Source organism: Nuphar pumila, chromosome 6 (genome assembly GCF_984573655.1).
Source record: "Nuphar pumila chromosome 6, dmNupPumi1.hap1.1, whole genome shotgun sequence".
NCBI classification, from domain to species: Eukaryota; Viridiplantae; Streptophyta; class Magnoliopsida; order Nymphaeales; family Nymphaeaceae; genus Nuphar; species Nuphar pumila.
The window spans coordinates 8438898-8561755 of NC_143254.1; the positions used below are offsets into that span (position 1 = coordinate 8438898).

General features: G+C 37.4%; 2 protein-coding genes across 2 annotated transcripts; one reads left to right on the plus strand and one right to left on the minus strand.

Annotated features, from left to right (window-relative positions):
• Nucleotides 1–17105: 17105 nt before the first annotated feature.
• LOC149833830 (protein HUA2-LIKE 3-like) lies at nt 17106–78687 on the minus strand. The gene is made up of 18 exons (XM_090009225.1): nt 78296–78687; nt 76226–76302; nt 69260–71593; nt 66906–67422; nt 63914–64022; nt 63662–63774; nt 63407–63585; nt 62814–63294; nt 62225–62693; nt 61892–62105; nt 61720–61777; nt 61133–61234; nt 58374–58436; nt 58196–58272; nt 58047–58108; nt 57422–57540; nt 17893–18060; nt 17106–17316 (listed from the first exon to the last, which is right to left on the minus strand). The coding sequence occupies exons 1-18, from the start codon at nt 78416–78418 to the stop codon at nt 17284–17286; spliced, it is 5298 nt and encodes a 1765-aa protein (XP_089865351.1). The 5' UTR covers nt 78419–78687; the 3' UTR covers nt 17106–17283.
• A 26042-nt stretch (nt 78688–104729) lies between these two features.
• On the plus strand, nt 104730–107318 carry LOC149833831 (CDP-diacylglycerol--inositol 3-phosphatidyltransferase 1-like). The gene is made up of 9 exons (XM_090009882.1): nt 104730–104789; nt 105080–105165; nt 105259–105308; nt 105750–105789; nt 105920–105964; nt 106044–106112; nt 106598–106712; nt 106815–106871; nt 107015–107318. Exons 1-9 carry the CDS (start codon nt 104730–104732, stop codon nt 107147–107149), a joined length of 657 nt encoding a protein of 218 aa, XP_089866008.1. The 3' UTR covers nt 107150–107318.
• Nucleotides 107319–122858: the final 15540 nt, after the last annotated feature.

The following is a 122858-nucleotide window of genomic DNA, read 5'->3' on the forward strand; positions in this document are numbered from 1 at the left end:
ACTATTTGCATGAAACCCAAATATATAAATATCTCAATATCCTAAACAAGTCAATCTACACAAAAAGGTTACTTTGATAACATGTTTTAATGAACTTATTTTAAAATATCAGACCCTTATTCTAAAAAGAATATCATAGTTCAAATATGTGAATACATGCATATGAAGAAAAGAAAACATAGTCATAATCCATATAAGGTTGAAAAATAACTGAAGTCAACCCTCTAAAGGGACCCAAAATACATACTTAATGGCCTTAAATCTAATAATAAAATAAAAATATATATCCTTAATTTTTTTTATTACGAGTTTCAAGGCAGATGTGAAGGTCCGACCCACGGGGTAGCCTGACCTACAGGAGGAGGGCGATCCTGACCAGGCACCTAAGAGGCCAAACACAGCCTGGCACCACCTGGGAGGCCAAACAAGATCCTGGCTATCGCAGGCCCCGAACCACTTGGTAACGGTGGCTGGGGCGAACTAGATGCCCTACGCACTGTCGCCAAACACAGTTGGCCCCATATGGTCACCGGTGGTGGTTGGGGTGAACCGGATGCCCCAGACCACCGTTGATTTTCGACTGGCCGGTGATGATACCCCCTATCCATAGATCTGAAAAGGGTGACCCCGTTCGATAAACTGAATGAGTGACCCCCTTCCTTCGATTATCTGAATGGGCAATCCACCCTTCCTTCGATTATCTGAATGGGCGACCCCTTTTGTTCGACAATCTGAATGGGCGATCACCCTCGTCCGATGATTTGAATGGGCGACTCACCTCATCCAGCGAACTGAATGGGCGACCCCTTTCATCCTACGATCAGGAAGAAGGAGGGTTTGGAACCCTCCTATCTGGCAAACAGAAAAGGGGGAGGGTTGATCGGCCCTCTAGCTTGTCCTGTGACCCAAAAAGGAGGGCAAAACGGCCCTCCTTCCCATCCTGTTCAGTGACCTAAAAAAGGGAAGGGTTGAACGACCCTCCCTCTCGCTCTAGCATATCTGAATGGTGCGAGGAGGGCTGATCGACTCTCCTCCGCCCACGTCCTGCCACCGATCAAAAAGGAAAAAACTGAGGAAAGAGGATCTGATCCTTCCCCTTTCCTCGAGAATTATGCAGGCACCCGACTATGTCTGCACTGAAAATCGTCTACCATGGATCATCAATCCCAACAAGAAAAACAATGACAAAACTAAATATTTCAACAATTCAACAAGAACAAGGCGCTCTGATACCAATTGTTGAATTTAGAATCCAAGAAAATACTTTATTTGATCGTTAAACTTGTTCATGCTAAATCATTGAAAAGAATAGAAACAAAACATAATGCATAAGCATACATGAATTCATTGATGCTTCGATAGATCTATCACGGGTTTGATCTTTCAAAACCTCTATATGTGACATTTCCTTCTTGTCTAAACTTGATGAGAGAGGGACGATTTTCTTTTTTAATGGGAACGTAAAAGAGAACATCCACTATATATGGTTTTGGGAACCATAACCTAATTGTAACCACCTTATAGTCTATTTTCAATTTAGCCCATCATAAAATTGAAAATTGATAAATGAAGGCACATGAGATCTTGACACATATTATAACCATACTCTATGAGATGTCATATGGCCCAACCGTATAAGATTACTTTATATGGGTCTTAACCTTAGACAATTTATAATATAAGATTAAACATATGTAGGCCCACACAATTTATCTAACAATATAATGCTGGTACAAAAGCACGAGTAAAAAGATATATTCTACTAAACTGATTTGAGTGTAGTTTCTCTCTTAAAGGAGTTGGGTGTTCCCTACCACATACCTCCAATTCTATGGTGCAATAATGTCAGGGCCTATGTATATGGTTGCTCACCCAGTGTTTCAGCACCAACCCAGTAAACACGTTGAAATATGTGTTCATTTCATTCAAGATCGTATAGTAGTTCGCCGTCTCATGACCAGAGTGCCAACTTCTTCATTAAGCCCCTCCCTGCTGAACGATTCAATGTTTTCAAAGCCAAACTCAATGTCGTTCCTGGTCCATTGAGTCTGCAGGAGAATGTTAGACATATGGATCATGAATAAGACCCATCAAAGAAAGAAACTGATCCAAAATCTATATATGATAAGGCCAGGTAGATAAGCAAGAACCTTCTAAATCTAAAGATGGTGGGAAATCTAAAATGGATGTAACCAATCCTAGATCTAAGGAGAAAAAGAGAGAAATGAAAAAGAGATATTGGCCCACCTAAATGTAAAGTTTTGTTTATTAAAAGAACCACTTTCTCTGAATAAACGGTGAGAGAGGAAGAGAAAAACCATTAAACCCCTAGATGTAGGCTTCACCAGCCAAACCGTACCCGTGTCTACTCTGTATGTGTTTGTCTCTTTATCGTTTTATTAAGACAGAGTGGCTTAGACTTAACCCTATCGATCAGAATTTGCAAAGCAAAATGAGAGAGAGAGAGAGAGAGAGAGAGAGAGAGAGAGAGAGAGAGAGATGGCATTGGCCCCTTAAGGAGTAACGACCATAGGAATAAAAGGGTGGTTATTAGGCAAAGCCAGCAATGGATGTCGGGTGATGATCCACTATCCAACTTTGATGAAAGAGGTTTCATATCAACACTCCAACTTCCTGCATGGGTCATAAGTGCCCCACTGATCCCCTACATGCATTTTTACACACCCCCACTTTCTATGACGAGGTGTTTTCTCATGAATGTTTTGAAAATCATTCAAGGATCCATCTTGTCAAGCCCAAGTGGTCATGATGATGCATCTGGTCCCCCACGTTGGCTATTCTAGCCAAGCTGGAGGATAGGGACAGCCCTGGTGGAGTTCCAACACGATCCAGAAACCACATTCTACAAATGCTTATTGGAGCTGTATTACACCCTATTACAAGTCTAGTTGCAACAAGGGAATCTACCAAGATCTTTAAAGGTAGTATAGTCACATTCATATTGCCGGTGACTACGCAGTGCCACACAACCCAATGTACATAAATCTAAGCTCCAAACTGGAAATCTAACTTTTGGATGGTGTTCAGCAGGTCCTATTTATTATTTTCATGTGTTAAAGTTGTGACTCAAATAGGATGCTTTATATAATTTTTAAACCATCCTTATTTTCATGAATTGCGAGCCAAAATACATATACCATTAGATTTACCATTTGGTGGCTAGATCCATACAAGCAAGTGTGTACCACTATAAGATATCATGGTATATATATATATAGGGTAATACGTCTTTACAAAATGAGCATGATGCTAAGAGAGGGACCTACATTAAGACTGAGGGGCGGCCCCCATTGGAACCCCTACCTAGCTGCTCCTAACATACCTAAAAAAAAAATTCTACTCTCCCCAAGAAAAATGAACCCCCCAATAAAAGTTTCTGGTCCGTCCCTGATGATTATGCATAGTTAGGTTTTTGTAAGGTTTCGAAAATCAATTTCATAAATTTTGAGTCTCTAAATACCATTTTTTTCATCCAAAATGCATGATCCAAGTGTCAATTTCTTGTAAATCAGTCATGTTGAACACATCTATGGCTTAAAATTGCGAAAAGACACCAAAAATCTAATAGCATATTTCATGTAGCACTGTGCCCATTTAGCACATATGTAATGCTCTCTCTCTCTCTCTCTCTCTCTCTCTCTCTCTCTCTCTATATATATATATATATATATATATATATATATATATATATATATATATATATATATATTAGGAAGGGAGAGAGTAGCTCACTGTTTTTGGCGCCTTAAACAATCCTAAATAGTTCTAAAAATATAGTTGCATATGTTTCCTACTTAATCCTAACATTTAGATGTTTTCATCAATCATCATTGCTTATTCACTAATAAATGCCTCTCAGAAAAAAAAATCGCTTCAGGTTTAGGATCGAATTCATTTAATGATAAACATTATTTTTCATTTCATTAAGTTTTCATGTAATATGAGCCACTGATTTTCGTTCCTCTAAATGGACAACTAAGCATGAAAGGAAGAAGAAAACTAGTTTGATATATGCTTTCCCACCATGTAAGCTACTGAGGATGCATCTATAAGTTCATATCAAGCAAACACCCAATTTTTTTTTCTTTTGAAGCTGTTTAGAATGGTTTAAAAGACAACTATTTATTTCATGTGTGTGTGCTTGCTTGCTATTGGAAGCACCAAAATATTGAATATAAATCACTCCTTTTACTTTTCTTTTCTTTTTTTTTCTTTTTTTTTTTTTTGGGGGGGGGGGGGCGGGTTAGATCGGGACACATGAATGTGATCTAATAGGATTGTCTAGCAGAAAAAGAGCTTTAAATCATGTGATTGTGACATGTAAGCAGTTTTTTTAAGGTAACAGGTCACAATACATTAATGACTCAAATTGTATTTTTTTTAGCAGTTTTTATAAGGTAACAGGTCACAATACATTAATGACTCAAATTATAGTTTTTTTAGCACGATCAAGGGTTTGATCCTTAGCAAACAAACCATGTTGAACATATCTATTATAGTTAGATTGAGTCAATAAAGATTTTTTTCACTCTTTCTATATATATATATATATATATATATATATATATATATATATATATATATATATATATATATAGAGAGAGAGAGAGAGAGAGAGAGAGAGAGAGCATTTGCTACCCTCATGTGTAAGGACCCCCTTAGTTAGAACTCATAGGGGAAGGTTGTTTTAACTGCATCTGACCTCATAAAATGTATTCAACATAGTTAAAATAGTAGGAATTGACGTTTGGATCATACTTTTTTGACATAAAAATATTTTTGTATTTGAGGTTTGAAATTTTGGTGCATTGTAGACCATTGATTTTTCAATTTTCATAAAATATAATATATACATCAGAAAAACATGAACCAAAGGTCAGTTTCTACTAAACTTAATATATAAATCACATCTGTGGGTCAGGTGTGCAAAAAAGAAAATAAATAAAAATATTACATTTTTCATTAAGGGTTCCTTACCCACGTACGAGGATAGCAAGCATTATATATATATATAAATGATGCATAAGTAGAAACCATCTTTGGTACAAACTGCATATGAAATGAGCAATTTAGGAGTTTTTTTTATGTAAATCTAGCCGTAGATGTTTTCAGCATGATCTATTTGGTAAGAATCAGTACTTTTTCTAACAAAAGAATATGATATTTGTGCATCTTAATATTTATGAAAAATGATGGGTAGTTGACTATTGAATTTAGAAACACATGCTAATATGTTATAATTCGGTGATGCTCGAGGGGGTAGGGATCCTAGCCTCGGAGTTTTATGTTGCTGGTACGATGACTGTTGGTATGGCGGGCTGAGCCAGCACAACTAGGTATTCATACTGGGTGTGGTTTCTTCGGATTATAGATCTAACAAAACCAAGTATGTTCACATTTGTATGGTTAGATTTAAAACAAAAAACAAAAATTGAAAATTCCTGGTTTATGTGTGGATTGTAACTAGGTTGGTTCAAGCCTACACATTACTCACTTTCATATATAAGAAAAAAATATTAGCTCTATAGATTATCTATGTAGCTGCACCGAAATTGTTGCAAATTTGTCTCAAAATTATGCACCTAGTATAAACTTGACTATGACTAAATCATATGTTGCTTCGGCTATGTATGACTTGATGACTAACTATATGTTGATTTTAAATTTCTACACATGAGCTATTTTAAGTTAGTTGTTAGAAACATTAATTTTACATTATTTGACTATTAGAAACTATTTAACACTTATTCATAGCTTTATGCACTTATTATTACTTGTTGAACTTAATTCCTTATAAACCCTAGCACTCTCATCTTTTTCAGAATTTCTTTTAAAATTCCTTTTTCCCTAATTTTAAGGATCCAACTTTTTTGTTTCCTTGGGTCTCTCTTAGTCAAGTATCCAATCTCAAGCTGCTGAAAGGTGAACGTGTCATGGTTGGCTTCTTCTTAAGTGAAAATGGGGGTCGCCTTTAATGCAAGAAGGTATGGCTTAGTTACATCCTGGAAGTACAATAAATCATTTTCACCAAACATTTAATTCGTGAGGAGCAACTATTGTTTAAAGATAACATGTACCTCTTAGCATATCTCAATCAAGTATATGGAGAGATTTTTCAATAATTTTAAAGTGATATCGTCCTTATGACAACAAATATATGCTCAATCTACCTCGGAGGCACCATTAAAAAAAACAAGAAAAGAGATGCACTTCTTTTATTTATATCTATTTATCTAATATAAATTAAGCAAGTATTTTAAAAAATAGTAAATCTATGATGATTTCAAATTTATTAGGATGCTTTCTAATTATTCACACACACATGGGGTATTGTTTGCTACCCTCGTGGGTAAGGAACCCCTCAGTGAAAATCGTAATATTTTTTATTTTTTCAGTTTTTTTGCACGTCTGACCCTCTAGATGTGATCTACATATTTAAAAGAAACTGTCCTTTGGACATGCTAAAAAACTTAGTTCTTTGATAACCTGATTCAAAATTTGGTTTGTGAAAAAACAGTACAAGCTTGGTTATCCAAAAATTATTGTTTGGATGACAGAGTAACTTTTTTTTATTTTTACTCAGAGAAACCACCCCTGGACCATAAACCTAGTCCCACTGGCTCTGCCTACTGTACTTATGGCTGTCTTAGGGATTACCCCTCGCCCCCAGGTAGTCACCACGCTTCGGCTTGCACAGGGGATGTTCATGGGTTTTTTAAACCTAGACCACCTGCCTAGCTGCCTGATATTGTTTGGATTCGACAGAGTAACCTGATATGTGATTTTTTATGGAAATAACTGTTAATATTTATTTTTAAGTAACTATGAGCATACTTTCTCTTTTTTATATCACTTTTATACACATATTTATTCACATTCATAACATGCATTCATGATTTAAGAATAAAATTTCAATTTCTTTATGCAAGGCAATGCAATTCTCGTAACCACAACAATACATATCTAAATTCTATATAGGAAATGAGACAACAAGGGTGGTTTCTTGAGTTAAAAATAAATTATTAAATATATCTGCACATATACAATATATATGTGAAATATAAATTATAGATATAATTATCATTTAGCATAAAAATAACTATAAATATACATAATAGATAAAATACAAAAACTATTACAAAATGAAATATTTGCAAAATAGTTGACGCTTTGAAAATATCACATTCTTTGGTATAATATCAAACTTTGAAAATATCGTGATAAAATAATGATATTTTCAAAATATCGATTGATATTTATGGTTATGATGTTACAAGACAACAAATCTGAAAAAAAACAACTGGCTCCCCTTTCTCAGAGAGAGAGAGAGTAACCACATCAGATGTTGAAAAACTATTGAAAAACAAACAAAATGTTCGACTATTTTCTGGTGACTCACCAGCTGGGCTGCTACTGTTCACGCTAGATAGTACCGTTTTGGCTATTTTTCCGGTAAAATGGATGGCTAGAAAGTACGAAAAAAAAAAACATATTTTGTTGTTTTCTACCATCCATCAGCTAAACATTGTTGAGTAGAGCAGCTAAATAAACTCGATTATTTCTCAGCCACCTACTAGCTTCAAGAAAATGGTTCAAAACAGCTTTGGACCATCGCCCAAGTAGAATATGGGCAGGCGGTGATTTTAAAGACTGGTGGTTGATGATGGTCACCTCCAAAAAACTAAGCTGTCGTGTGAAAACCCTAGAGAAAGGGGTAATATTTAATTTTGCAAAACTAGGTTTTAATCTATGCAAATGGCCAATCAAACCTAGTTTGAGAGGGTTAGCCATATGTATGCCTAGGGATGCACAACTAACCAAGCTAGCTCGAGCTGCATCCGTTTAAGCTCCAACCTCTTTAAAATGTGTACAAATGCCTCATCCGTGAAAGTAAATGAGCCGAGCTTGTACAAGTCCAGGCTTGATCTACATAAACGAAGCTTGATCAAGCTATTAAACTCAATAAAGCTCAAAAAGCTCGATTAAACTCTTAAAAATAGTATATATAAATTATGTTTGCAAATGTACAAAACAATAGTTAGTGTTTCTCAATTGGCCAGGCTTTGGGCTTTTCATCTGAAAGTCATGGTATTGAGCCTGCTGTCAGTATAACTTTTCACATTTTACAATAACTTAGTCCATGTTTTTAAAATATGTATTTTTTTTTTTACATAATAGTCAAAAATGGCCAGCTTGGTCTTACGGTGAGGCATTTGTACACAATTTAAAGAGGTTGGGATTGGAATCCCAACTCTTCAAAAGTTAGAGATCCTTTTTTCTTTTTAACTCGAGTAAAGCTCAGCTCGAGCTCGGAGCCTAGCCTAACCGAGCTGAGCTTAAACACATGCATTTTGAAACGAGCCGAGTTCGAATAGCCCAGGCTCAGCTCAAACTCAGCTAGTGTGTATGCCTACAATGTAGTTTTTTTTACCAAGTTTTAGGTATTGTTAGGAAAGTCGATATTTTGGAGGAGCTGCCTTATCTTTATTCCTTCCTCTTTGGTGATTTCCTCTTTGGTTTAGCCATATTCTTAGAAAGATATCCTTTCACATTTGTTGGGAAGTGGTTGAATATCGATCTTATATTTTCATTCATCATGTAACATTTTGTATTGTGATAGTAATGAAAGACGCTCCTTCTCTCTCGTGGATGTAGGCACATTGCCGAACCACGTAATTGCATGTGTGCATTGTTTTGTTTTGCTGTGAGTTTTTTCTTGCTCTCATGGTATCAAACCAGGTTATTCGATCCCCTACAAGCATATGATAGATTGCTGCAACGTCAAACTCTCATGGTAGCTGATTTATATGCAACCAACCTGACATTTTTTAATGCAATTTTTTTTTCAAGTCATTAGTCCATCTTTCTGGTTACTCTAATTTGCCTTGGTGTTCACTCATGGCGAACGGATTACAAGCACAGGGAGGCAGTCCAATGGATTTCAATCAGCAGCACACCAACATGGTGAAGAGCATGAATCCGGCCCTGAAAATCATTACAGAGTCTTTGAATGGCTACAACTATCTTACATGGGCCAAGTCTGTGAAACTGTTCTTGAGAGGAAAGACCAAGCTCGGTCACGTGACCGGCAGCAAGGTCAGACCTCCTGATGGAGACTCGAAACTTGAAGAATGGGAGTCTAATGATCACACTGTGATGTCATGGTTATTAAACTCCATAGACAAGAAAATCGCTCGAACATTCTACTCTCTGAAAACTGCAAAAGAAGTTTGGGATGCGGCGAAGGAGATATTTGTCCATCAATATAATGTGGCGAGACATTATCAAATTATGCAAAAGATTAACAATCGCAAACAAGGTGAGAAACCGTTCACTGAATATATTGGAGAGTTGCAGGCTTTGTAGAATGATTGGGAGTCTTACACTTCGACGGCCACAGATGTTGTAACTCATCAAAAGAACTGTGAGCATGACAAAATCTTTCAACTACTGGCTAGGATGAGACCTGAGTATGAGAATCTTCGCAGCCAGATTATCATGTCTTCAGATCTACCCAAGATAAACGAAGTTTGCGCCATCATTATGCGTGAAGAATGCAGAAGACAAGTCATGAATCCTATATTAAAAATTGATGATTTGAATGAGTCTCAAGCTACTCTCTTCTCCAAGCAAAAAAAAATCTATAACTCCGACTAATTCCCATGAAAAACGAAAATTGTTTTGCACTTATTGCAAGAAGGAGAATCATACAAGAGATAGATGCTGAAAATTGAACAAAAAATCCAATAATGCTGGTGGCAGCAGACCTAAGGTTGCTCAAGCGTATCAAGAATATCAAAAAGAGACTTCGGTTACCATGGAAAAGCTGGTTCAGATGTTCAAAAATTTCACGAAACAGCATCTTGCTATTGTGGCATCTCGCGATAAGGACGATAACATAGCTAGGTAACTTCATTTTTCTTTCTCAATTTGATGATAAATGTTGGATAGTTGACTCGGGAGCGTCGGACAACATGACTAGTGATAGATGCATCATATCTAACATTGAAACTAGTCCCAAAATCAGATCAGTCACTATTGCTAATGGTGGAAAAATTCATGTTGAAGGGAAAGGGAAAACCCGTTTACTTAAGAACTTAAAGCCTCTTGATGTTTTATGCATGCCTGGTCTAACATCTAATCTCATGTATGTTAGCCGTGTGACTAGAGATTATAATTGCAATGTTATATTTTTGCCATCTAAGGTTGTTTTTCAGGATCGGAGCACGGGGCAATGATTGGTAAAGGATCGGAGTTTAGGGGTCTTTATTACTTGAATAACAACAATAAGGCGTTAGCCACCAACTTGAATAAGGATGAAGATGACTTGTGGTACTAAGGACTCGGCCATCCATCGAGTTATGTTTTGAGAACTTTAAAACCCGGAATGAACTTTGAATATAGTTCTTGTGAGATTTGTCACTATGCAAAATTTACTAGATCTTCATTTCTTTTATCAGAAAATATCTCTGAAAACTGTTTGACCTGATTTATTCTGTGGTCTGAGGGCTAGCACATGTTGATGCTTATAATGGATTTAAATATTACCTGACATTTATTGATGATTGTTCTAAAGTCTGATGGATATATTTTCTGCGTAGCAAGGATGAAGTGTTTTCAAAGTTTAAAATTTTTTATAACATGGTCGTTACTAAAATTGGAAAATATTAGAAAGTACTTCTAACTGATAATGGCACTGAATATCTAAATCATCAGTTTGCCAACTTCACTAATAAGTTGGGAATTAATCACCAGACTACATGCAAAGAAACATCTCAACAAAAATGGTGTCTTTGAACGAAAAAATTGATACTTGCTGGAAGTCGCTAGAGCCCTACTTTTTGAAAATCAAGTTTTGAGTCAGTTCTGGAATGAGGCAGTCTCTACTGCTAATTGCATTACTAATCATCTTCCAAAAAGAGTGTTTGATGGACGGTCTCCATTAGAAGTCCTTAAAGTCAAGAAACACTCAATCATTCATCTCAGAAAATTTGGATGTGTTGCTTATGTGTGGAAGTCTTCTAGGCATCAAAATAAGCTTGAGACACGTGCAGTTAAAAGTATATTCTTGGGTTATTTCACTACCAAGAAAGGCTATCGATGTTATGATCCAGTTTCTAGGCAAATGTTTGTTTCTCGTGATGTGCAATTTGATGAGTCACATGCATATTATAAAAATCAACTTCAAAGGGAGTATCCTAGAGAAGATTCAAGTGTTTTTTCTTTTCCAAACATTTCTTCCAGTGATAATGTAACGACTCAAAAGAAAAACTTAGAGATTGAAGACGTCAATAGAGCTACTACTGGTGCTCATGACAATGTTGAAGGTGCTTCCTTGAGATGATCAGAAAGAACTTGGCAACACCCAGTAAGATTCAGGGATTATGTTATGATGAGCAATGTTAAATATCTCATTGAATCCTTTGTTACATATGATCGTTTTTCTCATGATCATGTTGCCTTATGAGACTTTCAGATTACTCTGAGCCGGAGATGTTCAAAGAAGCATACAAGGATCCTCATTGGCAAAAGGCTATTAATGAAGAGTTAAATGCCTTAGTGAGAAATAATACTTGGGAACTCACTCAACTTTTTGCTGATAAAAAACCTGTCTCTTGCAAATGGGTGTTTAAACTGAAATTCAAAGGTGATGGTACCTTAGACAGATATAAAGCTCGACTTGTATCTCGGGGATTCTCTCTGACAGAAAGAGTTGATTACACAAAGACCTTCACTTTTGTAGCCAATATGACAACTCTTCGAGTGGTTTTATCCATAGCCTGCAATTTTAATTGGGAACTATGTCAACTAGATGTAAATAATGTCATTCTTCAAGGTGATCTGCAAGAAGAAGTGTACATGAAAAATCCTCAAGGTCTCACTCATATCAATCATAAAAACAATAGTGTGTTGTCTAAAGAGGGCTATATATGGCCTTAAGCAGTCTCCACTGAGTGTGGTACTCTAAACTGAGCAGCGCCCTAATGGAGTTCAGATATAAGAGATGTATCTCTGATAATTCTCTATTCGTTCACTGATCAAAAATGGGTATGTGTCTAACATTGGTGTATGTTGATGACATTGTTGTGACAGGGGATAATAAATCAATGATTGAGAAGATGAAACAATACTTAAATGAGAAGTTTGACATCAAAGATCTGGGCGAACTAAAATATTTCTTGAGGATTGAAATTAGTCACTCAAGGAAAGGCCTATACTTAACATAGAGAAAGTATGTCCTTGACCTTTTAAAGAGTACAGGAAAAATTAGAGCCAAACAGGTGGCTAACCCTATTGAAGCCAATCACAAGCTGGACATTGTTGAAGGAGACAGAATACAAGATATTCAACAGTATCAAAGACTCATTGGGATGTTGATCTATCTCACTGTCACTTAGCCAGATATCACCTACGTTGTTAATGAGGTTAGTAAGTACATACATGCTCCTCAACAGGAGCATCTCAATGAGTTAATCGAATTTTGAAGTACTTAAAAGGAACTCTAGGGTGTGGATTATTAATGAGAAGGAATGGCCACACGAGTATAGAAGGATTTGCCGATGCCGACTGGGCAGGCAGTAATTCTGACAGAAGGTCGACCACTGGATTTTGTGTTACTGTTGGGGAAATTTTGTTTCTTGGAAGAGTAAGAAACAAAAGGCTATATTGAGGTCTAGCGTTGAGGCTGATTATAAGGTGATGGCTAATGCAACATCTGAATTGACTTGGCTAAAAGAGTTATTGAAGGAGATCGGGTTTGATCAGATTAATCCCATGAAGTTTTACTGCGATAATCAAGTTGTTATCTATATAGCAGCAAATTCAATCTTTCATGAACGTACTAAACACACAAAGATAGACTGTCACTTTGTTCGTGACAAGGTTCAGAATAAAGAAATCGAGACTTCTTATGTGAAGATCAATGTGTCGATATGTTCACCAAAGCAGTTACTGGAGAAAATTATCTAAATTTATGAACAAGTTGGGAGTAGTGAACTTTCACTCCTCTCAACTTAGGGAGAGTGTTAGGAAAGTCGATATTTTGGAGGAGCTGCCTTATGTTTATTCTTTCCTCTTTAGTGATTTCTTCTTTGGTTTAGCCATATTCTTAGAAAGATATCCTTCCACATTTGTTGGGAAGTGGTTGAATAGTGTTCTTATATTTTCATCCATCCTGTAACATTTTGTATTGTGACAGTAATGAAAGACGCCCCTTCTTTCTCGTGGATGTAGGCACATTGCCGAACCACGTAATTGCCTGTGTTTTGTTTTGCTTTGAGTTTTTTTTTGCTCTCAAGTATCATCCAAATGCTCACCATGAGACTAAATAAGCTATGGTATAGAGAGAGAAAGAGGAGAGATGTGCAATGTGATTGCGCTGCTGCACCTGATCACTCACCATCCATGGGATACGGTCTGTTAAACCGTGGGGAGCAACAGCAGATGGCACAAACGCCTGTCGAGCTGCCACGTAAAGTGAAACAAGGATACTAGTGAAACATTGGAATTATGCCCCTCTCTCATGCGAAATCTCTCAGACAATAGATGTGCGTATCTGCAAATACCCCACTTGTTCTGTACCTAGCAAAAACTCTAACCCATTTTATACAACATGATTGGCAATGATTTCATATTAATTATGCCATACTTTGGACTACATCCATATGTTGATACCAACTGCTTCCTGTCTTCTATGCAAAAACCCAGTCAAGATTTTAATGGCCCGTTTGTTTCATTCTCGTGGAAGGGAGGGGCTTTTCATGGAAAAAGGCATGAATTTCTAGAAAAAACTGTCACCTCAGCCTTATCGTGAGAATGCCTTTTCACACAGGCAGGGAGAGTTGCCTAAGGATTTGCACATAAAAAATGGTAGGTGGTGTGTTACTATCATGATGATTTGATATTTATTTCACTTACGGTGGGAAAGATAAAAAGGATCCCATCCTCTGACATGGTCCGGCTAGTATGAGTTTATACAAAGATGAAAATGTGGACCAATTCTAGCCATTGATTGGACGATTAGGTTTGAATTTAAGATGATCAATAGCAAGCTATGAGTAGTTTTTGATCCTCCATATTTTATAAAGTGATCATGCATGGGATATACTTGGGCGGCCAAACAAAGCAACATAAAGATACAGTCACTCATGATGTAGAACTTCCCTCCCTTCTGCCTCACTGCATGCATTGCTAGCTTTCCAGCCACCATTCTATGCTACAATCTAAGCATCAAATGTGGACTACATTTTTTGTCAAGATCTTCCATCACTAGATGTGTTTGTATTGAACACAAGTCAACAGTGAGGGCCTATATGTACCAACAAGCACATGTAATGTTCCCCTGACCCAAATAAATTGTCTATGGGCAGCTATCTATGCCTGCCACTACCATTGACCATATCAACAAAACCTTCCCTTCTTAGAGGATAGGTATAGCTTTTTCTGCTTGTATCCTGAAAGGCATTCTGGTAGGTTTGAGAAAGCTAGAATAGCATCTACCACATTCCTGTTGAGAAAGTTGGTGGTGGTACCAACGAGGGCTCCTTGTCTGGTAGGAGTAGCTAGTGTATGTCACCTTGTGTTGGGACGTTGCAGGTTCAAAACCCAATGGTATAGTGTAACTGGTAGGGGTCTGTCTAACCGCAGCTTGCCTTTAAAAAAAATAAAAAAGGTTGAAGATGGTACTACTTGTGTGATGCTCAAACAGCATTGGCATTGCATCAAGAAGGGTCCCCATAGTAACAAACCTTATCTTGTGAATTGGCAGAACACTCTTTAGTTTGTTGGCTGACTGCCACGTGTCATCGTTAGACAAATCGAAGATAAGTGATGGACCCACATGAATCTATGCACATGTGGGTCACGCGCAGCTGTCCAAGGGAAAATAGACAGAGGGGCCGGGGGACCAACATTGTCCAGTGAAAGGAAATTCAAGATTTTTAGTTGGTGGTGCCACGGTTTACAGATTTTATCTTTGGATGGTGAAGCCCACAAGGGCTCAGCCATCTGGTAGGGGCTACTTGTGAACGTCACCAAGTTAACGAGACGTCATGAGTTCAAAACCCAGAGGAAGGCATCCTATGCTGCAAGGTCGAAACTGGGTCTACTCCCCAATGAGCAGAGGGACCTCAGGAGTTTTATCAACCGGAGGCCAGCCAACGTGCAATCGGTGATGAGGTTTTTCCTTTGGCCTAGCAAAAAAAAAATGGATGGTCAAGCTAAGCTCCATGTTTTTTTATCTTAACACGTGTCTGTGATTCCTCACACGTGCGAGCAGCTTGGAAGTTCTTGACTAAGCATGTGGGCATGATGGAGACAGTTACCGAACCATGAATGATTTCTCTTTTGCATAAGGCTCAGAGCTGATTTACATTGTTTTGTCTTTGTTCCACTTGAGTTAAGGGCGTCAATTGCACACAGAGACACAAATAATAAACAGAAGCAGCAAAACAAAATAATAAGTATTAATGACAGAAGGATAGAACATTGCTTATATTTGCTAGCTCAGGCCACCATGTCTTTGCATATTTGTAACTATATCTTAGGCCACCATGTCTTCCTGTATTCTAAAGTATCTTTTTAAGATTACTAATGTTGTGGCGGATAATTTGATTAGTGAAAACTCGAATCCCAATTTGACTTACTACTCCCAACCAATTATTGATATATTTACTTGTTCCTAATACCCTTGCTTAATTGGATTAACTTTCCTTTCTCATCTGTTTTGTCTTCGTTTTTATACTACAAGGTTCTTTCATTTTGAAAGAAGTGTGAAAAAGGCCTACTTGTAAACGATTTTCCCATATGTGTGTGTATGTGTGTGTGTGTTTGGCGCGTGCATGACCATCATGAATGGATTAAGTCTTGCCTTTATAAATAAATTTTAAAAAAATCATCTTACTTTAATAATTATAAAAAATGGGACGATCTGGCCCCGGTCTAATGGAATATAGAGGCACCCATCGGTTAGTTGGTCTCAGCCATTAGAGATTATTGCTGCAACCAAACTGCTTGTTTTGCATTGTTTCTAGCGCGAGTCATTAGTTTATCATGCTATCACTGTGTTTGATATGCAGCCGATAGATAGTTTACTTTCAATCGTTACTATGCAAAGGATTTTAGGCTATGTTTGGGAGCCTTGAATCGGAGATTTCTGCCATGCTCCCAACTGCTTATTTTGAATTGTTTCTAGCGCGAGTCATTAGTTCATCATGCTATCACCGTGTTTGATATGAAGCCGATAGATAGTTTACTTTCAGTTGTTACTATGCAAAGGATTTTAGGCTATGTTTGGGAGCCTAGAATCGGCGGCTGTGTTGTGGTTTCTGCCATGCTCCCATACTCTCTTGCTGTTTGAGAGCAGTGGTGTTGCTGAAACAATGCGTTTGGACTGATGCTGGCAGGCTCAACACCACATTGCAACACCTTTCACGAGAGGATGTTTTTGGCAACTCCTCTCAACATCACATTGGCAAAACAAACATAGCCTTAATAGCACACATTAAGGTTTGTATTGAGATGGAAAAACCATTTCCATGTTGCCAAAATATGATTCTACCAATGCAGTGATTTGGCAACACCATTGCTCCCAAACAGCAAAGAGCATGAAAGCGCTGGTGGAAACTGCAACACACCCTTGATTCTACAACACAAAAAATTGAAATGGCAAAACCAAGGAACTCAAAATCCCAGAGAAAACTGACCAAATGGGCTAGACTCAGATAACATCAATAAGTGTATCAACAACCAATATATGCACTCAAGAATCAAAATAAGTTTGAATCTAAGAGGTGCCAAACTGCAGGCTCTAGATAACCACTAGCCACCAAGGGTTCAGTTATTCCATGATTAATGAAAGCACTTTCAGCTATCTGCAACTCCAAATTCCATGACTTCAGAAGAATGACCAATTCAACTCCTGTTTTAGCCTCAAGTCAGGTCTATGTTACACGATTGTGGCTCCACCTAATTGTATCTTTTGTCATGAAAGGAACACAATTTCTAAATTTCATCAACCATCGCATTCCGCAGTGTACCATTTCAGTTAAATTAAACTAGAAAAATAATCACTCAAAGAGACGCTCTAATGCAATTAAAATATTACCTTTATGATGAATACAAACGATCAAAGTTACATTATTACCTTTATGGTGAACACAAACAAACAATCAAAGTCACAATTACCTTTATGATGAATACAGATAAATGTCGAAAAAAGATCAGCAGAACAGTTTTATGGATGTGTACATAAAAAAAAATCTTTTATACCTCCCCTAATGCCTTCATGATGTCTCTCTGCAAGTATAGATGGGCAAACGATTATGACAAAAATCCATAATTGAAAAATAAGCGAAGTAGCACCATCAAAAGTAAAAACGTAATAAAGGCACCGAACCTATGTGGCAGAGCTAAATCAGTGAATCTTGACATAAAGACCCAGTGCTATGGATTCAATATTGGTGATGCAAAATGTTACTCAAACAGCTGTAAATAGCTCTCATCTTAATCGAATCAGGCCATTGGACAAACTGAGTTAGACAATGCGGTGGCATTGGTCTTGAATCACTAACGACTTGGTACAATTACCAAGCCATAGACGACCGACATTTTCAAGGTCAGTCTCCAATTCCAAAAGGGAACAACCAGACAACTTGACATAAAGACCCAGTGCTATAGATTCAATATTGGTGATGCAAAAAGTTATTCAAATGGCTGTAAATGCTTCTTGTCTTAATCGAATCAGGCCAATAATTGAACTGAGTTAGACATGGTGGTGATGTTGGTCTTGAATAACTAGTGATTTTTTGTCAAGCCATAGACCACCGACCTTTTTCTAGGTCAGTTTCCAATTCCAAAATGGAAGATACTTGCCTCAATGGTAGACTGTCTGGCTATTGCACTGTAACGAGCAATGACACGGCCATCTTTTCCAACTAAGAATTTGGTGAAGTTCCACTTAATTCTACTCCCCATCCATCCAGCCTTACTACCTTTTAGAAACTGGTATATAGGAGCAGTTTTAGGGCCATTTACGCATACCTGCAAAAGAATCAAACTTTATCCAAGAGTTGGTTGTTTATCATTGCTAGGATGCAGCAACCAAAAGCCAGATGGATCTGGTAAAGATTGAGAATTTTTGGTCAAAAGTGAGAGATGTGGGTTTTAAACTTAAAGTCACCCATGAGACACAGACCCCATTAGCACAGGTTCAGGGCTCCCATGACAGGTCAAGATCCTTGGTCTGTCATTTTCACTTCAATACAACAAATAAGATGAAAAAAATTGTATATAATGAATAATTTCAGCTTATTTTCTGCAACATTATTGTATACGTTTTCTACTCAAGGAGATCGTGTCAATCAGAATAATTCAGAGTAGATGACTTGTAATTGAGGTAGTTCAACATGTATCATTGATAAATATCATCAGGGTAATTTGGACTGAAACGAGTTTTTCCTGACAAGATAAGCATGAAGGGCCATAATTTTGATGTCATCACTAAAGGAAAAAACTGATGGAAGGGAGGACTCCAAATTGTTTGCATAAAATTTTGGGTCCAATTAATATTAACCTGATGAAAAGATATATTCAGAACATTGATGATAGCAGAAGCACTGAACTGTAGAAAAATGTAAGCATCACGGCAATGACATATTAGAAAAAGTGGATGGAAACAAGAACATAGTGATGTACAAGAAAGGCCTGAGGAGCCAGTAATGAATCATAGGCACCCAGGAGTACATGGACGACATTGCCAGCCTGAAGTCAGTAAATTGTATCTTTTATAGTAACAAACACACTTAACACAAAAAATCAGTTCTTTTTTTCCTTTGGCTGTGTGTCTACGTGCATGCACATGCATGCATGTAGACTTTGAAGATCCCAACAGTACCATTTGATTCTACAAGGATATTAATCTAAAACCTAACCATCAGAAAAGTAATCATCATGTTCAAAAATTAAAAAAGGAGAAAAAATAAACATAGCAAGAAGTGTTCCAAATATGCATTCTCACACATGTTGGCCATGAGCAACTTATCAATGTAATGAACCAAAAAAGTTGAAGAAAACAACAATAGCAACCACACTTTCATTAGCATCAGCCATCATATAGCATTAAAAGGACAACAATAAGAAAAACTTAAATAACTCTTACAAGAGACGCAAGCAATATAGGGAAGAAAATAATTCACGAAATCCAACAAAAAAAACTGCTACTGCAATAAAAATTATAAATTATAAATTAAACATTGTGTGAAGGAGCACAGATCCACCAAATAAATTCCACGTCTTATATTATGCTTGATTAAAAATAAGCCTTCATAGATTTGGAACATATAGATCAAATGAACGAAAGGAAGACCCTTTTGTAAATAACCATCAGTCGAATAATATATTACACAAACATACTCTAGAGGTTAAAGGTAAAGAAGATGATCCTTCAAGAAAATAGCAATCATTCACATGTTGTACAAGCCTGAAGCTTTTCACACCTATAGGAGAATTGACAGATCATCATCTTTGGAGGTGAATTTTGTCATATCCAATAGTAGAACGATTACAAAGAAAAGTTACTTCTTTTCTCTAGTAATAATAAATTTTGTTTTGTAGTGCAGAATCTCCTCTCTTGATGAAATAGGGATTGCAACTTATTCAGTGGTGAAAAATATAGCAACAAGCAGAGTTTAGTGGAATATTATTATAGAATATGATCAAAACCGCATTGGGAAACACATGATTCTGTACCGATGTCCAAGGCCTATGATAGTGGAATTTCATGTTGGAAAGAACCAGTTATAGTAATAGGAACAGAAGAAGAGTAAGGAAAAGCTGGAAAAAATAGCACATTGAAAAAAGGTACCTCAGGCAGAAGAGCAGGGAAGAAAGGAAACATAAACTGTGAGGACTTGCACAGATATATCTGAGAAATATACAAGCATTCTTACACAAGTAATACCTTACTTTAGCCCACAAGGGCTCTGCTCATTTGGTGGGGGCAACTTGTGAATATCACCAAGTTCACAGGATGTCACAAGTTCAAAACCCACGGATGGCGTCCTTGCCGCAAGCTCGAAGCTGGGTGCACTCCCCAGTTGGGTTTTACCAACTGGAGGCCAGCCAATGTGTGGTCAGTGATGGGGAGGTTCCCTTGGATTATCCAAAAAAAAAAGGTAATACCCTACATTTTGTATCAAATAAAGGAGTGTGGGAGAGGAGAGAGAGGGAGGATCCCAAAACATGGTAACAAAAAGAATCAAGAAAAAAAAATCTGTATTAGTCTAGCATCACTTACAACCAAGAATGGTCTTTCACAATCATAAGAAGGTCCAAGGTACACATATTACTACATAGCTTTGAGTATTTCTCATCACTAAGTTCTCTTGCTCATTTCCCAAATTCAAGAATTCAAAATCAATTTAACTATATACAGATGGGTGAAAACATTTTTGAGTGGTTCATTTACAACTTTTTATTGATCAAAGTGCCCGTGAACTACAATATGTTTGGTTTCGACATCAAAATTGAGTTTTCTTCCAACATAAATGTGATAATAAAATTGCTCAAAATACTAAAAATTATCATCTCATGCAAACCTCTCAAAATACACTTTTTGTTGATGCAGCATAACTACTCTAGATTCACTGAAAGAAACTTTAAGGATGAAAAAAGAAAAAACTGCCGAAAGTCATTTGCTCCCCAAGCTGGTTTTAGTCCCCATGCAACAGAAATTGTAATGAAAAAGGGCGGAAGCACCAATAAAGCAAACCACTCTTGAAGAGTGATGCCAAGAACCAAGAACAGAAACACTAAAAGTGTATACAAAATCCACTAAAAGAAAAATGACTAAAAGTCATAAGTTGAATATTATTGAAGAAAGAAAGAAGAGGGTGAAAAAACCCTTGCAAATACAAGAGAAAGCCTCCTCTATTTATAGAGGAGGAAACTAAAGAGGAGGGACCACAAAGGGGCTCCCATCTAGTCGTTGGGAGCCCCAACGGTCATAAATATGACCGTTGGGGCCCCAACGACTAGATGAGTGGGGCCCCTTGTAGTCTTACAATATGTAAAACAAAAAAGGAAAAAGAAAAAGGTAAAAAAAGAGAGAAAAGGAAAAATACAAAAAGAAAAAGATTACATGGGGATTTACCAAAATACCCCTATCGGGTTTTTGGGGTACAAGACACAAAAAAAGAAATATGTATATATATACATATATGTATGTATATATATATACTTATATATATACGTATGTATATATATATATATAAGTATATGTATATATATATATATATTTATATAGACATAATTTAACACGCCTCCTCAAACTTTACGGGGAGAAGACCGAAAGTTTGCTAAGAAGAAACATAAATCGTGGACTTGGAAGCGCTTTGGTGAAGAAGTCAGTCAGTTGATATTCTGAAGTAACATATGTCAATGTGATAGTTCCTCTGAGATATTCGTCTCGAACATAATGGCAATTCATTTCGATGTGCTTTGTCCGCTCGTGAAAAGTATGATTGCTTGCAATGTAGATCGCACTTTTGTTATCACAGCAGAGCATGGTGGAGGAGGAAATGAGAACGCCCATGTCACCAAGGAGACTTCTAAGCCATACGATTTCCATAGTTGTCATTGTCATGGCCCGATATTCAGCTTCAGTGAATGATAGTGAGATTGTTGCTTCTTGCATCTCCACGAAATGAGAGATTCACCTAAAAAAATACAAAGACCAGTAGTTGAGATACGATCATTGGGATTTTCTCTCTAGTCAGCATCAGTAAAAGCAGTTAATTCAAGAGATGAGGAAGATGATAAGAAAAGTCCTTTGGATATGGTATTTTTGATGTATCGCACAATTCGCATCACGGCCGCCATGTGAACTGAAGTAGGTGCATGCTGAAACTGGCTTGCAGCATGAACTGTATGAGCTATATCTGGACGGGTGATGGATAAATAGGTAAGAGATCCAATTAATTGACGATAGGGGGTTGGATCCTCAAGTAGAACACCATCTTCAAGTCTTAGTTTTGCATTGATAACTTTAGGAGTCTCAACTTTCTTTTCATCAGATACTCCTGACTTGGTACAAATGTCTGTTGTTAATTTCATTTGAGATAGAATGTATCCTCGGGAAGAGTAAGTCACTTCAATACCTAAAAAATATCTCAAAAATCCAAGGTCAGACATATCAAAGTTTTCTTTAACATGGACTTAACATCATTTACCCCCTTTTTGTCACTCCCAGTGATGATCATATCATCAACATACAACAGTAGAATAACAATGAAATCACCTGTTTTCTTAACAAAAAGAGCAGTGTCAGTATAACAAGAAGTAAATCCCAAATTGATTAATACATTACTAAACTTGTCATACCAAGCTTTAGGAGCTTGCTTAAGTCCATATAAAGCTTTTTTTAATTTTAAAATTTTACCATTTAAATTCATACCCGGAGGTGGTTCCATATAAACTTCTTTACTCAAATTTCCATTTAAAAAGCCATTTTTAACATCAAGTTAAAAAATTTGCCATTTTTTAATAGAGGCTATTGCAATAAAAGCTCGAACACTAGTCATTCGAGCAACTGGGGCAAAAGTTTCATCATAATCCACCCCATATTCTTGGGCATATCCTTTGGCTACTAACCTAGCCTTATATCTTTCTAAAGAGCCATCACTCTTAGTTTTTACTTTGAAAACCCATCTACATCCAATGGGTTTCTTGCCATTGGGTGGATCAATAATTTCCCAAGTTTGTGTCATTTTAAGTGCATTAAGTTTCAGTTCTATTGCTTCATTCCAATGAGCATATTGTTTAGCATCATTATAATGAGATGGTTCATGGAATGAGTGAAGGGCTAGCAGACATGCTCGAAAATTTGGAGAAAAAGAATCATAAGATACAAATCTATTTGGTATTTTAGAAATACGATTTGATCTTCTTTAAGAGGATTCTTCAATCGACTCATTTTGAGAGAATTTTTCAAGGGCACAAGGAGGATTACTTGCATTCCTTCTAGAGTAAATTTGTGTTTGACTTGGTATATTTTCTTCTAAATTTTCATGTTGGTCATGTTGCCCATCATTTGGAGGATCAAAATGATCCTCTACGAGAGTTTCACTAGATTCAACATGATCATCTATAACCTTTTCTTTGAGGTAACAAGTCAAATAAAAAGGAGTAATCAATATTTTCATTTAGTTTATGCAAAAAACCATTTTCTTCTTCTAAAAATGTGACATCTTTTGAGATATAAAGTTTGTTTTTGAATATGTCAAAACATCGATAGCCTTTTTTTTTTTTGCCATATCCTAAGAAAATACATTCAATTGCCCTTGAAGAAAGTTTATCATTTTTGTGAGTTAGAACAAAGCATTTACACCCGAAAATTCTTAGTCTTTTATAATCGGGAGACATATTGTAAAGTTTTTCAAATGAAGAAAGATTTTTCAAAGAAGATGAAGGGGTTCTATTGATAAGATATGTTGAGGTTAGAACCGCTTCGGCCCAAAAGGATTTTGGAATGTTCTTTGAAATTAATAAAGTTCTTGTAGTTTTTATTATGTGTATATGCTTTCTTTCTGCAAGACCATTTTGTTGCGGAGTGTTTGGACAAAAACGTTGATGACAAATACCATTTTCTTTCAAATAGATTTGAAATTCATTGGACATATATTCGCCTCCCGAATCGGATCTAAGAATGGATAAGTTTCCTAAAAAATGATTTTTAACCATTGCATGAAATTCTTTAAAGAAGGAGAAAACTTCGGATTTGCGACTTAAGAAGTAAATCCATGTAAATCGAGTGAAATCATCAATAAAGACAACATAGTACGAAAAACCTTCTTTGGATAAAATAGTGTAAGGTCCTCATACATCGGAATGAACAAGCTCAAAAGGCCAAGTGGTGACATAATTTCTTTGAGAAAATGGAATAGCTTTAGATTTCCCAAAAATGCAATCTTTACGAGTCATGTGTTTGTCTTTACAAGTATTGTTCAAAAAAAGAAAAAGAGACATCTTTACAAAATTTGGATGACCAAGTCTCTCATGCCAAATTCCAATACTTTTGTCCTTTATAAGATTACAAAATGACTTCGATGGAAGAGTGGTGCAATCTTTAGGTGAAAAGAGACTTGGCATCCATGATCGGTGATTTGGGAAAAGGAAAAAAGATTTAGATTAATTTTTGGAACGACTCTTACTTTAGGAACGAAAAAGTTTTGAGAAGTTTTAAAATCAAGTGTTCCAATACTTTCAATTTTTAAAGATGTCCTATCGGCCGTTGAAACATAAGAAGATATGGGTTCGGAAAAAATGTTAGAAAGAGAGTTTTTATGAGATGTCATATGAAAAGAAGTACCGGAGTCTAGTATCCACATACCTGGAGGTGATGAAGAATAGGCGATGGCGGCTCCTGATGTTGAAGATGAAGAAGTCTTGAGAAGATGTTGGAGAACTTCGGAGATATGGTTAAGAGTTTCTTTGATATCTCCTTCTTTGACACTTTCTTCTTCCTTTGGAGAATTTTCTCCAACCGCGGCCACTTTTCCTTTAAGCTTTGGGCAAACTGGCTTGATATGTCCTGGTTCATTACAATAGTGATAAATCACTCCCTTTCTATATTCATTATTTTTGTTAAAGTGGGGAGGTCTATATGCTTTTACATTTGATCTAGGCCTAGTAACGGCCAAAATTTCATCACTCTTAATACTTATGCCAAGACGAGTTTCTTCTTGGCATACTTCGGCAAGAGCGTCTTCAATGGGTAAGGCTTTACTTCTATGGAGAAGGGATGCCCTAACTTGTTCAAATTCCGGCCGAAGACCATGGAGGAATTGAAAAAAATGCTCATTTTCAATTTGTTCTCTTCTTAACTCAATATCTTCCGGAGCCACCCATTTGGGCTCAAGAAGAACAAGCTCATCCTAAAGAGGGGTTAAAGAACTAAAATAATCACGGACACTCATATCCGCTTGTCTAGTATAACGATTTTTTTCTTGACAAAAAAATTGTCTAGCTAGATCCTTTTGGGTATACATACCCTTAAGAAAGAACCATGCCTCATTGGCTCTTCTAAACTTAGCAATGTTGGCACAATTTTTGAGGTCAACATTGTTCATAAACCATGCCAAGATTTTGGCATGGTTACTTTCCCAATCCTCAACTTTGGATTGATGGTCATTGATAGCTTTGATGCGTTCATCGCCATCTAAAGCTTTTTCAATCCCACTTTCAATTTTAGTAAGAACAAGAGAGGGTTCGGGAGTAGTTCCCATAACAAAACTCCAAAGTTTCTTACCTCTTAGATGATTTTCCATAGTGGAGGCCCACATAAGGTAATTAGATCCATTGAGCTTAAAAGAAACTCTACTTTAGATTCGTGCTCCACAGGTACCGAATAATCTTCCTTTCTTCAAAAACTTGAGAGGCACACATCCCAAGACACCAAAAAAGAAGAGAAGCCCGATCACCAACCTCGCTCTGATACCATGTAATGAAAAAGGGCGGAAGCAGCAATAAAGCAAACCACTCTTGAAGAGTGATGCCAAGAACCAAGAACACAAACACTAAAAGTGTATACAAAATCCACTAAAAGAAAAATGACTAAAAGTCATAAGTTGAATATTATTGAAGAAAGAAAGAAGAGGGTGAAAAAACCCTTGCAAATACAAGAGAAAGCCTCCTCTATTTATAGAGGAGCAAACTAAAGAGGAGGGACCACAAGGGGGCTCCCATCTAGTCGTTGGGAGCCCCAATGGTTATAAATATGACTGTTGGGGCCCCAACGACTAGATGAGTGGGGCCCCTTGTAGTCTTACAATATGTAAAACAAAAAAGGAAAAAGAAAAAGGTAAAAAAAGAGAGAAAAGGAAAAATACAAAAAGAAAAAGATTACATGGGGATTTACCAAAATACCCCTATCGGGTTTTGGGGGTACAAAAAAACAAAAAAAGAAATATGTATATATACATATATGTATATATACATATATGTATATATATACTTATATATATATATATATGTATGTATATATATATAAGTATACGTATATATATATTTATATATACATAATTTAACAGAAATATACAGATAATGAAAACTTGGTCCACAAATCCACAAGAGTGCAACCCAATAGCAAATAACCTGCAAGCTTCCCAGTAATCCCTTGTGCACAAAAGCTCCATTAATTTCCTTGCATGATTTGCTTGGCAATAAAAAGTAAGGTTTCAATATTGATTGCATGAAATTGGCCCAAAATTCAGATAAACCATGCAATATACCAGATAACTTAAACTACGATTCAAATAGGCTATGGCAACACTGAAAAATAAACTACCTAACATCTCTCAATAGACTAATCTTGTTCTTTTATCTTCCAACAACTTTTGATTCACCACAACCATATATCAATTGATTTTGATTCGATAAATTGTTCTTTATCATCGACCTTAAGGAGAAATTTCTCTTGCATAATTAGCATGCAATCTTCATCTCCTAGTACAATCTGTTAAAATACAGTGTATATATTCATACCAAATATCAGGGTTATTTTTGTCATTTCACAAAATATATTTTAGTACAGTCCATTAGGAACTGAAAAGTCTTTTTTATTTTTTATTTTTTTTATTTTTTGTTTATTTTATGTACAGTCAATATGACTGTTAGAGGACAGTTCAAAGACTCTGTTGGAGGACAGTCCAACTAGTCGTTGGACTGCCCCCAATGGTCATAAACTGTTGGACTGCCTCCCTTAAAGCATGTGAGGCTCTATACTCTTCATGTATTGCAATGTTTTGTTATAGCATTTGGTGAAGTATTAATACAATATATTTTTTGTTATTCTCCCTTGAGCTTTGTGCTTTTGTGATATTGTGGATTTCACATTTTTGTGTATCTCTTTTATGAGATTGTTACGGTCCATTGGAGACCATATTATATTTGTGCACTCTTGTTTCGTTACATGGTATCAAAGCTTGGCTCTTGAAGTAGTGAAAGATAGCTTGGGATTATCCTTCTTGCGGTGGTGCCCTTTAATCTTTAGCTCTCATCCAAACCGTTTCCACAAGAATTCTTCATTATGGGAGAAAGAGATTCCGCCTCCATCATCTCCTACAAGCTCAATGAAAACAATTATTTGACGTGGGCAACCGCTATGGAGAATTACATCAAAGGTAAAAAGCTAAGGGATTTTGTTAATGGAACCACTAATGAACCCCAACTCAAATTGACAAGAAGAGAAGGAGATCAAGTCAAAGCTTTATCCGAAGAAAGAAAAGAGAAAGCTTTGTAAGAATATCAAAACAAGTTGAAAGATTGGGAAGCTAACAATGCTCAAATTCTCCCATGGTTCATGAATACTATGGAGTTCAAAATTGCCACCAACATCATCAAATTTTAAAAAGACACGTGATGCATGAATTTTCTTAAAGAGCACATTCATCCAAAAAGATATGGCTAGGCTATATTATCTTCAAGACAAGGTATGTAATACCAAAAAAGAAGATAAAAGTGTAAGAAACTTTTATGATATTTTATCTCCTATTTGGGATGAACTAGCTGTTAAATTGTATCAAATCATGTATACATATTTATACATATAGAGGGATACATATGCAAATATATATTATATATATTTTTTTTTTATGTAGCCCCAGGGGCATTTCTGTCATTTCCCATTTTATGCATATTCACACTTGTGAATGTGCATGTAACTTTTTTTCTTTTTTCCTTTTCTTTTTTTCTCTTTTCCTTTTTCTTTTTCTCTTTTCTTTTCTTTTCTTTTCTTTTCTTTCTTCCTTTTTCCTTTTCTTTTTTCTTTTTACCTTTTTGACTAAAAGTCAAAGGAGGGGGAGACGTTGGAGGGGCTCCAACGTCTAGTAGGAGCCCCTCCTTTTGGTCTCCTCTTGTATTATAAATAGGGGTGTATCCCCACTACTGTATCTCATTCTTTTGGGAGCCCTTGTGCTCACCCTTGCTCAATAGATTCAATCTTTTGCATTTCAAGTGTTCTCTTTGTACCTTTGTGTACTTTTATTCTAAGTGTTCTTGGTGTGTCTTTGTACACGTATCCCTTTGTGGAGTTTGTGCTTGTAGTGCACATGTTTGAAGATATTTTTACATGGCATCAAAGCAAGGTTGGGAGAAAAGAAGATCGTGTATTTTGTTCTCTCTATTGGGTGCCTCAAAAAGTGTGCCATCAAGTTTTGGTGACCGGGGTAAAGACTAGTTTCTTCATTCAATATTTTGGAAGCATCCTACATCAAGTAGGACCTTATATCTCCTTGTGGTACGCATCTCTTATCCTTTTTTTTCTCTTTAATGGGCGAAAATGACTCTCACTTCTCTCTTGACTTCAAATTAAATGGATCTAATTATCATATATGGGCCGGAAATATGGAGGCACATATCAAAGGTAAGGGTCTTTGAGGATATGTTTAAGGAACTATTCCCGAACCCGAACCTAAAATCACTATCTTTGAGAAAGGTGAGATTAAGGTTCTTGACGGAGAAGAAAGAGAAAAAGCTTTTGAGGAATACAATAAAAGGCATGAAGAGTGAGAGATGAAAAACTACAAAATCCTTTCGTGGTTTTTCTCTTCAGTAAAAACAAAGATTAATGCTAATATATTGAAATTCAAAAAAGCATATCAAGTATGGGAGTATCTTGAACGAATGTATACATCAAGAGACTTGTCCCATAAATATTACCTTCAAAAAAAGGTTTTGACTCTTCATCAAGGAGAGATGTCGGTTAGAGAATATTTTGCCGAATTATCGGCTATTTGGGATGAACTTGCTCTCCTTGAACCTAAATGGAGTGGAGAGACAATCGAATTGAGGCAAAAATAACTTAAAGATAATCACTTTTTTAATTTCTTAAATGGGGCTTAGACCCGAGTTCGAACAGTCTAGATCTTCTCTTTTATCTTCTTTTTCTTCTCCACCTTTAGAAGATATTCTTACCAAATTAAGTGGAGAAGAAACTAGATTGGGAATGAATAAAACCAATCAAAATGTGTTGGTCGTCCCCTCTAAAAACGAGGATGAGGAAGCTTATGTTGTATCTAGACTGGGGAGCAATGTCAAATCTTATAAACCTCTCCACTTCAACAAGAATCAAGGACGAAGAGAAAATAACGGACATTATGAAAGAAGAGACTACAGTAAAATCGTGTCATTTTTGTAAAGAACCCGCGCACATAAAACCCGTGTGTCCCAAATGAAAAAAGATGATGGTCAATGTTGACGACCTTCCAAAAGGAGACGTTGTCTACCTCCAACAATGTCAATCTATCTCTAAATCAAATTATTTAAACTCTTCAACCACTCCTCAAGGGATCAATCTCTGGAGCCGTTGCGTCCTCCTCCTCTACAACAAGTAAAATTCTTTGGCTATTAGACTCGGGTGTATCCTTTCATATGACTCCAAATGCTTTTACACTAACCAATTATTTTAAAAACCTCTCGCCATCCTTTGTTTCTACTGCGGATAGGGATTCTCTTGAAATTAAAGGAATTGGAGACTTTGAAAAACAAGATTTTTTTGTTCTTAAAGTTAGATTTATTCCAAAATTAAATTTGAACTTGCTTTCAGTCTCTCAACTTTCGGATCATGAATGTGATATAAAATTTTCATCACATAAATGTTGGATATAGGATCGCCGATTCGGGAAGTTGATTGGGGAAGGCTCTAGGAATGGTGACCTCTATTTCATTGAGTTTTTTCAAATTCCAAAAACCTCCTTTTGTAACATTGCCCAACATAAAGATATAAATGTTTGACAAAAAAGCCTTCGGCATCCAAATATTGACAAGCTTTCTCATATTCATTTTGCTAAAACATTATGTAAAGAAAATTTTAGTTGTAATGATTGTATTATGGGAAAAATGAGCTTACCTTTTAGTTCAAGATCTATGTTTTCAACTAAGCCTTTTGAAATTGTGCATTCGGATGTATGGGGACCCGCATCTGTAGTATCTAAGGGAGGTTTTTCATATTATGTTATTTATGTTGATGACTATTCGAGATACTGTCGGATATACTTTCTAAAGCATAAGCATGAAGTCTTCTCCACTTTTAAGAATTTTCATGTAATGATAGAAACCCAATTCAATAGGAAGTTACAAATCTTTATAACAGATTCAGGGGTGAATTTCTCTCAAATGATTTTAAAAGCTATATAGAGAGTAATGGGATCATTCATCAAAGGTCTTGTCCCAGAACTCCTCAACAAAACGGCTTAGCTGAACGAAAACACAGACATATTATTAAAACTACAAGGACTCTACTTATTTCTCGAAAGATTCCAAGAAGATTTTTGGCCGAACCTTCCCTGGCCTCTGTCTATCTAATAAATCGTCTTCCATCTAAAAATTTAAGCCAAATATCTTCTTTTGAAGTTTTATATAAAAAAGAACCTGATTATATGTTTTGTTTTCACTAATAAAAATGATAAGTTATCCCCTAAAGTCATTCCTTGTGCTTTCCTTGGTTATTCAGAAACACAAAAAGGTTTTAGGTGTTATGACCCTCAAAATGATAAATTGTACGTCTCAAGAAATGTCACCTTTTTGGAAAATGAAAGTGGCTTTGAGAAGGACACGACCCTCCCCGATAATGCTGATTATTCCTTTTTATTTGAATTACTAAATAGGAATAAAGATTTCTTTAGTGATGATAAAACAAATAATGAGAACATTGCTAATAAAGCTCCCTTGTCTGTTCAACCGGTAGAAGAAGCAGTAAATGAACCAATTACATATTCACATAGAGATAGAAATATGTTTAGAAGTGCGATAGAAAGATATAGTGATTTTAGTGAGCCATCTCAAGATAGCAACTTATGAAGAACTGAAAGACCTAGGAGAAACCTTGCCAGATTTATATTCTATGAATCTTTTTCCCCAAAACATAGGGTCTGCCTTAGTGCCATTCACTCATATGAAGAACCCAGAAACTTCGAAGAAGCTAAATAAAGATTAAAATGAAGAGATGCAATGGATAATGAACTTAGTGCCCTTAACAGAGTCAAAACTTGAGAATTTCAAAGTCTTCCAAAAGGGAAAAAGACAATAGGATGTAGATGGGTCTTTAAGGTTAAGACCAAGAGTAATGGGACTCTTGAAATATAAGGCCCGGCTTATAGCAAAAGGTTATAGCCAGGAATATAGTATTAATTACGAAGAAACATTTGCTCATGTGGCAAGAACGGTCACTGTGAGATGTTTAATCACTACTGCATCAATTAAAAAATGAAACATATATCAAATGAACATTAAAAATGCCTTTCTAAATGGGGACCTAAACGAAGAAGTCTACATGGAGGCCTCCCTTGGCATGAATATACTAAAGGGTAAAGTTCTTCGGCTTAGAAAAGCCTTGTATGGTTTAAAACAAGCCCCAAAGGCTTGGTACGATCGATTTAATGAAGTAATAGTTGGAACTGGATTCAATTCTTGTTATACTGACACTGCTCTCTTTGTCAAAAAGTCTGATGCGGGAATTATAAATTTTTTGTTATATGTTGATGATATGCTAATAACAGACAGTGATATTAAGGGAATTAGAAATATTAAATCCACTCTAAAAGAAAGGTTTGAAATGTCAGACTTAGGGTATTTGACATATTTTTTGGGTATTGAGGTTGCTTACTCTCATAGAGGTTTTTTTTGTCTCAAACTAAACTGTCTTGCGAGATTCTTGACAGGTCCAGCATTACAGATGAAAAAATTTGTGAGACCCCTGAAGTTGTGGGCTCAAAAATGAAGGGTGATGATGGAATTTCTTTGGAAAATGCTACTCCCTATCGGCAGCTTGTGCGATCACTTATGTATCTTAGTATCACACGACCAGACATATCTCATGTCGTACATACTGTAAGTCAATTTCAGCATGCCCCCACTTCAGTTCATATGAGTGATGTACTTCGGATTGTCAGATACATAAAGGGAACAATAAACAAGGAAGTATTTCTTTTTTTGTCTTCTAATTTAGAATTGATTGCATATACTGACTCTGATTGGGGAGGTAAACCAAATAATCATCACTCAACCACTGGTTTTTGTATTTTTCTAAGTGAATCATTGATCTCATGGAGATGCAAGAAACAACAAAAAGTATTTTTTCCTCAACAGCAGCAGAATATCGAGCCATGGCCTCCACGACTATGGAGATTGTGTGAATTCATCAATTATTGCAGGATATGGGAGTACTGATCCAAGGACCTACACGATTGTGTTGTGATAATAAAAGTGCAATCTATATTGCTAAAAATCACACTTTTCATGAGCGTACCAAGCACATTGAGATGGACTGCCACTATGTCAGAGAAACCTACTTACAGAAAATCATAGACCTTCCTTATGTGACTTCAGAATACCAATTGGCAGACTTTTTCACAAAGGCGCTATAGTCCCCCAGAATTAATTTTCTTCTTGGCAAACTTTCAGTCATCACGCCCTAAGTTTAAGGAGGGGTGTTAAATTGTATCAAATCATGTATACATATATTTATATATATAGAGGGATATATATATATATATATATATATATATTCTTTATGTAGCCCCAAGGGCATTTATGTCATTTCTCACTTTACGCATATTCACACTTGTGAATATGCATGTAACTTTTCTTCTTTTTTCCTTTTCTTTTTTTCTCTTTTCCTTTTTTTTCTCTTTTCTTTTCTTTTCTTTTCTTTTCTTCCTTTTTCCTTTTCTTTTTTCTTTTTACCTTTTTAACTAAAAGTCAAAGGAGGGGGAGACGTTAGACCCCCCTCCAACGGTTAGATTTCTAAACGTTGGAGAACCATTGGAGGGGTTCTAACGTCTAGTAGGAGCCCCTCCTTTTGGTCTCCTCTTGTATTATAAATAGGGGTGTATCCCCACTATTGTATCTCATTCTTTTGGGAGCCTTTATGCTCACCCTTGCTCAATAGATTCAATCTTTTGCATTTCAAGTGTTCTCTTTGTACATTTGTGTACTTATATTCAAGTGTTCTTGGTGTGTCTTTATACATGTATCCCTTTGTAGAGCTTGTGCTTGTAGTGCACATCGTTAAAGATATTTTTACACTAGCCATGTTAGAACCAACATGGGAAGCTTCGGCTATTGAAATGAGAAGATCTCAAGTAGAAAGAGAAAATCTTTTCTCTTTTCTTTATGGCCTCCGACCGAAATTTGAGCAAGTTAGGTCCTCCTTGCTTCATATGACTTCGACTCCTTTTATAAGTGAGTCCCTTGCTCAAATTTGCCAAGAGAAAACAAGACTTGCAATGCACAAGTCTAATGATAAAGTTCTTGCTATATCAAGACCTGAAAATTTTGTAAAAACATATAAACCACTTCATATTAAAAGAAAATTCAATAGATAAGGACATAACGGGAGAGGATACAAAGGTAAAACCATTTGTCATCATTGTAAGGAATCGGAGCATATAAGACCGGATTGTCCCAAGTTTAAGAAAGTAGCCGCCATAAGTGAAGAAACTCAAGAATCAAAGAAAGGAGACAACTTCAATGATTTGACAATTGCCTAAATAGCAAAGGTCGTCTCACAAATTCTTAAAGTCACTCCTTCTAAATCTGGTGCCGCCATCTCCTCATCTTCTCCTCCGAGTAAGTCTTCTTGGATTTTGGATTCAAGAACCTCTTTTCACATGACTCACAATGAGTTTCTATTATCCGATTGCACTAATTCATACTTTTCATATGTATCAACCGCCAATGGTACTTCTCTAAAAGTCAAAAGTATAGGAAACCTCAACAATATTTCAAAAACTTTTTTGTTCCAAATGTGGGTTATTTCAAACAACAACAACAACAACAACTACGCCTTCATCCCAAAACAATTGGGGTCGGCGATATGAACCAACAAAGAAAATCATTCTGGGTCTTCCTCGTGAATCCTTCTCCTCCAATCATTTCTATCCAATGCCATGTCCTCGGTGAGGTTCAAAGCATTCATATCCTTTCCTATCATCTTCATCCAAGTCTTCCTAGGCCTACCTCGACCTCTTTTAACTAATATATTTTTCCATTTCTCCATCCTTCTAACTGGAGCATCATTAGGCCTTCGCCGAATATGTCCAAACCACCGTAAACGATTCTCTCTCATCTTATTTTCAATGGGTGCAACACCTACCTTCTTACGTATCTCCTCGTTCTGAATCTTATCTTTTATTGTATTTCCACACATCCATCTAAGCATACGCATCTCAGCTACACTCATTTTTTGAATATAATGTCTCTTGGCAGCCCAACATTCCATACTAAATTTTTTCAAAATTAGACTTAAATCTTTTTTCAGTTTCTCAAATTTTTTATTATGGGTGTAAAGTATTCTTTTCATCTAAGACTTGTTGGGTGCAGGATCTCCAGTCAAGGAAGCTGATTGGGCAAGGCCATAGAAGAGGAGATCTTTACTGTATGGATTCCTTATGTTCAACTAAAAACTCTTTTTGTAATCATGTTAAAGAAATTAATTTAAATCTTTGGCATAAAAGATTAGGACACCAAAGTATATCCAAATTATCTCATTTTTCATTTTTGAAAAAATTTTGTAAAGATAAAGCTTTTGTATGTGAAGACTGTATACTTGAAAAAATGCAAATGATGCCTTTTGGATCTAGAACTTCCTTGACTAATGAAAATTTTGAATTACAGCATTCGGATGTATGTGGTCTCGCTTCCGTTATGTCAAAAGGTAGTTATTCATATTATGTTATATTCATAGATGATTTTAGTAGACATACGTGGATATACTTCCTTAAACTCAAATCCGAAGTCTTTTCATGTTTCAAAAATTTTCATAATCTTGTTAAAAATCAATTTAAAACAAAAATTAAAGTCTTCTGCTCCGACTCAGGGGGAGAGTTTCTTTCTAATGAATTTCAATTATATCTAAAAACTCAAGGTATTGTACATCAAATATCTTGTGCTAGAAACCCCCAATAAAATGGCATTTCCAAAAGAAAACATTGTCACATTATTAAAACTACTAAGACCCTACTTATTTCAAAAGAAATTCTAAACAAAAATTGGGCCGAAGCCGCTCTCACCATGGTATATCTAATAAATAGAATGCTTTCTCTAACATTGGAAAACAAATCTCCTATTGAAAAACTTTTTAAAATTTCTTCCGATTTGAAAAGACTAAGAATATTTGGATGCAAATGTTTTTTGCTTCTTGAAAAATATAACAAAGTCTCTCTTAAAGCTATAAAATGTATTTTTCTTGGATATGCCGAAAATAAAAAAGGCTATTGATGTTATGATCAAACAAATGATAAACTTTATGTCTCTGGAAATGTTACTTTGCTTGAAAATAAAAATGAATTTGATTTTGAAAAACCTAAAGAAGAATCTGAGTATACCTTCTTATTTGATTTGTTACCTAAATCAAATAATGAAATTGTTGATAAGATTGATAATTTTGAGTCTATTGACTCAAGTGAAGAAAGAGAAACAACTCATAATATCTTACAATACTCTCGACGAGATAATAGGAAGGATCCATGTGTTTTTGAAAGGTATAATCAATCAACAAATGTTGAAGAAACTAGTGTTAGAAGATCTAAATGAATACATAGGGTTCCAAATAGATTTGTCTCTTATGAATCCTTTTTTCCAAACTATAGGGTTTGTCTTCTAGTAATTCATTCATATCATAAACCATCTAACTACAAAGAAGCTAAAAACATAAAAGAATGGGTTTAAGATGTGAAAATAGAATTAGATGCATTACACAAGGCTCATACTTGGGCAATTCAACCTTTTTCCAAAGAAAAGAAGACAATAAGGTGTAGATGGGTCTTTAAAATCAAAACAAAAAGTGACAGGTCTCTAAAAAAATATAAAGCAAAATTAGTTGCAAAAGGACACACTCAGGTGTATAGAATAGATTATGAGGAAACATTTGCCCCAGTAACTCACATGACCACAGTTAGGGCTTTAATTGCAGCAGCATCCATTAGAAAATTACCTATATATCAGTTAGATGTTAAGAATGCTTTTTTAAATGAAAATTTAAATGAAGTATAAATCGATTATCCTTCTGGTTTGACTATTAAAAATGGTATGGCTCTTCACCTTAAAAAAACTTTATATGGGCTTAAAGAGGCCCCTAAAGCATGGTAAGATTGTTTTAGTGGTACTATGTTAAACCTTAAATTTAAATCGTGTTACACTGACACTACTCTTTTTGTAAGATCTACAGTTACCTCACTTATCATTCTCCTTTTGTATGTTGATGATATGATCATCACTGGGAATGATCAGAAAGAAATTAAAGAAGTTAAAATTATGCTTAAAAAATCTTTTGATATAATTGACCTTGGTTTTTTGAGATATTTTTTAGGAATTGAAGTAGCAGATTCGCCAAAAGGATACATTTTGTCTCAAATTAAGTTTACAGTTGATATTGTTGTGCGTTCGGGAATCACTAACACAAAATATGTTGATACTCCTGAAGTGATAAATGCAAAAATGAGAGTTGAAGACGAAGTATTATTAGATGATCAAACTTCTTATAGGCAACTTATCGAAATATTAATGTACATGTTTATTACCAGGCAAGACATTGCGCATGCAGTACACACTGCAAGTCATTTTTAACATACACCCACATCGGTTTGTAATGAAATATGCGGAAAAACAAAGAGTGCATTAAGCACTTACAACTTCCACTAATGAACAAACAAAAGGGCTAACACCCAAAACCACAAGAGACAACACAACATAAAAATATAAATGTCTCTTATTGAAAAGAGAGAGAGCTCTCAAGAGTGAAGAATACAAGAGGGGTTCACCCCTATTTATACACAAAAGAAGGAGATGAGGAGTGGCCTTATGGCCTTAAAAGAAGAGCCACCTAGGGGCTCCCATGGAGTCGTTGGGAGCCCGCAACGGTCACAAATGTGACCGTTGGGGGCCCCATCGACTCCATGGTGGGGCCCCTTTTAGGTGGGCAAAAAACCAAAAAATAAAAAGTAAAAAAATAAAAAGGAATTTACAAAAAAGAAAGAAAAGAAACAAGTACCCCTATCGAATACTTGTGAAATGACTTTAGATAATACAAATATATATGTATATAAATATATACATATATATGAATTACATATATTTTAACACCCTCCCTCAAGCTTTACGGGGATATAACCGAAAGCTTGTTAAGGAGAAACAAAAAACGAGGAGCAGCAAGGGCCTTAGTGAAGAAGTCTGCCAATTGGTACTCAGATGTGACGTAAGGTAGTGCTATGGTTTCTCTCAGGTATTCATCACGGACGTAATGGCAGTCCATCTCAATATGCTTAGTACGCTCATGGAAGGTGTGATTGCTTGCAATATAAATTGCACTTTTGTTGTCACAACACATCTTCGAAGAAGTAGAGATGACAATGCCCATATCACTGAGGAGACTTCTTAGCCATACAAGTTCCATGGTTGTAGTGGCCATAGCACGATATTCCGCTTCCGTTGAGGACAAGGATACTTTGTGTTGCTTCTTGCACCTCCAAGAAATCATAGTCACCTAAGAAAACACAGAAACCCGTAGTTGAGACTCGGTCATTGGGATTTCCTCCCCAATCCGCATCAGTATAAGCAATTAAATCAAGTGATGAGGAAGAGGAAAGAAAAACTCCCTTAGTTATGGTGTTTTTGATATATCTGACGATCCTTAAGACTGCACTCATGTGCACGGTTGTAGGTGCATGTTGAAACTGACTGACAGAGTGGACAACATGAGCTATGTCTGGCCGAGTAATGGATAAGTAGGTTAGAGACCCAACAAGTTGCCGGTAGGGAGTAGGATCCTCGAGAGGAGTTCTATCTTCCAACCTTAACTTTGCATTGATGACTTTAGGGGTTTCTGTCTTCTTATCATCAGATATACCAGATTTAGAACAAATGTCAGCAGCCAGTTTCATCTGAGAGAGAATGTACCCTCGAGGAGAGTACGCCACTTCAATCCCTAAAAAGTATCTTAAGAAGCCAAGATCAGACATGTCAAAATGTTCTTTTAAAACTTTCTTAATATCATAAATTCCTTGCTCATCAGTTCCAGTGATGATCATATCATCAACATAAAGTAGTAAAATAACTACTGAAGACCCTGCACTTTTCACAAACAAAGCAGTGTCAGTATAACATGAACGAAAATTCAAACTTGTCATTACATTACTAAATCTATCATGCCAAGCCTTTGGGGCTTGTTTTAAACCATATAATGCCTTTTTAAGTTTGAGAATTTTATTTTTACCAATACATACTCCTGGTGGGGGATCCATGTAAACTTCTTCATTTAATTCGCCATTTAAAAATGCATTCTTAACATCTAGTTGATAGATAGGCCATTTTTTCACTGACGCAATGGCAATAAGAGTCCTAACACTAGTCATTCTAGCAACAGGTGCGAAGGTTTCTTCATAATCTATACCATACTCTTGAGCATATCCTTTAGCTACTAACCGTGTTTTATAACGTTCTAATGAACCATCACTCTTAGTTTTAATTTTGAAGACCTATCTACATCCAATTGATTTCTTTCCAGTGGGTAACGAAGTTATTTCCCAAGTTTTTGCCTTTTCAAGGGCACTAAGCTCTAAGTTCATGGCTTCAACCCATTGGGGAATATTTTTGGCCTCATTATAGTGTGAAGGTTCATGAAATGAATGCAACGCAATTAGACACGCTCTATATCTTGGAGTTAGGGACTCATAGGAAACAAACCTATTAGGAGGATTGGAGATCCGACCGGATCTCCTTAAAGAGGTTTCTTCTATGTTGGATCCTTGAGAGTATTTTTCTAAGGCGCTCATCTGAGTTTGTTGACCACGCCTAACATAGGTTTGGATTGGTCTATCACTTTCATCTATAACATTATCAAGAGGAATATCCTCTAAGTCATTCAAAGACTCATTAGAGATTTTCTCTTCTTGAGGAGTCTCATCTTCTTGAGATAGAAGATCAAATAAAAAAGCATATTCACTTTCGTCAATATTTTTAGTTTTCACAAAACCATTTTCATTTTCCAAAAAGGTTACATCTTTGGATACATAGAGTTTGTTATTTTTCAAGTCAAAACATCTAAAACCCTTTTGATTTTCTCCATATCCCAAGAAAACACATTCAGTAGCTTTAGGAGATAATTTGTCCCGTTTATGTGTAAGGACAAAACATTTACATCCAAAAATTCTTAATCTATTGAAATCGGGTGTTCTTTCAAATAGTTTTTCATATGGAGATGTATTTTGTAAGGATGAAGATATCATTCTATTTATTAAATAAGTTGAGGTTAAGGCCGCTTCGGCCCAAAAACTCTTTGAAATTTCTTTGGAAATAAGGAGTGTCCTAGTGGTTTCCATGATGCGTCTATGCTTTCTTTCGGCCAAGCCGTTTTGTTGGGGTGTCCTAGGACACGATCTTTGATGACAAATTCCATTTACTTCTAAATAGTTTTGAAATTCATTTGATAAATATTCTTCACCTGAATCGGATATAAGAGTAGAGATATTACTTGAAAATTGATTTTTAACTATCATATGAAACTTTTTGAAGAAGTCAAAGACTTCGGATTTTAAATTGAGAAAGTAGATCCATACATACCTAGTGTAGTCATCGATGAAAGTAACGTAATAGGAGTACCCTCCTTTAGACATGACCGGGGAAGGACCCCAAACGTCCAAATGGACTAACTCAAAAGGTCTTTTTGACACAAAAGTTCGGTTTGGAAAAGGAGTAGATTTCATTTTGCCAAAAATATAATTCTTGCAAACAAAATGTTTCTCATTACAAAATTTCTTTCCAAATGGAAAGGAGTACATTTTTGAGAAACTTGGATGTCCAAGTGTTTGATGCCAAATATCAATATTTTTATCTTGGACATGGTTACAAAAAGAGTTAGTGGGGAGTTTCAAGTTGCTCATATAATAGAGATCTCCCCTCCTATGGCCTTGCCCAATCTACTTCCCGGACCGGAGATCTTGTATAGAGCAATCCTTAGTTGAGAAGGAGATTTCACATCCATGATCACATATTTGAGCAACAGAGAGAAGATTTAAATTAAATTGAGGTACAACTCTCACGTTTGGTACAAAGAAATCTTTTGAAAAGTTTAAAGTTCCAAAACTTTTTACTTGTAAAGATGTACCTGTTAAAATGTATCATTCGACAATTGTAATATTATATATATTTTATATATATAAAGGATAATACATATTCATATATGGTATATATGCATATGTATTATCCTAATTATATATATAAAATATATATTTATCTATTTATAGGCATAGGGGTAGTTTAGACATTTCACAGTTTTTACGCATATTCCATTTGGAATATGTTTGTAATTTTCTTTTTAATTTTCTTTTTTATTTTTCCCTTTTTTGTGGTTTGCGCCACCTAGGGAGGCTCCCCAAAGAGTCGTTGGGGAGCCCCCAACGACTCCTTTGGGAGCCCCCTTGGTGGCCCCTCTCTTGTGTTATAAATAGGGGTCTCCCCCTTTGTATTCTTTACTCCTTGGAGGAGCTTATGCTCCATTGTATGGGGTTTATACCCCCTTCTTCCTTCTTCTTCAATAATATTCAACTTATGACTTTATGTCATATTTTTGCCCCTTTTGTGGGTTTATGTGTTAGCACATTATGTGCTTGTGTTGTTCCCTTTAATAGGGTTTATTCGCACTTCATGTGCATGTGTATGGGTTCTTTATTGAACCTAATATATTCAAAGCCACTTTCTAACATGGTATCAGAGCAAGGTTGAGATCGAGTTGCTCTTTGGTGCATCGGGAAGCGTGGTATTCAAGAAATTTTTAAAGAAAAATGGTGAAGTATTTATTTCTCTCTCTTTTCTTTCTTAAAGTTATTAGGTATGCATTCTATTTCTTTAAGTATTGCATGAAGAATTTAATATGTTTTTTTTATGTGTACTTTTTGTCATTATGTCTTTTTATAAAAATTTGAGTTACTTGATACTCTATTGAATCTTTTTCGTATACATACTTTTTCGTATGTTTTTCTTTGAAAAATTTGAAAATGATAACTTGTTTGGCGGAAAATTAGATATATGATTGCTCAAAACTTAATGGGTCGGTAAAGATTTATAACCATTGGAGCCTTGAATTTATATTTTAAATCTAACTTTAAGAATACCTTTTATATATGATAAGTCTTTAAAGAAAGGTATGTTAAGATTAAAATGTTTCTGAGATGTAGTTTTTCGAAAAATGCTAAATTCCTTAATAAGTTTTGATTCACTTACCCAATGTGTCCTTTTTATATGAGCAACATTTAATTAAGAAAGTTTTTTTTATATAATTCCGGTTGAATTAAGTTTTTAAAATAGTCTTATGGAATATGGTGATTTTCTTTACATCTTTATACTCTTAAAAGATTTTTCAATTTGATTTAAAGAGCTTGTCTCATTATAAAATTTATGGTCTTCACTAATGTTTGTTGCGTACTTATTACATTAGGAGTTCGTAATAATCTATTAAGTCATGTTTTTTGATAAAACTTAAAAGCTTTTGAATTTTTCCTCAATAAAATTTTAATTTTATAGATTTATGTCATAGTACAATCTTACTTTATCATAAGGTTTTTTTTAACAAATCTATTATTCTTCTTTGTTGGAATTTCTCTCACTTTAGTGGAGTTTCCCCCTTCTTTGGGAATTTTGTGTGTTTTGAGCTCTCTTTAAGGAGCCTTTCGGTCCTTATAATCTTCTTGTGAGTATATACTCTTTTATGAAGATTTCATGGTTGTTGTGAGAAGATTGTTTGTGAGTATCTTTTTCCTTGCACAATGTCCTTCAACGATTCATTAATACTTGTAACCCTTTGTGGATCTTTTGAGATTGGTTGTGAGCATCATTATTTAAGTTACAATAGTGGATTTCATAAGATTTTTCAAACTTCACCATCTTTATGAATGCCTATATTGGCCTAAGTTTGTTATTTGCTCATTCAAGATTATTGTCATTTAAAAATCTTGCATTGCATAAAAGTGCATCTATTATCATTTGGTGTGCATTTAATTGCACTTTATATCTATCATAGTTGAGGCTTGTTTTTGACTTTTTGATTATTCCAAATCGCTTCTTATGCATGATGTTGCTTAATATTTCATAATTGTGTTAGTTGCATAATAAGTCTTTTTTGTATAAATGACTTCTTTTGAAGATTAAGCATAATTCATGTTTATGCAAAATTATTGTTATAAAGCATATTATTGTGATTGATTATATTGGACCTTTGATTCAATTTTTAATCGGTCCTCTTTTCTTTGAAAAATGATTCTTAAAGTGTTTATTGCCTTTTTATGGCATTTATATTTGTCCATCACATGTTTCTTTAATGCATCATTGTTTTGGCCTTATTATTGTTTTATTAGAGATGTTTGTTGAGGTGAGTTATGGGCACCTCGTGTTATATCATTTTAGATTATCCAAATTGCCATATTATAGATGGTGGTTGAGGTGAGTTATGGGCACCTTGGGACTCTAGAATGATTTGGTATATGATCTCTAATTATGAGTGTGACACTCGTTGTTATGTCTTTTTAGATTGTCCACTTACCATATTATAGATGGAGGTTGAGGTGAGTTATGGGCACCTTGGGACTCTAGAATGATTTGGTATATGAGTGTGTCACTAGTTTGATGTTGGCCATTGATCTTATGGATGCTCTTATTTATATATAAATGTGATGGATATATGATGTTTGAAACCTTAAAATGTTTTTAAGGTATATTGAAATCAAGGTTTTAGGGATTATTGCCCAACCTTCCATTGTTTATGAAAACTATGAGTGCATTTGCACATTTGTGATTTTGTGCTTTCGTGCACAAGTGTTCCATATGTTCTTGGTGTGCGCATGTTCACACATTTATTTTCAAGAATATTGTTGTATCGGTTGTTGTATCTTGTTGAAGATACTTTTACATAGTTTGTTCCAAAATGTTATTTTTATGGGTATTCTTTTTGAAGAATATTGTTCTATTGATTCAAGGTTTGATTTATATATATGTTTGTCATTACAAGTTTGATTACCTCAAAAGTCTTCTCCTTTTATGCCCCTTATCTAAGTGTCATCATATGTAGACAAGAATTTTATTACACCTTCGTGTGTTGGTAGTCCTTTGTTGGCTTTTGCTCTCTTGGTCTAGTAGCTAAACACACTTGTCTTGAGTGTTATTTTATGTAGACAAGGCACGTTGATTCACACCATGGTGTGTGATTTTAGTCCATGTTGGCGTTTGTGTCCTTGCTCTAGTCGCTGAGATATATGCCCATGGTTGGCTTATTTCACTCATTTCAAGTGTCATCTTATGTAGACAAGAGATGTATTGTGTTTTAGCCCATGGTTGGCTTGTTACTCTTGTTCTAGTAGTTGAACATACTTGATTTTGAGTGTATTTTTACGTAGACAAGAGATGCTTTTGGTCCATGTTGGCGTGTATTCTCTTGTTCTTGTCGTAGATGCACTCATTTCAAGTATTATTATATGTAGACAAGAGGTTCTTTTGCACACCTTTGTGTGTGTCTTTGGCCTTTAATGGCATTATATTTATATTTTTGATCTAGTAGCTTATACACTTGATTTATGGGTTTTGGAGGACTAATGAGGTAGTTGTTTGTATTGGATGAACTATTGTTGAAATTTGCAAAATTTCATTCATGACTTGTGTTTTAAGATATTCAAGTGAATCATATTTTTGATATGCATATTTTAAAATCAAGTTGATTTTTTGGCATATTAAGTGCTTATGGTATTTTGGCCACTTTTGTATGCAAAATGTGTCATTTTTTGTCAATTGATTGAGATTTTCCTAAATGGGTAAGATTCTCTACTCAAATAACACTATTCGTTTTGCCTCGTAAATGGATTTAAAACCTTGTGAACTTTTGTGTTTATTTTTGTCTTAAGTATGCTTAGAGACTTCGTTTCTCTTGTTTGGCACTTCATTACATGTTTGAAGCATGTTCATTAATGATTCCTTTATGTATTAATTCATTTCATGATAATATATGCATATGCTCTTTATGGCCTTTTAGGATCTCATTCAATAAAGTATATGTTGTTTATGTCTCTTCGTAGGATTATTGTGGTGTCCCTTAGTGGACTATTTTGTTATTTCCCCATTATGGGTTGTGTTTGTCCAATATTGGATCTTATGAATGCATTATGCATTCTTGCAATATGTTTCCGCTCACTTTTTAAACATGATATATGATTTTGAAAACTTTGGTTTTCTAAATTTTCTTTTCATGCTAAAGTAATTATCCTATTATGCATAAATTTTGCACCTTGTTAGGAATGTTCCTTTTTGAGTAAAGTGCAAAGATATTTTTTATTTGTTCTTTGTTGTTGTTCCTCAGGATCTTGAAGATAAGAGGAAAAGAAGTATCTTGGATAGATCATAGAAGGTGCTCATCGTTAAAGACATTGGAGGGAGACATTTACAATGGCATTCGTACTGAAGGCTCTTGAAGCCTTGAGATTCTTCCTCTTGCTTTCTTCAATCTTTTTGTTCTCCCACGCAAAGCTTGAGGGGGGGTGTTAAAATGTATCATTCGACAATTGTAATATTATATATATTTTATATATATAAAGGATAATACATATTCATATATGGTATATATGCATATGTATTATCCTAATTATATATATAAAATATATATTTATTTATTTATAGGCATAGGGGTAGTTTAGACATTTCACAGTTTTTATGCATATTCCATTTAGAATATGTTTGTAATTTTATTTTTAATTTTCTTTTTTATTTTTCCCTTTTTTGTGGTTTGCGCCACCTAGGGAGGCTCCCCAAAGAGTCGTTGGGGAGCCCCCAACGGTCACATCCCAACGACTCCTTTGGGAGCCCCCTTGGTGGCCCCTCTCTTGTGTTATAAATAGGGGTCTCCCCCTTTGTATTCTTTACTCCTTGGAGGAGCTTATGCTCCATTGTATGGGGTTTATACCCCATTCTTCCTTCTTCTTCAATAATATTCAACTTATGACTTTATGTCATATTTTTGCCCTTTGTGTGGGTTTATGTGTTAGCACATTATGTGCTTGTGTTGTTCCCTTTAATAGGGTTTATTCGCACTTCATGTGCATGTGTATGGGTCCTTTATTGAACCTAATATATTCAAAGTCACTTTCTAACAGTACCATCGGCAGTTGAAACATATGAGTTTTTATAATTATTACATAAATCGGAAAGCTCATTTTCAAGTGAGGTCATATGAAAGGAAGCTCCAGAGTCAAGGATCCAAGACGACATACCTGGAGGAGAGGAAGAAGCTATGGCGGCACCCGAAGTTGATGGTATCTTGAGTAGAGTTTGTAGTGCTTCCGATAGTTGAGCAAGAGAAAAAGATTCCTTTCCTTTGATGGCTTCCTCTTTCTTTTGAGTAGCTTCTTCAACGGAAGCAACCTTATTTTTAGGTGCTTCATTCAACTTAGGGAAATTAGGTCTTATACGATCCGGCTCTTGACAATGATGACAAATGGCTTTTTTATAGTTGCCATTAAAATTATTTTGCCTTCCAAAATATGGAGGTTTGTAAGCTTTCATATGGTTGCCGGGTTTTGATACGGCCAAGACATCATCTCCTCCTTTAATCATGCCAAGACGAGTTTCTTCTTGGCATATTTCGGCTATGGCATCTTCCAAGGGAAGAGGCTTAGATCTATGTAGGAGGGAAGATCTAACTTGTTCATATTCGGTCCTAAGCCCATGTAAAAATTGAAAAAAATGCTCTTTTTTCCATTTGTTCTCTCCTTAATTCCACATCCACACTAGAAACCCATTTTGGTTCTAGTAAAGATAGTTCATCCCATAGAGGACCAAGAGTGCTAAAGTAATCCCTTACACTCATTTCTCCTTGCTTGATAGTCCGGATTTTTTCTTGAAGAAAGAATTGACGAGCAAGGTCTTTTTGAGTAAACATACCTTTCATGAAGAACCATGCTTCATTCGCCATCCGAAACTTGGCAATGTTGGCGCAAATCTTGAGCTCCACATTGTTCATGAACCAAGCAAGAATCTTGGCATGCTTACTTTCCCAATCTTCTATAGATTGGTGATCTTCAATGGCCTTCATGCGGGCATTTCCTTCAAGAGCTTTTTCTTGATCACCATCCATCTTAGTTAGTTGGAGTTGTGGTTCCGGAATGGTGCCCATAACGTATCCCCAAAGTTTTTTACCTTTGAGGTTGTTCTCCATGGCGGCGGCCCACATCATGTAGTTGGAGCCATTGAGCTTGAAGGAGAGATCAATCTTTTGTTCTCCTTCCATGTTAATCACTCACAAGAGGATAAATGAAGAGAGATACAACAAGAAAAAAAATATAGCTACACAACTAGCTATATTAAGAAGAAGAGCATACACAAGGCTCTGATACCACGTAATGAAATATGCGGAAAAACAAAAAGTGCATTAAGCACTTACAACATCCACTAATGAACAAACAAAAGGGCTAACACCCAAAACCACAAGAGACAACACAACATAAAAATATAAATGTCTCTTATTGAAAAGAGAGAGAGCTCTCAAGAGTGAAGAATACAAGAGGGGTTCACCCCTATTTATACACAAAAGAAGGAGAGGAGGAGTGGCCTTATGGCCTTAAAAGAAGAGCCACCTAGGGGCTCCCATGGAGTCGTTGGGAGCCCCCAACGGTCACAAATGTGACCGTTGGGGGCCCCATCGACTCCATGGTGGGGCCCCTTTTAGGTGGGCAAAAAACCAAAAAATAAAAAGTAAACAAATAAAAACGAATTTACAAAAAAGAAAGAAAATAAACAAGTACCCCTATCGGGTACTTGTGAAATGACTAAAATACCCCTATCGGGTATTTTAGATAATACAAATATATATGTATATAAATATATACATATATATGAATTACATATATTTTAACACGGTTCACATGAGTGCAGTATTAAGAATAGTTCGATACATCAAGAAAACTATATCTAAAGGGCTATTCTTATCCTCTTCATCATCTTTAAACCTTATTGTTTATATTGATTCTAACTAGGGAGAAGATCCCAATAATCGTAACTCAACTATAGGTTTTTGTGTGTTTGTAGGTGATTCCTTCATTTCTTGGCGATGCAAAAAATAATTGAAAGTATCTTTATCTTCCACAAAAGTTGAGTGCAGGGTAATGGCTATAACAACCACCGAGGTCGTGTGGATGAGATCACTACTTTCAAATATGGGTGTTGATGTTTCAGAACCTTCAAAACTATATTGTGATAACAAAAGTGCCATATATATAGCCAGCAATCACACATTTCATGAGCAGACGAAACATATTGAGATGGATTGTCACTATATTCGAGAAGAATATTTAAAGGGAATGATTACTTTGCCATATATTCAGTGCGAGTTTTAGATTGCGGACTTCTTCACCAAAGCTCTGTTAGATTTTATAAACTCAAAGTTTTACCATGCGTGAATGATGAGGAGCAGAGGAAGAGAGAAGGAGCTGCAAAGAAAACCCTGATTCCCAATAGAGGAATCGGCTGCTACTAATCCTGTCATTATATGTTGTTACTAATACAAATTTAGGGTATTAATATACCCTTTTACAATGGGAAGAAATTACATATGTGCTATTAATGAAAGGTGTCATGATCACGGGTCTGGACCCCGACCCGTGATCCAAACACGTCTTTTCACCCTCCCTCAAGTTGTGCATGGTTTTGAACCATGAACAACTTGCCTTTTAACATCCAAAACCTGTCTTTAGTCAAACCTTTTGTGAATATATTAGCCACTTGATCGGTGGTTCGTACAAATTCAGGCTCAATCTCCTTCTCTTCTACCTTTTGTCTCACAAAATGTTGATCTATTTTGATGTGTTTGGCACAACTGTGATAAATAGGATTGAAGGACATATTTATGGCACTTTGATTATCACATAAAAGAAGGGATCGAAAGATTGATTCTCCCACTTCTGTCAGTAAGTGCTTAATCCATGTAGCTTCAGCGGTAGCTGCTACCATTAACCTATATTCGGCTTCTCTACTAGATCTAGCAACAGCCTTTTGGATACCAAATTCATCCCAACAAACACACAATGGCCTGATGCGGATCTGCGTTCGTCTGGATCTCCCGCCCAGTCTGCATCAGTATAGACAATTTCATGTGCATTTTGCTCATTTGTCCTTTTTATGTACAAAAGACCATCCCCAACAGTTCCTTTTAAGTACCGAAAATCCGCTTAACCACCTCCATATGCCCTTCACGCGGCTCATGCATAAACTGAGATACTTGATTTACTGAGTAAACGATATCAGGTCGAGTGAAAGTGAGATATTGCAACATGCCAATTATGCTGCGATATCTTGTAAGATCCTCACACAAATCTCCATCTTGAGAACTGGGTTTTTTATGGACACTAGGAGTTTCCAAAGGTTTACAATTCTTCATACCTGCCTTGTTGAGAACATCAATAGTGTACTTATGTTGGGTGAGAGTCATTCCTTCAGAAGTACTGTCAACTTCAACACCAAGAAAGTATCACAGTTTACCAAGATCCTTCATTTTGAATCTCTGATTCAAGAGATACTTAACCTCCTCAATATGAACTTTGAAGTTCCCTGTGATGATAATATCTACGTATATCAATGGGAGAGTAACTGTGTCTTGGTTCTTGAATATAAACAAAGAATGGTCAAGAAGAGAGCGCCTAAAACCATATTTTTGTATTTTCAGAGAGAAACTATCAAACCAAGAACGGCACCTGCTTCAACCCATATATTGCCGTTTTTAATTTGCAAACATATTTTGTAGGATTGCCTTCTGCATATCCAGTGGGTAGTTCCATGTATACTTCCTCATTCAAATTTCCATGTAGAAAAACATTTTTGACATCAAGCTGATTGATTGTCCACTGATGTTCAATAGCTAAAGATAATATGACTCTGATTGTTCCCATTTTCACAACTGGACTAAAGGTCTCATCATAATCTTGTCCCTGCTCCTGTGTAAATCCTTTGGCGACAAGTCTCGCCTTGTACCTTTCTATAGTGTCATCCGGTTTGTACTTTATTTTGTATACCCATTTCGACCCAACTACATTTCTGTCAGGTGGTCTGGGAACATCCCAGGTACCACACTCATGTAGAGCCTCCATCTCTTCATTCATTGCTTCAATCCATCTTTTGGAATTTGCTGCTTGAGAAAATGTTGTGGGCTCATCTTCCTTGCCCAAAGCAGTTAGAAACAGTTGAAAGTCTAGTGAAAAATTCTCATAGCTGACCCATCTTTCGATCGGGTGACAAGAGCGGGTGGATCTTCTAACATCTAAAGTAGAAGTAGATATAGAGGGTGTATCCATTTCCTGATTAAAAACAGTGGGCGCCTCTCTTCCTCATCTGGTACAAACAAAACCTTTATACCTTTCTGTATTCAAAGATGGCTTTGTGCTCTCCTGTGCAATCAACCTATCAGCAGGTATAGATTCTTTATCCTTCTGATCACAATCTGAAGAACAGATATCGTTAGTATTGGAGAAAAGTTCATAGTTCAACCAAGGGTAATAGACCTTGACTTTGGAGTTTGATTCAAAAGAATTGATGTGACGATGATCAAAGTTCAATTCGTCGAAGACAACATTTCTTGATATTTTGATATGCTTGCTCATGGGATCATAGCACCTGTATCCTTTATAGTTATCTCCATAACCCACAAACCTGCACTTCAAAGCCTTGTCCTGAAACTTATGTCTCATTGAACTGTCAATATGAACATAACATACACAACCAAATACGCGCAAATCATGATAGTTGGGATGAACTTCAAATAAAGAAAAGTAAGGAGACTTGTTTTCCAAAATATCCATGGGCAATCGATTTATCACATGGATTGCTGAATGAAATGCTTTTGTCCATAGAGTAATCGAAAGATTACTATCATGCATCATACTCATTGCACTCTCAACAATATGGCGATGCTTCCTTTCAGTAATTTCATTCTGCTGAGGTGTATAAGGGTAAGATACCCTTCTCCTTATTCCATTACTTTGAAGAAAATTAATAAAGTCACTTGAAGAGAATTCACCTCCTTCGTCACATTGGAAGCAAAGAATATTTTAAGAAAATTGATTCTTGACAAAGGAGTGAAAATTTTGGAACAACTTGAAGGTCTCAAACTTGTGTTTTATAAAGAAAATCTAAGTATAACGAGAATAACTATCAACAAATATAAGGTAATACCTAGTTCCAGATACAGAGGCAACTGGGGCTGGTCCCCAAATGTCAGAACATATAATCTCAAAAGGTCTTGAAGTTCTTTTATTGATAGAATGAAAAGATAAAACATGACTCTTATAAAAGAGACAACTAGAACATTTGTTGTCATTGACATTCATTCCTAAACTAGACTTGAGAACGAGGTTATTTGAGACAAGCTTCTGAATGAAACTACTACTGTAGTGACCTAAACGACCATGCCAAAGATTTGGTTTAGTGGACTCAGAGACACTAAAAACGCATGAAGGAATCACTGAAGGCGACGATGAGGAGAGCTTCAAGTTGGAATCAACAGAGCGAACACAAGTAGCAGGATCTTCTTGGAAAACATACATATTGTCTTGTCGTTTTCCTTTAGCGAACGTCTCCCTCGTGCAGAGGTCCTTGACAAGAACAGAAGAGGGAGTAAATTCAACTGAAGCATTGATATCATCGACAAGCTTAGAAATAGAGATAATGTTTTTCTTGATGTTAGGAGCATAAAGAACCTTTGAAAGACTGAGAGAGGACTTTGACATAGGTATAACGGAATTTCCAATATGAGAGATAGAGTGGTGGGATCCATCCCTAGTGACTATATTATTTCTACGAATGTAAGGAACAAGGTTTAAGAGCTTACCAGCATCACCAGTAACATGAGTCGCTGCTCCAGAGTCCACATACCAAGTACCCTGCTCATTCTGTTTTAGATTTAATCCGGCTAAGGCTGACAATAGCAACTCTTTTACTTCTCCACTGACCTTTGAGCTATCAGTTCCTCTTGTTGCTTCAGTCTGTGTTGATTTTCCTTTATTCAGGAGATTAAACCAACAATCAGCTTTGATGTGCCCATTTTTATTACACAGAAAACAAGTAGGAATTGGCCTCTGTCGCTGTAAGTTGGGAGCTATATTGGGTGTAGGTAATATTCCACGGCATCCTTGTCCACTTTTTCTTTGTCCTCCTCTTCCCTTAACATCATAATTTCCTCGTCCTTGTCCATAAGCTACCCCTGTGGCAAGAACATCTTGCGTGCATGTATGTATATATGGTTCTTCAGAGAACCCTTTTAAGTTCACCTCATATTGAAGTAACTTTGCACGTAGGTCTTCAAATCTGGGCAGATCAGGTAAACACAATAAGGAAGTAACAATCATATGATATTCAAGCCCCAATCCACTCAGAGTTTGTTATACCATATCTTTATCACTCATTGCACACCCAACAACTGTTAGTTGATCTGTGATGATCTTTAATTTGTTCAAGTACTCCATGATAGTCATGGACTCTTTTCTTAACATCTAAAATTCTCTTTTAAGAAACATAACCCTGGCCTGAGAAACTTATGAATATGTCTGAAATAATCTGTCCCAAAGTTGCATGGTTGTACAGTCATCAGGAATTGCCACAAGCACCTCTTGTGACAACGTAGAAGTAATATAAGCCACCAGCGCCTGGTCTCTTTTCATCCAACGCCTGGTCTCTTTTCATCCAAGTTACGAATTTTGAATTTCTAACATATATTGTGGTAGATGCGCCTTCAGTGTCATTTTCTTCACGTGATATAAACTCTGGAGGGACTGGAACAGATCCATCCAGATGTTCAGAAAGATCATGACTCCTAATAAAAGGAATGATCTGTCTCTTCTAAGTCAAGAAATTGAAATTGTTTAATTTTTCTGACACGAGTTGACTAAGAAAGCTTGATGAAAGACCAGAAGGAGAAGGAAATGAATCCATATTTCACAATAAGAATAATATGTCCAACACACAACCCGATAATAACTAAAAGAATGAGGGTGCCAAAAGGTAACTTTCAACCTCAAAGAAATCCCTGACTGCGCAAATGATGCTAGATTTGATTCTGATCAGATCTAAGGAAATCTGATCAAGAAAGGATTAACGTGGTTGATAGGAAACCGATTACGTGATCAGACCTAATTCTGATCAAATCTGATAAACAAGAGAATTTAGAACAATGTTGAGAATTAAGAGGGCAGCATAGAATCTATTAATAACAGCGAAGCGTGATCAGATCTGATTCTAATCAGATCGGGTCAAGAAGATGATGTAAAAAAAATTAGGGTTTAGGAGCCGAGACAGAATTAACGTAGAGTCTATTTATAACAGAGAAACGTGATCTGATCTGATCAAGAAGACGATGCAGAAAAAATTAGGTTAAGAAGCGAGACAAAAATGACTTAGAACCTGATGGTATTCAGAAAACGTGATCAGATCTGATTCTGATCAGATCAGATCAATAAGGTAATGCAGAAAAGTTTTTGAGAATTAAGAGGGGACAGAATAGGTGAATGAAAAACGTGATTAGATCTGATTTTGATCAGGTCTGATCAAGATCGAGAAACAGAAAAAAATATATTGAAAATCGATTTTCTGACTTGGAAGAATGAACAATCTTTCTAGACATACCTTTTGGAAGCAATCCCGGATCCCACTCTAGCGTGGCTCTGATACCATGTTAGATTTTATAAACCCAAAGTTTTACCATGCGTGAATGATGAGAAGCAAAGGAAGAGAGAAGGAGCTGCAGAGAAAACCCTGATTCCCAATAGAGGAATCGGCTGCTACTAATCCTGTCATTATATGTTGTTACTAATACAAATTTAGGGTACTAATATACCCTTTTACAATGGGAAGAAATTACATATGTGCCATTAATAAAAGGTGTCATGATCACGGGTCTGGACCCCGATCCATGATCCAAACACGTCTTTTCAAGCTCTTCATCTACTAAGATTCTTATATCTTCTTATCAAACTTTCAGTGATTTCACCGCAAGTTTAAGGGGAGTGTTAAAATACTGTGCATATATTTATACCAGACTAATATACGTATATTTATAAATATACATATATCAGGAGTATTTTTATCATTTCATAAAATATATTTTAGTACAGTCCATTAGGGACTGAAAAGTCTTTTTTATTTTCTTTCTTTTTCGTTTATTTTATGTACAGTCAATATGACTATTGGAGGATAGTCCAACTAGTCGTTGGACTGCCTCCCTTAAAGCATGTGAGGCTCTATAAATAGAGCCTCACCTCTTCATGTATTGCAATGCTTTTTTATAGCATTTGGTGAAGTATTAATACAATATATTTTTTGTTATGCACTTGTGAGCTTTGTGCTTTTGTGATATTGTGGATTTCACACTTTTGTGAATCTCTTTTATGAGATTGTTATCGGTCCATTGGAGACCATATCATATTTGTGCACTTGTGAAGCCCTTTGTTTGCATTGTATTTGTGCACTCTTGTTTCATTGCACAATCCTAAAAAAAAAATGAAGTTCACCAAGAACCTTTAATCCAAATTTCTAGAGAAAATGGTCATCTTTATGTGGATATCTCCCATTACGGTAAGAGTGCCAAATATATACAAAGAATATGACTGCTCACCTAGAAAAAAAACAGATAAAAAAAACCTATCAGCAAATAAATAGGCAAATTCTCATGAAATATAAAGAATAAAAGCCTAATCAAACTAAATTAGTGCTTTATTTTGCTTTTCTTACAGGCATGGTCACAAATATCGGTATCAACTATATCTTGGCGAGGCTATTTCTCGAGATATTATCAGTTTGGTGATGAATCTCAAGACTTAAAAAATAAAAAAAATAACAAAAATAAGAACATTTCATGTTTAGACAAAAAAGTACATAAATAATAAAAGAAATAAGTAAAATATGTAAAATAAAGAAGAAAAACATATTTAAAATGTAAAAAATAAATAAAAAGTAAAACTAATTGATAATATCATGATATATATACATTTCCGATATTTTAAAAATATCGGATATTTTACTTTTAATATCATTTTTCCATCATATCGCGATAATATCGTGATATTTTCAAAATATCGCCGATATCTGTGACTGTGTTTACAAGTCACAACTTCTTGTATTATACAAATCCTCAAAGTGATTGCATGCAATCTACAGTGAAAATTCAGTTCTCAGATTAATTTGGTAAGCCTCTCCCCAAGATTTGACAAAGTTGAGCAGAAAATACTTGAAATTTGTGCTACTAGATTAAAATTTTCTAATCTTCTTCCCTATGCATTTCATAGAACACGATTGCACAAATCAGCTTGTCCTAGTCCTAAACATCTTTCAACCAGTTACTTTTTCCCCTTCAAGTAGTTGACTCAACAATCTATCCTTCTCTGGTGCATGCTGCTTCTTTTTTCCTAAGCATTATGTATCCAGGGCCATAGAGGTCTTTGGATTACTGGAAGCCGTGAACAGTAGCATATATGCAAGGGAGAGGTCAAAAATTTGCATTCAATTAGCAGAACATAGCGTCTGTAAAGAGGCAAAACTCATGCCAATGACAGTGCCTATTAGTCAGCCAATACTTCCAATGACATTATATATACCACTTGAAAGCCAAAAAAATCATAATATGAACTTCATACAGCTCTGCAGACCAAATCCATTCATCTCTAGGATAGCTTACTGGCAGCCTTAAGCATCTGCAACAGGGATCACAAGAAAAATCCACACCCACCCTCTAAGATCCACAAAGAACAGGGATAATCAATGGTAGTAGGTATTTCAACAATCATGTGAATTATGAAGCAAAGATTCTTTGATCTAATGGCATGAAAAAGCAACAGCACCTTAGAAAGGAAGGCACATCAAATGAATCAAATTAAACGAATAAAGGATGGCATATCTCATAAGGTATATTATAAAGCTATTATGAAGAAGATAAAAAGATATAACACATACACATATATATATGCATGTGTGCATGTGTATGGTAAAATATTGGCTATACTTGTAGGTTCCAAACCCATGAGTAAAAGGCTACTTTTTTATTTTTAATCTGAACCCCCAGATGAGATCTACATGTTTGGTTTAGAAGAAACTGGCCTTGGATCATGTTTTCCCAATGTGTATGTCAGATTTTCTGATGACTGAAAAAACAACAATATTTTCACCCTCAGAAAATTGTTTTTTTTTTTAAGTTGAAAAAATATGACCCAAGAGGTTATTCCTGCTGTTTTTGTCCATGCTGACAACATCCATGGGTCATGGTTTGGACAAGACAACCTGCCCCTATGAGTTAATGATCATAAGCTATGTCACAGGGATTCGGCTAGCAGGGTGCCGCACCCGCATCGACGCGACTCGACGCTGGTGCGGCACCGGGTGCAGTCAACCCGATCCTGGGTGCATTGACCGCACCCAGGGTCATTTCGGTCCATTTTTTGGATTTTTTTTTTAAAAAAATTGCCCTATGAAATGGGCTGCGAAATTTTTAAAAAAAATTCTGATGACAGCTGCTTGCTGCTGCTGCTGCTCTTGTTTTATAAAGGGGCACTTGTGTCCACAACATCTGACGAGCTTTGTTGGCATCCCATGCTATTCTTGCCTCCAAACAATTAATTCTCAGCGTTGGAAAACATACTGTTAACTTGGAAATGATGATCCATCTTCCTCAAAAATTAAAACCAAAATTCAAGAGCCTTTTGAAGTCTTTATCCTTCAACCATCCAGATCCTTCTTCGTCAAGGATTTTCTCTCTCCATAATAAATGATAATGGTGGTGGTAGCCTTGGTGGCTATTAGTATTCACTTTTCTCCTGACGAGATGGGTGCTCTAGCCGTAGCCTTGTGTAGACCTCTCTTTTCCACATGTCAAATCCAATAAATTTCTTTTAGCTGTCATCTGTGTGCAACTGTATATAAAATGAAATTTGAAGAACCCTAGGCAGTGGCGTGGCAGTGGAGTCGTAGGCCTCGTGAAGACTCTCTCCAACAAACCACATCAAACCTTTCACTTATATTTTTTTTCATGAAGACCAGGGAGTTTCAGACATGATTGAATAATGACAGTCAGCAGAACGCAGCAGGTTGGGTCGATCAGATTGCCAATCCTTTCGGTTCATCAATTTTGTCTTGTTGTGCCAAAGTACACAACAAGCAGAACGTGGGTAACAAGTCATCAAACAAACACACCAGCAAAAAAAAACTGGACCCCCGACCCACGTCGGGGGAACCCCCAGACCCCCTTATATATATATATATATATATATATATATATATATATATATATATATATATATATATATATATATATATATATATATATATATATATATATATATATATATATATATATATATATATATATATATATATATATATATATATATATATATATATATATATATATATATATATATATTTATTTATTTATTTATTTATTTATTTATTTTACATTTTTGCCCCTGCAGCACCCCCGCACTCGGGTTTTTTGGAAGTGCCGAATCCCCGCACCCGCACACATGTGATATAGATCATAAGTCTCCTTGCATGGGATGCTATACGTGAATCACATATAGTTTAAAATACAAAATTAGTACAAGGCATATAAGACTAACTTTTATTAATGGCAACAAAGGCAATGTAGGATCTTGAGAGTGTGAAGGCAAGCATGTCTATTTCTTGTCTTATTTATATTGTGTATGCATCCAGTTATATTGAGGTGGAAGCAGTCTGTTAATCTTATATCCATCCTAGGGTATCATTTCCAGGACATCTGCAAGGCATGCTCGTTACCACCGGGTGCACCCTGTACATGTATCAGAAATATTCTGTGTGACATCAGATCTATCAATTTTCTGTGAATTTAATTTTTGGTTTGGTAGCTTTAGTAAATAATCCACATATTTGGATACCTGATATGATGGTTATTATTGAAAGATATCAAAGCTCAAGAAAATATGTACCAAACTATCATAAATAATGAAATCAAAACATCCACAAACAAATAATGCTAGAATCTCATAGATCAGAAATTGCTTCAGCTTGATCAAATCATACAAATTGAAAGTTTTAGAATCACAACCTATTCGTACAGTTGATTCAGACTAAGGGTAATTTTTAACACCAAAACCTACTTCAAGAAGGTTATATATTTAACTAATGCATGCCTTGTTTCTGACAGAATCCCAGACTGAATTTCATTTATCAAATGCTAATCCATTTGGTCATAAAGAATATGCCAGAAGATTTATTATAATTTCCAACGCATTCCAATAGGTTGTCAAAATAACAATGCAACAATTCCATAAGATAATCTTTCCTATACATCAATGAGAATATTTTTTTTGACCTTTTTGAGGATTGGATATTCAGCCTTGTATCTTGTGCAAACAACATCCTTCGTCTTTTCACTAGACCCAGGTGCTTGCCATAGGAACTGATTGCAAGGAAATGCCAAGATCATAAAATCTGAACACGAAAAAACAATCATGCTGACTCTGCCCCATATCTGGGAAGAAAAAAGGAAAAAGGAAAAACAGCCAATTTGTATATACAAATAGAATTTCTAATTTAGAAGATCACCAATTTCCTAGCACCTCTTTTTCGCCTAATATAATTGAAGACCAGAATGCAATCCACTCAATCTTTTCAAAAAGAACAATCTTTAAACCACCATAGCTATTGTCCTTAGTTTTTTCTAGAAAAAAACAGCATGGACCATGGCTATCTCATACCAAAAAGACATAAATAAGTCTAAATTCTTGCTCAACCACGTACATCATCAGCCAATATCTCCAATATGGCTAATGCTCGAAATAGAGCAAGAGACGAGACTTACCATTTTGGGTATCTTTCTAAGATTCGCATTAAAGACAGAAAAGATAAACCAGACAATTCACATTAATTAGAAGTAAATTCAGTGATCTATTAACAACTACACAAGGAATAAGCAAACGAGCATGTTTTCGCCTTACCCTTGTCCCTGAAATTGTTGTAAATTTCAGTTAATTGCGGGAAATTAGTGGGCCCGAATCCACTGTTTCATACAAAAAAAGAAATTGAGACAAATGGGTACGCCGACAATGAGGAGACATCACCCAGAGAGAGAGAGAGAGAGATGCACCAGTGGGAAGCAATGTTGACAATTAGGAGAACCTTCCCCTTGTAAATGCTCAGATCCAAATCCTTCCCTCGGATGTCCTGCTTGTTGTCGTTGATGCTTTAATTGAGTTCCCACAAACAGGATTTGATTTGCAATAACAAGAATTAACAACAGAAGGAACAGAAAAGGTGGTTGTGACCTTGACAGTGAATTCATGAACAGAGCGTTCCTTTGGAGCTTGAGACGATTGAGAAGAACCCATCTTCCAAGTGGCTCTGCAATGGGCTCATACCAACCAGGTTCGCCTCTCTCTCTCTCTCTCTCTCTCTCTCTCTCTCTCTTTAAAACACACAGACCATGTTTGCTTTGGAACGCGTAAGGACGTCTCACCATTGTTCCCATCATCCAATGACCATGTCTGCAGGTCAAAAGTCTAGAAAGGACTCGTACCATCCCCCACAGAACATCCTACCAAGCACCATGACGAGTGTATTAGTCCCATTGTGCTATCCGATTTCTTATGGGGCACGATATGTCATTATGGATCAGTGCTTAAGTTAAATAATTGCAAGTTGAGGTGGCCCACCCAATACCCATAGTCACCTTCAGGGAAACTCCGTCCAGACGCACAAAACTTTTCTCTTCTCCGAATGGAAGGAAAGTTTTGTGTAACCCCCTTTCTAAACATGAGAAACTTATTTCCTTTTAGTGGGAAGTTGGCTTCCTCTCCATTTCCAGATTGATTCCCTATCACTTTTTAAATGTTTCTCCCTCATTTTTTTGTCACTTTACACCTGCTTTCCTCTCCTTTCAGGTTTTCATGTTAAAAAATTTTAATTTTTGTATAATGAGCTTGCGTATTGGTTTTATATCGATTTACATTTGTATTCACCTCATTTCTTATTTGCTTTTGCTTGCACATCATATTGCTTTCTGTGTTTTATTTTCATTTTTCATGCACTTGCATAATCGCTTCTTCTCCGCTTTTACTTGATGCATCGCTTTTCGTATCTATTTTGGTAACTGGTAACTATGGGTCCACCTTATCAAAATCCGTATAAACAATGATCAAACTAAAGTTAAGCCAAGTCCAAGTCTGCCAAGGACTCACAGTGTGCCTGATGATGACTGGTTGCAGGACCTTTTCAAATTGACTTGACTTTGGGTGGGTTTACTTCAGTTTTCTGCACAGGTCAAAAGTGCCCTCGAACATCTTCCTGGAAAGTCCTGCAAGTTGCAACCGCCGTGTGACAAGATGGCTACGTTATTGAATTGCTTTGGTGGTGTCTGTTCACATCTTTACCTACCTTCCCACTTGCTTATAAAACAGATGCCTTCGCAGGAAATGAAAATATCATGAGGCACGAAAGTGGGGTGCATGCCTGTGGATGCATAAAAAAAAAACAGTAAGTAAATTTTTAAACGAGTTTTCCTTCAAAAAAAAAAATATTCCTTCAAGACAAAATTTTAAACGAGTTATGAAACAACCTACAACTTTTCACGTTTCCAGATAACTGAACTCACCTTTCAATTATTACAGTTAACCACGTTTGATTTGTTAATCAGAAAGCCATGCACAGTCCAAAATACATCAATCAGTTATGAGCGGTTTAGTCAAATAAGCAAGTTTTGAAATGTATTAGGAAAAAAGGTGGTCATTGTAATAATTGAAAACTGGGGCTGTCATATACAAATAGGAGATAAACTACCAAGTTATTTGTAAGACTTGATTTTAGTAAACTGACAACTTCCAGCTCTTAGGTTGTGGCTTGATTAAGATCGCCTACATCACCTGTTGCACATTTGCAAACCACCACTTGTCAAAATCTTTGAGGTCCCTGTGTCCATTGGGAAGTACACCCAGCCAATGTTGTCAGAATTGAATCTGCCGATTCACCAGTCATTTCAACTCCAGTTTTTTAATCTTTTTTTTAAGATGGTTACAAATTTTTAAATACTTTCTTAGTTTTTAGTGGTATGTGTTTGATTTGATTCTGAGGATTTTTTTGAGAAACCGATTCACATGGCATTTCAAGAAGGGATGCCTCCTATGGGTTTTGAACAGTAGATGTTTCATATTAAGTGATAAACCACAGCCACCACTAGCAAAGAAGGCAGGGCCCTTGTGGGCAGCACTGGACAATACTTTTTTTTTAAATTTTACTCGGAGAAACCACCCCAGGCACAGAGACCTAACCGCCCTGGCTCAGCCTACCGTACTACAGTCTGTTCATGTCGGCATAAAACTCTGAGGGCTTACCCCTCAACCCCAGGGAGTCGCCAAGCTACAGCTTACGCAGGGAGGCAACGCCCATGGGATTTAAACCTAGACTGCCCGTCTAACAGTCTAGGCCCCAACCCACTACGCCAAACCCCTTGGGTCAACACTGGACAATACTTACGCACTGTACATTACTTACAAAATAAAATGCACTAGTTTGACTGATCAAGAGGATAAAGAAATACTTTACAGTAACGCAGACAATTTCACGCTACATCTTCTCGGGGACTCACTGCAAAGATAATTTGAAAACAAAAAAAAAAGAAAAAAAAAGTTGCTACTTATGATCAAACACGATATGTTCATGTAGGTGATAAGTCTCCTTGGACCACCAGGGAGTAGACTCAGCTTCTGCCCCCGTGGCAAAGGATGTGCATCTGTGGTTTTCGAACACATGACATCCCTTCAGCTTGGTGACGTTCACGAGTCGCCTCTAACAGATGAGCGGGTCGTGAGCAAACTCTCACGATTTCACAGCCACAAAATGTGAAAAAAGAAAAAAGTGAATCACACCAGCAATTTCAAGAAAAGCAAATCCCAAGAAACGGTAGTTTACAGTACTTTTATTAAATTTTTAATTAAAAGAATTTACAGGGAATCTGTTTTACAAGAGCAAGATGGGACTCAGCAGCGAATCTGTTTTACAAGAGCAAGATGAGCACCCCACACACTTGTACCTGAACAAGCACTTCAGAATCACTTGTGGCGCACGAAGGAAGCAAAAGATCCCCCGACTTGAATGGAACTCGAAGCATGCAGGAGGCGTCTGGGAAGAATCTCTGCCATCACAAAGGAAGGTTGACTGTTACAAATTATACAGTTATACAAGCACCTAGGCCCTAAACAAGAATGTCTTGAGATTTTTTTTGCCATTGTTAACAGGACAACACATCCCATGATGGTGAGTTGGAAATGGAGATTGAGATTCACTGGATAGCGGATACACAACCATTGGTTATTACAATGCTCTCCTCACGGCCGTCTTCCCGTGCTCTGCATTTGCAGAACATATAAGGTACAATATATACAATAAGGTGGATCGCATGTTAACTTTCAGTAGGATATCCTCGCTTCGGATGCTTCTTCCCGGAAAGAGTTCTGCAGAGAAAATGTCCATATTGGAACGGCCATGAATCAAAAAATGACTTACACCTAGAAATGGAAAGACGATCACATGTCAGGAATGATGACAAAGGCAATAAGCATCGATGTTAAGATAAAAAGTATAAAAAACTGTCCATATGAAGGTGGAAAGACAATGTACCAGTGATTCCCAGCTTCTTACAAGCACGGTGGCTAGTTTGGTCTCCAAAAGCTTGGGACTACAAAGAGCACAAACGTAATTCCAGTGAGACTTAAAGATTGTCTGTTAATTGCCAAATATAGAGTTCAAGCATCCAGTTGGTGAATAATGAATCATCATATTAGAGGAAAACTGTGGCAGATTCGTTAAAGAAATGAGAGAAATACCAGGACCGCCAGTGGTTCCAGATATCTGCATTTGGACTGGAACATGATGAACAGTGGGTATTTTTTGGTGATAGTCCAAACCCACTAAAGGCGAAGACTGCCATTGATTTGGATGCTCATGAGGCCCATAGTAAGAAGCATGACCACGTACAGGTTCAGTCTTATGAGGGCCTGTATACACTGTGAAAAGGAAAGAATTAAGATCTTAACCAAACCATAATTACATTGAAAGCATTAACTTTAGCTAAAAAGCACGCTCCAAGCTTGCAATCCGCATCATTCAAAATATGGTACTGTACCTGAATGGGTGGTTGCAGCAAATCTACACCCTCCATCCATTTGATCACGCACACTTCTCATTGTACCCATGTCACGGGAGAAAGACTCCCTAGGTCTTGAATGCATTAACTGAGATTGACTTTCAAAAGCATGTGTGGATCCCTCTTGCCATGGCTGAAACCGCTGTTGTGGCTCAGAATGAAGAAAGGAGAACTGATTGGAAACTGCACATGCTGGTGGACGCAGATGGAAATTCTTGTTAGGCAACTGTGAACCAGCCATCTGCTGGATATTGTTCCCAGCCTGCACAGCTAGATGACTAGAATGTGGGCCACCATATGTACCAGAAGTTCCAAACGGAGCAGTACTTGGCATCCGTATTTGAGGATCCATATAACCAGGACAAGAGTGTGGTATGGTATCCAAGTGTGATGAACTAACATTTCCCATGGCCTGTTGCTGGACAAACTGTGCCTGGCCTTGGTAATTCTATTTGCATAAAACTGAATCAATTTACTGTACACAATACTTTCTGAAGAGATGATCTACAACATGATCTATAGATACTAAGAGTCAATGCTAACATTTTAACAGGGAAACCATACTTACATTTTTATGCATGCATGCTTGTGATTCAGGATCAGCAAAGGAGTGAGAAATGGACGAGGGGACTGGTAGGGAAGGTGGGGGAAAAGGAGGTGGTGGCAGAGCAAGTGGCAGAGGAGAAGAAGGCAGAGGTGGAGGAGATGGTGGTATCTCTTCTGGGAGGGGAGGATGGCCCACAGGCAAAGAATTGTACTTATCAAACTGATTGATGGACGACAGTGTATTTCTGGAAACATCACATGTAGATACATCGGTTTCACAAGATGGTGAAACATCCTCCATTTCCAACTCACCATCAACATCTTCTAAAATATGTCGATGTTTTTCTGAAGCAGGTTTCCCAGTCCCTTTAGATTCATCAAGATTTTTACAGGGATCGACCAAGATGGGACCTGCAATGCTCTTTTCATGGGTTGCATTTAATTCCTCTTCACCCTCAAGTAATCGAGGTATGGTAAATCCAGGAATGTTAAAGCTTGTATTACTGCAGTCAAGAAAAGATAGCTGCTCAAAACAAGATCTGTATGCAACAAAAGATGGATGCTCAAAACAAGATCTGTATGCAACAATTTATTTGATAAGAAAGAGAAACGCACCTGCCATACTCATCAACGAGCATACCCTCCATTTCCCTAAGAGGATCACTGAGAGCCCTCTCTGTCCTCAGTGGACGCCTTGAAAGAATGCTGCTTTCATTAATAGAGTCAAGTTCTTGCATATGCCTTCGCACAACAGATTCTGGGAGAGTTTTTCTTTCCAACCACAGCCTCAAGACCTTTAAAAGAAAAAAAATGAGGAAAAGACATCCCACACAGCCTAACTCAAAAGCACAAGTTTTTAAAAGGGCTTGCCTTGAGGCATTGCTTTCGATTTTCACGTGCAGAATTTCCAGGAGGAGCAGCAGCAGACAATAGACGTGGAAGTGCAGCTTGAACTGCAGAAGAGTAAGAATCAGCAGCGATACCTGAAAATTTAAGCAAAAAACACCATTTGACAACAATTACAATCAGTAAAAACATAACTCATCAAGACAATGTAAGTCAGAATATGAATCATGAGAACAGTCACAAGAGAAAACAAACGTGTACAAAGGCATGACATACCTTTCTGACCCCGAGAACACTGGGTAATAGAATCCACAAGAAAGAACAGATCAACCCTTCGGTGCAAGCTTGGCTCGTTTTCCAGATATCGAAGCAGAAGATCAACCACCTGAATAATAAGGCATATTTATTAGTACTTGAAACCAAATCTTTGGGATCCAGATCATGAAGGACCAAAGTTGCCACCCTGACAATGATAGCCTATTACTAGACAAAGCAGCGCATTCAAGAAGATGCTAATATATGCAGCTTAACTACTTGGTATTACTAGACAAAGCAGCATGTTGAAGAAGATCCTAAGATGTAGCCTTAAGCACTAAGAGGAGCACCAGAAAGAGCAACACAAATAATGTTTTGAAAATAAAGAGTTGATTTAGAATACAGGCCAATTCCCTCATGTATTTGTTGAATGAGATGAACTCCACAGGTTTTTCCTCCGCAACATACGCAATGCAATGAACAGAGGATACACTTGCTGGATATTAAAAAAGGATCAAAAACCTCAGAAACAAAGAGTTAGCTAAGACAGGCCCATGTCGTTTCAACTACCTGCTAGACCTGGGGTTGCAGAGTCCTGGCCATGGTACCAACTGCTAAAGAAACATATCATGAATGTGGAATGAACTATCAAAATGGCACCCTTAAAATGCTAAAACAGAGGTGCACTCGATATGGCTCATTTAACTGGTAAATGCAGGTAGCCCTATTCTAGACTTTGCATTCACAGTAGACACAGCCATGTTAGATTTCTTATTGAGTATATTTGGTGATTTTATCCAAAAAAAGGCACATTTACATATCTTGACTAATAATGCAACTGAAGCATCCTGAAAAACACGCAAACCCAAAATCTGCTAAATAAATACACATGAATTGATACAAAATGGTAATGCAGAAAGTAATCAATTTCATCAGCATGGAAACACAGAAAAAGACACAAACATACTTCAAAGAGCAGGCAAAACAAAACATTCTACTACATCGGACCGTAGCCAACTGGAAAATTCTTTTTTATCCAACACATCTAAACTATAAATGTTGATACAAGTATACAAACAACTGTATCCAAACAAGAGGACAAATTTTTGGACAAAGCTTCCAAACTGTCTTTGAGACTTATAGACAAAATATGTAACAGCAAAATGATACTGATAAATCATGGTCCCAAGTGCAAGACTGAAACATACAGAAACTGCTGCAGCTCAAAACGATAAAAGAAAAGACCTAAACAGTACCGCATAAAATGGCAAGGACATTGCATGGAGACCTGTTACAACTTACAACACAGGTGGAAAAGGTTGATAACTAGAAGAAAGTAGGAATAGATAAATAACAATAAGGACTTTTGAGTAAGGTTGCCAGAGGGCATATGACATGAAGTGGGATGACTATGTAACTCTGGATGAGAAGGGCGTAGAAGCAGGACTCACAAAGCCAACAGCATGTAGTTGGAATATTGAGGAATGATGATGATAATGCTTGACAAATATCATACATAAGAGGATCAACAATCTGAAATTTAGCAACTATATCTACAATACATTAGATTTCAATATACATAATCAAAAGCTAAAATGCTAAATACACAACATGAAGTCTTCCAACAAATTGACGTTTAACATCCATCTCCTCAAAAGCTTACTAGATTTTTGCCTACTCTCAACAGTCTATTAGGTTGTCAATCGATCAGATTGTGCTTCAGTAAGATCTGATTCCAGGCTTATCAAGTAAGAAAACCTTATTATTAGGCCCAAGGAGACCTAGTAATGCTAAATATTGGGCTCGAACCTGGACCGGAATGGGTGGGCCTGCTAGATCTTCAGGCAAAACCAGATTGGTGAGGACCTAGCCCAAACAAAGGATTAGGGCACATTGTGAAATGGGAAAAAATCTCATAGGAAAAAAATGTTGGCTATGAGGACTTTTCCTTAGAACATTTTTCTTTTCAAAAATCTTCTCTCATTTGGAATGAACAGAGTTTCCATTTTTCCTTTTCGACTTGCATTTTTCCTAGCATTTTCCCACTTCCAAATGTGCCCTTAGCCATAGATGTCATGAAAAGACTTTTATTCCTTGAGTCACATACAGTATGAAACTCGCTCCATATAGAGATCAACGGAATCAACAAACAAATACAAGTGGCCAAGTACAAGGTTTCAAAGTTCAGACAATTTGAAAACCACTCCTTTAAGATGAATAATACCCTCAATTGCTAACATGCTGACAGAAGCAAAAGTATCACCATAATCAAGTTGAATGAAGCCCACAAGTATTTATAAGCATCAGCCTATTTTTGTCTTCCCAGTGCAGATGCACTTGTAACCAAATAGAAACTCACTGAGCTGGACCACCACCATACATCAACTTCAAAGGCCATACCTCCTTCATCCATAAGTGATACATTATTCAACTTTCATCATCTGAGACTATCAAAGATAGTTGAATAAAGGTAGATTAAGAATATCCAAATATAAGTATGTACATAACAAATTAAATATAAAAGTACCTTACCTCCATTATTATCACTTATAGCCCATTACCACAGCAACAGATTTGTTTTGTGTATCAAATATTATAAATGTAAATATAAGTATATATCAGTGTTCTCCTATCCTAGTTTTCAGCAAAAAACAAAAAACTCAAATTTGTGTCATGAAGCCATATTGTATCTGCATCCATGTCCATAACCTTGTGACAGTTTTGTATGTCTCTTCTGCAAGCAACATAGACAGATTGAGAGCCAATCAACCAACTACTGCAACCCAAAACCACAAAGACGCACACCGCAATATAAGTCAATGCCCTTGAGCATACACAACTTGAACAAATCATATTTAGACCACAAGTACAGAGTAGTAGCATTTTTGCAATTTAGGACAAACCTCCACACAGAGTATTCAGAACAGCAATATGCAGATAGAATGAGATGCATCCTGTCATGTATTACTAGCTTAAGATCCTAAACAATATTTGATAAAAGAGATGAACTGACCTCACTAGCAACGCCATGTTTAGCACAATCAATGGCAACACGGGTTGCACGACCAATACTATCTTTTGTCCTTGATAGTGTGAAAAGCAGAGCTTGGAAAGATTTCAATGCTGAGCTAATTTTTGCACTTTCAGTGAGTTTATCCAAAGCTTTCTGTGCATAACTTGATCTGGGTTCAAGTGTTCCATCTTCCACATTTGACGAATGATAGGAATTCACATCAGGGCTCCCGCTGCTATTATTGCAGAAATGATGCTTGCCATCATTAGGTGCAGTTGATGTCAGATGATATACTGTTTCACATTGATTAAGCCTATCTAATGGAGATGGGTTATATGCCGAAAAACGAGCATTCCTGTCTTCAACTAAAGGAGAATGATGCAAGAGAGAGGTAGAACGTGATGAGTTTATCTTGGATTGAGCAGCAGCAAGCAGATCTTTCATGGGCATCAATTCTGAAACTAGATCAGCACATTTGGATCTCACTGTAAGCTTAGGCTCATTTATAGTTCCATGCCTGCATAGAAATCAGCATGGAAAAGAGTAAAGCAATATAAAAAGGAAAGCAGAAGTAAAGGGAAATTTTCAAAATGGAGCCTACTTTTATGGCAACAACAACAACAACTACGCCTTCATCCCAAAACAATTGGGGTCAGCGATATGAACCAAAAAAGAAATTCATTTTGGGTCTTCCACATGAATCCTTTTCCTCCAATCATTTCTATCCAATGCCATGTCCTCGGTGAGGTTCAAAGCATTCATATCCTTTCCTATCATCTCCATCCAAGTCTTCCTAGGCCTACCCCGACCTCTTTTAACTAATATATTTTCCCATTTCTCCAACCTTCTAACTGGAGCATCATTAGGCCTTCGCCGAATATGTCCAAACCACCGTAAACGATTCTCTCGCATCTTATTTTCAATGGGTGCAACACCTACCTTCTTACGTATCTCCTCGTTCCGAATCTTATCTTTTATTGTATTTCCACACATCCATCTAATCATCCGCATCTCAGCTACACTCATTTTTTGAATATGATGTCTCTTGGCAGCCCAACATTCCGTACCATATAGTAAAGCGGGTCTAATAGTCGTCCTATAAAACTTTCCCTTCAACCGCAATGGCATTCTACGATCGCACAGCACTCCAGTTGCACTTTTCCATTTCATCCACCCAACCTTTATCCTATGATTTACATCTCCATCAATTTCTCCATACTTTTGAATGATGGATCCCAAATATTTGAAATAATCATTCACCGGTATTTCTTGCTCACCAAGCTTCACTACACTCCCATCACTACTTCGTTGCTTACTAAACCGACATTCCATATATTCAGTCTTACTCTTACTCAACTTAAAACCTCTAGCTTCCAATGTCTGTCTCCATAATTCTAACTTAACATTAACCCCAGCTCTAGACTCATCAATCAAAACAATATCATCAGCAAACAACATACACCACGGTACATTTTCTTGAATTGATCTCGTAAGCTCATCCATCACTATCGCAAATAGGAAAGGGCTTAAAGCAGATCCTTGATGTAAGCCTACTTTTATGGCATTATTCAAAAATACACCCAATGTTGGAAATTTTAAAAAAAGACACCAAAGTTTATGGAGATCAGAAAGAAACTTTTTTAAAATCAACTGCACTTACAATCAGTCACCAACCTCATTCTCGGGAATTTCTTGGCCGGGTTTTTCTTGAGTATTTTCAAAAAGTAGATTTTTTTCAGGAAAATCTAGGAACAATGTCAAATGTCCTTAAAAAATAAAAAATGTAAAGAAGAAAAGAGGAAGAATAGGCTTTAGCAGTATTTTTCTTATGAAAATATAAAGAAACAGTTAGAAAAGTTTTTAAAAATAAAAGAAACAATATATACATTATGCATTATGTATTTCTTGATTTAACATTTTCCTCAATTTTGATTTAACCTTAAAATATTTTGATATTTAGATTATCATCATCATCCCCATGCCACAACAAATTGGTTAGACTTATAAATAAGAAATTGGAAGTTTGAAAGAGGAGAAAAAAAGTAATTAATAAAGTTTTAAGGTCATGTTTGAGGTTTCCCTATAACTTTGATGCCAAAATATCCTTGTGTCATTTTGATTAACCGTAAGTCCGTAACAAAGCTTAGGTGCATTTTTGAAAATTTTCAAGACAGGTGTATTTTTTAATTATGCTGAATAAGTAGGGGTCGGTGCATGTGTGGTAGCTAGATAGGCGAAAGTTAGCTATTTGAGCTGAGAGTTATCAGGTTCAGATTTCACCAGTGTGCTGCACCAGCTGCCTTATTAAATCTTAAGATAAGAGAAACAATAATAAAAGAGCCAACAAAACTTACATATCAGTCACATCAGCACCCTCTTCTAAGAGAGGTTTTGAAGGCACAAAGATGCTCCCATGTTTTGTGGTTGAAGTACAGCTCTCATTCTCAGCTCTAGCCATCACAAGTGAAGAATCTCCATTACCTCTATCCAATGGAACAGAATTTTTCTCCTGAACAATCAATTGCTTAGGTCCAATTTGCTTGATTGTTGGAATGTGTTCATTTCCAGAAACTTCCTTGTTGAACTTCACACTTGAATTATCCACATATGTAATATCAACTTTGGAAGTAGAACAACTTCCATCAAGAAACAGAGAATCAGCTGCATGATATTGCTTGGGAGATGAATCAATTGACACACCTTGAACAGAAGCAGAACTAAGCTTGCTTTCTGAAAATGAACAATTTTCACCAGTCTCATCATGGAACTTCTCATCCACATGTTTTTGACCTTCCTCGCCAATCTTTACAAGATTTTCTTGTGGTGGACTATCATGATGTTCGACATGACGGGCTTGCAGTTTTTCTTCAGAGCACGTGTCGGCAGGTAATGTAGCTGGCTCAGAACTCAAAGACACACGGGAGCCATCATTAACAAATATTGCACCTTCATTTGGTTTATGCAACATTGACTCTACTGGAGACTCAACAGAACCATTTATTGACAGATTATGCACATTATTCTCCATGATGTCATCAAACCCACTACTTTGCACTTCACTTGCCTTCTGGTGTTCAACTTCCTGAAGCTCAATAGAGGTATCAGCAGCTTCAGCAGCTTCAGCAGCATTAGCAGACATTGCTTCCAAAGCACGATGAAGGCGCTTAGAAGGTGGCAGAGCAGCTTCATTGTCCACTGAACCCATCAAATGATACTTTTTCACTTTCCAGGGCAAACAAGCATCATTTTCTTTAGGTTTCGAATCATCATTTAAAACTGAGAAACTGGAAATATTTCCTTTATCCCCTACCATGGAGCTAATAGTCACGTGGTTGTCAACAGATATGGTGGCCAAAGATGGACAGTTATCCAAGTCTTCTTTTGAACCCTTTTCCGTAGCATCCGATAGAACATCCAGTTCCCTTTCATCTATAGATGGCTTTCCCATACGAACCCTTGCTCTTTTCACTAAAGGCAAGTGTTCATCACCGTTTATCACAGGACAATGCACATTAGCTTTCTCACATGCATCTGGTGACCTCAACGGACAACCTTTACAACCAGAATCTATGGGCATGTCCTTGACCGATTTAATACTTTCAACAGTCTCGAGCATAGCTCGCTTCCTGTTAGGTTTTCTTTTCTTCTTCAAAACCGCTGACTTCACTTGACCATCATCCAGAGCTAAATACCCTATAAGCCTCTCCGAATCAGATAAAGGTTGCATGCTGTTCACTTCAGTACCCTTTTCACATAATTCAGCAATAATCTCAGAGACTTTAATTTTTTCATTTGTAGAAACAGTGTCTACACCTAGAATACATGTTCCTGCTTCTTTAACTGCCACTACAGATCTGCTATCACTACTACTTTCATCAGCCACAAAAGTTGTGGATGAATAACTCAAACTGGAACATGAGTTAGTAGGATGTTTATCACAGTTATTGACATCTGCTTTACTTCTTAGCTTCATCCTCTGGGTAGTGACCGGTGAATCAGCATCCTTACTATCCAATTCACCAGCCAGTTTTCTAGCTATATTACTTATTGTAGACTCAAACCCTGTTAAACAAAGTGCTCCATAATTTCCATTAGCATCATCCTCAACCAATGAAAAGACAGGCTTCTTTGGTTCTGAATCTTCTAAACAGGATAAACTTCTACTTTGTCGGGCAAAAAGAATGTTTCCAGGCACAGTAGGTGTATGAACTGAAGTATTTCTTGATCTCTTTCTCGAAAACTTGCTAGCAAGAAATGGAATTTGTCCAGTTTGACAAAGACCCATATCACTCAAAGTAGGCTCCTCAGACACTACCTCTGTATCTAGAAGTTCATCTGCTTCTATCTTGGCATCTACAGTCTTTACAGGAAGAAAGGAATCAATTTCACCTAAAGGAGCAGTTTGGGCTTCTGAGAAAGAAGACTGCTTTAAACAAGGGAGTGCCTTTACGTTAATGTTATCAATACATGAGATGGTCCTAGCTTCTAGATTTCCAGCATCTGATACTGTACCATTATCAATGGATTCAGATACATCTTCATGGCTTTGTTTATTTGTTTTTTCTGCCATCTGAATGATCTCATCAACTGCACGAACAAAATCTGCACCCTTGCCTTGACGTCTAGTCAGCAAGGAATTCTTTTTCTCTTCATTAAATGCTTCAACATCTGATGGATTGCAGAAGGCACTGTATGACAAGGAACTCCAGGTTATTAGACAATAATAAATGGCAACAAAAAACAATCATTGAATTCATTTTAATCTGCGCAAAAAGGTTTAGTCCGCATATAAATGCTTATACATATATAATAACGATTGGGATGCTTCAAATGCACCTATATCCACACAGTAGAAACCAATATTGTCCATAATTTTTGAGCTTTTTGGTCAATCAAACCCTACAGATATGATCTATATGCATTTGTTAGTAGAAAACAAGTTTTTCATCATGTGACAGTGACATGTATGTAGGTTTTATAAGATCTTCAAAGATCACAGCCCACAATATGCCTAAATTTTATGACTTGAAAATCATATTTTTGTGTAACCCGAAAAAGTGTGGCCCAGGGTATCCTCTAAGAGCTATCATATCTTAGATATGTTAAAATACAGCACTATTTTTGGCCGAAAAACGATACAGTACACCCCTGTTTCAAAGGTGCACTGGTCTTGTATTTTATGCATCTTACAATATGGATAGAGTAGCTAATTTGACAATTTTTTAAGAAGTTGGGGCAGTTTTGACTAGTCTTTTGTATATATACTAAAATGGTATCCTTTGCCTGTTTTGTTTCCATCTGCGTTCTACTCCCATACCTGAAGAAAGAGCCCATAGATATAAATAAAAACAAATATAATAATAAGTAAATAGCTAACCCACTTGTTTACAGAAAAATACCCACAGTTTCAATTGTTACCGTAACCAAAGAGATAAAAACATGTTTCTATACATAATTTGCTAAAGGCCTTACATTCATTGTTTCCATTTTTATTGCATACCCATCACAAACCGAAGGAACCCAAACTTTTTTTCATATAAACAACAAAAATAACAAGAATAAAAAAATACAATAACCATGGACTCTCCTCCGAAACCAAAAGAAAACTGAAAAACACAAACTTTTCCAGTGATTTTAGAAGTTCTACAAATCAAACCCCATTGGATTTGGAGTTGTTTTGGATTTTTGGTGATTTTTTCAAGATTTTCTAAGTTTCTTGAAAAGTTCTGTCCAGATTTGAGAAAATCAGAGAATCTGCCTCAGTTTTTGGTTTTCTAAGGCTCAAATCAGTTCTATTCAGGTCATTTTTGGTATAGAGGATAGGAGAAACTCATTGGGTCAGACATTTTGGGGTTTGGGAAGAGATTTGAGTTGTTTTTTGGGGTGACTATAGTTGGCGGTCAGTTATATTTGGGGTTTTTAAGATATTGATTGCTCTTCTTTTGTTGTATGTGTGTTGTGTATGATTCGGTTCAGCATCCTTTGTGTAAAGGGTGCTTTGTGATTCTTATTTGGATTTAGGTGTGATTTTGTTGGGCTTATTTCCTTCTAGTTTTGGTGATATTGGCTGTTTTGCATTACTATAGAGAAGGAAGGGATTCAAATTACTCCAGTAAAGTTGAATGAAACTAATTATGCATATTAGGCTGATTTATTGGAAGTAGTAGTTGTTGGAAAATGTTTGGGAGGCCATTAAGGCATAGATTCTCGGGTCTGTGAAACAGAGAATTGCCATGAATACTTTTAAATTTCATGAGACAAAAGAAGCTTGGGTGTACTTAACAAGAGAATTAGGCAAGGCATTATCAACTCACTCAAGAATTGAGAAGTATGCGCCAAGAAAACAAATCCATTAAAGAATTTTATTCAGAAGAGAACCTGGGATGCTCCTGCACTTATGGAGGGCCAGAAGAAATGTGAAAAATGTACAAAGTGTACGTCATGTACAGCATGCCAAACCTGTTTGGGGGGCTTCTTGATCAGCATAGGGAGACTGATATCGTTATTGAGTTCCTCATGACTCTTAGACCAGAATTTGATAGAACGAGGAGTGTCATTTTGCATCGCTCCCATTTACCATATGTAACACAAGTCATTGCCCAGTTAATTACATATGAGACTAAGATGAAGTCTCTTGGATTATATTCATCTGGGGATAATGTTATGGATGCATCTTGGCAGATGGGTGGAAGATTTGGTAGAAGATGCGGTGATAGGGCTGGGGTCGAGGAGATTTGGGATTTGGTGAAAAAGGTGACCTTAGCTCTATTTAGTGTCACTATTGTAAAAACTTTGGGCATATGAAAAAATATTGTCCCGCTCTCAAGAAAAAGAAAGGTAGTGCATATGCAGTTTCTTCTGAGAGTGAGGGTATAATGTCCAAGGATGAGCCGTCAATTGGTCTATCACATGCAAATAGTGAAGTAATAGGTGGTGGGCAACTTCAGAGGTTAGAACAAATTGAGTATCAGATTCAGCAACTACAACTTCTTGCTCAGTCAACCATTGTTCATTCCTCTTCTGTCACTCTTGCATCCTCCTCTGGTACTGCTTTTTCAGGTATCTTAGGTCATTCTCTTGCTGGCTAATAGATTTTGATACTTCATGTCATATGACACCTCATGAGTCTGTCCTAGCCAATTGTCGATCATGCAGTGGTATCTTTCGCACTGCAGATGGTTCTTTTATGTCTATCTCCAAAGTGGATTTAATTGCTTGTAATTCTTATCCTGACAATAAATTCAATCTCCCTCAAATTTACCATGTTTCATCCTTTGCTATGAATCTTATTTAGCGAAATACGAGACTTTATTCAGGAGTACCATTGAAGACAAAAGGTGTTGTGTTCCAAAGCGGTTTTCGAGATTCTCCAACTAGCGGGAGGGTCAGCACCGATAACACCTATATAGGAACCATTCTTCTTGACTTGCATTGGTGCACCACTGTGCGGTCTTGGCTAGGCAACATCTATATCTTGTGAGTAGCATACTGGAGTGCACGGGCGTGCTCAGGAGTATGCAAATTCCCCACTTGGGTATCTCAAGCATACACACACAGGGCCCGCTCTTGACACCTGTCATGCCACCCAACCTTGCACTCTTGCGAAAGGTTCGAAGAATGCATGTCGAGCGGCGATGATTCCTCTTGGCTAGGGTGTTTCACTACGTCATACTAGCAATTGGCTTCGGTTGGGGGTCGAAAGGCCTTTTCCATCATAACGAGAGATCTTGTTTGAGGCTCGTTATACACCTCGCAGGGCCCACAAGTCCTAGAAATCAATATATCTCTCGTTCGAAACTTTATGCTCACTCTAATGTTTGTGATGATGCTCATTCAGACGCGTAGTTGGCCCTACGAATCTTGATTGCTCATGCGCTCTTCACAGGAAGGCGATGCACCCATCCCTCGTTGGCTTGTATGCTTGTATACCAAAGGCTTTGGCATCACCCTGCTATCGACCCGCTCGACTAGGCTTCTTCAAGACATTTCGTTGTGCTAAGCGTGCATGGGATATGCACGATCTTGAATTCTCTTCCGCAACTTCTCGCCTCTAAGGCAAGTTGTGTGTCGCACGACGCAAAGAGTCTGCCAAGCTCCCTCTCCACGCGAGACAAGAAGGGCAGAATAAAAAGGTTGCGACACTACGAACTTAAAAATGCGCAAAATCGTGCTTTTATGTTTTGAATTTTAAAGAGCTTTTGAGGGCCAACACCCTCATTAGTATAGAACAGGCTGCAAAGCTTCTCAGGCACCCTAGGGGTCGTGAGACCGTTTTGGGGGCCGATCTTTTTGCCAAAGAGAGGGCTTTCGTGATTTCGTCAAGAGTGCATTTTTTTCCAGAAAGAAGTGGGTTAATGTAAAAAAGTGCATTTCCATCATTTTTCTACTGAAGAAAATGGGTTAAGGTAAAAACATCTTTATTATAAGAAAAATTACAAAGCCACTGCAAAAAAAAATTGTGAAAATTAAAGATTTATATCAAAGTAGAAATCAAGCTTCACTCCTCCAACAAAGATGGCATCAGATGATCTGACATGGCAATCGGGCAGTCAAGCAATGATTAAAAACTAATTGAAAATTGAGTAGAACTATTGTCATAATATTTTTGTTTATGTAATATGAAAGTACGAGTCTTGTGACATGTTCTTAATTGCAAGATATTTAACATTTTGCATTGTTCTTATGAGACAGTTGATGTTTGATGATGTTTTATGCAGCTCATAGAGACATAAATGCTTCGTATGTGATTTTATGGTTGCATTTTGTGCATTTCATTGTTGTTTCATGTGTCATGATTTTTTCGAATTTTTGGCATTTTTCCTGATTTTTTTTAACAAAATTTAATTTTTTTTCAAAATTTACAATTTTTTATTATATGATATTATATATATCTTATTTTGCGCCCGACCAATGCAGGTTACGAAACGATACTTACAACATTGATCTTAATATCAAAAATAGTGAATAAAAAATATAGGTGACCAAACTAGTTCTAAAAATAAAACATGCAATGGGGCTAATATTAGTTTTGCAATCAACAAAAATATATTTCACCATTCACAAAATTATGTCTGGCATCATTGTGGGAAGATATGAGTATGACCAAGTATAATCGTGTTGAATGGCAAGATAAAATTCATGATCATATAACTAACAAGAATATTCTTCAAACCTTCTTGTTTGACATCTTTTTATACCAAATGATTTCTCATCAAACTAAAATATGATTTCATAATATTCATTGTGCATCCTATCTAACAAAACCTTGTGTTTCTCATACAATAGTTCCTAACAATGAAGATTATACAAGAAAAACTCACATTTGGTATGTTCCAAAGAAATAAACCATCACTTTTCTCCAATCACGAGGGTAGCCCCATTTTTGGGGTTCACTCACCTGCCATTTGAAACAGGATGGCACATGCATAAAACACCAAAAAGGTAATTAAGATGAAAGAACATAGTTGAAAAAAACATATAATACAATAACAAGAGTCACTATGAAACACATCATTTAAAATAAGTATTTCAAACAAAAACTGAAGGCAATCACTATTACCAAACATATATAAAGAGGAATATGTCATCAAAACAAGCTTCTTATACCATCACGTTTCCTATATCAATGATATGAACTACAAAGTAGATGAATAGAATGTTTACGACACCATGAAATATGCAACACAAAAGTTATAGATGTTTTGGCTTGGGTGTCAGAAGATTATATATCTATTGTTCTTTCCACCTAATAAAATTACTTTAGAGATTAGGCATAAAATCACATCAGAAATATAAAACAAAAAATGAATATCCACACAAAAGTAACCATCAACAACCAGTGACTTTATTTTTTAGAACAACAATTAAATAATCCAGGTAACTTATGAACAACAAAACTAGCAATTAAAGCACAATTGAAAACTAAATGTTATCTAATCCCAGCTCCTCTTTTCTGCATATTTATTTAACAAAATGTTGCATAAAATGCGTCAAATTAGCTGCCAGAGTATCAGAATATCAAAACAAGTGAATTCAAGTCATTCAAACTCGCATAATTTCCATTCATTTATAATACAACATCTACAGCATCAAAACAATTAGAAAACAAGAGCATTTGGGAAATAAAACAAATCCCCGGACAACAGAGTATAACGTAAGAAGGGAAAGGAGAAGCTACTTAGACGCACAAGAAATTGCTATTTACAAGAGTGAAGCCTATGCTCCAAATAAACACTAAAGAAATTAGAAGATGATCAATACAATAATATTAATAACAATGGCAATCACACATCACATCAAAAAAAAAACTCCCACCTACAACTGAACAACTAAACCAGTGTATTGGGCACAAGTGGCTTGCCAGTAGTAAGCAGTAAGCACAGCCAACTACTTGGAAGAACGGCACTTCTGCTCCAACAAAGATCCTAATGTTCTCCAACACTGGCCCTTTTGTGCAAGTTTGGTCAAGAAAAGAACCATTGTTAGGGCCAAAGCACAGCCAGAAGGACACATAAATATCGATAATGAACTCACGAGATGTACAGAAGAAATTACATAACTCCCAGGGGATCTTGCGAAAAGAACACAGTTGCACACTTGTTTTCATCATCATGAGTGTCAATGATTATATATCAACCGCCAACTTGGGCAAGACTTCGACCCAGCACCCATAAGGAAAACACGCATCGACCAAGCACAACGCTGTAAATAAACTAAGCAAGAAGCCTCCGGCCCTCCACAAAGTCCAGATACTCCTGGAGGGAACATCATGCCCTGTGCTACAGCCATGCGCAGTGGGAATTTAGAAGCTTTCCATCGTTTCCTGCATCCCTAAACCTTAAATGAAACTGACGAGCCTATAACCCTCATCACCATATAACAGCGGCCGACCATGCGATCTAGATTCTAGTTTACTAGTACAACCAACCAGTCTAGAGAATGTCTCCGGGCCAAAAAATGTGATCTTTGAACCGAAAAAAGAGGATTTTGAGCCAAGATTTCCTCATTAGCAGACAGAAACCAAACAAGTCATCGATTAAGAAAAGAAAAGAAACCCTGTGAACACCCACTTGAGATTTCACAGAAATAAACTCGTCGATGGTAATAGCATGAAAGAAACAAACCAAATACCCCAGAACAAAGCATAGAAAGTAGAGACTAAGGACCCTATACAAAAGCCTGAAAACCCCGTTCGACCTAACCAATTATTCTGCCCAAAGAACCATCACAAGAAACACTAGAAAACCGAAAAACCACAATCATGCAGCTCCGAAGTATTAAGAGAAAAGGGCGACTATCAAACCCTAGAAAAAAAATTCCGAGATCGCAAACAAACAAGCGGACGAAAGAAACTCGGGATCGACCGAAAAACAACAGAATCGATCACTCACCGTAGCAGGCCAAGCAGGATACCCCTTGACTTTGGCAAGGACGAGATCGCCGGGCTTCCACTGGTGCCGGGCTCCGGAAGCGGCAGACCACTTTCCGGATCCTCTTCTGCGGCCGGGCGCCATCGCGGGCCGAGCTGGAGGGCACTTCGGTTGGGGTCACGGGAAGTGGGCATTCGCGGGCGGCGACGGCGAGGTGGAGAACGCCGCAGCACTCTGGTTGAAACAGGAGAAAGACGCCATCTTGTTGCGGGAGCGAAGGGAAGAAGAAGAGGGGGTGAGGAGGGTTGGGGCGGTGGAATTAGGATTAGGGTTAGGTTTGGGGGGGGAGGAGGAGGTGTATCGAAGGTGAGGGGCAGATCGGGCGGAGCGGTGGGGTGATGGGGTTTGGGCGCGCCAACCGACCCCTACGCGTGTATCATGTTTGGCGCCGCTCTCTCTCTCTTTTCCCTCACAAAGATATGACCGGACACGATACTGGGTTTGACACGCAAACTCTGAATTCTTGTGTAAAAAAGTGCATGGGTAAAAGAATTTTTTTCATATTTCATTCCATTAACAAAAATATGTACATTTGTTCTAAAATTAATTATTATTATATATTACTAAAAAGTTAAAATTTTATGAAATAATATTTGCTAATATTAAAATATATTTATATGTGTGTATGACACTGACACGTAAATTCGAAATTCTTTGCAGAAAAGTCGTGGGGTAGATAGTAGTTTATTGAATTCAATTTAAAACTATTGCCCCAAAGGGGGGTGGCGTAGTGGGGTGGAGGCTTGGCTGCTAGAAATGAAGTCAAGGTTCGATTCTCATGGGGTCACCCCTCTGTGGCTTTGGCTCTTTTGTGGCTTTGCAGGCGTCCGTTCAGTATTGCTACAAGTCCACACTCAAACACACAACTTTACCCTGTCAAACCCCAAATGGGGTAATTTGATTCACTAACCATGCTGGACAGAGTATGGCTAACCCAGGTACCACAAAATCATGTCCCTGGCTGAGCCTAGTAGGACCACGGTCCTTCTTGGCTTAGCAGTCGTCCACAAATTTCATAAGCCCCGGGGGTAGGGGTCCTAGTCTTGGAGTTTTGCGTGACCAGCGCACCTTAGGTATGTTTGGCTGAGCCAGATTTTCGTGCCCGGTGACATTTTTTCGAGTTATAAATTCAAAAAAAAAAAACTAAAAACTATTTTTATATTTTAAATATAAAATACATTTATTATTAATATATTGATAAAAAAGTGTTGAAATTCTCAAAATAGCATACTCATACATACATGTCAGTGTCGTGTCCGAGGAACAAACGGCTAAAATGGTGTGATGGTGTGCGCCTGTGACATGACCACACGCCAATCTAATTTGGGTTGTTAGGGAGTGGGCCGAATCTTCTTGATTCTAGAAGTTAGAACCCCAAATTTTTTTATTTTTTACTAATCTAGTATTTAATGCAAGCTTAATGGCAGATATTAAGAAAATCAAACAAAAGAAACTACAATCTATTTGATGCTATCTAAAGAAAAATTCAGAAAAATCATGCATGAAACCCTAAATCCACTAATAAACTATTCACTTGATCTAAAATAAAAAGTAATATTGAAACTATGATGCCAACTAACTCTAACCTAGATCTAATCTAAACTTAAGATGATGATGGTAGTACTAAATCTAGTACATTTAGGTTTAACTTTAAACCACGTGCCAAAATATCCATCCAAATCCAATTCTGAAAAAACAAAAATTTGTATGATGAAATAAGTGTGAATCTAGTTCTACTATACATCCAGAGCTCATTTTAAGGTCATGTGGTATACTCACATGCGTGCACATATGTACCTAGGGGTGGCAATCGGGTCGGGTTGGCGGGTTCGCGTGTCAGCATACCTCAACCCGAACCCGACCCGTTTATTAAACGGGTCAGCTGTGTCAAACACGAACCCGACCCGTTTAATAAACGGGTAACCCGACACGACCCGCCAACCCATTTAATAAATGGGTTGGGTCGGGTAAACGGGTTTTCAGGTTGGCGGGTCAGGTTGGCGGGTTGACGGATCGGGTTGGCAGGTAGTCAGGTTGGCGGGTCGGGTTGACGGGTCGGGTTGGCGGGTTGGCATACGGGTTGGCGGGTCGGGTTGGCGGGTTGGCAGACGGGTTGGCGGGTCGGGTTGGCGGGTTGACCCACCCGCCTAACCCGTTTATTAAACGGGTCAGCCGGGTTGGCGGGTTGGCATACCTCCAACCCGAACCCGACCTGTTTAATAAACGGGTTACGCGGGTCGACCCGTTTATTAAACGGGTTGGCTTAAGCCCAACCCGAACCCGCCTAAGAGGCGGGTTGGCGGGTCAGGTTGGCGGGTTGTGTCAGAAATTGCCACCCCTAATGTACCTATGCATGACAAGTATTATTTTTTAATTTATAAAAGAAATTGTTCCCTGTATGAAGATCTGGCCGTGCTGGCTCAGCCTGCCATACCTATGGTCATCTGCCCCCGGGGCTTATGCTTAGTGTTGGCTTACCTTGACTGCCCGTGTAGCAGCCAAGGTTCTACGTCACAAGTATTCATCAGCAGAATGTCTCAAAATGGAATATCTGACATGAGAAAGATAATAAAAATATCTCATCTAAGAAATAAAAACATAACATAAGATGTTGAAATATAATAACACAGTAAACAACGATAACACCACGACAAAATCATTATCTGCTGAAATGCCAGTAAAGTGATTCACGTTTTTTGTGCCTTAAGTATCACGCTAGTTGCAATGCCCACAAAGATATAACCATAATGTTTAAGATATTGAATTAAAAAATAAATAAAAAATAACAAATTATTCTTATTGACAATTGGTACCTTTCCATGTATTGCTGGTTTGCATTTTGCCTCTCTTAGGCCAGGTGTTTGACTGGTAAAGAGCTTGTTCGAACTCATGAAATAAGCTCAACAAGCCAAACATGAACAACAGCGTCACTAGGATCATATATAGCTCATTAACTATTTTGCATATATTTTATACTATAGAGTATAGATGGTTGAAGTGTTTGGCTTGCAAGTTATATGCTTAAGAGTTCAAATCCTGATGCCTATAACTTTAAAATAATGTAGTTATTTTTTTAAATGAGTCAGTTTGAGCTTCAATCAATAGGTTTAAAATCTGAATTCTATTAGTTTTACTTCAATCATGTGTTTTATTTGTAAATAAGCTAACTTGAGCTTGTCTGGTTTAAGTCAAACTTGCCATGACACTACAAGAAATCTATGAATTAGCGACGGTCGTAATCCATCGTTAATTCATCACAAATCCGTTGTTGAACAGTTTAGCAATGAATTAGCGATGGATAACTTTTATCGCAATTTTTTAGTCACTAATTAGCGACGAAAACTATATGTCGTTACTTCTATCGTTAATTTGTGATGAATTAGCGAATGCCATGATTTATCGCAAGGTCGTCGTTAATCCATAGAGATTTGGTTTTGTGACAGATGCACATTCATCGCTAATTTCATCGCTAAGATATGGCATCACTTGCTAATGATGGATAACTTATCTTTAACTTGCAATGCAATTGGATCACTTACACAACTCTATATATTCATGGATACATAATCAAATCGAAAATAACTTCATGCAATACATTCAAATCATTGCAATATATTCAAATCAAACATTGCAATACATTCAAACATAAGATATGACATCACTTGTTAATCATGGGTAACTTGTCCTTAACTTGCAATACAATTGGATCAGTTACACAACTCTAAAAGATTGCAATACATTCAAACATAAGGTATGCATTACAAGATGTATTTCACTAGCTTGAGTATGCTTCCTCATCATTTGTTTGACTTTCATATTCTTCTTCTTCCTCCTCCTCATCTTCGTCATCTTCTTCTTCTTCTTCTTCTTCCTCTTCTTCTTCTTCTTCTTCTTCTTCTTCTTCTTCTTCTTCTTCATTGGGTGTCCATCCACTTGATATATCATTTGGATCACATTCTTTCATACGTGTGCCATTGAACAACAGATATATGACATGCATTCCATATGCAACATCGTGACCATAAGAGAAGTCATACATATCATCTGATTGATAGTAATCACCATCTTCAACAATCTTATCTTCTTGTAACTAATCATACTCGGGGTATAGTTTAGACTTCAGCTTGCAAACTGCCCACCATTCATTTCTATCTGACTTTCTTATATTCAGATATTAAACATAGTAAACTTGTTGAGCTTGCGAGGCTAATATGAATGGTTCATATGTTCCAAACCTTGATTTATGTTTCACCTCTACAATGCCTGAGACTTTGTCGACTCCTGTTGCTATGAGATCAAACCAATGACACTTGAATAAAGTTACCCCATTATTTTTGCCTAAGTAAGTCAACTTCATTATTTCTTCTATAACATCGTAGTAGTTATATTCATTTTCACCGTAGTTGCTACCCTTTAGACACATGTCACTATTCATCGTTGACTTGTTTACACTGTAGTCTTTTATATGGAATCGATAACCATTTACAATGTACCCGTTGTAACATTGCACAACTTTGGTAAGACCATTTTGTAAATCACATATTCCTTAGTCATTAATATCACCATGGCGGACCTACAAGTATAAACAATGACTGTGATCACGACCAATTAAGTAACTTATTGTTGTTTATATGAAAAGAATGTATGTCATCGTCCTCACCAACTCTTTCAACCATGTCACAAACTTATTTTCATGTTCTTTCTATACTTATGAATCAGTGAGATGTGGAAGTTCTCTTCGCAACTTCATATCAAATTGTGTGTACTTAACAAATATTTATATTATTGAATCATGTATACACGTATAGAACTTAGTGTTACATATTAAATATACTTACTTGATGTAGGGGTCGATCGCTGAGCAATGAAAAATGATATAGATTTGTGTTGTGTCTTGCTCTCGATCTTCCAAGAGTCTTAATCGGTAACTACCAAAGGCATGCCCAAGTGGTTGAAATATCGAGAGTTTGTCAACTATAGTAAATTATTCTTCATCATCATTATGAGGTGGGCAAGTGCAACATGTTGGAATGTAAGGTTCAAAGTACATAGATAAGAAATTTGAAATATCTTCTAAAGTGTATGCCTCACAAATAGAACCCTTCACTCTTGCTTTATTCTGAACATTTTTTTGAGGTCAAACATGCATCTTTTAACAATATATATCTCGTAATACAATAAATTTCCAATAGCATTGAAGAGAAAAATATAAAAAAAGAATATATCTTTCAAATGGGTACATTCATCGAATACTGACCAACACGAGTATTGAGTTGATCTACCCTCAAATAGATTAAATTCATTTGTACATAAACCTAGACTAACATTTCTCACATTCATTGTGAAGGTCTGATAAGTATGATCAAAATGCTTTCAAGCTTCCACGTCAACAAGATGCATGATCTTGTCTTCATTATGTCAAACTTTATTTGCATATCATCTCATGTGTTTAGCTGTTCTCGAAGACATATACAATCGTTGCAATCTAGAGGTGAAAGGGAAGTAGCGGAGCGACTTATATGATACTTCTTTTGACCTCGTGCTACCATTGCCTCTTGTCTTTGGCTTGAACCGATGATGCTCACAAGATGAACATGATCTGCTATTTTCTTGATCTTTGAAATACAACATACAGTGATTTGGACAAGCATCTATCTTTTGATACCTCATACCTAAAGCGTTGACCATAACCTTCGCACAATAGAAATTTTATAGCAATTTCTCATCTTTGGGCAATATAGTCTTCACAATATAACACAGACGGTCAAAACATGATTGACTCAAATTATACTCGGACTTCACATTCATTAGTTGAAAAACTGCAGACAAGATAGTGTGACTCTTACAACCATTCCAAAGTTGCTCATCAACATCTCTAAGTAAATTATAAAATTTACTAATTGCATCGTTTGCTGCTTTTTCCTCTACCCCAGTTGATACATCACTATGACGCATAGCAGAACCCAGTTTTGGTACTGTGGCATCAAATATCAAATGCACAAATGGATTATCGTGCACCATATTCACTCGTGCATCAAAATTATTTCAAAATTCTTGATCATGAAGCATCCAATTTTGATAATCACTCACAAAACTCTTTATATATATAGGTGATGTCTAACGTCATGAGGTTCTACAAATCGATTGTTCTTACAGATCTTGCAGGAGCACCTGATCCGACTTGTGAGATCTACTATACTGACACTTGCCATTGCAAATTCAATAAAACTGTCAACACCATCCATATATTCAAGCGACACCTCATTGTCAACTATCCTACGGTACATTCATTCACAGTTTGCAGTCATTTTGTCCTATGATATTACATATATTATCTTAACCAGTTAAAAGAGAATCATAAGAATGCTATGATGAAAAAAATATTTAATTTATCATGCATTCATGGTGAATATAATGATTTGATATATATATCACACACACACACACACACACACACACACACACACACATATATATATATATATATATATATATATATATATAAGGGTGGCAATCAGGTCGAGTCAACGGGTCAAAATACCTCAACATGAACACGACCCGTTTATTAAATGGGTCAGATGTGGCAAACACAAACACGACCCATTTATTAAATGGGTAACCTGACACAACATGGTTAACCCATTTAATAAATGGGTTGGGTCGACACAACAAGATTACACGACACGATGACCCGTTTATTAAATGGGTCAGATGTGGCAAACACGAACACGACCCATTTATTAAATGGGTAACCTGACACAACATGGTTAACCCATTTAATAAATGGGTTGGGTCGACACAACAAGATTACAGGACACGCTGACCCGTTTATTAAACGGGTCAACCTGATAACATAGACACGATAACCAACCCGAGTAACCCAAATAACTTGTCTAACTGCAGGGCTACCCTCGTTGCCGAAAGTAAGCTACTGGAGGAGGTGGGAAACCCTCACCGTCTCTGTCATTGCTTTGTCGAGAAGGAGCTGTGAGAGACAACGACTGAGAAGGACATCCTCGCCATCGTCGCTCCTTTGAGCTGGAAAGGATTCGGTCCATCTCGTTCACCAAAGATCACCTGCAGCTTCGACTACTCTTCTCCCTCTCTCATTTTCTCAGAGAAATGAAAAGGGGAACCCGATTAGGGTTTCCTTTTCATTTTTACTTGTAAGCATTTATTTAAAAGAAATAATTTCAGTTTTGGTGCTGAAATTTTTTGAAAATTCTAGATCAAGTCTCATATATTATTAATAGATTGTCCCGAATAACACAAACACAAAAATGGGTTGCAGGTTGACGAGTTTGTGTAAACGGGTTGACCCGTCTGCCTAACCCGTTTATTAAACGGATTGGCGGGTTGGCATACCCCTAACATGAACATGACCCGTTTAATAAACAGGTTTGGCGGGTCAATCCGTTTACGACACGAACCCGTTTAAGCCAAACCCTAACTCGACTAAGAAGCGGGTTGGCGGGTCGGGTCAGATTTTGCCACCCCTACACACACACACACACACACACACACACACACACATATATATATATATATATATATATATATATATGATGTCATTCAAAATCACAAGAACTATGATGCATGCATTAATAACTTAATATTTTCATGTGCAAAACCATTCATTTGAAACATATTTGAAGCATTGATAAATTATCATTCATTTTCATGTGCAAACTCATTTATAACATGATATATTCATTTGAAGTATGTTTTCATGATACAATTTTACATGAAAGGCATATTCAAATTGAAAATAACTTTATGCAAGCATGAATACAGTCACATCAAATATTGAAATACATTCAAATCATTCATATCAAAACAATGTCAAATATGTACCTACAACAAACACACCCCAATATCCTGCTAACTACTACCATGACTAGCATAGAATCCGAACTCCAAAAATAAGAGCACTTCTTTTTTCATACATTAAAATCATGTTCAGCATGATCTCCAAACTCCATCAAAACAGTTCTAGATATCCACAACTAAGTGAGTGTGTGAACAAAAAGTTGTTGCATTCAAAAAATTAAATAACCTGTGATGCGCTTGCATCACTTACTCACCACAGGTATTTACCCAAATTGCATGCTATTGCCTTTGCATTTTTTTCTTATTTCTTTTTGCATTGCATTTTTAGCCGCATGTGATACTTAGCACTAAGCATCGCACAATTAGTTTAGCTACGCACCTGCAAAGTATATTTATATACGACAGAGATAGCAACTCATCAAGAGGCGGCAGGGGCTCTGCCACTGCCTGTCAGAGAGAGAGAAGCAGTATACCTGCAGACTCACCGGCGAAGGGGATCCGGTCGTGGGTCAACTGCGGAGTGAGGCAGAGCCTGAGGTTACATCGAGCGAGCAAGGTGAGAAAGGACGGGGGAAAGAGAGGGGCATAAGCATCAGCCTCTATTGAAAATAAAAGAGGGGCAGGGGCATCGACCTCTGCCAAAAATAAAAGAAGGGCAGGGTCATCGGCCCCTGCCGGGAATAAAAAGAGGGGCAGAGGCATCGACTTCTGCCGAAAATAAAAGAGGGACAGGGGCCATTGCCAGACCAAGAAGAAAAAAAGGGGGGGGGGGTCTTTCACTGGGTGATAGAGAGAGAGAGAGAGAGAGAGAGAGAGAGAGAGAGAGATGAGGGGAAAGAAGAAGGGAATGGAGGAGGCATACCTGGGGGAGAAGGTCACCGATGTCGGCGTCGACATACGAGCAAGAGGGAAGGAGAGAGAAGAAAGGTGGTGTCGGCAGACGAACAAGGTGGTGCCGACGAAGCTGCCGGAGAGGGAGGCGGTCGCCGAAAGGGGGAGAAGGGAGGACGAGCAACGGGGTGAGAAAAAGATGTATGTGTGCGATGAATGAAACAGAAAGAGAAAAGAAAAGGGGCTCGCATTAGGGTTTTACAGGAAATTTAGCGATAAATTAGCGAAAAAAATTATCGCAAACATCGTCGCCAATTTGCGATGGAGTAGCGACGAAAAAATAGTGTCACTCATCTGTCGCGAAGTTGCGATGGAGTGTGAGAGAGAATTTTTTCGTCGCAAATTTGCGACATAATTTTTTCATCGCTAATTCCGCAACTAATTTCAATTTTAGGAATGGATAGTTTTCTCTCGCTAATCCGTCACAACTTTGCGACGGATTATTTCTATCGCAACTTTGCGATGGATTATTTTCGTCACAATTTTTTGTCGCAAAATAACATTTTTCTTGCAGTGTGAGCTTGAGCTCATTTTAGCTTGTCACAAAAAATGAGTCAAGTTTGAACACCCATGTTCGGTTCATTTGGCTTGTTTATCAGCCCTAACTATGAGTTACGCCAAACGTGAAATGTCAATTGTGCTATTTTAAACAATGTTATAAAATGAGACATTAAATAGTCATTGTGAGGCCCCAAAAGGGTTTAGCATAATGAGATGGGCATAGGCCACTAAACGGGTGGTCTGGATTCAAATCCCACGGGAGTCAACCCCTTGCGCATTAAGCCGAAGCAATGTGACTCTTTGGGGATGAGAGGTGCGTTGGGTTTTATGCTGCCAGAGAAGTGACCATAGGTTTGGCGGTATAAGTCTAGCATGACCAAGTCTCTTACTTGAGGGTTGGTTTCTCCTCCTTCATGAAAAAATAGTTATTGTTTGAATTTTTTATGGGTAACTATTGGCTACTAATGAAGGTACAAAACTAATGAGTATAAATCACTTTTTTTCTTCTAAAATTTTCAATTTTTTGTAGATCAAATATTACGGATGTGATGTACATGGTTTGTTTAGTAAGAAACTTATTTTGAATCATGTGATTATAACAAATAATTAGGTTTTTAAAGGGGTCCAAAAATCAATGGTTCACAATGTGCCAAATTTCATAATTCAAAAGATCACAGTTTTACATCAGAAAAGCGCAATCCAAGACTTGATCCTTAGCAAAAAAAACCATGTTGAACACATCTATGTGGTTAGATTGAGTCAATACAACTTGCACCTATGATTTCTAGCTCATTAGTTTTGTACCTTCATTAGTAGCCAATATTTACCCATTTCTTGTACAGTGAAGTGTCTCACATTTGTAATGGGTTGAGAATATGAGCAAAATTTTATAGGTGAGAATCATAGTCAGATCCGACATTGGGCTCGTGCCAAATCCCTAGTTTTGCAAACAAATGGTCTCAAATACTCGGTTATGAGATCCTCCAAAGGACCCTAAATACACGATGTGTCACCCCATGGGGAATGGTGCTGTCGAGCCAATGATCCATGTATTTTAGGATCTTAAATCACCACAGATATGAGATCTAAGGCAATCAAACACACCCTATGAAATTCAAATTTTCTGAGGTTGATGTTGATAATAGGCACGTAATAGTTTATACCAAAGTATATAAAAATGTCTTTGATGCACACGCTACAAATGTTTTAGCTTTTGAAAATTTATGTTTCAATGTGGGCCTAGGCTTGGCTCAATAAGGTACTGTTTGGATGACACCCTAAACCCAGTTTAAAACTGGGTTCTGGGTATAAACTGGGTTTTGAGCAAAAAACAGAGGCTTTTTGTGTGTTTGGTTGACACCATAACCAAGTTTGAAAACTGGGTTTTTGCCAAAATCTAACTAGGTGAAAAAACCCCTCCCCCTGAGTTGGAAACCCAGTTTATTGCGGGAGGGATTATCCCAACCCCAACAGCCCTACCCGAGTGCAGTTCGGCCATTTTTTATTGGGCACCAGTCGAAAAATGACCAGACTAGTACTGCTCGATGGGCGCAGCACCTGTCCGACTGGTGCTTGGCCGGAAAGGTATTTAAAAAAAGCATGCTAATCCAGCTATTTATTGGCCAGCCACTAGCTTGGAAATGTGTGGGATGGTGTTACCCATGCCGGGCGACAAGATGATTTTTGTTTTCATTTTTTTATTTTCACCGACCATTTTCCAGTCACCATCGGCCAAAAAATGTTCGGATTTTTATTTTATTTTATTTTTACACTCCAACCATTTTTCGGCCACTCATTGGCTGGATGTTGCCCAGCAAGGGTGGCACCATCCTGAGCATTTCCCAGCTGATGGCTAGTCGAAAAATGGCCGGCATTATTATTATTATTATTATTTAAGCTTTTAATGACCAAAAACCTGAATTTTGTAATCCAAACATGTGAAAAGCCTAGATTTTGGCAAGCCAGGTTTGCTAAGAACCAGGTTTAGTCCAAATGCCCCCTAAGGTAGCCCAAATGTTGGCACTAATTTCCGTGCACTATCCTAAATTATGGCAAATTATATGTTTTTCAAAGTGCATCCGAACTTCAACATATTTTATTTGGCATTTTGAATAATCACAACGGTTGGTGATAATTTCAATGTTAATTCACAAAATCTAGAAGCTACGATAAGTTCAATTGTCCTGGTGGTGGTAATGATGGCGGTGAAGACTACCGAAGTGGTGGTAGTAGTAGTAGTGGTGGTGGTGGTGGCGGCGGCAGCGCTGATAGTGTTGGTGGTGGAATGAAAGAAAATAAGTAGTAATAAAGAAAAAAGTTCCCTCTTATTTTGTTTTTTTAAAAGTGCCTCCTCTTTATATTCATAAAAACATATTAAAAATGAAAATGAAACAATCAAACATAAAGCTTGCTATTTAAAATAAATGTAAATAACAGGGAACTATTTATAGAAACATCTAAACAAGGGATAAGTAGGACAACTGCCCATGCAAATACTGCTACTCAATATAAAATAAGGGCTTTGGTCCCCAGCTATAGAGGTAGAGGAAGGCAAAAGCACGATTTTTGCTGTTTGTTGATCACTTGGATAAATGCAGTAACCTTAGAGAATGGGGTACCCTATAGTTGATTAAGATCCAATATTGAAATCATTTGAGAGATCTTCCCTGATGGTTCTTCTGTTCAGAAATCAAATGTTCTAAATGCTCCAAGAAATTCTTGCTCCCATTGAACCATTTGTATCTATATGCATTAGGTTTCTGATTCATGGATCTCTCAGTTTGAGAACTTGGACCGAGACATTGACCCATTCCATAAGAGGTGGAAATTCATCTAGTCAAGGTCTCTACTAGTCTAGAGAAACAAAAGGATCATACAAAAACAGGGTTTTAGAATGCTAAGTCCAAAAAGTCAAAAAAAAAGTTTCCCATCTGTACTTCACAACACAACTAGAATTGCTAAATTTAGAGATATGGAGACCAAGATATGGTCTCAAAAAGATATCTTAGAAGTTCCCTGAGATTGAAACCTATCTCCAACTTTAAGAACATATTTGACACACGCATTCATGGAATCACAAGTAGCAAAAATAACAAAAAGAGCATATGAGCTTAACTTTCAAATGCAACTCGAGTTACCCTATTTGAGTTGTAATGATAAAGATACTATCCCAAACAAACCATTGCATCAGGGACTTTCTGGGACACGAAAATGTATTCTTAGATTTTGAGAACAGATATGATACACAACAGTATCAAATCACAAACACACTAAAAATGGCAGAAAAAGAGAAGAAACTTAACTTTCATATGCAACTAGAATTACCAGATTCTGAGTTGTGGGAGATTGAAATACTGCATTTGAAACACAAGCTATTGTGTCAAAATAGATTGCTTTAAATCCTTGTCTGGTTTTTAAGTGCTGGCTTAAGGGGTTTATAAAGCTTTTTAGATCTAGCACCTAAAAGGACCAGGGTCTACAGGCTGAGATATGGCTTTGGTAACAGAAACTGTTCAGAAAAAAAAATAGGTAGTCTATACTCTTTTTTTCATGGGCAGATTCAAACGCCATAAATGTAGATTCAAAATTTGCATGAACATGATTAAATGATATCTGTCAAGGTATGATTGCATCCCTCCAATGATTGGCTAACAGATATGTAAACAGTTAACATGAACATGAAACTAAACATAAACATAAATCAAAGATAATAATATACAACATACATAGTTACATAATCTGGTTCAAGAGTTGTGACCTTTGGGGTTGAAGGAGGACTTCTTTCATTGGACATGTCCCAATTTAGCTCCCTTTCAAGATTACAAAAGGGTCTTAGGGGCCAAATCTACATGGGTATGCGAGTCCATAGAGTTTACAGAATCTTTGGAATATAGAAATCAAGCAAAATTGAAAGGTAGAAGTTGTGAGACAAATTATCTGTTTTCCGCAATTTTTCGCGTAACAGTACATAGCTTTCCACTCGGGTCTACCCTTCCACATGTCTCGAATCTTACATATTTGTCTCCAAATTTACTTGATTTAGATCCTGGATTCTATGATGAGACAATCTAAGATGGCAAATCCAAATTGGAATCAGGTCTAACCTGATCCGTTTACACTTCACATTAGTATTTATCTATTTATGTTAATGTGTAAATAGATCTGGACCCGTCTTTCAAAATTCGGATACATTGTCATATCTAGCATGAGCAGATCGGATGTGATCTTGCCTAAGCCTTTAAAGAACAACTCATAAGATTATAAACTTGTGAGAAGAAGACAATTTCCTCTTTCAACTCACTCCCATATTCCTTTTCTTAGACTAGCAAACCGATAATTCTAAGCCCACAAAAAGTAACTTCAATTTCTTCACTAAATAAGTATAAAATTAATTTACCATCGTGGAAGCAAAATGGTATTACAAAAACAACTCTCTCTCTCTCTCTCATACGGAAACCTTCTTCCCCAAAAGAATGCTCACCAAGTGAGATGCAAAACCACACACATACGGTAGATTGATTTCCTAAGAATTAGACATTGTAATTGAGATTTTGGAGATGTTTATTTTTGGGTTTCTTGCTTCTTCTTTGATTTTCTGTGGACATAGTTGCATGGGTTATGGGGTTTCAATTTTAGATGGATAGATTGTGACTTTCTAGTGAAACTTGGATCTTGATTGCCTCATAAATCAATTAGAAAGTCGACAACATATATAATGACCCTGTAGGCCAGGGATTACCCGACAATAGGGTTGGTAAACGAGCTGAATGAGCCGATCTCGAAGTGTTCGAGCTGTTAGAGAACAAGACTCGACCAAGTTGGCCCCGTCCATGTTATGCATATCTCGGGTCCAATGGATCCTGAACTAGGTACTTTATGTCTCAAGGAATCCATGATGAATAAAGATGGTAGGATGTATCCTAATGACCAAGGAAAGAAGGAGACCTAATCTCATAAGAAAGATCATTCAAGATGAAACATATTAAATTCTATTATGGCAGTTGAGAAGGAGAACTCTATAGCTAAGGAAAGTCTATCAACTAAGGCATTAAGGTTAGCGTGATTAAAGGAACTCCATCTCATCCTAACGACTCTCCTAATAAGATCTAGATGTTGGACATTTGGGTTTGGATCCAATTCATAGTGTGACCCGGTTTGACACTAATGAGTGGTTAGTGGACAGTTAATGGGATTTAGTGGGGTAGGGGTTAAGTGAATGTGAAGGGGTTCACATTCTGTAACTACCTTCTTATCCTTCGTTGTAAATATGAGGCTTGGCTACATGATGAGAGTAACGTGTAGCCTACTGAAGCCTATTGCCCATGTCCTCATAATTTCTATTTGGGTTCAGGGTCCTCCTCAATATCGACTTGAAGGCCTGGGCTCATCATGGGCATCGATAGGTTGAGGAGAACACCGAGCACCCGCACATCGCATCAACCATGGCGTCTACTGGTATGTCTTAAATTTGCACCATTTATTGTAGGCAGTTTAAATGTAGAAGAGGCCCACATGGTCAAAACAGAGGGGGAAGGAATGGAGGTCAGTTCAACAATGTTGGAGACATCGCAAATTATCAAAATGAGAAGCGGTCTTCTCTTAGAGTTATATGCCAATACTGCAAGAAACTGAGCATATTACTTGTCAATGCTATCAAATCACAAATCAAGTTCATAGAAAGATTGGGTCGTCATCTTTTTCTATGGCTTTTTATGCAACCCTACATTCTCTAAATCCGTCATAGGATTGTTGACACCTGAACACAGGTGCCATCCATCATGTCACCAATGATATCAATAATCTCTTTATTCATGGTAAATATCAAGGCCGAGAATCAGAGACATCAAGTTTGTGAATTGAACGCATGGGCTCTAGTTATTTTCAACATAATCTCACTTTGAAGGTGATACTTCATGTGCCTAAGATAAAAAAAAAACTCTTTTTTTTGTTTAGATATTTTGTTAAGATAATGACATGCTTGAGTTTTATGCTAATAATTGTTGTGTAAAGGATCACCACACAGGGAAAGGGCAAGTAAGAATGGGCACTACAATATCAATATGAACTTAGCTCGCAGTAAAATTCATATTAGGGAAAAGTCACTCTTGATCAATGGCACACACAAATTTGGACATCCCGCACTTCGTATAGTGCAACATGTTTTGAATAAGTTTGATTTGTCGTATGAGAAAACTTATGTAAAGCTTGTCTAAAAGGAAAATCTCATAATCTGTTTTTAGTGCAACATCAAATAGAGACTATGGATCCGTATTATGATGTTTGGGGTCCTCCTCCCATTACTAGTAATAATGGTGTGATAATATGTGATTTTTATTCATGGGTCTTTCAGATATCTATCTGTGGTTTTATCCTATTAAGTAAAAGTCAAGTGTGTTTTATTTTTTTCAAAGCTTCAAAAAGTATTTTGAAAGTATTGTAGGGAAAACAATTAAATATTACAAAACCAATTGGGAAAGAAAATATCAGTCCATCTCCAAATACTTGATGGAGTGTGGTATACGATATAGAATCTTGTGTCCTCGTACACACGATCAGAATAAGTCTCTTGGATGAAAACACAATCACATCATGAATATGGGTCTCATTTTGATGGCCCAAGCCAACATAAAAAATACAAGCCTTATGTTTTTAGTATCATAGCTTATTTGATTTATCACACTCCTTCCATGGCTCTTAAAGATAGATCTCAATTTGATGGCCCAAGCCAACATGTCTCAAAAATATTGGTCGTAATTTATTTGATTATTCATACTCCTTCAAGGGTTCTTAAAGATAAATCTCCTATGAAAGTTTTGTTTAAGACTCAACAAAATTATAAGTTTTTGAAAATCTTTGGGTGTATACTATCCTTGTTTATGTCCTTATAGAGAGCATAAGTTGGATCTTAGGTCAAAAAAGTATGTTTTTATGGGTTCTACTCTGTAACTCCAAAGGTTTTTAAAGATGCTAACTTATTTTGATCATATCTTTTGAATATGATATTAGATTGATCTTATTTTTTGCTTGTTTGAAAGCTGGTAGCATGAAATGACTCAATCAAAATTGGGGTGTCTACAATCCAATCCTTTGTCCATAATCTTGAACTCTCAAAATCAACCCATAGAAAATGAAGTGTCTCATCCATCATCTCTAAGTCCTTTAGTTAGCTCACTTGTTGTAGATCAAGTCTCCCAAAGCCATACCTTCCAAACACCAAATTCCATCCAAACTCCTCCTCAATCTATTTAACCCATGATGCACACTCGTGATCACTCAATTCCAAGATGGATCCTTGAAAATGAAAAATTTTCAAATTACCCAATATCATATTCCTACCATCTTATTACTTGTATTATTTAAAATCAAGAACCAATTTATTTTAAGAAAGCCTATGAGGACCCAAAATGGTGCGATGCTATTCAAGTGGAATATAATGCTTTTATTAAAAATGAGTCATGGACTTTGGTTCTTGCCAAAGAGGCCCCCTCATGTTATTGGGTGCAAATGAATATATAAAACAAAAAAAAATGACAAAATTGGATCTTCAAAGCGACACAAGGCCTGACTTGTGGCTAGATGATATAGTCAGCTTGAAGGTTTGGATTATTTTGAGAACTTTAGCCCAATTGTCAAACCCACCACCATCCAGCTTGTTTTGTCGATTGCTCTCAATAATGGTCGGTGCATTAAACAGTTAGATGTCCAAAACACCTCCCTGCATGGTCTCTTATTCAAAGATGTTTATATGGAGCAATCATTGGGTTTTCAAAATCTAAAGTTTCCTACCCATCTGTGGAAACTTTAACAGCCCTTGTATGGATTAAAATAGTCTCCCCGAACTTGGTTTTCCCAATTAAGTTCATTTTTTATATCTCTTAGATTTATTGGGACCAAAACTTACACATCATTATGTGTTTTATCAATGTAAGAGAAACCATGTATGTTTTAATTTATGACATTGGTTCAAAAACCCATTAATGACCTTAGTTCTGAGTTTGCAATCAAGGAATTAGGAGATCTTCATTTTTTCTTGGGAATCAAAGCTAATTTTTCTAAGCAGGGTCTCATTATATTTCAAAGGAAGTACACTTTTTCTCTTTTAGAAAAGGTGACTATGCAAAGAATCAAATTGGTTTCAATGCCCATGGCTCTCTCTCCTCTTTTGTCTATTTATGGTGGAACTAGCTTTAAAGATCTATCTTTGTATTGAAGTACGGTTGGAGCATTACAATATGCTACTCTTATTAAAGCTGACACATCATTTGCTATAAATAAAGTTTCTCAATATATTCATGCACCCACTAATCTTCACTCGGCAATATATTCGAAGATGTTTATATAGAGCAATCACTGGGAGTCTTAGATATTTGAAAGGTACTACTCACTACAATTTTGTGATCTATCCTTCTCAGGTTTCAGTCTTATACACATACTTAGATGCAAATTAGGCAGATGATAGAAGGTCTACAGGAGGATATGTTATTTACTTCAGGTCCATTTTAGTTTTGTGAAGTTCAAAAAAATAGTCGATTGTCTCTTAATCTAGTATCAAGGCAGAATATTGAGTTATAAACAACACTATTGCTGAGCTAACCTAGCTTTGCTATCTTCTTTAAGAGCTTGGGGTCCATCCATCAGTCTCATTATCCGGTCTTATGGTGTCATAATATTAGGATCACATACTTAGTAGCTCATCCGATGTATCACAACAGATGCAAACATATCAAAATTGATATCCATTTTATTTGGGACAACCTGGCCAAGGAATTTTTGTGTAAAATATTGGTATTGTAAGGATCAAATTGCAGACACTCTCACCAAGTATCATCCGGCACCCATATTCAAGTTTTTATGTTCCAAGTTCAATGTTGTTCCCAATCCTATTGAACTTGATGGAGGATGTTAGAGAACAAAACTCCACCAAGTTAGCCAAGTATGCTTCCACCATCCATGTTGTGCATCTCTCCGGTCCAATGAATCTTGGACCAACTACTTTATGCTCCAAGGAATCCATAACCAATAATGACGGTTGGATGATTCTAATGACCATGGAAAGAAGTAAACTTTTCATAGTAAGGCGACCTCACCTCTTAAGAAAGATTATTCAAGAGAAAACCTTTTATTCTCATCTCAAGCTCTCCTTTCCTCTCTCTTTCTCTCATGAGTTCTCTCTCGCTCTTCCTCTCTCATGAACCTTGCTCTCTCTCTCTCTCTCTCTCTCTCTATATATATATATATATATATATATATATAAGAGTTTTCTAGCTATTTCTCTCTCCTTATATAGAGGGGTATTGCCTTAAAGGGCAAAGCTTTCAAGGGACATTAGATCTTGGGGTTGTAAATCATATTATCTTTAAACTTAGACCTTGGACCTTGGATATTGAATCTTTGGTCTTAGATATTGAATATTTGATCTTGAACTTTGAATTTGGATTTAGATTTAGATTTGTTTCAGTCTAGTTTGATATGATCTTTGACTTATCTTTTTAGTACTTGAGATGGTTTTAATTGTTAAATCTAATTTTGACCTTTGATCAACTATTAAATAGACTTTGACTTTTCATTAAACCTCTTTGAATTTTTTCTGGACCTTGACCCGAATCCGTTTGAACCATACCCAATGTCTTTGCATGGGCAATAATGGTGATAACAGTCCAATAGCCACCCTTTACCATTGACCGTTTGACTTGCTCCAAGACCGTCTTGACCATGTCAGGGTCATTTTAGACATGTCTTTTGCCCTTTTGGTTCAGTTTTTGTGCCTCCCTCTTCTTAGTCGTTTGGGCATTGATGGCTCGCTGTTGGGCCAACCATGAACCTTTATTCTTTGTCATTTGGGCTCCTTAAAGGCCCTTATTGGCCTTTATGGTGGTAGGGGCCTGGGGCCTATATGAACCCTAATCCTCTCCCTTTCTTCTCATCTCAAGCTATCTTCTCCTCTCTCTCTCATGAGTTCTCTCTCTCCTCCTCTCCCACAAGTCTTGTTCTCTCTATCTAGGAGTTGCCTAACTCTTTCTCTCTCCTCTACTCACTTTGCTGCTTGCATCTAAGATCTATATATGCTTGCATCTAGGATCTATATTCGCTTGCATCTAAGATCCATATTCGTTTTCATTTAGGATCCATACCCATATCTAAGCTTAGGATTTATACTCGTATCTGAACCCAGGGTCTATATTTATATCTGAACTCAGGATTCATACCCAATTCAAGCCTAATTGGGTTAACATACCTAGTCAAGAGGTTGTTGAAGGTGATCTATGTCGAGATTATCGATAAAAGTTTGATTGTATCCTGGGAGCATAGTTGCACAAAGTACTCATTGCACCAAAAACTTGATCCTAAATGGGGTAACTATCGCTTGAAAGACAACATGTGTAACACATGCCTCCCAACACACCTGATTCTAACTCAGTTAAACCGAGTAAGGTATATTTTCTAACATATTGTTTGTTGAGTGTGTGCGCTCTTGTTCTTGCTTTTCATGCTGTGCTCATTTTCTTTCACAAGGTTGACTCATTCCTTTGTCCAACCAAGCCGAGTTCAAGCTCATAATGAGCCTGAGTTTGCGCTGGCTTGTTTAGAAAAAATGCAATGGTTTAAAGCTGAAAGAAATAGGACTAAAAAATATATATGTAAAATATATTTTTGAATACCTAATGAGCTTATATGAGTCGAGCCAAGCCGAGCAGAGTATCTATTGTTCATATTCAGCTTGTTGAGCCTATTTTATGAGTTTGGACACGTTCTTTATGAGCCGAACATGAGCTGAGCCATGAGTGGCTCGGCTTGTTTCCCAGTCCTACCCAACAACTTGTTATCCTTCCATAGGATTCAATGCAAGCACATCTCCAAATCAAGCAATTACGTTTGTCATCAACTTGACATTTTAGGATCATCAGGTGGCTCTAAACCATCAGACTGATTTCCTAACATTGCTTCATTGAAATTTCCTGCATTGTAGGAAGTTGAAACTTGTACTGGTGGGGCCCTACCAGACTGCCTAAAGCCAGCTTGCCAATGATTTTGCAAACATGCATATCTTAGGATTGAAATATGCCAATGGCTTAAAGGTGGTGACCAATATGAAAAAAAATGCCTACACCAATATTTTCTTGAGAAAAACTAGATGTTGTAAAATATCAACGAGAGAATTTTCTTTGCAGAAAAATTCCGTTTAGGGAGCAAAACTTTACCTCTAATCTAAAAAAGGAGCCTCACATTTCTGAATTTCTTGATACCAGTTTCTATTTTTTTCTGAAAACCGTCAAATAGAGATATTTTTACCATTGACCACTAATTTAAATCCCAATTAAAATGGAAGCCAGTGGCAATAATACTCTCAAACGACTAACATACCAACCCATACCTTTTTATGAGGATAAATAATTAATTTTCAATTTGGAAAAGGTTATGTAAAAAAAAAGTTTTCAGGAAATTCAGGAAGATGTGGCTTGAAATTTCCAAAATTATGGTAAGGTCAAAAGTTTGGCCCTTAAATGAGAAATTTCCCCTCAAAACACGATTCGTGACCACAAGTAGGAAATCTCAAAGATCCAGAGAAAACTGGGTGGGGTTTCCCAGTGTCAGTGGAGACATAGGCCCGAACTCATATCGAAAACTGGCCCAACCAATTTTTGCCCTCTTAAGGGTATGTTTGGTTGCATTTAAATGAGATTTGGAATCTCATGCAAATGAGAAAATTAATCTCACTTACACAACTAACCATGTGATTTAAAATCTCATGTAAATGAAAGAATGAATATCATTTGCACAGCTAACTAAACATGTGATTTGGAACCACATGCAAATAAAAAATGGAATGTGATTTAAAATAACATTTGAAGTGAATCTCACGTGACTTAAAATGTGATTTTAAATCCCATGTTGCCGTTATTCAATCGATCACAAGTGAAATATGTGATTTTAAATCATATGACTTTAAATCACGTTTGATTCTGTATCATGTGACTCCAAATCACATGGTGAAATATGTGATTTTAAATTATATGACTTCAAATCACGTTGGATTCCTTTCATGTGATTCCAAATCACTTGATGCAACCAAACACACCTCATGCTGTCAATTGGTTCTCGATTGGTCGTCCTCCCTTCGCCGTAAACCTCGCTGATGCTCTTCTCTATTGCGGCCCGCCCCGCTTCCACAGTCCTCCACGCATTAGGCTCACGGATCCACAGCGTCCCTCCTCCTCATCCTTCCCTCCGCCCCGAGATCCACCGGAGATCCCAGAAAACCACCGATTTTTGCCGGAATATCCACATCCGGGGGGGCGATTCCGGCGAGGTCGACGCGCCGGCGCCTTCCGAACCTTGCTGGTAAACCAATCTACGGTTTTGATTCCCTTCTTATCTTTCTTTTCGTTTGTGGATTTCTATTAGGTTTTCAGTTGGTATAGACTCTTGGAACAAGCCCTCCAATGAGCAGTGGGCAGCTATTCGGTGTCATGAGAAGTTGTCTCGTCTCGCTAAGGATATCAAAGCTTGGCTCCATAATCGAGACGTGGTTAAATTTCAGCAAATGACTGCTTGGGAGCAAGAGATTTCAGCATTGTATCAAACTATGTCTTCTCCGGAGTCTCTATCTGATTCACACTTGCAAAGTTTGCAGGCCAGATCTATTGAGTTATCAACGCTTTTAAAGAACTGGAGGGTCAAAGAGGAAATTAGATGGAAGCAACGGGCAAGGGTGAAATGGCTTGCGACCGGAGACGGTAATACTAAATTTTTTCACTCATATGCTTCTCATCGTCATAGGAGGAATGTCATCCCATCAATCACTATTGGGAATGTTTCGTTCCTTAATCAACACGTTATTTCAGCTGTCACTCAGTATTTCAAAGATTTATATTCTGTTTCACTTACTGCGAATGGTGTCACTGGTCCTGTTTCTGTTGGTTCGATTCAGCAAGATCAAGCTAGAATTATGCAAATGAAGTTCTCTGAAGATGAGATTCTTAGGGCAATCAAAGGTTTGTCAGAGTGGAAAGCTCCAGGTTATGATGGGTTTCATGTGGATTTCTTCAGAATTTTTTGGCCTTGTGTGAAGCCTGATGTTATTAACATGTTTGATGAGTTCTATCGCAACTCCAGATTGCCTATTCAAACCCACTTGGCAATTATTTCTTTAATTCCGAAAGATGCTGCTGCTACTGATATCTCTAGGTTTCGTCCGATTTCTGTTATGAGTGCCCTTTATCGGATGATTGCCAAGGTGTTGGCTAATAGGTTGAAGGTCATGGCTCACCAAATTTTTTCTAACTCTTAGTTTGCCTTTATCCACAATAAGAGGATTCAACATTCATTCATCTTGGCCTCTGAAGTCATTCACTCCTTACATCTTAGTGGTCAGGCCTATTTTTCTCTTAAATTAGATTTTCATAAAGCCTTTGATTCTGTGCATTGGCCCTTCTTATTTCAAATGTTATCCAATTTTGGCATTGGTCGTCGTTTTTCTGGGTGGGTGAGGGAATTGGTCTCTAATGCTCAGGCCATGATTAAGATTAACGACACTAGAGGTGGTCAGATCAAATTGGGGCGTGGACTAAGGCAAGTCTGCCCTCTATCGCCTTTGTTGTTCAATGTCATTGCTGAGGGTCTCGTGGTGTTGCTCAAGCGTGCTGCGGAGAAGCGCCTGATAGATCCTCTAGATCTTCCGGATTTTTCAGACCATATTCTTATTTATGCTGATGATATGATTATTTTTGGGCGAGCAAACGTGCAACAAATGCTTAGATTCAAGCTTATTCTCCAATTTTTTCTTTCTCTTTCTGGGCTTTCCCTAAATGATAGCAAATGCTCTATTACTATGTTCAATGTTCAGTATCCTATGCTTGCAGCGGGTCAACGGATTTTCAATTGTGCAATCTCTGAGTTGCCGATGACGTATTTGGGTCTGCCGTTACAAGTGAAGCGCCTATCTTCCGCTGCTTGGGCTCCAACTATTCAAAAAGTGAAAAACAAGCTTTTTTCGTGGCAGGCGTCTTATCTCTCCATTCCTGGCCGTCTGACTTTAATCAGACATGTTCTTTCTTCTATCTCTAAATTCTTTATGTCAATGTTCGTGATGCCGGTGGGCGTGGAGAAGCAGATTTGTCGTTTAATGACGGATTTTCTTTGGTCTGGGTGTCAGCTTAAGAGTAAGCGCCATTTGGTTGGTTGGCGAACGTTGGTGTTACCTAAGCGTATGGCTGGCTTAGGTGTTTTTGCTCCAAGACAGAGGAGTATTGCTCTTGTGGCCAAGCAATGTTGGATGACCCATCAACCAGGTTCTCCTTGTGCTCGTTTGCTTCATGCTAAATATGGTGCTCCTGATTTATCTAACTCTCGTCATGGAACCCGGGGGCTGGCGATCTCGCACTTGCGAAGCATGTGGCTGAGAGCCTTATCGTCCTTCAGAGATCAAATTGGGGATACAAGTAATTATGATCAGTGGTTGCATTGGGCTATTGCACCAAATGGTGCGTTCCTCACCCATAAAGTGTATAGATCGTTGCTCGCCCCAGGGGCAGATTGGTTCCCTGAGTGTGCGTTATGGGGTAAGGGCCCTACCCCAAGATCTCAGGTCTTGGCTTGGTTAATTTTGCATGATAGGGTTTAGACTCACAGTTATTTAAAGAAGTTGGGCTTTCAGTTCCCAAGTTGGTGTGTGCTGTGTCAAGCTGCTGAAGAAACTACTTTTCATTTATTCTGGTCCTGCCCAATCTTCGTGGCCCTATTTAATAGCACGTGGAGATCTCCGAACGTAATTGTTAAAGAGGAGTCTTTTGCGCTTGATCTGCTCCTAGGCCCTATTGAAATTAGACGTTGCAAGCGGTGGAGACTGATCTGGAAGACATGGTTGCTTACTACTTGGTGGTTTGTTTGGATGGCACGCAATGATGCTACTTTCTGCCAAATTCCGGTCATCCTTAACAATCTTGTCTATAAAATCTTGGTTGATGTATACGCGATTCTACGTATGCATCTTAGAGACCTCTTCTTCCGTCTGAACAACGTTCACTCATCGGTGGTTCCTTCTTTTCCAGAGGATCCTGGTTGAGCTTGGCTTTGTTGTTTGTTGCTAGCTGGCTGTAATTTCTTTTCCTTTTGCTTTTGTTTTTCTATATTTTAGTTTTGTTTTCTATTTTGTTGGGTTCAACATTTTGTTGATCTTCATGTGTGATAATGTTGATCCTCTTTCGTCTCTCTCTCTCTCTCTCTCTCTCTATATATATATATATATATATATATATATATATATATATATATATATATGTGAATGACTTCTGAAGGGTTATTTTAGGCAATGTTTCGCTTATCTGTAAATGTGGGATAAGTTGGTGTACACTCACGGTTCATTATCGTATCTTGTCTCGCTTTTCGATGGCTTCTCTTAGAGTGAGCTTGGATTGATTCATTTATCCCGAAATGTGGGTTTACTTAGGAGCTTTCATTGTACTTCATTAATGTAATCTCCCGAATTTTCCTGATAATCTGGGGCATCAGAGCATTCTGGAGGTGCTTCGTTGTACCTACTTTTCTATCGAAGTAGGAAAAGCTGGCATTTTACGGGGTCCGATAAGGGGCGTGCGGGCATGCATTATCCTGAAAAGTAAGATGAATTGGGAAAATTACACATTGGACTACAATGCATATTCCAAATTTATCTTGCATTTGTGGATAAATGAGACGCCCCGAAATTTTAACCCAAATTTTTAGAGGATTTTTTTTATATAATAGCGAAAACAAATACTATGAAGTTAAGCATTTCAGAACATTACGATGGAGAGCAAGTCAAATCATTTACTTTATTTCATTATCAAATGAATAATAACATCATAATTTAATGACATGTTCTAATAATTAAAAATGAACCTAAAATATCCCTGGAACAGTAAATCCAAAAATCTCAATCCAAGCCTCATCCCGCAGCCGCTCATTAACTCTATTTTTCACCTGAAAAATGATAAATTTATAAGAATTAGACTACAACTGTCTAAGTAGAAAATACTGTAATTCTTCTTTCAGGTATATCATGTATCAAGTAGGTGATGTAGCGGTTGTGTGTGATAAGTGGGGACTAACTCCATGCAGTATCTCAACTTATCCCAATTATATGGGATAAGTTAGTGCATGCAGGCATACCATCAAGTATGAAATGAATCTCTTAGTTTATTTAGTGTTGTCCAGTAAATTGAGAAAATGTAAAAGATAGCGCTCAGGATTAACGCTCTCGCCGTTACGAATAGGAAGAAGAATCTCAGTAGGTGCAATGGTAGAGGTGAGCTGAGAATCTGTGGATAGGGTTAAACTTCTATTTTTCCTTGGAAAAATATCTTTTCCTCCAAAAATGACAGAAAATCTAAAATTTTGAAAAGATGCAAAATATTATAATAATACCACAGAAGTTCACAATGCAGATGTTCTTGGTTTCTCGTAACATCTGTAATGGTTTTTTAATTTCTGAGGGAAGCACTGCAAGAAATATTGCGGAACCCCCCATGGGAAGGTTATGAACTGGTTTTAGTAGGAAATCAGCCTTTTCCTATGGAAATGTGGGGCCCACGTGATGGGCGTTCTGGGTGTTTACTTCATCCATGATGGGAAAATGATCCAATTTTTATATGAAAATGGGTCGCGTTCTATGAAACAATGGGCCCTTAAAATGTCAATGATATTGATGGTGACTAGGGTTTGACGATATTTGTCCTGATTCTATCATATCCTCAGGTATATTATATGGTTGTGTTGATGATTCTGTCATCTTGGATATGTTCGGTATTACCCCTACGTTTATTGCTGACTTACTTCTCTAGTTCCTCACATGCAATCTACGACCCTATCTACCAGTGTACCAGTTTGCAATTCAAAATGATCCTACCTAACATGCCATTGTCTTTGTGACACATCCGATGATATTGTGAGACTATGCTTGTGTCTGAAGCTGTTTCAGTGAACTACTTGCAGGTTCCTCCTGCGTTTTGCATCTTCTGTTATTTGTGTTTTTTCATTGGTTAGATGAATGAATACACACTAAAAAATCATGGAAAAGCTATAATGTTATTGATCACATTTCACGTCACTGAAGTTGGAAGAGCAGCAGGAGAGGCCAGTTGCACATTGTGTGAGACCAGATACGTTTTTGGATTGCAAGGTTACTCTAAGGTGTGGAATGGCTGATAAGCCCAGAAAGAGAGGATGGCCTGTGTATCTTTATATCCCCAACGTCATTGGTAAGTTTCTTGACTCCTTTGTTCACCTATCATGTAATTTGCTGGTGATTGTTCTTCTTATTGGCTATTTTGGCATAATAATGGATGGTTGAAAATTCAAACTTTCAGTTCATAGTCTATTTGTTTAAAATGAATAAATTGTTTTTGATAAATTTCCTGTCTTATACTGATGATGTCTTTTATGATGATTTGACCTTTTCCATGGATTTATCGGAACCATCATGGAGTTCCATTCTTATTTTCCAACTATTTAAGTTCTTTGGAGTGTTAACAACTTAAAATGAATGCGGGTTACATACGGATTATTGTCAATTGTATTGCATTTGGCCATTGCTTTTCTGATAAGAAGATTTTCACTATTCTTTATTTCATAAGGTGATCATTTCACATCATATAGCAGTTCAAGTTACTTAATATCTAAATCTATAAGCTTGGCTGATAATTCTTGCTCTCTTTTCCCTTCCCCAGCTTTGTATGTGATGAGTTAGATGGCCGGTTTGCCCGCATGTTTAATCAAGGTAAGATTCATGGGATAATTCATTTTTGGTATCTCCCAGTCATCCATTGTTTATTTCTGATTCTGAAGTAAATGACTATTTGACCTCTTGCATTGACATTCATTGGTATCTCCCAGTCATCCATAATTCATGAAAATGACTATAATGTATCAAATGCTTATTGATTTTATTACTTATTAATTATTTATTTTTCTGTCAAAGTCAAAGTCAAAGTTTATAGTCTATCTACTTTGTTTTGAATGTTTATTTTCCAGTTTAGACAAATTGTTGGTAATCTAATGGAGGAAACCAAGCAACAATGTTTTTTTTTTCTTTTGTTTTTGTATTTTAGAAAGACAAGAAGAAATCTAAACTTCAAATGGTTTTTACAGCCCTTGTTACCTGCTCTTTTCCTATGTATTTCTACTACATTTTTCTTACTCATTTTATTTTCTTATACAGTGTCGACTTTTGGAGCAGTCCTTGACATGGTTACTGACAGGTGCTCCTCTGTTCACTGTTTGTAAATATTTACTTTTGAATCAATCTCCCTGCTACTAGATGCAGGTGGGTACTGATTGATAAGTAACCCTGTGTACTTCTATGAACTGATTTTGTGCAATCCTCCTCAGAGTAAGCACTGCTTGCCTGCTGGTAGTCCTTTCTCAGTTTTACAGGTACTCCTTTTCTTCTTTTTGCCTTGGCCCTTTTCTTTGTTTTGAAAGGTGTAATGCAAGTAAAATATTTGTTTTGCAGATCATGCTTTGGTTTCTTCTTGTTGCTGCTTGCTTTAGATATTGCAAGCCATTGGTTTCAGATGTACAGGTATCTAGTTTTCTGGAAATACCAATGTATGTTGATTGGTTATAAGTTGATGTTAATTATTTTATTTGAAGAATGAAGCAAGCAAGTTATGAAACTGAGTTGCTTCTTAACACAAGACAACTCTTGATGGCCTTGGTTCCTGATATTGAGGCTTTTCTATTCGCTATATTGGTCCTAAGTTTTCATTTGGCTGTTCCGGAGGTTACCTAGGGAGGAAATGATTCATTTTTTCACATATTTGCTTGTTTATTGTCATTCCTGAAAAAAGTGGTCAATGCTGAAATTCTTTTTTAATTACAACTAAAATGCTAATCATGACTTGGCCTGAACCTGACTTGGCAGTCTGCACTTTTTAATATCCATAGTAATCTGGCGCCAGTAGCTTTCCTGCAGTCTTGCGTGAAGTTTAATCTTGAAGAGATGTACAGTGGGTGACCCTTCATTTTATTCTGTTTCCTCATGTGCTTCTATTCTCATGCTGGCAGTACTTTCCTCTCAAGCAAGAGTAGCCACAAAGATGTAAAGGACAGCACCAGCTGGCTGCTTAGAACCTACTATGGACAGGGGTTATTCATGGGGTATTGTTGTGTGGGATGTGAGGCAAGGGACTCTTTTGGTTGTCATCTGTCTTATTCATTTACTTGTCCTGAACGTTTCAATTATTTAACCACTAAATAGAAACAACATTTTACAAAATTGCAGATTCTTTATATCGTCCTCTTCCTTCTGTCTGGTAGCCAATCAGAAAATGTGATTGATGTAAGTGTTCAAGCTGGTAGCTTCACATGAACCATACGTCCTCAAGCATGTCAATTACTTGCAAAGTTTTTTTCTTGCTTCACATGAGCCATATGTCCTCAAGCATGTCGATTACTTACGATTTTTTTTCTTGTTTCTTTCAGGTTCTTGTGCATGCTGTGAGGCAGAAATCATTATTTTCTTTTCCGATTCTTGTAGCTTTTCCTGGATGGTTTATCAAGCAAGTGGTAAATGTAATACAGGTAATTGATGTGGAGTGCTATTGTATTCATCTGTAAATTCTATACTCTTGAAAGACCGACTGTGGACCATGCTAGCATGATGGGGTCCTGAAACTAGGTTGGGTTATACTGGAGTATGCTTTTGGTAAAGTTGGATCACCCTAATGGCCTAGGCCAACTCCACTCAGTCCAATGGAGATGTGGTTGTCTGATTGGACAAAATACTGGGGAGGCGTGAGGCTCCCCTCTTAATGTGTGTGTGTGTCGGGGGGGGGGTGTCGGGTGTCGGTGGAGGGCAAAACTAAACCATGAGAGCAAGTTTCAATTTCTCATCCAGTATTTTGAGCATAAGTCAGCAAAGTTGCTGTTAAGAGAAGTTGACTACTTTAGTCTACTTAGAATTTATTTATTCTTAAGGCTGGATTTGATATTTTATAAATAATGAAGGACCCAAATGTAAATTTATTCTTTTGGCTAATCTCTATTTAAACTAAAGGAGATTAGACCTAATGTGATTTTGACGTCCTTCCATCGCTCCCTCTCTCTCGTTTCTTATTCTTGTATTCACTTTTGCTGACTACATGGTATCAAAGCCATCGACCTTGGGAGTGTGATTTCTGGTTCTGCACCAAAGCTCGCGTGAAGGGCATCAGATCCGAGGTGTGTCTGTTTTATTTTTTTTTGAGGAACCGTGAGGAGCAGATTTGATAACTGATCTGTAGTCTGACAGGAGTCATGACTCAAATCTAAATGTCGTGATGAGACCATGTGTTTCTGTCGACCAGACCTGGTGGGTACAGGTCTTGGTGTTGTGATGATGTTGTGAAGTGGGAAAAGGTCAGATCTAGCAGTCGCTGTTTTCGGGTGTCGTGGTGAAGATCAAATATAGTATATGGTCATGGATCTGCATCTCTGATCATACGTTCTGGATTGTTCATATTTGATCACAGATTTGGGTGTCGTGGTGTAGATCAAACACCGTTGTGGATCTGCATATCGTGGAGCAGATCGTAAGTTCTGGAAGAGCTCAGATCTGATCTCTTAGTGGATCGGGAGTGTAGATCTAAACGACTCTATTGCTGGTAGTCCACCAGATTTACAAAACTGTGACCGATTTTTTTGTGTGCACGTGGAAGCCTATTGTAGCAGCGATATTGGTTGTGAATCCTGAGTTAATTGTTATTCATTATGGGTGAAGTTCCAAAATCTGATTACAAGACTGAGGTTATTGGGGAATATAAAGCCTTTGCAAACCCTTTCTCATATGGTTCTTCCGTGAAATTAAATGAAACAAATTATGCAAGGTGGTCCAAAACATTTATGATGTCACTGTCTGGACATCGTAGAAAACATATTCTGTTGGAATCTGAACCAAATGATAAAACAGGAAAATACAATACTCAGGAAGAAGATAATGATATTGTTATGTCGTGGATCATGAATAGCATTGGACCTCATATTGCAGATGGCCTGATTTATTACACAACTACTAAACAGATGTGGGACAATCTTCGAGATACGTACTCTCAAGAGACTAATGTGAGTCGTATTCTCTAAGTTAAACAAGAGATATATAATCTGCAGCAAGGGGATCAGACCTTGGCCCAGTACTATGCCTCTGTTAAGGTTGCCTTTGAAAGACTTAATGCTCATTGGCCTTTGTGTTGCTCAAAATAAAAGTACCATCAAGAACAGACTATGGTTGCTCGGTTCCTCACAGGCCTATTGTCAGAGTTCTCAGTCGCTAAAGTTCAAATGTTGACTGGGTCTGATGTTCATACTCTTGCTGATGCATACAATCGGTTGAGTAGACTTGCCATCTCACTTCCACAATCTAAATCTGCAACTCAGTCATCTGCTTTAGCTGTCCCATCTGGTTATGGACGAGGAAATATTTTGAATGTTAGAGGAAGAAGTCTTGGAAGAGGTATGAGAGGTAGAGGTAAACTCCAATGTACCTATTGTGGAAAATTAGGACATTTAGAAGATCGTTGTTGGGATAAACATGGACGGCCTGCCATTCCTCCATTGAAGCCAAATGTTTCAAAAGCTAATGTTACAAAACTCGAGGTAGAGAATGAAATTGATTACCCTAGTGATTCTATTACTCTTAGTCGTGTAGAATATGATGAGTTGGATGCACATCGTCCTTCAAGTTCCTCTTCTCCTGTAGCTGGTGTGGCCTACTCAATAGGAGACAATCTGTCTTCCCATGATAGTAAGTGGATTATTGATTCTGGTGCATCTAGACATCTATGTAGAAACTTTCAAAAATTTTCAGAGTTAAAGGCTATTACTGCACATCAGAGTGTCTCATTAGCTGATGGGAGTTCCTCCCCTGTTGTTGGATAGGGAAATGTTTCTATATCCTCTTCCTTGCAGTTGAACAATGTCCTTCATGCTCCTTCATTTTCTCAAAGTTTACTCTCAGTTAGTTGCCTTACTAAAGAGCTAAATTGTAGAGTGATATTTGATCTTGTATGTTGTCATTTTCAGGATTTGCTGACGGGGAAGAAGATTGATGGAGGCTGTGAAGAAAATGGAGTCTACTATCTACATCACCCAGTGGAGAATATTTATGCTTCAGTCGATTACTCCTCTAGTCCTGTTCAGTGGCATTGTCGTCTCGGACACCCTTCATTGTCAAAGCTTCATCGTGTCATCCCTTAAATTTCGTCTACTACATCATTCCAGTGTGAAGCATGTCAGTTGGGCAAGCATCATAGGAGTTCGTTTCCTTCTAGTCAGAGTCAGTCGAGTCATAAAGTTTTTGAACTTCTTCATGCTGATGTATGGGGTCCTAGTAAGATTCCTACCAGGACCCAATGTCGTTATTATCTTGTTATTGTCGATGATTTTTCTAAGTTGTCTTGGGTGTTCTTAATAAAGGAAAGATCTGAAGTTCCGAGTATCCTCAAATCCTTGGTTATTGAAATAAAAACTCAGTTTGAGTTCATTGTCAAGATTATTCGCACTGATAATGCGCTTGAGTTTAAAACTAAAGAATTGTTGTAATTTTATCGGGACCATGACATTCAACCTCAAACCTCCTGTGCCTATACTTTCCAACAAAATGGGGTGGCTGAGCGAAAACACAAGCATCTCCTTGATGTAGCCCGCACCCTTATGATCCAATCCAATGTTCCTGCTTCATATTGGGGTGATACAGTTATCACAACCTGCTATTTGATCAATCATATGCCTTCATCATCTGTGGAAGACCAAATTCCTTTACAAATTTTGTATCCTAATGCACATCTCTTCCTTCTTTCGCCCAAGGTATTTGGGTGCGTTTGTTTTGTGCACAGACTTGGACCTGATCGTGATAAATTAGCAACTCAAGCCACTAAGTGTATATAGGCTATCATAAAAATTAAAAGGGGTATATATGTTATGATTCGATTTCTCATCTAGAGTATGTCAGTGCGGATGTATCCTTCTTGGAGTCTCTTCCATATTATTCCAGTCCTGGTGCTAGGATGCAAGTTAATCAAGATGACTCCTTTCCGCTTCTTGTTCCTCCTTTTCCCTTGTAATCGGTGCCCCCATCACCGAATCCAACTCCACTTACCTTACGGTTTCGCAATCCTCCATTGATGTATGTGCATAGAGCTCCACCTCCTCCAATGCCTCCATCTTCTTCTTCTCCTGAGGTAAGTGCTCCTGATAGCATTGACATTCCTGTTGATGATGACATGCCAATCGCTCTGTGAAAAGGGAAACGATAATGTACCTTATATCCTATGTCTCAGTATGTGTCAGATGACAAAATTGGTAATAAGATGAAATCATTTATTTCAGCTCTATCTGCTAAAGCTATTCGTCTAAGTTATCAAAAGGTCGTACTCGATAGCAGGTGGAAGCAGGCTATGCAAGATGAGATGGAAGCTTTACTTTCTCAATAGATATGGGACCTAGTTGATCCTTCATTGGATGCGGACATTGTTGGATGCAAATGGGTATATACCATTAATTATAACTCAGATAGCTCAATTGAGAGGTACAAGGCCAGATTAGTAGCAAATGGTTATACTCAGACATATGGTGTTGATTTTTTTGAGACATTTTCTTTAGTGGCATGAATGAGCACCATTCGTCTTGTTCTTTCCGTAGCCGTTCACTATGGATGGAGTTTGTGTCATATAGATGTGAAAAATGCATTCATATATGGGGATTTGTCTGAGACAATTTACATGCAACAACCTCCTGCGCTCGAGGTTGAGGGGAAGTGTCATAAGGTGTGCAGATTAAAAAAGGCGATATATGGTCTAAAGCAAAGTCCTCGTGCGTGGTTTCAAAAGTTGTTTGAGGTGATGTCAGACCACACATTATTTATTAAGAAAACTAACTCAGGCATAATAGTTATGGTGTTATATGTGGATGACATCATACTTGCAAGAGACAACATGAAAGTTTTTGCAGCTACAAAGGCTCATCTTAAAAAACATTTTGTTATAAAAGATCTTGGTTCCCTTAGATACTTTCTGGGCATAGAAGTGGTCAGGAGCTGTGAGGGTGTGGTTTTATCACAATGGAAGTATGTTCTTGATTTACTAAAAGAGACAAGAATGTTGAGAGATAAACCAACAAATATTCCAATGGAACACAAAGTTCATTTATTGGATGAGAGGTCAGAACCTGTTGATAGCAAGAGCTATCGCTCATTGGTAGGGAAGTTGCTATATGTGATGATGACTAGACCTGATATTGCTTTGGCTGTAAGCAAGGTTAGCCAGTTCATAGACAAACCGACAGAGGTACACTGAAATGATGCAATGATGATACTCAGGTACTTGAAATCTTCTCCTGGAAAAGGATTATTATTCAAGGGAGGCTCTTTGGATGTAGTTGCTTACTCTGATGTTGATTATGCTGGATCTGTAAAAGATAGGAAGTCTACCACAAGATTCTGTGTATTTGTGGGAAGTAACTTAATTTCTTGGAGGAGAAAGAAGCAAACCATTTCTTTTTTATTTCTATCCTCTCTAATGGGAGAAAAATACCTTCTCCCTCGGGTTTAAACTCAATGGTTCCAACTATCATGTTTGGGCCTGTAATATGGAAGCCCATATTAAAGGGAAGGGGCTTTGGGAGTATATTCAACGTTCAATACTGGAACCCGAACCAAACATTATTATTATGAAGAAATGAGATATAAAGGTTCTTGAAGGAGAAGAAAGGCAAAGAGCTCTTGAAGATTATTCGAAGAAACATGAATGAGAAATGAAAAACTTCAAGATCTTATCTTGGATTTTCTCATCCGTTGAAACCAAGATCATTGCCAATATCATCAAATTCAACAAAGCTTCCGAAGCTTGACTATATCTTGAAAAATGTATACATCAAGAGATTTATCGCACAAGTACTACCTTCAAAAGAGGACATTAACCTACAACAAAATGAGATGACTATTCGGGAATACTTTGCCAAATTATCTTCCATTTGGGACGAGCTTGCTATGCTTGAACCCAAATAGAATAGTGAAGCTATCGAGCTTAGAAACAAGCAACTTGAGGAAGATCACTTTTTTCACTTTCTAAATAGCCTTAGACCCGAATTTGAACAAATTTGGTCCTCTCTTCTTTCTTCCTTCACGTCTCCCTCCATTGAAGATGTTATTACTGAATTGAGTGAGGAAGAAACCCGTATGGGTATTAGTAAGGGCAATCTTAGCATCCTTGCTACTTCTTCTATTCAAGAAGAAAGTGAAGGGGTGAATGCCATTTCAAGACCGGGTAACAATGTGAAGACTTACAAACCTCCCTACTTCAAAAATGAAGGAGCAAATGGGCAAAATGGAAAAAGCGACGATAGCAAACTAACTTGCCATTTTTGTAAAGAACCAGGGCATATCAAACCTATTTGCCCAAAATGGAAGAAATTGCTTGCAATGACTACCATATCTCAACCGGAAGAACGATCATCCTCTTCCAATGGGTCTCTTTCTCTACAAAAATTATGGAAGCTCTTCAACCTCTTCTCAAGGGAGGAACTTCTCGAGCCGTTATGACAACCTCTTCACCCTCCGGTAAGATATCTTGACTTTTAGATTCCGGTGCATCATTTCATATGACCCCAAGTGCTTGTTCTCTTTCCGAATATTCTAAAAATTCTTTTCTATCTTTTGTCTCAACAACGTATGAAACATCTCTTGAAATTAAAGGAATAGGCAATTTCGCAAAACAAGATTTTTTTATTCCAAAAATTAGATTCATACCAAAACTAAATTTGAATTTACTTTCAGTTTCTCAACTCTCGGACCATGGTTGCGATATAAAATTCTCTTTTGATAAATGTTGGATACATGATAATCAGTTCTGGAGGTTGATTGAGGAGGGCTCTAGGAGAGGAGATCTCTACTATGTTGACTCTCTCCAAGTTTCCAAGAATCAATTTTGTAACATTGTTCAAAATAAAGATATTCATGTATGGCATAAGAGTCTTGGACATCCCAATATTGTTAAAATTTTATATTTACCTTTTGTTAAACACCCTTGTAAAGGAGATTTTGTATGTAATGAATATATTCTTGGAAAAATGAAAAGTTTATCCTTTTATCAAAGATCCATGTTCACAACAAATCCTTTTGAAATCGTTCATTCTGACGTATGGAGTCCGGTTCCTGTGATATCTAAAGGCGGATTCTCATATTATGTGATTTTTGTTGATGATTACACTAGTTATTGTTGAATATATTTTCTCAAGCATAAACATGAAGTTTTTTCAACTTTTAAAATTTTTTATATGATGATTTTAAATCAATTCAATGGAAACTTAAAAATTCTTAGATCCGACTTCGAAGAAGAATATTTCTCAAATGAATTCAAGAGTTGTCTTGAAAGTTGTGGTATTCTTCATAAAAAATCTTGCCCAAAAACTCCTCAACAAAATGGATTAGCCAAAAGAAAGCATAGGCATATTATTGAAACAACTCGAACTTTGCGTATTTCACAAAACATTCCAAGAAACCTTTGGGCTGAGGCAACCCTTACATCGGTCTATCTCATAAATAGACTTCCATCAAAAAATTTAAACAAAATTTCCCCTTTTAAAAAATTATACTAGAAGGAACCTGACTACAATAGGTTAAGGGTGTTTGGATGTAAATGTTTTGTCCTTATGGATAAAAATGATAAGCTTTTACCAAAGGTCATTCCTTGCGCCTTTCTTTGTTATTCGGAAACCTAAAAGGGTTTTCGGTGTTATGATGTCAAAAATGACAAATTGTATGTCTCCAAAAGTATAATTTTTTGGAAAATCTTAGTGGTTTCGAAAACCTTGTATCTCATAATGAGAATGTGGATTATTTCTTTCTATTCCAAATACACCATAATACCCAATAGGGGTATTATGGTCTTTTTACATGTACCCGATAGGGGTACTTGTTTTTCTCTTTTTTTTATTTCCTTTATTTATTTCCTTTTTTATTTTTTTAAAATCCTTCTTTTTGAGTCACTTAGGGGCCCCATATAGAGTTGTTGGGGCCACCAACGGTCACAATTGTGATCGTTGGGGGCTCCCAACGACTCTATTGGGAGCCCCCAAGTGTCTCCCTTGGTGTATAAATAAGGGTGCATCCCCTTGTATGTTTTCATGCTTTTGAGAGCTCCTCTTTAATAAAAAGAGTCTTTATTTTATGTGTGTAGCCTTGTTGAAGACCTTTGTATTTCCCTTAAGTGGATTTCTTCTCTCTTTTACTTGTGTATTAGTTCGGTGTTGGACATTGTGAATGCATTGCATTCTTGAATTCTTCTGCATACTTCATTACTTGGTATTAGAGCCATTCAATTCTTCAAGGTGAAATCTTGTCTCTCTTAACTTCCTTTTATTTTTACATCGTCTTATTAAAGCATTGGAAGCCAAGATCGACCTATCATGAGTGAAAGTATGGATGAATGAAAGTATGGATGAAGTTCTTGTTGTGTCTAAACCCGACAATCATGTTAAAACATACAAGTCACCTCATTTTGGTAAACAAGGGAGTGGTAGAAGGAAGATGATTATATGTCATCATTGTTATGACCTGAGACATATAGAGCAAGAACTCCTCTATTCTATTTGAATGATTATTATACATTCTTGAGCGAGGAATTATATTATTTCATATATTTGGATGAAACTCTTGACAACTTAAGTTTTGAAGATGCAGTTGCTTCTAATGAGTCTGAACTATGGAAGTAAGCAATGAAAGATGAGTTGAATTCTATAGAAAAAAATAGAGTTTGAAAACTAACTACTTTGCCTAGTGAATATAAGGCAATTGGTAGTAAGTGGGTTCTCAAGAAAAAACTCAAGGTAGATGGATCTATTGATAGATTCAAGGCAAGATTAATAGCAAAAGGCTATTCTCAATGAGAAGGGATTGATTATGAAGAAACTTACTCTCGTGTAGTCAAACCGACATCTATTCGTATTATTTTGGCATTAATAGCTTATTTTAATCTTGACCTATATCAAATGGATGTGAAAACAACCATCTTAAAGGGTGAATTAAATAAAACTTTTTTCATGTAGCAACCAGGAAATTTTGAAATTAAGGGTTGAAAAGATAAGGTATACAAGTTAAATAAATCCTTATATGGACTTAAGCAGTCACCAAGATAATGGTATTTAACTTTTCATAATGTTATAACCAAATTATGTTATGAGGCAAATAGTCTACACCACTATGTATATGCCAAAAATAGTGAGAGTAAGTTTACTGTGTTATCCCTCTATGTTGATGATATATTAATTGCAAGAAATGACATAGACATGATAAATATGACTAAATCATGGTTAAGTTCTTGATTTGAAATAAAGGAGATGGGTGAAGCTTCATATACCCTTTGAATTAAGATAATGAGAGATAGAAAATCAAGATTTCTATGTCTAAGTCAAGAAAAATATCTTGACCACATTCTAATGAAATTTAAAATGAAAAGTATCATGGCAAAGGGTACTCCTATAGTAAAAGGCCAAAAGCTAAGTAAAAATGACTATCCAAAAGATAGACAAGAAAAGTTGAATGTTCTCTATACTTAAGCAATTAGAAGCCTGATTTATGCAATGCTTTGCACTAGACCTGATTTGAGTTTTGTTGTAAGTCTAGTGAGTAGATATCAAAGTAATCCTGGGTTCTCTAATTGGGAAGCAGTGAAGATAATTTTTTAATATATAAAAGGGACTAAAGAACTCAAGCTATGCTATCAGTCAGATATTTTAAAGCTTGGAGGCTACTTAGATGATGATTTTGTTGGTGATAGAGATGAAACAAAGTCCACCTCTGATTATGTATTTATGTTAGGAGGTGGGACAATTGTATGGTCATGCAAGAAATAAGGGTGTGTGGCATAGCATACCAAGGAAGTTGAGTATATTGCTTGTAACATGACAGCTACATTTGTTGTGTGGATAAATTGTTTCCTAAATGAGTTGAAATTGAACATTCCAAAAGATTCAGTTTAATTTTATTATGACAATAAAGTTGCTATAAGACTAATACAATCAAGATCTTATAACTCTATAAGTTAGCATATTGAAGTTAAATATTAATATATTTATGATATGCTTATGAAAAATGAAATAACAGTGGACTATATTCTTTCAAATGACATAGTAGCAGATCTGCTAACCAAGGCCGTCACTGAGGATATTTTTACTAGACATTTGAGTCAAATGAGACTCAAATATGTCTAAGTGGTGAGTGAGTAAAGATCACTCAAAAAGTGTATATACAAGGTTCCGGTTGACAACAAGCATATAAACATAGGAAATCCCTTATGGGAAAGTGGGAGATGTAAGGCCATGTGGCCATAAGGTGACTCTTGGGGGTCATTCCAATAATTACAATACTCAAATGCAAGAGACATGTCTCTTAGTAGATGAAGAGATTTCTCTCATGAGTGTGTCCCAAAAAACTTGAACGCTTCACAACTATAAATGCAGTAAAAATGATATGGTACATAGATGATGAATCATTCAAGAAATCATACAAGTATTCACAGAAAGTAACAATTTTAGTTACTAAAAGCTTTCAAACTTGTGAAAGGGTTGAGAGTGTGGACTCACTGATGATTTCGAGCGTAACAACGACATCTTCACTCCCGCTGCAATTCTCCATCCATGCATAAAGGTCCCAACACCCTTGACTTTCAACCCCAACCTTCTATTGAAATGGTTATTGAGCAAGGTGTTAGCTAGTTTATGAGCGTAGCATCCAATACTGCTCGAGATGCGAATTGATCATCGATGCTGCCAACTAATGCACCCCCAATCTTGTGACACCAATTGCTATGGAAGAAAATCCTATCAGGGGTGGACTTAGATACGCATTGCCCGATGCTTGCAGAAAAAAGACCAATAACACTAACTCAACGTCTTCTTGTGAGAACCAGATTGCAACCCTATATTCAGACAACCCATATGTCCTCCAAGAAGACCAGGAACTTCGTTCCTCAACACCAAAGAAAACTCACAGTAGTTCTTCGACCCTCTAGCATGGACACCGTGTTCACTTTCTTGTTAGAGCATCTTGAAAGCTCGACCTCATTGATTTCAAATGGACACAGGCCTGCACAAGGTCTCACGCGCACCAGGCGGCAAGTCACCCGATCACGACACAACAATGTCGAGAGGAAGGCGGTGGAGATGGACATGATCGACACAATTTCGTGTTGTTCAAGCTCACTAGCACCCCGACATGGGAACGTGGAACCCGAGCTCTTGCCTCCCATCCTGAGGTACAGTCCCTTTCTCTGGCAGCTATTGACCAACCCTTCACACCTAGCCCCTAGGTACAACCATCTATCACTCAACCTGAAGCCCCTTTTTCTAAACCAACCAAAAGGCTCAAGAGCCTTAACTCTGAACCAGACCATCCCCCTGGTTTCCTTATAACTACCTTTTGATTACCTTCTAATCAAGACCACCTCTTGGACCCTGGGGCAAAAAATAATCTTACCATTCTGGCCCAATTCAAAACTCCCAATAGAACATCTTGATGAAGACCTATGGACGAAAGAAACATGGGGATTAGTCGTGGGCCCCATATACCGTTCAAGCAAAGGGGCACCCCAATCTGTCATCTGTCTCTAAAGGAGGCTCACTCCTAGAAAATATCTCATGACATACCATCATACTTTTTATCTCTAAAAATGACATAGAGCGATTGTTGCACCCTACTAACTGTAATGAGGATCGTCATCAACCGAGCAGATATGAGGGATGCAAATAGGGTGCTTCGATCATCTTCTACTACCCTTCTCTCCCATCCTCAATCTCAAGTTTTCCAATGAAATTTCTCGCATGGAACATGAGAGGGCTAAGCCATCGGTGAGCCCGTCGACAAATCCTGGAAAAATTTGTTTATAGTTATGATAGATTGATTGTTCCCACAGGTCTCTCATCTGGAGCGAAATATAATCTATGTAACTGCATATTTTTTTATATAGATTCTGGTTGTCATGGGCTTACTTTTTCAATATGCCAGTGCAGTGTGACGGTCCTTCCTTAATGCCGCAAGCCTTTCGGTCACTCACTCGCAACTAATTTATCACGAGCATAGAATGCTTTACAAACTCACGAAGCGCCAAACTGCCCAATCTGACTAGCCTAACTGCCAAAGGTCACGTATCAACACCTTTTCATGTGTTGAATCATTTTATTGGCCCTGCACACCACCTCGTGTGCAGCTGCCTAGCGGAAGCTGATCAAGCGCATCTTCAAATGCATATTTCATGTAGTTAATGTTACTTAGTGCATAGTCATTCCATACCAACTATCACTTTCGAAAAGAGCACAAACTTTGCCTTAGCCTTGCACACCATGGAGCGTATTGCGACTCCATGTGCACGCCACAATAAAACCTCGCCACTAAAGGAACAAGACCTTGCAGCCTCCAGTCCAAAAACCAGATTGAACTTCATAGCGAAGAGCACCACCCAGACTCATTCACCAACGCCTAGACATTATCCCGCCTAGCCCCGAGTCACCATACTCTGTTTGAACCACCTAAGGTGATCCCTAGGAGAATTAGCCCTAACCTCCATGCACCCCCATGCATCCAACCGCTACGCGTAGAAATCTCTTGCAAGCTGAGAGGTCCATTACCAAATCTATCAAATGCAACATCCTCGATTCGCTGGCACTGCTTGTCCAAACACCACTCCATGTATATGCCGCCATACAACGATGCACTAACGATGATACCGTTGCCTATCACATGCCATGCTACCACTGCATATCACCAATCAAGCCAACGCATATCGCACGTTAACACTCAATGCATTTTCCACTCAGTAGAGCTCCACACTGCAACTGGACCTATTCCAAAAGTTCAGTCCGGGACATTCTCCCCCACCCAAACCATTATCGTCCTTGACAATATCGATGCAGGTAAGAACACAGTCTTAACAGACATGTCAGTTTTCCTTTGTACTTATCTTTGGTTTACTTCTTTTCTTTACCTACTCAACTTGTTCTGGTTTTCATCCACCATCATCGTAACCTTTAACACGCCAAGTCTCATTCTTTAACGAGCCTCCAATCACTTAGACAATGTTTTTTTTTGCTTTATCAACAATAAGCATTCTTTGCTCGTGAGATCCCAATGTAGTCTCATATACAATCAGGTAATCCTCGCCTGCATGATAAACTTGTTATCTTAATGCTCATAGTTAGGGTGCCTTCCAACCCCGGCAAAGGCAATTTCAAGTCCTTTATGGTCCTCGTAGAGAATGACGACCATCAATGCATGCCGCAAGGATATCAACTCCCTTAAAGCACCCACTTGCGATTTTTCAACGGTCCAAACTAGTCCTCAAGTGGGGAATGCCTACTCGTGTATTACTCTAAAGCGGTCCTTCAAAGTGTTTTTCTGGACACTTGTCCTCACAAGGGCACCTTGGCCCAATGCTGCAACTCTCATCCAAAGCTAGCACGTTGTAACTCTCTTCTAGAGTCAGCGAAACGTTCTTACATAAACAAAACCGATGAGTCATAAACAACAACTTTTTTCGTATATGCAATCCACAGAGGAACTCCCAACTCGAGGGATTAAAAAAATGAGCATTTTGCTCAAGATGGGCACTCTGCTAATCCACCATGTTGGGAGAGAATATAAAAGTTTAGTTGAGTCTCCCATACTCAAAGGTGTAAATCCATTCGGCCGAATCCAATATGCATTATCTGCATACACAAGGCAAATGTCACACTCCACCTTCGAGCCTAACACACAACCGATAGAAATATTTTGCGTATCTATGTTTTCTTAGCCGACTGAACAACAACCTCACACTTATGTTTACCATAGTCAAGATGTCATATACCATCCTGCCAACATCTTGCTTTTGTGCTCGATGAACAATACTTTAGTTGCACAAATTTGTGTAACCAAGATAAACCATAATTGTTCTCTTCAGTGTCATACTCTAAGAATAACAAAGTCTTCATGAATCTTTTTGCTCTAATACCAATTTGTTATAAGCCTAATTTTTCAATAGGCTAGTGTGACACGATAGTTCTTCCTTACCGCCGCAAGTCTTTCGATAGCTCACAAATAATTTATCTGGGGTATAGAATGCTTCGTACACCCGCAACACATCAAACTGCCCAATCTGGCCAGCCTAACGGCTAAAGGCCGCGTACCAACACCTTTTCATGTGCTGAATCATTTCATTGGCCCTACACACCACATCGTGCACAACAGCCTAGCAAAAGTTGATCAAGTGCATCTCCAGATGTGTATTCTATGTAGTTCATGCCATGCATAGCCATCCTATACCAGCTATCACTTCCAAAAAGGGTACACACTTTTCCTTAGCCTTGTATGCCATGGAGTGTATTGCGACTCTATGTGCATGCTACAACAAAACCTCATCATTGAATGAACAAGACCTTGTGGCCTCCATTCTGAAGACCAGTTGATGATTGAACATCATAACGAAGAGAACCACCCAGACTCATTCACCGACGCCTAGGCATTCTCTCACTTAGTCCTGAGTCACTACACTTGGTTGGAACCACTTAAGGTGATCTCTGAGAGAATTAGCTCTAACCCACACGCACCCTCGTGTATCCAACCACTATGCGTCGAAATCACCTGCAAGCCGAGAGGTCATTAACCAAATCTACCAAAGGCAACATCGTCTGATCTGCTGGCACTACTTAACCAAACAATGCTCTACGCCTGTACCGCCATACAACGATGCACTAACGATGATATCATTGCATATCGCATGTCATACTACCACTGCAAGTCACTGATCAAGCCAACGCACATCGTGCGTTCACTATAAGAAAAATGCTAATTAGCGACAATAATTTACGATGGATTTTTCCCATCACAAATTTGCGATAGATTAGCGAGAGAAAACTATTTGTCGCTAACATTCGAAATATTTGCAAAATTAGTGATAGAAATATCTTCATCGCTAAATCCGTCACTAATTAGCGATGGATTAGCGAAAACATTTTTTCGTTGCCAAAATACTACAAAAACTGCTAATTAGCGAGGGATTTTTTTTGTCTCTAATCCGTCACTAATTAGCAACGGATTAGCGACAAAAAAATTCCCTCGCTAATTTTTTATTTAAACCATCCCACCTAAGGCACCAAATTTTCCCTCCCCCCATTCAAAAATTTCCCTCCCTTCGTTTTTCCCTCCCCCCGTTCGATTTAAACCGTCCCCGTCTCCTCCTGCTTGGGCACCAATGACACCTCCATCCTCCCCATCATCGTCCAGCCCGACGCCTCCTGCAAGTTCTCCCCCGTCAACCCTGGCTACGCCGCCTGCCTTGACCGCATAAGGAAGGACCTCATCGTCGCCACTGTCGCTCGTCGGCTTCCTCATCATGGGGACCCTGGCCAACCTCCCCCTGGCCCTCGCACCCGGCATGGGCACCAACGCCTACTTTGCCTACACCATCGTCGGGTTCCACTGTTCTGGTAACATCCCCTACAAGAGTGCCCTGGCCGTCGTCTTCGTCGAGGGCCTGCTCTTCCTCCTCATCTCCACTGTGGGCCTCCGTGCGAGGCTCGCCAAGCTCGTGCCCAGGCTCATCCGCATCTCCTCCTCTGCGGGGATCAGCCTCTTCAATGGCGTCGACCCCCATAGATCAACTCCTGTCTGCGTCCGCCGTGACTGGCTCGCTCGCCGTGACTGGCTCGCTGCGAAAGAGCGTCCCGACATCAGAACGCGCTGGTTCTGTGCAAAAAAAATTGCTCCCTGCCGGAGAACGCATCGGCAGAAAGCAATTTTTTTTAATTTTTTTTTGTAAATTTAACGATGGATTAGCGACAGATATTATCCATCGCTAGTTTAAAATAGCGAAGGACTCGTGATGGATCATGTCTACCGCTAATCTGTCGTAAATTAGCGATGAAAGTAGCAACGGATAAGTTTTGGCACTACTTAGCGTTGAAAAATTTGTGATGAATTTTTTTCGTCGCTAAACTGTTTAGCGATTGATTAGCGTCGGATTAACAACAGATTTAGATCGTCGCTAATCCACATGTTTCTTGTAGTGGTTCCTACACTCGATGCATTTTTCACTCAATAGAGCTATGCACTGCAACTTGCCCTATTTCGAAAGTTCGGTCCACATGCACTAGTTGACATATCTGCTGAACTTAAGACCTTGAACAACTACCACCTAAGCAACGATCTGAAAAGGAAGGGGTTGATGTTAATATTGATGCTGACATGGATGAGGTAGACCCGGAAAAGGAAAAAGGGGCAGATCCTGATGAACAAAAGGTTAAGAGCAAGTTAATAAGATCCGGTGTC

Coding starts and splice junctions, on each gene's coding strand:
- LOC149833831 (XM_090009882.1), top strand. CDS start 104,730: ATGGCTGATAAGCCCAGAAAGAGAGGATGGCCTGTGTATCTTTATATC. Junction 106,713..106,814: donor ATTGTTGTGTGGGATGTGAG/GCAAGGGACTCT, acceptor ACAAAATTGCAG/ATTCTTTATATCGTCCTCTT. Junction 106,872..107,014: donor AATCAGAAAATGTGATTGAT/GTAAGTGTTCAA, acceptor TGTTTCTTTCAG/GTTCTTGTGCATGCTGTGAG.
- LOC149833830 (XM_090009225.1), bottom strand. CDS start 78,418: ATGGCGCCCGGCCGCAGAAGAGGATCCGGAAAGTGGTCTGCCGCTTCC. Junction 76,303..78,295: donor ATCCTGCTTGGCCTGCTACG/GTGAGTGATCGA, acceptor TTCAAATGGCAG/GTGAGTGAACCCCAAAAATG. Junction 58,273..58,373: donor TTCATGAATTCACTGTCAAG/GTCACAACCACC, acceptor GACAACAAGCAG/GACATCCGAGGGAAGGATTT.